The sequence below is a fragment of the Pezoporus flaviventris genome, unplaced genomic scaffold, assembly GCF_033815535.1.
Source record: "Pezoporus flaviventris isolate CSIRO_AGI_PZ_B2104156 unplaced genomic scaffold, CSIRO_AGI_Pfla_v1 ptg000029l, whole genome shotgun sequence".
Taxonomy (NCBI): domain Eukaryota; kingdom Metazoa; phylum Chordata; class Aves; order Psittaciformes; family Psittacidae; genus Pezoporus; species Pezoporus flaviventris.
Genome location: NW_026892577.1, coordinates 9,161,487 through 9,268,829, shown reverse-complemented (window position 1 = coordinate 9,268,829; position 107,343 = coordinate 9,161,487). Strand labels below are relative to the sequence as shown.

The window sequence follows — 107,343 nt, the reverse complement described above, 5'->3', positions numbered from 1 at the left end:
AGCTTCTTCCTCTCTCGTTTTCTTCTTTTTTTCTCCCCACATAGGGGGTTAAAAGAACTATAGCCTATTCTGGTGTTGCTCAGCTGTGTATGTGTTTCTCTGTCAGACCACGAACAACTCAAACTAGCCACAATTCCATGCAAAAAAGAAGGCAGAGCAGCACATTCAAGGGCAGGGCTGTGGTTCCTGTGGTGCTGAGGCAGTTGTCATGAGATACACAATTCCTTTTCCATTGCAGTGAGGTAAGGGAGTACAGAAGAAGGTGGTGGTTCATGGTTTCCTGGTAATTGAGACACTGGAGTTTCTTGGACCTTTTCAGGAATAAAGCTGGACTGATTTCTCTTTACCTTTAATGTATTTTACCCCAGCACAGTAAGTCTGAGGAGATGCATGCTTGAGTAACTGCAAGTAGGAAAGCAGATATGAAAGATTTGATAAGAAGAAAGAATTAGCAGGAGCTTGGACTATCAGCCTGCAGCTATTGCAGGGGATTGCTTATGCTCTTGGTAGTTTTAATTCAAACTGTGCTTTTTCCCTTCTGTTTATCTTTGTGGCTAACATCTGGCACTACTTAGAGAAATACTAATTGCTCTGCTGTTCCTTCCAGAATGCTGATGTTCTCTAAAATATTTCCTAGCCCAGATCTGATGCTGTACATGGTTTGTAGATTGTCAGGGAACCCAGAGGAAACGTAAAACTGTGAGGTGTCTTGTCAGAATGTGTATCTAGGCCTTTTCTTCAGATGGAAGTGGGGTTTGAGCTTGCAGAAGCCACTACCTCTGAAATGGTGGGATCTTGGTGGCAAGCTTCCAAGGATTAACTACAGAACATAGTGGTTTTATTAGCTGCTCTGCTTTGTGTAGGGCTTGTTAAGGCTGTTAGTATAGTAGGCTCTAAGTTGGCTTCTATAAACATGCTAGAAATATGCTGCAGTTTGCCCCCAGTGTTATTACTGGGTGCTAGTGAGAGATGTGACATCAGGGAGATCAAATAACGGGTTAAGAGCGGAGACTGGCATCCAAAAACTAAACTGGCTTGAGCCAGACCATGGTGACCTGGAGACCTTGTTGTCCAAACTGAAAGATGTCTTTATGTCTTTATTTCGTGACTATGGAGTGTGCCATTATAAATATGCTGCTTCAGCAAAGGAAAGTAAAATGAAATATTCTGCCTTATAATTTACCATTAAATATCAGTGTTCTAAATCCCCAGGCAGGCAGCTGGGGTCCTGAACTCATTACAGCATACCAAGAAACGCAGGCCTCGGGCAGTGTTCTTAATGCGGTCATGAATATGCAGCACTTTGGCCCAGTCTTCTACGGGAAGGAAAAAGGAATGGACTGCAGGGTGGATGGGTGTAAAGAATATGTTTTATTACTTTAAAGAGGCCAAGGAAAGAAAACAGGTATGTTTAGTTTTGGTCAACAGAGGAAAAAGATGAAAGTTGATAATGAAAGGATCAAGCAGATAAACAGCTCTGTGCTTTGGTCAGAGCTCTCCTTAAAATCCTCTGCAAATCAGATTGTACTGTATTTACTTGCTTCATACTCCATATTTTGCCCCTGAAAGTTTTGTTGGTGCTATTGCTTTCCAAAACAGTGTTGATTTGGTTTGTTTTGGTTCCCTGTTATTGTGTCATCACATATAACTGCTTCCAGCACATGTTAAAAATATCAGTGTTGAGCAAGAAAAAGACTATCTTGTAAAATATAGTGACTTTAGGAGCATGATGGATACTTCAGATTAGCAAGGCATTGGGCTTTGTTTTGTCCTGCATTTGTAGCATATCTTTACTGATGTCCTTGTTACAGTTCTTGGTACCATAATGCGTGATGCGGTCCAGCCTCTGTTCCTTCATTATCATTTTAGGATCCTTTATATTGAAGCTAAAAGCAAGGTAGAAGGGAGGCAAGATAGAGGGAGAGATGGAATCTCAGACTATCAGTTTTGGGAATGTTTATGGAGTTTTGGGTAAGTTGAATGAGACCTTGGGCGAAGGGGGCTGTGGCTACAGCAGAAGGCCCTTTCTTGGGGAAATTGTTGAGAAGAGTCTGTGGTTGTTGTGCTGGAAGTGGTGTTAACTGGATGTGATGGTTTAAGACATCTCAAGTGTCACATATAAGGGACACCTGAAGCATTTGTGTGAACTCTTACCGATGGATGCCTGTGGCTTTGTTGCTTTTTCTGATCAATTAAAAAGGAGGAAAAAAAGAAAATCTCAGTTTACTGCTTCACTTAATCTCAGCTTCTTGCCATACTTCATTTAACAGCTGTCTGTCCTGCTCATCAGAGGTGCCTGGCTGTAGGTGAGTGCATGTGCTAGGCACGTGCTATTGGCAGTGTTGCATCTCCTGGGCCTGCTATCCCTGTTTTTCCACTATTGTGGCATCTGTACTGTTCCTTTGCATTATCAAGGTTTGAGAACTAGCTGTTTCTTTCCTCTCTTTTCTTTGCTAGCCTGATTATTTCACAACTCTGTTTCTTGGACATTGATTTCACTTGGAAATGGCTGATGAAAATACAGCCTCTTTATAGTCACAACTATAGATGTGGTTTTACTAAATCATATCCAGTTTCTGTAAGATGGAAGCAATCTTTTCTACTGCTAGTGTGAAGCCAGCCTGGATGGCAGTTGCTGATTCATCTGAGAAATCAGTAATGCCATGTGATGGTGTTAGGATTTTTCCCTCCTAAAACACTTTGATTTGCTAAAACGGGAGTTCTAAAACTAGTCACTGAGATGCAGCTGTGTCTGGGGTGCAGTCTGACTGCTATTAAGCAGTGTGCAGTAATGCTGTCTCCAAGACTGTGAGGAAGTTAGAATGCAGCTTGTATTAAGGAACCAATGTACTGAACTTATTTTGTGCCTTTCACAGCCACATTCTGATGTGCAGGAGGTAATCTGTGAGAATTGCAGCACGTGCTGCAGGTCTGCATCTTGGAACCACCACTCTTGGCAAAGCTGATGGAAAAAGCTATCTCTCGAAGGGAAATGGAGCCTAGAAAAGGGCACTGAACAGCCAAGTGCTGAGCAGGGAGCAGACAGTGTTTCCTGTAAACTGCAAACCATTTGAATGAGTCACCTATGTGGCTGCACAGAGAGAGCTGGGGGAAAAGGAGGAAAAGGTTGTCAACTTCAGACCACCTGAAGAATCAGTAAAGACCAAAGTGAAACAATACAGCTTAATACTGTCTTCCTGCAGCTGTCTGTGCACATTCCCATTTTCCCAAAGGGTGCTTTTGTGTTTTTCCTCCTGTCACTCAGACCGTCATCAGAAGGGAGCTCTCAACATGAATGCACCAGTCCACAGGTCAGTGTGGCTGGTTCTTTTCCCTCCATATTCATCACATAGCTCTTTTCCTTGCCTGTTCAGGCTTGGAAGCAGAGTCTGTCTCCTCTTACTTGGAATAGTTTAGGTGTGGAGGTGTGGTAATTAATTGGCTGTTTCTCCTTGTGGGAAGACAGCTGTAACCCATGTCTTCAAACCCACAGGCTTGTGCCTCTCAATTCTTCTTAGTATGCTTCATGTAGCTTGTGTGTATCTCTGCTGTGGATCAAACTTTTCACCTGTCTCTGTCAGGAGAGAGTCACTGTGGGACCATTGGTAGAAACCTGCCTGTGGACAAGCCTTACTTCTCTCTAGTTTCGCATACAGGAGCTTTATGATACCAGCGTGATGTGATAGCCCTGAAGGTGAACTGACCTGGCAGGAATATCATGCTGACAGTGCAGAACATCTCTGTTCCATGGGCACACCTGTGTGGCAGGCAGGCAGAACTGCTGTGCATCACTTGTGCTTACAGGCACAACAACCATCCAGGGCTGCCTTGCCCTGCCTGGTGCAAGCTGGCAGAGATGAGACCTGGAACATGTTAGCAAGCTAAGTGCATTTTCGCTGTGGATTTGGGAAATTCCTCTGTGTTGTTTGATTTGCCAGCAGAGGACTAGAGAGCAAGGCTGAAGGTTAGCAATACAGTGGGTTTCTGCCTTGATGCACCTGGGGAGGTGAAGTGACTGATGAGTCAGGCTGTGAACAGTGTAGTTTACTGATCCCAGTTCTGCTAGGCTCTGACTGCTGGGCCTGTATTGTGCTGTGTTTGATCCTGAATGTTGGATTGTCTGCATAAAGGTACCTAATTGGATTTCCAGTGGCATTGTAAGTGCTGTGGCACGTCTAGAAAGCAGCACAATGCAGACAGAAATTTAGACCCCTTACACATGATTAGGGTTTCACTGAGTTGAAGCTGCTGATGACTGTAAATGTTGGTGGATTTGTAGATAGTTTTACATCTAAACTGGACTCCTTTTCCTGCAGAGCACCTCAGACACTTTTAAGAACTTCACTGGGGTTTCAATCTTCATTCTTGTTAGACTGAGGCACTGCTTTAAAAACTATGCACATTTTACAAGCACTCAAATGCCTAAGCAGTGAGGGCTGTATTTAAATGTTTCACCTCAGCAACTTTTGCACTTCCACCTCAGAGCGGGTGAATAAAGCTGAGAGTCCCTCCTTCAAGACAAAAATTGCTGATCCCTTTTCTTTTCTCCTCCCCTCCTCTAACCCATTGGGTAAGCTCTGTTTCTACCCAGACAGATTTATCATTACTTAAGAACTCAGTGCCTTTATTCAAATGCAAACAGTGACTGAAAAGCTTTGCTCTATGGAGTCCCTCAAGCTTCTGCAGCCAGAGATTTAGCTTCTAGCAGCTGAGGAGTTCAAGAGAATACTCCTAAATGTAATCTAACTAGAAAGTGGAACTTGTTTTGGAGAACACTGTAAGAATAGTTGATCCACAGCATGGGCTTGTTCAGATTTCTGTTTTAGGACCAGGCTTGCCCAGTAGATATAGAAACACCTGTTTGCTTGCCTCCACCTTCTCTCAAGGCTCGCTACAGTTTTGTGAATCATTTTGAGAGTAGCAGAAGTAACACAACTTGTTTCCTCATGGCTGATTTCTTCAGTTCTAGCAAGGCATGAGTACCAACTGGCTTTTACTGCGCTGGGGACATTTAAATGGTCTCTTCTGTACTTCCTCAACATTATGAGAGTCCTGTCTCTGTCCTCTATCCATCTGCCTGCTTGCCTTAAATTCATTGGAGCTGAGTATTTCTTAGCTCTCTACACATCTGTCAAAATTAGTTAAAGTTCTTTGATGGACTCAGAAGTTACTTGGCAGGAGATGAAGGGATAGACCCTCCTCTTCCTCCTCTCCTACCCCTTATATGCATGAGCACACTGACTGCATAGGAATCTGGCTAAAAATAACCTAGTTTATGTTGCTGGAATGGGTTCATCATTTTAGAAACAGGCTGGACTGCCTGGAATTTTACTTGGCAGTGGTACAAGAGCTCAAGTGTTCGGTTGGAGCCACTAAACCTTAATTCACTGAGAAATCCTCTTTCCGAGCAAACAATCCAAATAAATTCAAGACACATACCTGATACTGTGCCTGTGGCACTTGGTGACAGACCTGAGTTAGCTGTTAGACCTGCAAGCAAAGAACTGTAACACAGAGTTGAGCAGAGAAGATGAGACCTGCTCAAGAGTTGGGCAAATCCTGAGCAGTATCCCATTCTGCTCATTCTATGGGGTTACTTATGCTCCCAGCTTGACTGCTAGTGGTACCTGATATGAAATGAATGATTTAGGGTCACTCAAAGAATCACCATCAAAGGTATTAGCAAGAGCGGTTCTAATAGGAGTTTATAAATGTGTAACTTAACAAAATTCACTGGCGAGATTCACTCTGTTACTTATTACATGGATGAAACATTCACAGGAAAATCAAGGTGAAATCAAGCTAGAATGATTAATACAGAGATCAAAGGTACAAAAGAGTAAGGGAGATGCTGCCACTGAGTCACAAGGTTCAGAGTGGAGTCCCTTGCTTTCTAAACAGGGAATTTAGGTGTGGCTGAGTTGAATCTTAGACTTGGGTAATGGATAATATCTAATGGAAGAAATTCAAGGAATAAGGAAGTCCTCCTGGTGAGTCATGAGGTTCAGAGTAGACCCCCTGGTGGAGCTTAGGTGTGGCAAGGTCTAGTCTTAGTCTCAGACCTGGTCAATGGTTTATATCTAAAGGGGTACATGTCCACCAATTCACCACAGATTGGACTTTCACATGGCTTTTACCTAGCAGCAGTCTATGGTTTTAAGGTGAATGTTAACACTTATGAAGTGAGTCAGTACAATTTACTACACTTACTGTATGGTGTCTAAATTGATTCATACACATGCACACACACACAAAGATGTATGTTAAGGTACCTGTTAAAATTTCTCCTTGAGCTCGGTGAAATATTCATGTCAAAAGTCTTAGTAGTTCTCAATGGGAAGAGTTGGGAGTTTTCAGCCCAGGTCCTGTCCCCAGCTAGGGTGACAGTCTTCTGTTTATCCCAGGCTCGGCAGTTTGCAAGCTCTGAGAGGTACCCCACTCAGAGATGCTGGTTGCAGCGTGCTGTGGTCTAGGAGAGCTCAAAGGGTCTCAGGACCACTGTCTATGGGGTTGCAAGATGATTTGCTTTAGACATTAGTAAATTTCCATCCTGGCAACATCCTGAGGTGGTAATTGCTAAAAGTTATTCAGAACTCCAGTAACAATGGTACCGTTGTACTTGGGCTATGAGCAAGGATGACTGCGTACCCCCGCTCGTAGTTCCCACCTCTGCCGGCTGGTAGAAGTATTATCAGTGCCTCCCTCCTCAGCTGTGCAAGAGTTCCTGGTATGGTCAAGGGACACTTCAATAGTCAACTCATTACATGAAGGTCAAGGCCTGACTGGAATTCCTGAGGTTGTGGAGCAGCCCAGAGGATGGGGAGGAGATGCAGCACCATACCTGCCCAAGTTCATGTTAGCATGCTTGCAGGTCATCATGTCTTCTGAGGTTGCACTTGCTTTTTTTATAGCACAGATATTTCTGCCTACTTGAAATAAAGGAGATTCTGTCCTTGCTTGTGGATGTTCTGTGAGTGATTAAAAAGTCATTAGATGAATTATTAGCTGCAGATTATTCTCCTGCCTGCTTCTGTGGGTGACTTAATGCTTGAAAAGTATTAATTTGTATCTACACACATATCACCCTGATTTGTATATTAGCAAAACAACATTGTGCAGAGCTGGGAAGCAGAAAGGCATTCCTGTGTGGAATATACAGTTTTTCTAAGGTCTGCAGACCTTTAGTATTAGCCACACATCAGAACTGTGTAACTGATTCCCATGAAGGGTGTGAGGTACAGGGGTGTTTCATGGAAAATCTGTAAGAACTGCCCAGTATGTCCAGGTACTGCATAAAGGGAGGTGTTTTTCCTGTGCTTGTGGAAAAGGCTGCTTTTTGCAGGTGCTACCTGTCCTCATTGCACTGGGTACAAGGGATACAGACTGGACCTGCAGTCATAAACTTTTCATGGCCTGAGTTTTCCAACAGGGAATCCTACAGGGGTAAGTTGATTTCAATCTTAGTAGAGACAGGAGGACCAACCTATAGCAATTACAGCAGCTCATCACACTGGAGAAGCGTGCTACAGCTACCTGTGCTAGTACTTTCGTCTAAACAGACACTGGCAGGACAGTCTACCTCCTAACAGGTAACAGCTGAAACAACCCCAGTCTGAAGGAATTAACCTGAGAGACCTGTGTACCCCTTGCTGGGTTTGGAGAGGGTCCTAAGGATTGACTGCAATGAACTAAGATGATCTGCGAATTTGGGGAAACTGAGAGAACTCTGAACTGTCTTTGAAAACCTTCATCCAAGTGAAAAGTTTCACAGTTAATGTTATACCTGCCACTCTCATCTTCTTTTATTTGCTCTACTTCCAAATTTCCAGCATTTCTAATGCTGTTCTGAAGTTTTCAAATGAAGCAGCATTCAATGCCTGATGTCATAGCAACTTTACAGGGCCAGATTGGAGACCCTCACACAAGATAATAGACCATTACTGTAGCTTTGGAGATCATGGCTTAGAGACAGATGTAAACTAACAAAGTCCTTAAGTGTTACAAGGAGACTTTATGAGAAGATTTTAACAACCAAAACAGGAGTTCTACCAGACTATAAAAGAGAAGGAGGTAAATGTTACTTGTAGTCTTGCCCCAAAAGAGAAATTGTAACTGCCTAGTTCTCTCCCTATAATTGTTGAGTCAGCTTTTGCCATCTAAAACATTTATGTGACAGGGTATTGAAAGCAGAAATGCTCAGGTCTTTAAGTTCTGATCATCTACTGAACTAGGGCTCTGGAGATACTCACTCTGCAATGTTTTAGTTGTTTTAAATTTGCACTCCCAGTCCCACATAGGCCTGACAGCATCAGAACCCAAGAGCTACGGGAGGTTTTCTGGCATGTGACAAATGTGATTTGCTTTGCGTAACTTCTCCATATTCAGCTATTTATTCTCAATGTGCTGAAAAATGTCAAAGTACACCACTGCAAACTCATCTCCTCAGAGACTACCTTAAAGCAGTAATAAAACCTGAGATTAAAGATACCTCCAGCTGCAATAGAGAGTGCTGCTTTCTGAAGCTAAGTAAAAATCAGCTTTGTTTTGTGAATTTTCCCCTGGGAGTTTTGATTTTAGATAAAATTGAATGTTGAAGGGGAGAGAGACCTAGAACATGATACGGAGCAATTAACCATGCAGCAGGGGGAGGGAATGGCTGCCATGCACACCCTTTCCAGGATCACAACATAGGTTTTCAGTGCAACTGAAAGGCAATTGCATATTGATGGGACTGAGGAGAAGTCCAAAAGGTTTACTCACAGTTCGATTTCACATGCTCTTTAGCCAACCACGGAATGATCTGTCCCTTTGCTCGAGGAGTGAAGGACTTCCCGGGAAGTGACTTCACACATCAACCAAGCATAAACAGGTAGCTGTGTCTAAGTGTGCTAGCTAAATCTCCAGCCATAAAGCACACATGTAAGGTTTGAGCTGCAGGGTGGTTGTTACCTTAGGAGCTTTTGTCCTATCTCTAGGAACGTTGTTTACAGGTGCAGGAACCATGTTTCTGAACTGCAGTGCAGCCATAATTGTATGCCAAAACTTTAGGCTGCTGGACTTGTGCTGATGAAAGCCAGCACGCTGGGATTGGGGCTTTAAGAAAGCCTGGAAATATAAAAACCTAAGAACTTTCATGTCTGAAGAAAGAACCTAGATCAAAGCGTAGAGGAAAACTTACTACTAGAAGAGGAGGTCAAAACCAATCTCTAGTGGCTGGGGTTGGCTCTTTCTCTCTGCATCTGCCTACTCTATGGCAGATAATACTGTAACAACCACAACAGCATGGACCAAAAATCTGCTAATTGTCCTTCTGAAAAAGGATTTTATACTGATGTGACCTCTTCCATTACATAGCAACACAGAAACAATAAATGAGGGGGGAAAAATGCTCCAGGAAGTCAGCAGCTCAATGGAGAAAATGTTGCTGAGCTGCTCAGCTTTAAAGCAAGGTGGGTTTAGTTTAATTTTGTTTGTAAATACCAAAGATTTACTACACCAAGCAGGACTACAGATGATCCTGGGCTACAGAATTCACTTTACCACAGTGTGTGGTTGGCCTTGGGAAATGGTAACTCCCAGGTAGGTAGACTTGTACTACAACTCTTAAGCTAGCTGCTTCTCAGACCTGTTCAATGCTGATTCAGCCCCAGTGATCACTGAAGGCAGAGTTATTAATGGTGTGCAGAGCATTCCGTGGGGCTGGAAGGCATGTCACCAAGGAAACAGTGGTGGTTTTATTACATTAACTCATAACTAGTTTTGGATTTCCTTCCAAAGACAGAGAACATTAGAATATTAACAAGGAGGTGCCATACCCTTAAACCAGGGAAAGGGGTTAAACAGGAGGCTAAGTGCTGGTAGGTGGTTGCTGGAATTTGGCTGTGGATGCCTGTTAAACAAGCAGGTAAAAAGGATTCCTCTGGCTGAACTGGAAGTACAGGAGATTTCTGGTTCAGCCAATAAGGGCAACATCTACCAGCAATATTTAGGGCTTGCCACAAAAGGGTTTATCCAGAACAATTATTTTGAATTCCTGTGGAATCATGTTCTCAGGGAAGTCTGAGATATCCATCCCTGGTGTTATTCTGCAATCGCTATTCCACTTTATGTTCATGTTGCATTTTATTCTGGAACCTTTTCTACAGGCAGTCAGAAATCAAAGGTGTTCTCGCTATTGGGCTCACTGTGCTAGGATCACACTGGGCATATCCCTGCTCCATCCTTCTGCTCTCTCAGAAACAGTTCTGGGGGAACTGAAAACAAACCAGACTTCACACTAAGTTTTGTACAAGACTTCCTTTATTATAAATAAAGCTGCATGAGAAAATCTATATAAATTCAACAGTGTCCTGCTATAATAGCAGCGGTTCGAGTACAGCATTGTGGATCAAAAAGACCTTAGTCTGGGGAGTTTTGGTGTTATTGCCTATCTCAGCTGCATTGCTAAGATTGATCTTCATGCTACCGTTTTGCTTCTGAGCTAACATAGTACCCCCAATCCTAAAAAAGACAAGTAATAAATAAAGCTATTTACTATGTTGGATCCTATGGGAGCGAACCCCTCAATGACCAGCAGCTAAGCTGTTACAGGTGGCTAAAGGATCATTTCTTCATTACAGAGAAACCATTGCAAAGGCTTTGCATTAAAAACATCTGGTGCACAAGCACCAAATCCTGCTGCTTGAATACTGGATACATTTTAGATCCTTTTGCTAAAATACATCTTTATAGCCCCGTAAGACCTGGGTACAAAGCAACTCTGAGAAAGAGAATCTGTGTTCTGTGGTTGCCACATACTCAAGGGTGAATTCCCAACAGCTCCCTTTAGAAGACATTCAGCTCCTGAACAGCAAGAATAACCTTAGGCCAAGGCATTTCCTAAAGGCAAAGAGCTCCTGAGGCTATGATGTAGATCAGGGGCTGCTATCAAAACACCATTAATTCCATTGCTTTGACAGAGTCCATAATAAAATATTAAAACCACATTTGAGGGAGGGAGGGTTTGAAACCAGAAGACAGCAGGAATTCATCTGTTAAATTCACCTGGGTAAGCAAGAACAGCACTGAGACACAAGGAAGGGGTCTGGGAAGGCTGTTTACCCTTCATTAGGATCTCTCATGGAGATATGGGCATTATCAAAGAGTTGGTTTGTGTTTGTTACTCATGTGTCATATGCTGTTTGGTTTATAAAGAACTTTATTAACTTTAAACTATAAAATACCACTTCTACCCCTACCCTTCCTTCTACCTCAATATGCTTCCAATAAATGGCCAGGCAGAACTAAACACAGGTGGAACTAAAGTCTTAGGACATTTTTACTGGCTGACAGCTAAACTGTCTTATAAGCCTTTTTATGAAATGTGAGTGTGGCCTTTTACTGATAGGGCAAAGATTTAATACAGGAGAAACAAGGCAGTTTGAGGAATAGTGTGCTTCACATCATGGCCTCCTCATACCACTGCAAACATCTGATCCAGAGAAACCAGTGTCTGTCCACCATATATATATGTCTGATGGGTCATATATATACCCCTTGTACATATTCTGGTATATGGCTTACAAAGAAGATCTCTGCCCCAGGCTTACTGGAGCACAGCTTATAATCACAGAGCACTTCTCCCCCTGGACAGGTGTGAGTGGGTTCCCTCAGCCTAAATACGCAGAACAGGCCTCTTTAAAGGTGCTCAGGGCAAAATGAGCATATTGCATGTAGGAAAACTAAGCCAAGCTGTTTGCTTTCAGGGGAATCAAACCCATGAATTCCTTGGTTCAGCTCCAGCTTGGGTTCAACTAAACCCCATGGGAACAGTTCAGGGTTAGTTTGGGCTTAAGGCAGAGCAGGCACAAAAGATTCTATCTATTTATCAGTTTAGGTTCCCTTTGAGTCTGAGCAGCAGTGCTTGGAGCTGTGTAAAGACGAGTTTAGGCACGTTTGCAAGCCCATACGACTGGAGTTACAAAGCTTTGTTCTGACATCTTAACAGGGGAGTTGCCTTGTTCTGTTCCACAGCCTTTTCTTCTCACCCTCCCCCTGCTCAACCTTATATAAAAGTTATTTTTCAACCCTGAACGTCATTTCCTGAGAGACCTGGGTCACAAATTTCTTTCTGTTCTTTGCACAGACCAAATTTAGACCCCTGCCAGGAAACAGCAAAGAAACTTTTATTTCTCTCTGGCTGGCCTGGGAACACATTTAGAAGCAACTCTGACCACAACTGCTTGAGCACGACCTGCCTGCCAGCAGCACATGCAAAACTGGATCTGCTACAGGCACTGTGCAGTAAATGTAGGCAGGTAAAAACGGCAAATTGCTTGGGTTTGCAAACAACTTCTACAGTTTCCAACGTAGCCTCCAGGCTCCAGTATTCACCCACCCTCCCTGTACCTCTGCTTGTCACTACCTGCTTGTCATGTCCCCTGAGATTGCTCCTGCGCTCTGTCCTATTGGGAAGGCTTGCTTGGGTGTGCTAATGAAAGCCAGGGGCTTACAGCACTCCTTAGCGTTAGCAATTAGTCCTGCCCTGTAGCTCTGCTAGCCCTGGCAGCCTCCCAGGCACTCATCACTAAGGGTGCTGAAGCAAGCACTGATGATCCAAGACTTTCTTATTGGCATAACCCACCAGCCTCTTCTCTTCCATTTTGCTTCCTACCCCTTGTTTTCTGCTCCAGAATATTACTTAAGCACCCTGTAACTGTGATAAAAAAAAATCCAAGGAGAGCAGCAATTGAGTAAAGGATTCCCTGACCCCTTCTTAGAAACCAGGTGTGGAAAGAGGAGTTCCAGCTTTCTCTGCCTTTGTGCATGAAATGTTCCTCACTGATGGAGGCACAAATGAGCAGACATCAAAGAGGTGGTGAAACGTTTTCTACCAGGAAAAGGGAAGAGAAGACATGCCTATGGGGAGTTTGCTTATCAACAGGCTGGGCAATAAGCCTCATGCTGTATGCTGTCCCTAGCAGTGGTAACAGGATTAAATTTTTTCTTATGCCTTCAATATAAGGACATGGAGCTGTTTGAGCAAGTCCAGAGGAGGCCATGAGGATGATCAGGGGACTGGAGCACCTCCCGTATGAAGACAGACTGAGAAAGTTGGGGCTGTTCAGCCTGGAGAAGAGAAGGCTGCGTGGAGACCTCAGAGCAGCCTTCCAGTATCTGAAGGGGGCCTATAGGGATGCTGGAGAGGGACTCTTTATTAGGAACTGTAGTGATAGGACAAGGGGTAACAGGTTCAAACTTAAACAGGGGAAGTTTAGATTGGATATAAGGAAGAAGTTCTTTACTGTAAGGGTGGTGAGGCACTGGAATGGGTTGCCCAGGGAAGTTGTGAATGCTCCATCCCTGGCAGTGTTCAAGACCAGGTTGTACAGAGCCTTGGGTGAGATAGTTTAGTGTGAGGTGTCCCTGCCCATGGCAGGGGGGTTGGAACTAGATGATCTTAAGGTCCTTTCCAACCCTGACTATTCTATGATTCTATGCATGTGATAGAGACAGTTCATTATAAGTGACCTGTGGAGTGATGGTAATGTCATCCCTGATGGGTCTCACCACCCAGAACAAGGACCCTCCTGAAAGGAGGGTTCAGAGAAGCCCTAGTGTAAAACACTGCAGGAAATTCTAATGTAAGAAAATGCTAGAAAAGGCCCTTAGCACTGGAGGCCAGGCTGCCAGTACCAGCACAAAGCAGGTCTGCACTGAGGCCCTGGCTTGGATCTTGCATGACGCACATGAAGGAGGGTGAGGAGCTATTCAGCCTCCTCCTCTAGCAAATCCACCTCCCTGGGATGAGCAGCCCACTGGCACTGCACTAACAAGCAGCTTCCTGAGGGAGTTCGGGCACTTCCATTTGCGCCCTGGGGTTTTTAGCACATTACTCCAGACTCTCCCCTGGCTGGAGAGCCTGCAGAAGCTGTCATTTCCCAACCATGCTCCTGCAAATTAGCCCGCTAGCAGCAGCTCCTCAGAGCCTCGTCAGAGCAGCAGTCTTTAAAAGGACTGAGGAGACCCTACATGGAGGCAAACCCAAGCTTTTGCCAATGCAATGCAGACCACAAGGCAGCTGCAGAGGCAGCGCTGTCAAGCTCTGCTGCAAGTGCACCTCCTTCAACCCCTCCTGCTAACTCAGGCCCATCCTGCTGGCCTCGGCCTCATTAAAACCATGCTGGGAGAGGTACACTCTCATTCAGAGGGTGATTGTTCCCTCCTGCTACCAGACTGCCGAGACTGGCTTCATTACAGGATAATTTTGGAGAACTGTTTCTTTTACAAAAGCAAAACCTGCAGCAGTCCTTTCTCTCTGGGCTGTTCTCGGCCTTGCTGCCCTGAGGTAAGGAAAAGAAACAGACCAAAACACCAGAACCCAACAATGGCTCTTTTATCTAAGGTAGAAAAGGTTCCTGTCCATTCATCCATGGAAAATGGCCAGGAATAGAACCCACTAGCCATGTTACCATGAAGAAAAGGGAAGACTCAATGAAACGGCCTGAAGGCACAGGCCCTGCTGCCTGCTCTGCTACATCCTCCCCAGGGAGGAGAAACATGCAGAGTGTAGGGCTGCTTCTGAACAACAGGACAAGCCATTGAAACTACTACAAGTCCTATCAAGAAGGCACTTTTTTATCACTACAGTTCCCTTCTGATTAAAGAGCTGTGGTTGACTTAAAGATCTCAATCCAGTCCAGATCTTGTGCATGACCCTCCTCCCCACATCAGCACTGAGTCTTACACTGTGCTTGGAGGCTGCTGTCTGCAAGCATACAGGCCCCTGCAATCCCAAGATCCTGTTTCTGATTCCTCCACCCTTTTCTTATCTCCCCTTTCCAAAGGAAATGAAGTATTTGGCCACCACCACCACAGTTTGCATTGCAGGCATCTGAATAAATTAGTCATATTTGCTGCTCACCACCACTGCAGTGTGACTGAGGCACAATAGAAAAATATATTCTTAGCTGCATCAAACCCAGCCAGCACACCAGTGGAGCAGAACCTTACTTTTATACCACATCTTCCAGTTTTCCCTATCCTTTCCCCATCCCCTCTCCCTTACTGCAGAAACCATGGCCCAGGACCGGTTCAGCTGCGGACAAGAAGCTGTACTGGCAAAGTCAGTTGTGTCCAGGAGGCTTCAGAAAGCTGCCCTTTGGACTTGTGCTTAGAGGAACAAGTGCTCTTCCGCTGGCTTTGGTTAAAGGGATTCTTTACGGATCCCATTGGTGTGTGCAAGGGGAATGTGCACTGTGTACTCATTTATCAGTGCAGACATGTTCCTGAGCATCTCATGGAACGTGTCCACTGTCTTCCTGTAAACGTCCCTATGTAGCACAAAGGGACGGAAAAGGTTCAGAGGCTCAGCCCTCTGGAATATGATGGGAAAGCCCAGCTCTGCTGGTACCTTCCCATTGCCAATGAAGAAGTGGTAGAGCTTCTTTTCGTGCAAGCATTTCTCCAGGTATTTCAGCATGTCCTGTAGACGGGCCTCCAGCTTTTCTGGGGCCCAGTCCTGACTGGGACATGCCTGCAGGAGATGCAGCATCACTGTCTTTAGGTGGTAGTTGCTGAGCCCGCTTGGACCTGTGAGACTGCACTGCTTCCCATGGACAAAGGAGAGGATCTGAAGGCAGCTGACATGGCAGGCATTGGCAGGCAGCGCTTTGGAGACGAGCTGGATGAACCTCCTCTCATACACTGCAAAGGTGAGGAACCAGCGAGTGCTGGAGGGGAGCTCGGCTGCCAGGCCACCCCGAGGGAAGTGAGAAATGAAGTACACGTCAGAGTTCTCGTACTGCACCACAGGGGTAAGGTTGAAGGCAATCGATTTCCCTGATCTAAATTTGATCTTCAGGGCTCCTGGCGAGTCCAGGAGGCTGAAAGAAAGGTCAAATTCATACTTGTGAGAGATTCTGTTCCAGGCCTTGGTGACTGCGATCTGGAACCACTTCATGACTTGATCAGCATCCAGATATTGAGTGTTTTTAAAACACAGGAGGTCTTCCATCTCACTGCTAGGCCTTGTAGTATTGGTTTGGCTATGGAGGAGGCACAGCATATCTTCCCCTAGTTTAGTCTTGTCACAGATGCAACCTGTCACATCCTCATCTGCCCTGCATACCTTGATAGTGCCATAACCTTGTTCATCTGGGGGAGAAGAGTCGCTAGAGCACCAGGCCTGGCACCGAAAACAGTATGGCTCGGGGGGAGCAAAAGGCACTATCAGATCACAGACAAAAGGTTTACGCACTCTCCAATTCTCATACATGCTCCCCACACCCATGCAGTCCTCCACTTCCATGTCAGCATCCCGGTTACAAACACTCCTCAAGGCCTCCAGCAGGTCATCTGCAAAGCCTTCCACCATCTCCCGCATCCTGGCCACATCTCCGGTGGTACCCAGAATGCGCTTCTCATAGAAGCTGGCCAAGACGGCCTTGTCAGGGAAGGACACTCCTTTAAATGCTCTCCCCAGGACAGCCATGTCATCCTCTTCTCCTCCTGTGTCCTGCCAATTCCCTTCCTGGAAATCCTGCCTCCAGAGCTCGATCAGCAGGAAGATGACCATGGAAAGGGCAGTCCACATATCCCATCGGACCTTTTCCTCTTTACTTCCCTCTACTACCTCTGCAGCATTTTCCACAGCCTTCTGTGTGGCTTCCTGGTCTGCAATTTCCTGCTCCAAGCGCAACTGCTCCAGCCGAAGGCTCACCTCCCGCTCCTTCATCTTCTGGATGATTTCTTCCACGTTCTCAGGGACAGTGCCATTCTCTTTAGGGAAGAGGAGCGGCTGGTTGACGATAGCTGTAATCACCACTAGGCACACCCGGAAGATTCCCACGGGCATGGCAGTTCCTTCCCTGGGAGAGAAAGAAAGGTAGATTGACCCACAATTTGGAGTATATGCCCTCAAGAAGAAAAATGAGACACTCCCTTCTTAAATAAAAGCTTTGGCATTCTTTCTAACCCTGAAAAAACTGCTTGAGTCTGGAAGCTCCTAAGCACATGCCTGTTTCTGCAAGTTATCAACCAAGCTTCCCAAGGAGACTTGTCGTAGTTTAAGCCCAGCCAGTAACTCAGAACTGTGCAGCTGCTCACTCACTCCCCCCTTTTACCCTCCTGCTCCTGGAGGGATGGGGAGGAGAACTGAAAGAATATAAATCCCATGGGTTGAGATAAGAACAGTCTAATAACTAAACTATAATGCAAAACTACTACTACTACAATGACATACTACTACTACTACAACATACTGCAGTAATAATGATAAGGGAAATAACATGGAGAGAGGATGTAAAACTAAAAGGGGAAGGAAAAAAAACCCAGTAAACACAAGTGATGTACAATACAATTGCTCACCACCTGCCGGCCAATACCCAGCAGTGACCTGCCCCTTCCGAGTATCTCCCCCCAGTTTATATACTGGGCATGATGTGTTGTGGTATGGAATACCTCTTTGGCTAGTTTGGGTCAGGTGTCCTGTCTCTGCTTCCTCCTGGCTTCTTGCGCCCCTCCTCACTGGCAGAGCATGAGAAACTGAAAAGTCCTTGATTGGGGTAAACATTACTTAGTAACAACTAAAATACTGGTGTGTTATCAGTATTGTTCTCAGACTAAAGTCAAAAACACAGCACAGCACCAGCTACTAAGAAGAAAAATAACTGTTACAACTGAACCGAGGACAAGACTTTATCAGCAAAGGTGGGGATGAAAGTGTCCCCTTGCCAAATTAACGCTGAAGAACAGAACTGTGAAGGCTCATGCTACTGTCAACCCACTGTGATGCTGTTGGGGCAGTGTGGGAGGGCATGTCCTTCCTCCTTCCTTTAAAGTTCTCAGGACAGAAAGGGAAAGAAGCAGGCAAGACCTCCCCAGACATTAAAAGGTAGGACCAGAGATGAGCACTGCTTTCCCTCAAGGTAAAGCAAATATTGCAGACATGGCAACAGCACAGTCAGGGCTGGCCTGGCCACCTTCCATGTTATGCATATGTGGGGACCCACACAACCTTCTTGTATAGAAGCAAACTTCACTGCCAGTGCTGGTGATGTGCACCTGGGTGATAACAAGCCTATCCATGGGTTTGTGCTTCTACGCAGGTACTACAGGCAAAGCTCTTCCTGCCTTTCTGCACCACCAGGATCAGGCTGTGGCAAACTTTCTGGGCCCCCAGGATGCCTCATGACCATGGGGAAAGGTCAGAAACAGAAAGACTGCTGAACTGGAAAGGGTTTCCTTTACCCCAGTGGTTTTAAAAGCATTGGGTTGTTTATTGATCTTCAGAAGACACTGGTAAACACCATGGCTTTGATCTAAGCCATCTCTCCCATACACCCCTTTAGCAGCTGTGCTTGCAGCCAAGCTCACTCCTATTTGAAGTGACCTCAGCGTGGCTGTGAGACACATGGTGCTTGCTGCAGACAGCTGTGTGCCAGCAACAGTCCCACGTATCACTCCATGCACAGGCCCTTGGCATGACCAAGACTGCAGTGGTGTTTTGGAGTTGCTTTGTGTGCTTACTGGCTCTGCTGCTTGTACCTCTCACTTCATAAAGTTTTCCATGCCACAGGGATCATGGAGAAAGGATTTAATTCCCTGCTTTCCGGGACATGGTCCCATTGCTGGGATCTGGAACAGAAAGTGCCTAGGTTAAAGCCCGGGCTGTTTCCTCCCAGGTGGCATTTCTGTTTCTGGAGAGCTGGCATTGCCATCAAGTGCCTCCTCAGAACAGGACAATCTGAGGCTGTCACCCACTGCTGACACATGGCAAGTTCACCCTCTTTCTAGGAACATCAGCCCTCAGTCCTAGCACAGGGGAGAGACCAGGAGGACAAGATATTGACAAGTATTTCTTCTTTGACATTTAATGCAGCTGCTTTTTAATGCTTCAGAAGTGTGTTTGAGAGAAGGGCTTCTGTTACAGAAATAAAGTCTATCAATAAAATACCTTATCAATCAGACCAGAAGTTATAATCTCATTCCTAACAAACCAGTTCATCCTGCTGTGGGAATGAGGCTGTTTCACAGAGAGCCAAGAGATGGTGAGGCACCAAGTGCCGAGGGCTATAATTCTCTCCTCCTGCAATAGCTCCTTCCTGGTGTGTTTTGGTTCCACAGCAACCCTGCTGTCCTGGCATCGGGGCAAGATGGAAAACATCTCTGGCAATCACATTTATGTCTCCAAAGGGCATGCAGTAAAGCCAGATCCACCCCAGTGGGCCTTGTTGTCATTACTGCACAACAAACTGCTGGCTTTCATTTGATTTCCTCCATGTAAGCCCTTACTGTACATGGGAACCATACCCTCCGGCATGCAAATAGCTTTGCTTAGAAGAGGGCTGGTATTGGAATAACAAAGGAACAGGATTGAGGTGCATTGTCCAAGCAGCAAGAAAATTCACACAGTGCTCAGGATAACACTATGTGCCCCTCCCTTGTGTAACATTTACTAACTACTCTTTTTCTTAGATCCCATATGCATGCACAGATGAATGCCCTTATGCAGATACTGCTCTGGAGATGGTCTGTAGGCCTTTCTTGTCCTTTTTACATTTATATTAACTCTTTGATTCATCACGCAATGAATGAAAGGTGAATTAGTGCCCAAAGCTGGGCGTTCCAGTTATTCAGTGAGCTCCATGCCTGGCCACATTTTAAAAATAAACTGGTGTTACCATGCATTGCACAGGGCTTTATCAGCCTGCCAGGGCGGGGCAGGAAGCGCTGGTGAGTTCCTTTCCTTAGTGCTACGCTCTTGCAGACCACGTGCTTTCCAAGCTTAAAAATAACATGGCCAGTGGCCAGGTGCCTCCTTTTGAAGTCCTGACCAGGATGCTCTGCCCTGCAAGACCTCTGGCTCTGCAGATGAAGTTTACTGTCACCAGATAATTTCTTAGATGAATTACCTTCCAGTATCTGAAGAGGGCCCATAAGGATGCTGGGAAGGGACTCTTCTTTAGGGACTGTAGTGATAGGACAAGGGGTAATGGGTTTAAACTTAAACAGGGGAAGTTTAGGTTAGATATAAGGAAGAAGTTCTTTACTGTAAGGGTGGTGAGGCACTGGAATGGGTTGCCCAAAGAAGTGGTAAATGGTCCATCCCTGTCGGTGTTCAAGGCCAGGTTGGACAGAGCCTTGGGGGACATTGTCTAGTGTGAGGCATCCCTGCCCATGGCAGGGGGGTTGGAACCAGGTGGTCTTAAGGTCCTTTCAAACCCAAACCATTCTGTGATTCTATGATTAAGGCTGAAAGAAGTCAGCTTCCTTAGGATAATCTGGTACCCTTCAAGACTCTCTCATGTCCAGCTGCCCCTGGGCACACCGCTTCCAGAGGTTACCTACCCCAAAGCTCTGCTGGCAGAAGGGTTAGGCCAGACATCCCCAAGTCCATCACCATCTGGCTCAGCTGAATTCATTCTGGGTCACACTGACAGCCTAGGCTACCCCAGCTGATTTTACAGGAGTAGATCAGGAAGCATGCACCCACCCTCTTCTCCCAGCATCTTCTACAGGCATCAGCCTCTGGAAGAGAGTCAGGATGGAAACTGGAAGTGACAACATCTTCAGGTTGCATGAATTTGCCAGAATTATGTTTTTTTTCAGCCTGAACAGAGGAAGTTCTCTTGGTCAAAACTGCCCTTTTGCTACTGTAGCTATTCACACCAGGAAACCAAACCCTAACCTCAGTTAAGGCTTAAGGGTCATGATGCTCAGTGACCAAAGTCAGCGGAGTCTGGCCATAACAGCAGCAATGGTGGTAAGGGCAGAGCGTTCCCACATCTCATCAAACACAGGTTTACTAATATGGAAAGACTAAATAATACAGGTGAAACCAGTAGCACTGCCTGCTGCAGCAGTCCAGCCCTCCCCATAACAAAGGCCGCTCTTTTCCCTTGCTTTTAACTTCATCCCAAGTAATTTAAGTCTGACAAAAATATTTATGCTTGCTCTGGCTGAGACAGCTTTTGTGTGGGGAAGAGGGAGAGTCCAAATGCTTCCCAGCTGAAGACTAAGAAAAAGAAACATCATTGTTTCATCTACACATCAAATTTAGCAACATTTCAAGCATGGGGTGGGGAGAGAGGGCAGGTATTAATGAGGTTTTATACAGCAAGTTCCCAAACCGATCTTCAACCTTCTCCAGATTTCTGGCCCTGACAGTTTTTTTTCTTATTCGAAGTATAGACAATGTCCAGACTTGGTAATAGGCTTAAATCTACTGGAACAGGCTTCCCAAGCGAGTTGTAGATGCCCTAACCCTGGGAGTGTTCAAGGCCAGGTTGGACAGAGCCTTGGGTGACATGGTCTCTGTGAGGTGTCCTTGCCCATGGCAGAAGGTTGGAACTGGATGATCTTAGGGTCCTTTCCAATCCCAACCATTCTGCCATTCTACCTTTTGCAGACCCTCTTGTGGCAGTTCCAGAGCTCCAAAGGCCCCCTGAAGGAGGGAGCTGTGGTCCTCACCACATCACAGGCAGGACCTCTGCAAGCAGTGGAGCCTGCCCGCCCCCTGCTCCCTGGGCATTCCCTGGGTGAGAGTCTAGAGATCCCATCTCTTGTGCTCCCATGGGCACAAAGCAGGGAAAGAAGCAGAGACCAAGGAAAGCTGTGCAGGGAAGGGAGGAGGGCAAGAAGCAAGTGGATATGTGGAGTCTCATTGTCTTGGTGCAAAGCTCTGTCACTGCTCGCTGCCCAGCATGTGATGCTGCTTGTTCAAACCTGTCTCTGGCACCAGAATTAGTTTCCTTCTGGACTTTTCTATAGCAGTCTCTGCTTCAGTGACTTGAGTACTGCACTGATTTTAAGGTTAACAACCACTGTGAAAAGCTCTGAGAACTGAGGGGGCAACCACTTCCCACTCTCCAGCTGGTGAGGGCTCTGAGATAAAAGCAGCTGATGGCTCTGCTGCCTGATTAGAAACAATCAGCGGCTGCATCCTACAGCACTTGGTGTGTTCAAAGGCCTCACCAAGAACACCTGCAGCCCTCCAGCCTCAGCTCCTAGGCAAATTAGGCCTCATTCTTTCAAGCCTAATGCAGCTTTCCTGGCTGGACAATCCCAGTCAGCCCCACAGCAGGTCCTAGATGATGTGGGAAGGCCCAAGAGGGTAAGGGGGAAGATGTTCCCGCTGTCATGCAGTTCAAGTTGGTGCTCTGAAGCTGCGTACAGAAGGATGGCAGCTCTCACACTAGCTGATCTGAAAGCCCTTCTTGCACAATTCAGTAATGTTTAGTTTGCCATCTCACTGGGAGCACAGTTATAGGTAGTGTGTTGCAAGGAAAAGGAAGAAGCACGTGAAGTTCATAGGCACATAAAGCCTTCACACAACCAGGCAGTGGCTTGCCTAAGGTCAAGTGATGGATGGAGAGTACCCTCTGCTTGGGGACTTTGAAAGCTGGCTGATAATCCTCTTGTGTACACATCATAAAGCCTAAGGGATGAGTGTGTCTAGAGAGGTTTGCCCGAGAGCTGCCACTGGAAAAGACTCTTCTCCTTTGCCACATTTGGGCAGCACCAGACATGCCAAAGGCTTGAGAGAAGACAGGTTGGAGTTCTGAAAATGGTCCTTTAGGTGAGATCTGTCTCACCAGCCATGCTCAACCCCTTAGCAGTGGAGCACAGGCAAAGCTGTAGCTCCTCACTAGCACAAATGCTACCCCCTAAGCCAAAAACTGGTGCTGAGCTCTGCAAACCAGCACTTGCTGTGCCTGTATCTCTGCAGTAACTGTCTTCACATCACATGTGCTACCTTGGGCCCTGCACAAATGGCCTTATGGGAAAATCATCTGCAGAGGCTACTGCAAGACAACATCAAAATAGCCATCACAATGTTTCTTGACTGTAGTCAGCCCTGAAGATGAACAGTGCTTGTAGTCCATGCTAGTGCAAGCAGATTTATTTAGTGGTGTTTTATGTGGCATGGGGGCAGAGCTTGGCTCTTCCTTCAGTTGTTGCCATCAAGACCTCCTCCTCACCTGGGAGCATCACAGAGCTCATCTGGTTGTCCTTGTGGGCCAACCTGGGACAGCCACTGCCCTGTGCATGTGCTTTCCCCCTTCCCTCCAGCCACCCTGCCATAGGGGACCTCTGCATGAGCTTCTTAGAGATGACAATGCTGAAAGCCATAGTAATGTCCTGTCCCTTCCAGCTAAAATGAGCTCAACTTCTGATGTCCCCAAGCCTTCCTCACACCTTTTTCCACAGCATCTTCAGACCCTTTTTCCTCCTGCTCAATCTGGCAAAGGAAAAGAAAGCAGTTTGAAACTAGCCTCTGTAGGCTGGTCATGTGCTCTGAGCTCAGATAACCTTTTATCTTCTCTGATAAGACACAGGAGAGTATTTCCCTTTCACTAATGGTCCTTTTCTTTCCTCAAGAGCTCCTCATACAGCGGTATTTTTTCCACTTAAATTTTGAATCATGGGAAGCAAAACATGCTCTGGTTGGTGTTCAGCAATAAACCAGAAAGGAGTGAGCTGAAGCTTTGATTCTTAAATTGGAAAAACCCAAGTCAAGCCCCTGAATGCAGTTCAGTAATGCACTGGAACACGCCAAGACATCATTTACGACACACTCGATTGCTTCCTGTGATTTGGCTGACACAAAAGGCACTGAATAGGTGGTTACTACATTGTGCTTTGCTTTGGTAGGCTGCAAGAAAAGAGGCAATTCAAAGAGATGATAGAAACTACAGATGGCTGGGAGCTTGTTTCATTGAAAGCTGCCAAGTTTTTGAAACCAGAACTTTCATGGGAACAAATACGATTTCTGAGACTCTTTCTGGTAAAGGTCCTTGAGTTCTGGAAAGGACTCCACTGCTTGTTTTGACTGGAGAGATTAATAGCCCCAAACAGCCACTAACTTGCACTTGAGACTTGCTTACTGGGCAATGTGAGTCTCAAGCCCAGGGGTTCCAGGCCCAGCACAGCTGTACTCCCTTATGACTGAGCTTCTGGGAGCTTCATGATCCTTCCCCTTGCTATAACAGAAAACAAATTGTCTTGTGGCCCTTGAATGTATAGCCTGGAGATGCTTCTGCTGCATTTATGAAGACCTGGTCAAGAAAAAGGTTTGCTGAAAGCCCTTTGTAATATACTGTGTCTTTCTCCAGTTTGCAAATACTGTTGCCACCTCTGCAAGTATTCAGAGGTATGCCTGGCTGCAGCAGAAAGAAATAATGTTCCCTCTTACTAGGGACTGTATGCCCTAAACTGCAATAAACATGCACAATGAAAGAGAAATGGGAATTCCAGAGATGCGTGTCAGTGCTATCGTTCCTGCCAAACACTAAGAAAGATGCAGTTTATTTAGTCAACCCCACACCACACTTTTGTTTCTCCACCATCTACCCATCAATGTTTACAGAGCAACTGAAAGGCCTTTGCTGGCTCAGAACAGATGGTGAAGGCTGTTTTCCATCAGCTGCTACATGTAAAGCCTCAGGAACAGACACATACTGGATGGACGTTCACAGAAAAACATGAAGGTACCACCATAGAAAGCAAAACCCTGGTGAAGATATGAGACTGGTCTCTGCCATTAGTTGCTGGGAGTATGTTATTCATATTTTGCCTCTTTTGCACTGAGGAGAACGAGAAAACATTCAGGTTTATTTTTTCCCTGACATATTTAAAAAACAGAGCACATTTGTATGCTGATCACTTACTTGGGATGCCAGAAACTTATTTGAAGACTCTCCTCCAAATTCAGGAGGGAGTAACAGTAACATAAACCTTGGTCTCCTTCCCGGCCCCTGAGGTTGCTGCCCTCATCATTTGGCTGCTCTCCGTGTTTGACCTGGGTTTCACATGACTTGAGAAATTGGTTTTGGCAGAACTTCACTCAAACCTGTCTTGTTCTTGAGACCATTTTTACTGGAAAAGTATTTTCTGGGGTGGGCAGAGGAGGAGTCCCATTTTGGTGAAGAATTTCAGACCAGAAGTGAGTGAGGTTTCCTCCCACATCAGCACCAAGTTTGTTGGGTCCTGTGGGTTATCCAGCACCCTAGTGTAATGAATGCTGCCAGCATTGCATCTCACAACAAAGAGTTTCCATGTTCCTTGAGTCAGCAAGGTGGAGCTACGGCATCAGGTGGGGCTGGTGAGGTGTTGGACCCTCAGGGGGGCTGTAGGGCCCTTACAGCCAAGGCTAGTACCCACGTACTGAAACACATCCCAGGGTGACTAAAGGTTTATTGCACCAGTCTACCCTTCCCACCCCATGGCATACGCATTAACACATGTGACAGGCAGCAAAGGCTCAGACACTCAGATAAGGATCCTCAGCTGGTTTCTGCCCTGCAGGACAAAGACCCCACTGCTGCAGTGAGAACATGTCCTCAGCCCTGCACAGAGCCATGAAGACCACCACTGCCTGCTCCACCATCAGCTGTGACAGCGCCCAGCAGAGCCCACCCAGAGATCACACAGCATGGGGCAGCCAGGATGGGCTCCTGCTCTTCCCTCTTGAGCACACAGTCAGCTGCAGCACACGCAGCCCTGCTAGGAAAGTCAGGAGCCGCAAAAATGCAATACAGAGCCTGAGCAGCACTAGCTTGTGCTGCTCTTTCACGCCCCACGATTTAAGCTTGCATGCAGGACATTGGTGTGATGAGCTGGGACAGAACAGTGCCAGCCACAGCAGCTGTAACTCATGCTCTGACTTGTCTTTTTGAGCATTAAATTAGTCCTACAAAGTACCAAATTCCAGTTGCTAGCACAATCACAGTTGGTTCAGTACAGACTGGTGGGACTGGGCTCTATCTTTGGCTCTTCATCAAAGCCACCAGTGGAAAGGACCAAGTGCACCAACACAAGGTGCAGAGGCCTGGATGTTGAGACTGGTATCACAACCAGTTGGGTCAGGACTACAAAAGACAGGTACGGCAGAGCAACTGGCTTCCAAAACATGCCTGGAAGCTCCACCCCAGGTCAGCTGCTTGGCCACAGCACAGCAGTTGGACAAGGCTACTTGCCTGATAACTATTGTTTTGCTGTTTGATTGAGAACACGTTAGCCTTTTGTAACATCCGTGGACGTCCTGTCCTGGGCCTGCTACAGTGCCAAGGGGGTCAGTCGCACAGCCTGAGTCGGACATCCTGCCCAACAGGTCTGCTGTGGACTTTCGGAAGCAATATTTTCCTCTCCGGGTCACCAGATCAGGTATTTCCAAGGAAATGGTGATGCTCATCCTGTGTTCAGGACGAGATAGCCCTCCCTTCCCACAGACAGGCGGATTCGGGGTGGATAAGCATGTGAGCAGCACTGACAGTGCTCTGGAGGCAGATGCTATTGTGCAGTCCCAGGTCCAAGTGAGGAGTGATTTTGCCAGCATCTCTCCAAGTAGAGGAATGCTTGACTGGCCCTGGGGAAGACAGGGAGTCTCCAGCATGTCTTCCAGTCATTCACTCCCTTTGCCATCAGGAAGCCGTTTCTCATTAACTCTCCCTTGCTGCAGTTAGGGGTTCAAACTTCCCAGCGACCAGTGTAGGTAAAAGCAGGCCAGATTGCTTTTCTTCTTGCAGTAGCACACAAGATGTTCAGAGGTCCTCCCCTTCTGCCTCAGCTTTTGCTGCACATAGATGCATTTGTAAGTGTTGCCATGAAATCCCATGGGCCCCTACCCCCAAATCCTAGACAGTACAAAGCTTTCTTTCTGGCTCAGGAGTTATTTTCTTTCTAGGGCTCTTTTCCAAAACTTGCTATATTTTCAGTTTCATCAGCAAGTGGGGGATTTATCTAGCTATTTCCAAGCCGCTATTATTTCTCAGTGCACACAGGTATACAGCCATGATTCTGGCCCCCTCTTCTTCCCCCAGAAGCCAGCAGCTACTGTCAAAGACTGCTATACTATCTACTAAATAAACACAAAACCACGTCATGCCCCCAAAGCATTGTTTATCCACTGGAAGGCTGGACCCAAGAAGCGGCGCCCATGGAGACGATGAGACCAAGCTACCAGCATGAGCAGCCTGTTACTCAGCATCCTGCCTGCTGCCTGCATGTGTTATTTTGCTTTCCGGCTGCGCAGGCAACTCCTGTCAGCAAGCAGCACGTGTGCAGTCTGTGCAGTGCCTTGGGTTCCCCCTGCTACAGCCAAGGAGGGGTTTTACAAATTGGAACACAGCGCTGGCTGCGAGGGAGGCAGGAGGGGAAAGGTAGGAAGTGCGCTTGTGGCTCCCACCCACATACCGAGCTGTTGTGGTAGGATCCCGGCCAGGAACAGCTTGGCTTTTTAAGCCAAGTAAATTTTGTCTTTAATTGTCAGGAAAACAATTGGAATAGAGCGAACTTTTTGTTTGTTTGTGGTTTGTTTCTATTTCTATGGGGAGAAAAGACACACACCAAGCAAAAAATAAAAGTGGTCCTACCACCCTTACCAGCTCCCTGCCCCTCAAACCGAACGTGACGGGAGCCCAGGCGATCGCTGGTCCTCCCCTCAGCACAGATGGACACAACCCCTGCTGCCTCACCAGCAGCCCGGTACTGTCAGCCACAACATGCGGAGCGATGTCTCTGCACAGATGCTCTCTGGCCTTCCCAGCGCTCTCACTGGGACCCTCCATGGCTGTGCCCCTCTCAGCCACGCGACCTCCCCCTGCACGTGCAGGCAGCCGCGGCTCGTTGATCCCGCCAGTGACGGGGTGCGCCAGGGATGTCGGTCGGTGGGAAGCGGGGAGGGGCAGCCATGAGGGGAGATTGTGAGTGGAGAGCGTGAGGGGGAGAGCAGGCACGGCCATGAGGGGAGATCATGAGGGGAGTGGTGGGGCAGTCGTGAGGGGAGATCATGAGGGGAGAGTAGAGGCAGCCATGAGAGGTGAGATCATCAGACAGGAGCAGGGGTGGCCATGAGGAAAGATCCTGAGGGGAGAGGTGGGGCAGTCATGAGGGGAGATCGTGAGGGGACAGGAGGGGCAGCCATGAAAGAGGAGGGGGGATCGTGAGGGAGAGCAGGAGCAGCCGTGAGGGAAGATCATGAGGGGAGTGGTGGGGTGGTTGTGAGGGGAGACAGTGGGGTGAGAATAGGGGCAGCCATGGGCTGCCAGGGGTGGCCATGAAAGGATATCTTGAGGGGAGATTAGGGGTGGCCATGAGGGGTAAGGGTGGCAGTGTGGGCCACTATAAGGGTACAGATCAGGGGTGGCTGTGACTGGAGATTATGAGGGACAGCCACGAGGGGAGATCAGTTTGCCCTCAGTGGCATGGTTGAGTACTGGGCTTGGCAGTGCAGGGGTAACAGTTGGACTCAATGATCTTAAAGGTCTTTTCCAACCTAGCCTAGCTGATTCTATGAGTCTATGATCTGGCAGTCACCTCAGGGAAAGGTGGTCAGAATACAGAGGGTTCAATTGCCAAGAGGTTTGTTTAAATCTGCCCTCCTTTTCCCTATGGAATTCTCAAGAAGGTGGAGGAAATCACACCAGTGTTGTTAAATCAGGTAGTTGTTACCCTGACTCTCCTCATCCTAAGCTAGGCATATGTCCTGCATTGCTACACATCCAACTTAATAATAATAATAATAATAATAATATTGTACACCTGTCAAAATGAATGCTTCGGTATTAAAGTGTTGGTGGAAGCATTAATAGAAAGTTGATTTCCCAGCAGGGATACACCACTGCAGCACATCTAAGAAGAGCACATGTGGATATCGGCACAGCTCAGACATGACTTGCAGAATGATTATGTTTTACATGTGAAACTATGAAGTCCCGTTTCAGTTATGTAGCAAGGAGCACTTATACATTACAGACAATAGAAAGCACAGCAGTTACCAGACCCTTCCACACTGAGATGCTGAACAAAAACACAGCAAAAAGCTGTCATTGAAGGCTATGAATTAGGTTGATCTGACATCTTCTACTCCATCAGTCTTGACTCAGTGACAAAGTCAAGCTCCTATATCAGGAGACCTGCAGGCCTAAATATCAGCCTTGAGAAGAGAAGCTCCATGGAGACTTCATAGCAGCCTTCCAGTATCAGAAGAGAGCCTACAAGGATGCTGGAGAGGGACTCTTCATTAGGGACTGTAGTGATAGGACAAGGGGTAATGGGTTAAAACTTAAACAGGGGAAGTTCAGGTTAGGTATAAGGAAGAAGTTCTTTACTGTAAGGGTGGTGAGGCACTGGAATGGGTTGCCCAAGGAAGTTGTGGATGCTCCATCCATGGCAGTGTTCAGTGCCAGGTTGGACAGATCCTGGGGCAACATGGTCTAGAGTGAGACATCTCTGCCCATGGCAGGGGGGTTGGAACTAGATGACCTTAAGGTCCTTTCAAACCCAAACCATTCTATGATTCTGTCTGCTTAAACAGGGCTCAAAAACACTGGATGGGACTGGAGGCTTGTGTGATATTGCACTATTGTTTTGCTAACTAGTTACAGCTGTTGTATTCAAACATTTGTGAGGAACAGTATTTAAAGCTGGCTATGGTAGCCAAAACATCACCACAGAAATGAAAAACAGTTCTTTATCCCATTGCCTGAAATCCCAGCTTTTTTTATAAAACACAATATAGTTCCCTAAATAAATTAAAAAAAAAACAACAAACCCCAACACCCCAAAACAGACTGTGAAAGCCCCTGCAGCGATGTGTAGAGGGTGTGGAAGGAGGAGAGAGCAAGAAAGAGCAGTGGTGCTACAATGCCCTGTTTCCCTGACTCTCAATAGGATGACTCCCTGATCTATGCAGAAGCACTGTGCACTGCATACCACTATCTGCAGGAAGAATCAGGCCCTCTAACTCCATTACCTGGTGGCTCTAGAAAAGAACAGAAGTAACAAGGAAGCAATAAGCCCAGTCTTGGCTCGCTACTCATAAACCTAGGAACTGCCAAGACACACGCACACTCACAAATATGTTGGCTGCTGAACTGCTGGCTAACTCTGCTGCTCAAAATGACGTTGAATGAATAAAAATTAGAAGAAAAAAGTGAAGCCATACAAGAAAACAAACTGCCCGCTTCCGTACAATATTTCTATGAAGCTCATCCTTTCAGTGACCTGTGGCCACCAACCCAGAGCCATTTTCTTCCAAAGGAATGACTCCAGAAACCAGCCTATTGCCACATGCACCCATATTTAATAATTCTCATGTGCTCTTTGCTCAGTCCCCTCAGTTTAGCAGCAAAAGAAAACATCTTTAACCTTTTCTTTCCCTGAAGAGTTTCTAAACTGAATGCTGGGAAGAAAAACTCTGAAAAGACTCCATGGGATAAGGGCAATGTAACATGCACTGCTGTAGCAAAAGTACCAAACACACATGTTAAGGCTGAGAAGCCACATGTTTTTCATTTGGAATGTGTGGGGTGAACACATACGCCTGCCTCCTTTATAACATCAGCACAACAAAGGAAGGCTTTGTTTGAAAGCCAAGGGACAGCCTCTCTGCACACTTAAAGGCTAAGTTATAACGTAATGGGAACTGTGAGTCATAGCTATGGGGCCCCTACTCATAGCACAAAAATCCCCTCCACTGCATCAGGAAAGGAGCTTAGCGAGGAGCAAAGACAGCTTCCAACTCCACATGGGAGACTGAAGTGTCCAGGACTAGCAGCAAATACAAGGCTGAGCTAAGAGCATGTGTTGTGGATGACTTAGGATGTTGACATTTCTTCCTGCAACTTCAGTTGACATTTCTTCCTGTTACTCCTTCAGAGCTTGAGATCACAACCCTGCATGCATTCCAAGTGCATGAAGCAGCTCAAGAGGATGTTCATCAGCCAAGCACCTTCAGACTGCCTTTTGACTTTGGCTGCATAAGAGAGTGGCCATAATACTTAGACTGAGCATAGCCAGCTCGCTAAGTAGGACTGCAGTAAAGCTCTATGTCCTTAAGTCACTTAGTAAGCCAGATAATTTATGTCACTGTGTTACAGTAGGGGAGGCTCAGCTGATGGGATTCTAGCTACCCAAAAGACAGCCACCCATCTCATCCTTGCCCCTACTAGCCTAGGAGAAAAAGATAAGGGTCTTCAATTAAAATGAGTTGTTGCAATCTAGAGTGCAGAAGTGGTTGTGCTGCAGAAAATCCAACCTTCGCAAGATATTTGGTTGCTAAATCTCCAGAGGCCTTTAGAAATCAAACGCTTATCTGAAACTAGTGGCAGTTAGGTACCTGAACATCCAGGAGGAAACAGCTTAGGATCTAAGCATTTTGGGTTCAGGTACATAACCACAAGTCCCTCTGGGAAGCACTAGACTGTGAACATCAAGTCTCACAGTTTAAGCTTGAGAATGTCTCCTTAGCTCCGTCGCTGATACATATTAATATTCTACAAATATTATTTAAAAGACTCTTAAAAAATAGGGTAAAAAGAGATCTCTAAAAGCAATACAGTCTCCCCCTTCTGCCTCTGTGCATGGCCTACACTGTGCCCGGGTGGTTTCTGGCAAGTCTTTGCCTACTTCTGAAAAGCTTCCAGCAAATCTCCATTTCTGCTTCCCAAGGCAGTCTAGACTACTGCTTAACTACCTCTACCTGTAGGAAAGTCTCTTTCTCACCGCATGAGCTTTCTCCAAAACAAGCTGTAAGCCCTGCTGGGATTCTGGCCCATGCAGGCAGTATCTTGTCCTAGGGAGCTACTTCCCTCCCTGCAGGCAGCATGGGAACCATTTGCTCCCACTCCTCATCAAGTGCTCCCTGAGCATCACTGAATCTTCTGCAATTAGGAAGAACTGAAAGCAAGGCACCCTGAAGCTGATTTTCATCACTTCCATTTGAGTTTGGCCACAAACTCTATTTTTATAACTGACGGCACCCACCATCCCTTGAGGCAACATGGAGGAAGATGCAGTTGGTTGCGCAGGTGGCTCAGCTGACACCCTGTAGCTAATGTTCTGCCCAAGCAGAAAAGTGACCTGTTCTACGTGCTCTTCCTCCTGGTTTTGAAAGTGAAGGAACAGTATGTTTTCCTTTGCCAGGCAACTGAAATAACCATATGAATTGGAGACTCTGCCTAACAGGGCTTAAATTCTGCAACAGTTGGCCCCAATGGTCCTCATCGTTGCCAACACCATGCTTGTTTTTTCCAAGCCACATGTACAGCCATAGGGTGCATCAGGTATTTTCCCTATAAATGCTGAAAAAGCACCTCTGCCTTGAGGTAAATATCACTGATATAAATGATGTACTAGATTAGCCAGAAAAACCTGCCTCTGGAAGAGGGTAGTAATGAAAGACAGTGAGGGGAAAGGAAAAAGAGAAAGAGATTAATTTACACACAGGAGGATGCCAATGGGCCAGCTCTCACAGCTTTGATCAGAGCTGGCTGGAGCAGCATGCCAGGGAATGCTGAACTGAGCTTTGCTAGAGCAGAGCAGGCGTTTGAACTGGCTGGGATGGGAAGAACGGGATAGACATCACCCAACACAGCACAGATCCAGAGTAAGTGAGAAAGAGAAAAAAAATCACATGGAGTAAATGAAGTAACAGGTACCCAGAGCTGCAGCAGGACATTGTGGCTGCCAGGACTGCTGCTCTGGCTGCTCCAGTTCCTGTTCCCACCACTGCTGCTCACAGAGCCTCCTGCCACATGCTCGCAAAGCAGCACTGCCCCATGTCTGGGTTTCACCCAGCAGTTCTGCTTTCAGTGGGGTTTTAGGGGTTTTCATACAAACATCAAAACTCTACACATTGCTGGCTTGTTAAGAGCTGCTATTTCCCTTTGACCTGGCTGCCTCTGCTTATCTTCAGGAGGCTCTCCAGATACCTCCAGGCCTTTGCTCCCCCACTAACACCTGAATGAGGGGGGAACTAGAATTCTTCCAACTGGGTAAGGTACCCCTGGCAAGTTCTCCTGCATAGCAGCAAATGCAGCAGTAGCTGTTATCAGCAAAGCTTGGACCTGTTGGCTCCCTTCTGCCATCCCTCTCTATGACTAGATGCCAACTGTTCTAACCAGTCAGATAAAAGTGATTTTAAACTGAATGCCAAAAGAGAGGCTTTTAGCACTGATCTAAACAGAAGCCATTTCCAAGTTAAACGGTCACAATATTGCTACTTTTGCTTTGCATGCTGTGTGGCCCTTGCTGCTGGGAACATCTACTACAATATGAGCCACACCACTTTCCTTCTGGCATTTCTGCTGCAAGGCTCAAGATCTCCTAGTGAGAGCCCATCATTTTAAAATCACACCAAATCTGGAAGGAAGAATGACCCCCAGGCACTTACCTGCTACACGAATTTGCAGGTGCTCATTAAACTTCACATTACTACTATCACCGTGATGCAGAGAAGACTAGATTCAGTCACCCACCACTGAGACACAGCCAGGAAGTCTGCAAAACACACAGAGTTTGTTTGAGGAGGAAGTTCCTGCAGAAGATGAGTATATAATGCAGTTATCTAAATTAGGGACTGATTAAAAGATCACTCCCTTACCTAATAAAATGATCATAAAAGTTCAAGAGGCCAGAAATAATCAGCTTTGAAGCGATCAGGGTAGAGTTAAACCACTGCTTCTCCTATGGGAAAGCCTGCAAATCACACCATGGGTCTGTCAGCGTTGCAGACATACCAGCAAGCAAAGACCTCCCTCTTCTCACTCCATCCTCACCCACCAGCACCCTCCTTTTAAAATGGATTAGGGTCAAATTAGCAGCTGCATAAATGCTAGGGCTGAGACAATTTTGTCTGGGATTGGTTTGTCTCAGAAAAGGCAAGTAGCTGCTGTAAGCAGCTTGCGAGGTAGAAATACTTGCTGGGGGAGCTGGGTTTAGAAAGCTAACATGAGAAACAAAAAGCACAGGAGAAGAGGCAGGAAGTCTGAGAGCATGCAGGAAGACGTGAAACACATAACCACAGAAGATAAACTACCATATTTCAGCAGATATAAGTTAAGCAATTTTAGATGAAACAGGAAACAAAGTTCTCCAGCCAGGAGAGGACAGGCCCAACAAGGTGGTTGCAGGCAGTCAGGACATTACCCAGCTGCACGCAAATGGGCAGGGTAGCAGGGATCTGCTGCCCTCATTACCAAACTCTATCACCACTTCAAACCCCCTGGCTGCCTTAATCCAAAGCTTGATGAAATCCTGAATAGTGTGGGCTGAGCCAGGTCCTTTAAGGGTTTAGTTTAAGGTGGATGTGTACTTGCTGTCCTGAACCCCTCACTTCGGCAGCCTTTGGGGAGGGATGGATCAGCTCTTTCCTCCCACATACCTGCTCCACCAGACCTCATGGATAGTTTCACTTCTCTGTTTCTGTCTTCAACTGCGAGGCCAAATGGGCTGTGCCCTGACCTCCCTGCACTTTGCAGGCTGCAGGGCTCCTTGTGCCTCTGCTCAACCAGTGCTGTGATGTTACCAGCAGCAGCACAGACTGCCAAGCATGGGAGCAAGAGACCCCAGTTCCAAAAGGGCTGGATCTGCACTGCTATATCCCGGTGGATGTTTGCCAGCCTTCAGAGCCTACAGTGCCCGGTCTCATGATGGCTCGGGATCAGTTACATATAGCATGCACTTCTGCTTGCAGGAAAGGAGCTATGAATTTGATCTGCTGCTGCAGGAGTTATGTACTCACACTTGTTAGAATGATATTTAAATCTCCAAAGAGAAAGTCTGGGTATAGATGTTGGAGAGACCTTGACTGAACCTTAGGGAATGGTCTTTCTTAGCAGTGGGTGCATCTGTGCATCTGTGCTGCAACCTCATATACTGGCACAAACCTCCTCTCACTCCCTCAGAAGCAGCCCAAGCAACACAGCACAGTATTTGTTGTGGGTCAGCCCTACATGAGACCCTCCTCTCCACGCCAGAAATCAAACCCACCCCTGCTCCAGTGATACTCAGCTGCTAGTCTGGTTTTTAGGTTGTGATAATAAGACCCATTTGTTTTGCTGAATTGCCGGACAAGGTTGGCTCGATGTGGAAATCTAAACAAGCTTAAGAAAGAGCCCTGTTGCAGCTGCACCCCTGGCCAGATCCATCCCTAAAGCTGCTTGAGACCTGGCTACCTGCCTCCCTTCCTATTACCCATGCCAAGGGTGAACGGGCAGGTTCTGCTTACACAGCTGAGCCCATGTCCCTGCAAAACCTGGAATTCATGGTTGGGCACACAAGGATGCACACACCCTGGCCACTTTCCCTCCCGCCTGAAAACCAGAGTCTTTACCTCTCTCCACTACCTAGCAATTACATTTGCTGATGGAAAGTATGCTGTCTGGCAGCAAACCTGCTTTTCCTCACTATAAATGGATTATAATCACACTTGGGAGAGAAAAAGCTGGCCCACCCAACAGTCCATTCTAAAGGGGATCTGAGGGAACAAGCCAGGAGCTTTTTTTCAGCTCCCTTCTTCATTGCACCATTGCTATGGATTGCAATTGCAGAGCAGAATGTGCAGGATAGGACAGTCTTGCAGACTCTTCATGGAGTTTATATACTTCACCAGTGCTCCCCAGGACAACTGCTTCTTAATGTTCACCGTGTGAGTATAGGATGAGTTTAGCTTAGATTTTGCCAGGACAGTTGTTTTGCAGATGTGTCAGTAGAAAACAATACAACTGGAAAAATAAACCACCCACCCCTTTTGTTGTGTACCCACTGCACTCAGGAAACTAATCTAAGCTATCAGGCACGGAATAGGGGAGAAGCACCCCACAATACAACTCATTAAGCATATTTCATGATATCACACCATCTGCTTTAATTTACTTGCAGGCAAGCTCCAAGATAGTAGATAAACAGTCAGCAGGTAGACAGCTGGACAGTTGTAAAAGCCAGCCTAAAGCTGGCCTCTTGAAAACCATGGGTTTTGCTTAAAAAACAAACTCAGAAATTAGTTGGATCAGCTCATGGAACACCAACGTTAAGTTTCTGTGGGTCAGATTCCCTTCCCCTGTTACTCATCACCACGTAAGGAGGATCACAAGCACTGGCATCCCTCTGAGAACGTTGTGCAGCACAGGCACATGGAAGCCCTTATTGCCATGGAGAGAACCAACAGAAAACAAAAGGAGAGCAGAACATGCAGCTTTGGTGGCCCTAGTCATCAGACATCCCAAAACAATCACTAAGGAAAACCAAATTCCCCCACTCCCGAACCAGGGCTATTTAGTCTAACTTGTAGGGGAAAAAAAAATCAAACCAAACCAAAACAGAAGAAGCTGTTCTTAGTATACTGTGATGCTTCAAGCAACAGAAAGAGGAAGGCAGTTAGGTGGGGAGGGGCCACAGGCTGAGCTCTTGATAAACAGGTACAATATCTTAGGTATGCACAGATAATTTCTTCCTTGCAGATGCGCTTGTGCAAACACAGATCACTTCATTCTGCACACCAAAGTCGTGCAAAAGATGAAGTGTCACCTAGCAGCCGGGAGCCAAGCAGCCCTCAGGGCTGATCCCAGTACTGACATTGGCTCTCCAATCTTTGGCAAATCAACTCATCTCTTTCACATCTATGGCAATCTTACTTAATATGTACATTTCCCATGTGGGAACAGCGTGAAGCATCTATTGTGCTGAAAACAAGGCTGAAGGGAAGGCTTTAAGTTTCCATTCCTAATTTCCATGCTCCATTTCCTGTACATTAACGAAAAAAATGGTTTTAAAAGCAGATGCCTGTGAAGGTAGGCAGAATCATTTTAGTCAGAGCTGCAGAAGAGCATTATCATCACCAAACTGAACTCAAAAACCTCACAAAACAAGCCATACTACACTATAGATGCTCTCTTGTCCAAGCGATGTTTGCCTGGCAGCTCAAGCCTTGCCTGGTAGCTCACACCAAACACATGCCTGAAGGAGATGCACTGGGTATAGTTTAGGTCTATAGCACTCATTAAAAATCCATGTTAACAGTAACAATTGCTTAGAGATGCTGCTGGTGCTCATCTTGCCTGACCACATAACACGCCAACAGCAACAAACCCTGTTTTCCTGATGGATTTTAATTCTCTCTCCCAAGAGACCTGCTTCAGTGGGAGATTGCCAAGTGAAGATGCAGAGGCTCTGGTTCTGTGTGTCAGTTTTACAGTCCATGACTTCCAGTACCCCATACTCCAATTTGAGCTACAAACATGTACTGGCCATCTTCACAAAGATGCCCACACACATGAACAGCACCTCTACTAAAACCATCGCTCCGTCTCTGTACTCATACGCTGTATCTCAGAAGAAAGGCAAAGAAATTTTGTGCCAAGCCCAAAACACACACAGGTGAAGGCACAGGGAAGCTCCACGATGCGTTCTGCATGGGCTGTACATCCCTGGGATCACCACTGAACGAAGGACACCACGAGCTGTCCTCACCATCATAGAGGCGGCTGCGGGGTCTTTTCTTAGCACGGCTCAGTCCCGCAGAGGCTCCCCATGGGCTCCAGCTCCTCTGAGGGGCTGCGGCCAGTCCTCCCGCAGCTCACAGTGCCCCTGAGAGCCGTATCCTTCTGCCCGGACCCGGAGGAAAGCCGGCAGCGCTGTTCAAACTCCGGCGGGAGCAGGCGTCTGCCCCGGGGACTGACCCGTCCCGCTGCCCCAACACCCGCCGAGACGCGTCACTTGCTCAAGGACCGCACGCAAAACGCAAAAGTTACTCCGGGACGAGAACCCGGGGCCAGTCGCGCCAACGCGACCTGTTGCAAGCGGACGCCGTACCCGACGCCCCGCGGCTTTTCTCTCTGAAACCGCCGCAGCAGACACTGCCAGAGCCCTCCCTTTGTGTGCCCGGGATCCCTCCAGCCCCGAACGAGACTTACTGGGCCCCGCCGGGGTGCCGTAATCTGCGGAGCTCGGCGCAGAGCGGCGGCGTCGGGGCGTCCCGCGGAGGCTCCGCTCGGCTCCGTGCCGAGCCCGCCCAGCCTGGCCGGAGCGGGTTCCCTTTCCTCTTGGGTGGTTTCTCTCCTCCTTCAAACCACCCGAGCCAGCCCTAGCACCCGATCCATTCCCTGGGAGGCTGCAGTTCGCTGCCCCACGTCCCTCCTGTCTCCCTCAGTAGCTTCCCAGATGGTTTTGTACTGAGGGCACGGGGGATGGAGAGGAAATGCGCTCATTTTGCCTGTCGGATGTATTCTGACCTCCTGGTGGTCGTGCCTGAGAGTCAGGAAAGCAGCTAAAACACGTAACCTCGTTCGTTGTTCCTATCAAAGCAAGATCCGAGGGATGCTGAGCTCAAAGTTGGCACAAGCAGAAACTTGTGAAGCTGGCTATCAGCCTTCCGAGGCAGAGAAGTGGTAGAACTTTCCGGGGGGGAAGGGGGGGGGGGGGCTGAGGCACGAGAGGGTTAACTTACCAATGACAAAGGCCATGGTTAGGGATTTTAAGAAGTGTTTTCCAGCACTGCCTTCATTCTTCAGTTAAAGGGCATCTTACAGATCTAGAGAGAAATTCGTTTGCTCAGCAACTGTTACTTCCCCCAAGAAGTTTGAGGGCACTAGGTTTGAGCAACAGCATAGTAACCTCTATCTAGCAGGTCTTATGGGAGATGATTCTCTCCCTCTACTCTGCCCTTATGAGACCCTACCTGCAGTCCTGTCTCCAGCTCGGGGGGCTCCAACACAAGAAAGATGTGGACCTGTTGGAGAGAGTCCAGAGGAAGGCTGCAAAAAATGCTCAGAGGGCTGGAGCACCTCTCGTGTGAAGACAGGCTGAGAGGGTTCGGGTTGTTCAGCCTGGAGAAGACTTCAGGGAAACCTTGGAGCAGCCTTCCAGTACCTAAAGGGAGCCTACAAGCAATCTGGAGAGGGATGCTTTATAAGAGCAACAGTGATAGGACAAGGTGGAATGGCTTTAAACTGAAAGAGGGTAGATTTAGATGAGGTATTAGGAAGAAGTTTTTTACTGTGAGGGTGGTAAGTCCCTGGCAGAAGTTGCCCAGGGAAGCTCTGGCTGCCCCACCTCTGGCAGTGTTCAAGGCCAGGTTGGACAGGGCTTGGAGCAACCTGGTCTGGTGGAAGGTGTCCCTGCCTGTGGCAGGAAGCTGGAATTCGATGATCGTTAAAGTCCCTTCCAACCCAAACCATTCTGTGATTCTATGATCCATTTTAGGGGACCTACAGATCCCTTTATTTCAACCTTCCTCTTTACAGCATTGCAACAACTGTCTTATATTACCACTGGTATGGCATGTTGCATGTTCTCCACACTTGTGCTTTGATTTTATTTTTGTTAAGCTCAGGTGGTGGACATGTGCTGAGGTGAGAGACAATCTGTGTGTCAGATTGCACTAACGATCTGCAGTATGGAGAAGGCACCAGGTAAATGCAATAGTGCAGCTATGCATCGGAGCCACCTTGCTGCTAAGTAATAACTGGGACTGTTAAGTCGGACCGTTCTTTGAATTTCTTGAAGTCCTTATTGAATTAGTAACAGTTTTAATGTTATTCAAAGGGTTTGTGTTTGTAAATGTGTGCATATGGGTATTACTTCCTTAGTGTCTGAATCAAGTTTACTCAGGTTTATTGGCAACCTGGGTGTTGTTAGTACATTCCTTTCTCATTATGCCATAATCTATGAAAATCATCTCTAGCAAGAGCTGGAATTTCCCTGCTTCTGTGCTGCAGGACTCAGCCTGTCTTTGTGCATTATTTATTTCCTCTGGGAACTTAACAGCAGCAGGAGGAGAGAACACAGCTCCTTCTCCAAGATCACAGCTATTCATCACCTAAGCCGAAGGAAAATATCTATTAAATATCAGCTGCATAATGCCTGACAAGGTAGTAATTACTGATTCTGGCCTTGTATATATATATATATATATATATGTACACACACACACACACACGCATTGAACAAAACAAATCACTATAGGTTACAGTGACTATAATTTACATTCATCTGCAAAATTTCTGTGGGATATAGGGATAAGGCCTGAACATTTTTCAAAGAAAGCCTCGCATCCCAACAGATTATATTGCAAATCCACCATCCCATTCAGGATCTACTTTCTGTGCAACCTAAGATGGTATAAAATTATGATAACAATACGATACATGTAAATGGAAAAGTCAAACCAAGACACATTCAATTTGATTTGTATTAGGTTTTTTGATGCAGTTCAGCAGTTTGAAAGAGGAGGGAAAGCTAGAAGCACATATCCTGACAGCTCCAGCACATGATTCATTGTTTGAGTATTGCTGCACTGCAGAAGGCTTAAGATCATTATCTTGCTAAAGGTAGTAATTTATTTGATAATGAGCCAGGCTCCGCTAGCCTTACTCAGATGTTGGCCAGGACCTGAAGCTGTGACCAGTGGAGTAACAGTACCACAGTTCCTCTCACGCTGGGACATAATCTGTGGCTCTGTGATGTGACTGCTACTGCAGCAGAAAGGAGATATAATAATAATGTTATTTCTAAAATGGACTCTAAGATTCCATCAGCAGGAGCAGGACAAGATCAAGATTTGTCCTGAGTGTTAAATTCTAGGCATCTTTCTCAGCTGTTTTCAGACATGTTAGAAGATAGAGGAATTATTTTATTCTTTCCACTAGTATTTCTAAGCCATTACAAAACTAGCAATATTCATTTAACTATAACAAGCAGTAAATAAAAAGGTCATCTTGCAAGCTCTACAAAGAGGGAATAGGGATACAATAGAGAGGCCATGGGTAGGCAGCAGTGAAACAGGTTTTAGTACAGCTTCCAGCTGTCCCCTTCACAGAAGATGGCTGCCAACCTGGAGCACAGAGAGGGATCACATTAACATTTAACACAGAGAAAGCAGGAATGATAATCTTGCTGGAGTCAGGCCTTGCTGGGGCCTTTTAGACTGCAAGTGTTTGTGTAAGACTAAGGGAGACTGCAGCAGGACAGTTTTCTAGCAGGTACACCTCAGTGTGATCCAGCACAGCAGGAATATGAGCAGACCAAAGAGAGAAGGGAGCAGGGGACTCCTCTCTACCCATGAATATTTCACACCTCATAGTTACCGTGCAAGGAATCGTGCAGGGAGATGGAGTTACCTCCTCACAGCTCACATATGGTGTCTCCATCTACCCCATTACACCTGACCTTATGAATATCTTAAATCTCTGTGATTTCTATAGCCTTCCTCGGGTATTAAGATTTTTTTTTAACAGACTCTTCCTCCCAGAGGACTCAAGTGTTGAGTAGTGAAAGATGCCAGAAAAATTTTCAGCTAGGGAAGATTTGGTGGTTGAGAATTAAAAGGGTGAAAAATAACAGGGAAACAGGAATCAGAGATTAGGGCCTGGATTCTGCTGCTGAAACTGAAAGGCTGTTGGAAAGCACGGGGGGAAGTTGTTTCTGCTAATGAACACGTGTCATAAGACATATTTTAAGCTCATTTTCAAATGTACCCGAATGTTCATGATTGGGAAGACAGCCATGGATCAGAACTGGTAAGCAGGTAATGGAAGTCATCCACCGAAGATCCTAGTGCTGTACAGCACCAAGTGTGTTCGTGTTACCTTGTAGGCTTTCCTTCATAACCTTTCTAAGGAGTAATAATGCTGGGCAACCAGGATGGGAGGAGGTCACTTCTAGCAGACTATGCCTCCAAATACATAGGAGGAAGAGTTTCCTCCCTCACCCCCCTGTCACTCTCCAAAGCTGTAGGTCAGATTAGTAGCATAAGCCATAATGCTACTGGTGGTAAGAGCCCGCAGTGGGCAGTAATGGTGATGGGGATCCACAGAGTGTTGCTTTTCCTCCAGTCTTGAGAATGCCCGTGTTTGGCTGGGAGAAGGATAAAAGGGAGAAATTTTCTAACAAGCATGGCAAGCCATTGTAATCCTTTTTGCAGAACTGGGAGGAAAAACTGACAGAAAACTTCGGCAGTTTCAAGCCATGTGGGGAATGATAAGTCCAGTTTAGTTCCAGGATTACTGACTTAATTTTAGTTGCTTTCCATATTTGTCATCTATTTTATTTTTTATGTAGAGCATGTAATTGTACATTATACGCAAACTGCTTGTCAACTTTAGCTTTCATCTCAGAACTGAGCTCTTTATTTGGGTGTTTCTATTAATTAAAATGATTTAACTTTTTATGAAATGGTAATGTTTCTTCCTCTTGAGATCATTGGCTCAACTCTCATGCAAGACATGATCAAAGGTTACAGTTATTTGAGATCTGTTGCTGATGTTTATGAACAAAGTAGAAAGCCTCAATCCAGTTTAAGCTGAATGACTGTTCACATTATAAAACTATCATTAAGTTGGAGAATAACAGGAGGAGAGGATGTTCAAAAAGGATGCAGTAAAAATATCAGATAATTAAGTAATCAAGGACTGCATAGTATTTCTTTGTCACTGGAAAAAAGAAGTATTTTAGTAAGCTGTTGTTCCTTTTAATACTGCAAAAGTGATGTAACTGGGAAGGCAGACTGGCTTCCAGGATGCGTCACAGGGTATCAGCCCACGGACAGTGTCTGAAGGATCACTGGTGTTTGAGGCTGTGAGGTTGTGATGGATTTCCATATCACTGGGGAAATTACAAGACTTGCAGTTAGGTATGTATGTATCATATCTGTAGTAATATATATAAAATTATATTTTAATGTTAGTAAATTGTTTGACAAATTTTGCTTTCCTTAGTGATAATCTCCCATTGATGATAACTGAGTAAACTGAGAAAAATTATATGCAGAGGACCTTACCCATGGACACATGTTCACCCAACCATCGTGTCTTCATGTAGTAATTAACATTTGTAACACATTTCTAAACCAGAAAAGATTGACAGGGCTGAAAGTAGTTTTCTGGGGGGGGGCAGTTTATCAAACCACCGTGGTGGTGGGGTGCCACCTAGCGATGTCCTTCCCTACAACAGCGTGGTGTGAAAGGAAGCATATTTCACCCCCCGCTCCCCCCGAGCTTTCCTTTATCAATTCTTCTCGTTGTTACCTTCCAGTGTCCACAAGGTTCATTTTACACTGTCCAGAAGACATGTACTGTCATGGTCCTTGCTCCAAATTTCTTGCATTCTCCTGGGTGATGTTATGATGAGATTTGACTCTATTTATTTATACCTCTGCAGTAGCCCATAAATCCTTCCAGTCAGGAAGCGATGGTTTATCATTTTCATGCCACTACAGTTTAAAACATGCATTAAATTAACTGCCTGGGGGTTGTGATCTCAAATAAATCAGTGAGCAAACATTTCTTCTCTAGTAACCCTTTCTGCACAAACACAAATGTACTCCACTGACGCAAAACTCACTCATGAAGCAGGTGATTCTGCTTGTTTACCATACAGTACGGGTGTCTCTTGAACAAAGTCAAACACTCGGAAATAAATAACAGCCTTTTCAATGAACTGAAACTTTCTGGGTCTGCCTTGTCCCTCCTGTTAATGGAGATTTATTTGGGTTTCTTTTAAGGTGATTTATCTTTTTTTCCCCCTTCTTTGTGGCTGTAAGAGTTTTTTCACACTGACTAGCAGAAAAGTTTTTCCATAGCTGGGAATGTAGGATTAGCTTAAAAGGGGGCATTAAAAAGTGATTCCACTTCTGGAGCTTCACTTTGTCTAGAGGTTCACTCTATGACATAAGTGCATCATTTACAGCCATGACAGCTACAACACTATTGCAGGATGGCTGCTGTGGTTATTTCCACCTTCCTGATGGTCCCAGGCTAGAGAAAATACTTGCTAAGGTCAGAAGTGCTGATGTTAGACCAGCTTCTCAGATGTGAACCTGCTGAGACATTCTGTAGGTTTGCTGCAGAATTAATTCAAAGTAAATATTTGAGTCTTGTAACAGATTGCAGCCCTGGTTGCACTTAAACCTATACAGTGTGAGTTGTGATGTTTTAAGGCATGGTGGCTGTATTATCAAAAAAGGACTTTAGCATGACTTTATCACAGATCCCTAACACAGTCACTCTACTATGTCTGCACTGCAGCTCTATGGTGAACTTACCAGATTTGAATGAACTTAGCTCAAATGGCACTTGTCTTGAAGAACGGCCTTTACAGTCACCCTTAGAGGGTCTCACAGGACACAAACCACTAGAAGTCTGAAAAACATAGAATAGAATCATAGAATATTTTGGGTTGGAAGGGACTTTCAAAGGTCATCTAATTCATTCCCCTGGCAATAAGTAAGGATACTTTCCAGTAGATCAGGAAGCTCATGGGAATGCCTCGTGGGAATAAATAGGTATTGGTTTTGGGCACATTTGTGTTGTTACTTAGAAGCACAAACACGAATCTAAAGCGCAAAGGTAATTACTTCCCTTCGTAGGTTTCCACTCCCGTTTTGTTGTTAAAGCCATAAGAGAGTATAATAAATATCAGGGTTACATACTTAAAATGTGAAATTGAAGGATTTTGTGTTTATCATAGATATTATTTTTTTTTTTTTTTGTAATTCTGAGCATATCCACTTCCTCCAGCAGTATTTTGATAGCAACATTAAAATCATACCTTTGATATAGCAGCCTTCCAATATTTGAAGGGGGACTAAAGGGATGCTGGGGATGGACTCTTCATTAGGGACTGTAGTGACAGGACAAGGGCTAACGGGTTAAAGCTTAAACAGGGGAAGTTTAGATTGGATATAAGGAAGAAGTTCTTTACTGTGAGGGTGGTGAGGCACTGGAACAGGTTGCCCAAGGAAGCTGTGAATGCTCCATCCCTGGCGGTGTTCAAGGCCAGGTTGGACAGAGCCTTGGGTGACATGGTTTAGTGTGAGGTGTCCCTGCCCATGGCAGGGGGGTTGGAACTGGATTATCTTAAGGTACTTTCCAACTCTAACTATTCTATGATTCTATGATATTTCTCTACACTTGCAGCTGTTTTATTTTAAAGGTGTGAAAGTTTGGTCCTCTTGAGAATATGAAAACCTAGAATCAAGGAATTTTTCATGATCATCTTCCTGGTAATTTTATTTCATAAGAAACATCAGTACAGAAGGAAATGAGGAAAAAGAAGAGTTCAAAATTTAGAAAAGGATCTTTATTGATTTTTTTTTTATTAGAAGCATGCTTTGAAATGACTGGAACTATGTTTCAGAGTGTGAACAGTCAGGTGCAACGAAATGTCAGAAACCATGCTCTAAACGCAATTTGCGACCCAGACCCTCACAAACCCTCTTTCATCACCTTCCACAGGACCCTGCCTACCTCCGTGCCTTGAGGGGACGTGTGAAGGGCTTCTCTAAGCAACAGTTTGGAACCCTCAGGGCCCCGAGCCCTTCTCCGGGTTCCATGGGCCCCAGCAACCATCCCGGCCCCGCCCGCCGCCGTTGCTACGATACGACGCGGCGGCTTCTGCGCCTCCGCGGCATCGGGTAGCCGTAGCTCCAGCAGCCCCGATCGCGACTCCGGTGCTCACTGCCCGCGGCCAGCCGGCAGCATGGCTGAGGTGAGCCCTCTCACCCTCCTCTCCCCGCCTTTTTCTTTTGTACCTCCGAATAAGCCCAACAACATCGTCTGTGTACCATCTGGATCTGTGTACCACGCTTAAGTGCCTAGTTACTTCTGTGAGCAGAGCTCAGTTACGTCCTGTGTTCAAAGTAGGAGTAATCAGGCTACTGGTACAAGGCAGTAGTAACACTTAAATTGTAGTAACACCTGCTGCTTTTAAGATTTTGGGTGTAATTCCCTCTCCCCATATGCCGTTACTGCTCTGCTTTTAAAACCAATTATGATCACAAATGTAAAAGTGGTCAGAACTGAAGGATTCATGCTTGAAAGGAAGGTGAAATAAGTAGCAGCCCAAATGAATTGCTGTGAGTGTCATGGCAGGGTTGGAGGGGTTGTGCACTAAGCTTTGTGCATGTCAGGCAGATCGCCCTTCCATGCGGGCAGCAGCCCAGGGTTTAACATTCAAGTTGTCTTTGCTGTTTTACCATTGAAGTTTCTGACAGAAAAACAAACCCCAAACCCTCAAATGAGGTCCCTGGCAGGGATCAGGGATTTGCGACCAGTGCCTCTGCCACAATGTGTCTCATAGCCTGACCTTTCAATTGTAAAGGTGTGATTTTACTTTTTTAATTTCAGGTATTTCAGGTAGCATGAGTTTACATATTCCCCTCCCTTTCCTCCCAAACATGAAATAAACATGTTTTGCTTTTAGACTTTTTCAATTTTGAAAATTCCCACCTTTAAACCGTTTATGTTCAAATAGTGAGTAAAGGCCTGAACCATTCTTGAAATAGCAGTCTATTGCTTTGGGGGGGTGGGGGGTGGGGGTGGGTGCAGATACGAGGGCAGATTTCTAAGGCTGAGCTGTGCATCTCCTTGAATGTCCTCTGTGAGGTGGGGTTGCCATACATCCGCAGCCAGCACCAGCAGGAGATCTATTTGCCTATCCAAGTGAGTCCACCTCAGAGGTATGGTTGTAAAGATACGACTAGACTTCAATTTCATAGTATAGAGACGTTCCAGTCAGTTTTGATCAAGCTTGAGTAATGGCAGCAGTGTACCTGTGGCAGCATGATCCACCCTCTGGGCTGATTCGCCTTGCTGCTTAGCAGATCATGCTAACTCCATAGAAGTTGCCATACTGCTGCCTCTTGGTATGAATGTGTTTTTTGAAGGCTATAATGGAGGCTTATTTTAAGCTGTTTTGAAAAATATTGGTGGAACTTGGTGTCCAGCAACAAAGCTGGCAAAATTTGATATTAGAACTGAGCTAGATCAGAAATTCTTCCCTGTGAGGCGCTGGCACAAGCTGACCAGAGAAGCTGTGGATGCCTCATCGCTGAGCTCAAGGCCAGGTCGGACAGGGCTTGGAGAAACCTGGTCTGGTGGGAGGTGTACCTGCCCATGGGAGGGGGATTGGAACTGGATTATCTTCCAACCATGCTATGATTCTGTAATTCTATGAGTTCCTACAGAGGAAGGATTGGCATGCACTGGCATTACTGGAGCTTTCAGACACACTTATCTGCAGGTGGTTTGCTGGCACTGTCTCCATAGAAAGCATAAAGTCATCAGACTTTAGGTGTAGAGAACTGGGAAGAATTGAGGCTAAAATACTGGGCTTCCTGAATAGTCGACGTCTTATTCAAACACTATCACAATGATATTTTATAGCCCTATCTTTAAAGTAGTTATGATACTCAATTCTGTGAAAGCGCAAGAAGTTTCAGTAAAATCAGGGGAGATCTGTTTGAAAAATAGCCTGCAGTATGTGTATCATATGCTAGTAAGAGAACTGTTATTTCAGAAAATTTTGTTATGATTTCTTAGCAGCTGTTACACATTCAGTATCTTGTCTTTTTGTATTCTGGGGTGTCCTTGTTTCAGCTGTGTTGATTTTCTTCTTGGTAGCTGGTACAGTGCTGTGTTTTGGATTTATTATGAGAATGATGTTGATAACACAGTGATGTCTTAGTTGTTCCACATTAGTGTTTACCCTAAATCAAAGACTTTTCAGTCTCTCATCTTCTGCCAGTGAGGAGGAGCACAAGAAATGGAAGGGAGAACAGCCAGGACAGATGACCTGAACAAGCCAACATACCACAGAGAGTCATGCTTAGTATAGAAACTGAGGGGAGTTGTCTGGGAGCCATCAATCACTGCTTGGGTACAGGATGGGTATCAGTCAGTGGGTGGTGAGCTGTTGTGTTGTGTGTATTGGATTTGATTCCTCTCTTTTTCCTTTTATATTATTATTATTATTACTATTATTATTATTATTATTATTTAATTTATTTCAAATATGAAATTGTTTTTATCTTTTATCTTACCTTTTTCTGATTCTCCTCCCCATCCCACTGGGATGGGGGGGAGTGAGTGAGCACTGTGTGGTACTTAGTTGCAGGCTGGGGTTAAGCCATTACATGGAGTCTGAAATGTTCCATTTCTCCTATTTGTTGATTATCTTTTTTATTTCATTCAGTCTTCCAAACCATGTCTAGATGAAAGTGCATTTGAAGCACTGGAGAAAGACTTCCAAGATGTCATCAATCAGCTTAAGGGAGATAAAGCTCTGGAAAAATTCCGAATAGAATATGAGAAGCTCCATACTGTTCTGAAAAAGTCTCATGAAAATGAAAAGCGTCTCACGGAGAAATGCAGGAGCCTGAATGCTGAGCTTATGGTGAATTCATCTAAAGCAGCTGCTCTCATAAAGCTCTGTAAAGACGATCAGAGTACTATATCATCGATGAAGACGGTAACATTTTGAATAGAATTAAAAATGATCTGAAATTGTTAAAGACAAGCGTGGTAATAAGACATACATCTACAAGAACACTTTCTTTATGTAGAGAACTAGCTGGAGGACTAGCTGTAGAGCTGGCATGTCCAGTTCTTTACCCTCTGCTTTGCAATCAGTTGCTTTGTTTTTTCAGCCTGGAAATTTTTACAGGTCTCAGTCAAATTCTGTGTTTATTTGCACTAAACCAACCTTATCAGCTTTCAGGTACTCACTAATAATTTTGTTTAAACTTCCCCTTTGTAAAATAGCACGTTTTCAACTTAATATACAGCTTTTGATTCATTAGTATTTCTGAAGGGCTGCTGCCAAAACGTTAAAAAAAATTACTTATTTGCTGAAATATGGATTGTAGACCAGGGAAGTGCCATCAACTCACCTAAGTAAATGTTTCACAACTCTTTGGTTTTTTAATAGGGATCCTTTACAGCATTTCAGTGTGATTTTGCCAATTGAGTCTGATGTGTTCTTTGTTATTGATTTGAACTCTGTCAAATCAGAGTGTTTCACTCACTAAAAACAGTCAATTTTTTTAGACTTACAGTGAGGTTTGACTAGCAGAAACATAAAGCTGCCAAATGATCAGAAGACTGTATTTTGAACACTTTCCTCTCTGATAGTGTAAAAACTTAGGCTTTAATTTAGCACTTAGTTGAGAAACCTCAATGCCTTACAATCAAGTGGTTTGTTCCAGTAAAATAAATTCAGTGTAACAATCCAGAGTGATCTATGAGCACTACATAAATAGAAGTTCTTTGAAGTGAAGTTTCTTGTCCTTATAATTATTAAATAGGATGTTGTCATCCTATGGCTGCAGCTCACAAGCCCATGGTACTGCTCAAAGAGAAGGAGGAAAACTGTATAGAAAATCTTGCTGTTTTTCACTGCTGCTAAGCAAAACCTGGTAGGAGGGTGTCAGGAACCACAATGATCATTCTAATTTGCTTTCTGCTATTACATGACAATACTCTGAGTGTGAGCAGTAGCAGAGGCAATCCTTCAAGATGTTCCCAAGCTGAGGAGACATTGTCTTAGTAATGTCATAAAACTGAGGAAGGGAAGAGTAGGAAAAATAAGAGCCTTTCCAATTTAAGCAGCTGATTTGAAGCTCAGGCAAGATATCAGTTCTGGTGGTTTTCTGTGGGCCAAGTAAAGAGCACTGACACTTTTTCAGTTTGATTATGAGAATTAGTCTTCCCCTTAAATGTTCAGGAATTATTTGGATGTTGTTTAAAATGTTTAAATGTCATGTTTTGGGGTTTTGTTTGGTATACCCTCCATATTTCACATTATCCTCCTTTCTGAAGGGAAGTTCCATTACAGCTGTTGTATTTCACTACAATTTTACTAATGTTCAAACAATGTATTTTGCGGTGCCCAAGGCAAGTGATGAGGCAAGTTCAAGTGCTAAAATAGCAAAGATAATATTCTTCAGTGCTAAATAAACAATCTGTTCCTCTGTTTCATTATTTATAAAAGCTGGGAGAATCCTGGTGGGGCTGTTCCTGTCAAAATGGAATAGTTCCTTCAAATTAAGGCCCTAAATCTTGGGGACCTGATGGATCATCAGGGTTGAAGGTATACAACTTTCCTCTTCTAGGTCATTGTTTCATATACAAATACAAGTTGCAGAAGCAAAATTTTTCTCCATGTGAAGCCTGGTTGTAATTAGTATGATTGTTTAGGGACAGGGGTTAACTACACAGATCAGTGGCTGGTAGGACCCAGGTCACTAATAATCAATAGTTGTTAACTGCGTGATGGTTGCTCAGTGCTATGGTTTATAGTTTTAATAAACTGGACATAACAGTCTGCTGTTTACAGTCATCAAAGGAGCAAAGGGTCAAGCTGAACAGAAAGGGAATACAGTTCTCTTTTTTCATTGATAGGGACACTGATCCACAGGGCTGCATGGGAAGAATGCTAGAATGGGAATTTATAGGAGCTTGTATTGCCCAGCTTGAAATCACCAAGTTCCCAATTTCCAGGGGGATCAATCCAATACACTAAGAAACCATTTCAGTAGTTCTCAGTTTCTGAGCAGTGAAACTGGTGTGATCTTTTGGGGTACTTAATGAAAAAAAAAATAAGGCTGTCACATTTCTGAATTCTGCTTCACAATTTCCAGAGTTCCAGTCCTTCTCCACAAAACTTTTGGATGATTCTAACTGCAAACATCCAGCGGACTTCTGTCTTTAGTTATATGCAAATTGCAAAGCATGTTACCTATCTAACCATGTACTGCAATTATGCAGTGATGCTGACAAACTGCATTCTTTCAGTTCCCTTCTCCACTGAGTAATAGTGTGAACATTTTTGCAATGAAGGCTTCCACCATCAAAATTTTCCTCCTCTTTACTTTTGAAATTAAAGAAAGCTCTCTGCTGATCCTCTATTCAAGGTAAAAGACACGACCAAGAAACAATTACAGAGAAGCCCAGTTTTGCTGATGCTAAACTCTGTAGCAAATTCTTATTTACATTTTACTTGTTAATGGGGCCATCATCTGTGCCTGCTAACTTTATTGATCAAAATTGGTTTTATCAATATAAATTCAATAAGATTATTTTTACCCATCAAAAGCAAGACAAAGTTAAAAAAGCACAGCTTGGGGTGATTTGAAATCACTGCTTATCTGAATGGCCTCACTGACTTCAGTGATCTCTGCTGTGAATATTCACCAGAATAAAATAGTTGCTGAAGCCATTAAGAACTCTCAGAGGTCATATTGATTTTATTCACCAGTTCTATCCCCCAAAACTCCAATCATAATGATTTAATTCACCAATTTTAATCACAGTCTAATCAGCCAGCAGGAAGCTTTGATTTAAGTAATCAGCCTTAATCTTATTTTCCATTTGCATTTTTCTAGAGAAAGGTTGGTTGCCTCTTATTGGTTGGCAAATCTGAAACACGTTTGTTTACAGCTATATTTTGTGCTATTCTGCCAGTCAAGATGATATCTTCATGCTGTTATTTCAGCCCAGTGTGCATTTATTTCAATTTCATAATTGAACATTTTTATGTAAGATAATAATGAATGGAAAATTTAATATTTACGAGATGATACTTAATACTTTCTGTGTGATCATTGCTGCATTTGAATGGAAATTAGAACTCAAAATGTATAAACCAAAAGTTTACTTTAATATTTAAACCTGTTTAAATATGCTTGGTGCAGAAGTGAAAAGCACATCTTTTGAACTACATTTTGAGCTAAGTAATTTACTGAGTAATGAAAATACTGGTTTTAGGTAGTGAATTTAATTGACTATAATCTCCTTCAGAATTTCCGAACAAGTAAAGTCCACTGCCTAACTCTTTAATAGGGTGGGAAAAAAAAGAAGAACAAACATTCCTGATCTTTAAGTTCCAGATGGTTTTTCAAATTTGGATATGCTGAACTCGTTGAGTAAATAAAAGGAAAATGTATTCCCTTTCCAGTTTGAAGAGGCCACAGATGTTACATTTTGTGTTATCTTTTCAGCAAATTCTAGTAGCCTGTTACTTCTGCTGGTTTAATAGCTTAAATTTTTAATTTAGGCAGTAAACAGCTAAGTACTACATTTGATTTTAAAGAGTTCAATAAATATATTAACAATATACCATAGTATAGGTGTCATAATTTTGAGTTTAATGTTAAATGGGGTTCTTTTAGAACCAGATATGTTAATTTCAATAGAGAATTGCTGTAAACAATCTGATATAAATGAAATTATTTTACATACTTCACTGTGGAGGTGTTTTAAGTTTTTTTCCCTGTCCCATTTTCGTATGATGCAAATAGGAGTTGAAAAGCATATTATGGCCTGATGTAATGATGCTTCTGTCTGGCTCTGCTTGGGGAGACCCTAGAGCTAATATAGAGCTGCACAGCCACACTAGGAGTCTAAATCTGTACATGTCCATTAAGTCCAGGACTCCACCAGGAGCCAGCTGAGAAAAGAGCATGAGAGAGGACGTCATGCTGTGATTTGCAGCTCAGGGACTTCTAGTGCCACAAGTAGTGTCTTCATTATTTACTGAGTCTTTGGGAACTTTTCTTCCAGTCCAGTTCTGAATTTATGCATTTTTTTTTTTTTTTAGCACAGGATTCTAGAACTGATAAGAGCTTGGTTTAAACCTGGCAAAGAATAAGCCTGCTCTGTGACTTTTAAGGATCTTATTCAAAGGAGAGAGATACAGAGGAAGTTAAAAAATTTGAGTGAACCCTCCTCCCCTATCCTGGTCTATCCTGTTTGTGGGTATCAGCCCTGGGCTTGTGAGAGGCGCACGAGTCTGTCATTCAAGTAATTCTATGTGCTGAAATTTGGTGTAAGAATCGTAGCTTGTCTAAATACACAGTTAAAATAAAAATACACTAGGTCCTCACAGATGGAAATGAACAAAGGGAGAGAAAAGCCCAGAGTACCATCTTTTTCTCATCCTAATTAAATTGAATGTTCATTGTCATAGCATCTAATAAGATTTGTACAGACATAAGTGAGCCATTGAAGTAGATAGTACCTTTGTGGGTACTGAATTTTCAGCAAATTTTTAGGTACTACTGGGTCTGACATGACCATAACCTTGTAGAGTGAGATTTGATAATGTTCAGATCTGTGTGTTAAAGAAAATGTATTAGAGCTTTTGTGATGTAAATTGACATACATAGTCTGTATGTCTCAAAGTGTTTGCTATGCCCTCATCCAAATGAAAAGGCAACTAGTAAGGAAAACTTTTGTGAATCTAAGCATGAAAAGGCATGAAAATCCATTTTCTTAATTAACTAAAATGCAAGGCAATTAATTTGTTCATTTTCAACACAATTTAATTTGTGTAATTGTTTTCAATTTCATTCCTAGGAGATTGACAAGGCCTGGAAAATGGTGGATATAGCCTATGAAAAGGAGCAGAAAGCAAAGGAGAAGATTGCTTCACTGAAAGAGGAAATTGCACGCCTAAGTAATTCAGTGGAGAAAGGATCTGAAGCATCCCTAGGACAAGACCGCAAGTAAGTTTTCCTCAGCGAGGGGGAAATCCTAATCTGATTTTCTGTCATTCTACACTACATTCTGTTCTGGTTAGCTGTTTACACACTACAAAGACACTGGGAAAAAGAAAGAGAGGTCTTTCCTGCCTTCTACTTTTCTCAGGACTGCACATTTATTGGTCTACATGTGTATGCAGTAAGCAAGTACAGAATCAGGCTCTGAGCAAGTTCGTTCAGTGTTGGATTAATCTGGGAGATCAAATAAAAATCAATATTATGCACTTTCTCAGTATATGTCATATTGTTTTATCTGAGTAGCATTTCAACATACTCTGTCTTTGAGAACAGGATCCTGTCAAGATTTTTACATGTGATGGCAGCAGGGTCAAGTAGATAAGTCAAGGAAGCAGGAGACTTTATTTCTGTTCCCAGCTTTGTTACAACAGTTATTATTGTTTGTATTCTTATTTGTATTTTATATTTACATACTTTCAAGACTATAGTTTTTTTTCTACTGAACATCTATGCATAGAGGGACTTAGTGTCAGGTGGAGCCTCTGGCTGCTACAGCACACAAATAATAATGAACTTCAGGAGCTGCTCAAAAGTCCTCTAAAAGTTAGTGTTTGTAGTATCAAATCCTCAGACTGTGGTTATGCTGTAAGTTTAAGTCTAAACTCAAAGATGAGATAAATATATTGACTTGTGCACTTTCTGTGGAGATTGCTGATGGTTCACCTGGCTGGTTCTGGGCTGTAATTCTCTCACTGTATAAGGTATTTATGTTAAGCATTCAGGATATATATGGGCCATACTCATCTCCCCATGCACTGTGCATCCTGACCACATAAACAAGACTTGTGTGTATGAGTAAGGCCTTTAGTGTGCTCAAACATTTCCCTCCCAAGGAATATGCCAGAACATAAACCACCTGAATGCATGAAAAATCCACTCCTTCACCTTTTGTCTCTGAAATGTTCTGGGCCTGTGTAACAGGTTTCCTTGGATCTAAAAGCTTGGTCATTAAGCCTTCCCCCAGTATAACTCTGTCTAAAAGCAGCTCTCTGGCTGCTTGTAGCATTTTCCTGCAAGAGCCAGGAGCTGCTTACCGTTTCCAGCTGCTGCCCAGGCTGCTTGAGACCTGCCTACTTAAAATCGCTTCTTAAAGTTCCTTCTGTATTTACTGCTAGTTCCATGCTTAAATACTTTGTCCAGTGACAAAGCCAGGGGGACTTGTCTGGCCAGGGGCCAGACAACTCCTTTGAAGGTTTTCAGCCCTATAAGGCTGAAAGTCCTATTGTCTTTTAGAACTATAGGTTGTTTTTTAAGGTTGAGCTTGTGCCCACACTGCTTGAACTTTCTTTCAGATTGAAAATGTGTCTGAAGGGGGAGTCTGGTTTATTCTTACATTAGGTACTGTAAGACATACCCTAGTTAGGTGCCCAGTCAGGTAATCTGCAGAGAGACTGGTTACAATAATGTGACATTTTTGGTCCCTGAGTATTTTTGCAATAGGCAGAGAAGAAGGAATTTTGTTCCCTGTTACCTTTTTGGGAAACTGAGGGTTTCTTCATACCCATAAGGAATTATTACAAGAAAGAGTGATTTATTGGACTAGGTTAGCTTTTAAGGCTACCTATGTTGATGGTGGCTACATTGACAGTAGACAGCATATAACTCAATTGACCAGCAGAGCCTTAATCCAAAAGGAGTTTAAAATTAAACAAATTACTTTAAAACTCCTGTTTCTCACAAAAAAGCTTGCTCTGGCATAGCAGGAAGAGCAGAAATGGCCTGTGACACTGCTTGACTATTATTTCCTTGCTTCCAGAGTCTGGGATTTGCTAAAATATAAAGAAGACATAACAAAGGAGAGAGACCAACTGTTGTCAGAAGTTGTGGAGTTACGTCAAAGTCTAACTCAAGCTGCAGAACAGCAGCAGGCTATGGAGAAGGCAAAAACTGAGGCAGATCAATCTATTAAGCAGGTCAGTACAGATCACCAGGTGGTAACTCTAGACTTTATCCTGAACCATTCTCCACACTTGCAATTGGTCTCCATTGACTAGTATGCTACTACCTGTTCCTTCACATCTCAAATGTTTTCAGTAGTGCTCAGAAAGGAGTCTATTGTGAATGATTTTTATGTTTTTCTCTACTTCTAGGCTATGTCCTTTGCAAAGTGTAATGTCATGGACCAGCTGCTTCCATAACTTCCCAGCAGCGTGAATGAAGCCAAGGTTCCTTTGCCTGAGTCATAGTTATCTTTCGTACTGGAGATGTTGTGTTTTTTTTTCTGCATTGTAAATCATTATGCTTTCAAAGAACCATTTAGAATGTAGACCTGGAATAGAGATCCTAGATTCTTTGCTGTTGGCAGTGGTCACCATACCATCATTTTTAAGAATGCATCAAATTCTGACTTCAAAGCTAATTAAGCTTTGAATTAATTAAACCTCCCTTACTTTTTTCTGTGGGAAGCTTTCTAGAACATCACTTTTCTAATGGTTAGAGACCTCCTTTCTTCTTCACACTGATTCCTGCCTACTGTTTTTCAGCTTAAATAATTTTTCACATCACCACTACCTGTAGGAAGCAGTCATATTATAGAGTTGTAGAATCATAGAATGGTTTGGGTTGGAGAGGACCTTAAGATCATCTAGTTCCAACCCCCCTCCCCCCTGCCATGGGCAGAGATGCCTCACTCTAAACTGTGTCACCCAAGCCCAGTCCAGCCTGGCCTTGAACACTGCCAGGGATGGATCATTCACAACTTCCTTGGGCAACCCATTCCAGTGCCTCACCACCCTTACAGTAAAGAACTTCCTTTTATCTAACCTAAACTTCCCTGTTTAAGTTTTAACCCATTACCCATTGTCCTATTGCTACAGTCCCTAATAAAGAGTCCCTCCCCAGCATCCTTATAGGCCCCCTTCAGACGCTGGAAGGCTGCTATGAGGTCTCTATATTCCATCTCAGCTTTACTTTTTTGTTTCCTTTTTAAGTTAGGTTTTCTCTTTTTCTGACCATCTGAGCAGACAGTTCTACTTTAATGATCAATCTGTACAGCTTCTTTTAAATGCGTACAGCAGCTAGAGATACGGAAGACTGAGGATCAATAGAATGGCCACTGAGTGGAAAGAAAGTAGAAAAGAATGGAAGACGGGATGCAGAACTCTGATTGATACACAAAATATAAAAACACAATAATGAAGAATAAGAGAATTTAAAGCAGAATGTAAATAGGGGCTGGAGCAAGACAGCAGGAGAAAGGAAAAGCAGAAAAGAACACTTGAAGGACAAAGAAGAGATAGAAGCAGCATTTAATTTACAGTTTTTTATTAATCACATATAGGAAAGTAATGATCAGTTTATGTTTTGTGCACAGCATCTGTTTCTAAAGCAGATGGCTGGGAGTGTATTACAAGACAACATAAATCTTTGCTTTTCTGACAGAATTGTGAGCATGGGAGAAAAGAGAGAGGATTGAAACTCCCATCAAAACTTACTGGATCTTGCCAGCTTTAATCTTCTGATATTCACTTTATCAGCCCTTAAATTTACAGGATTGTTACAGTATTTGTAACTACCCCCCATTCTCCCAGTTCTCGAGAAATTATTCTCCACTTCAGACTGCTTAAATGACAATGTCTTTCTGTAGATCCTATTAAAGACTGTGTCTGTTCTGGCAACTTTTCATCTGTGGGTTCAGAAGGAGAGGAAACTTTAAGCAATGAATATCTTACAATTGCTGGTTCCTGGCTGAACTGAAAATTTCCATGTGGATCAACCCCCTGTCTCTCCTCTCTGCTGATTCTGCTCCATCACATTTTTGGGGAGGGAGAGAGCAAGTGTCACAAGACAGTCTATTAAATATGAAAGGAAGCTCCTCTTTCAAAGTTCCCACAGAGGAACTTTGAGAACAGAAGATTGAGAGCAGTTGTGAAAATGAACACTGGTCTGACATCTCTCTCTTTCTTTTAATATCAGTATAATAAGTGTTTCTGCTGGTGAGATAGAAAAATAAAAATCCTTGCAGTACAATATGAAGCCCTAATTAGTTTTAATGCTGCATTCAGAAAATGCCACTTTATAATACCTTATAACTGAAAATACATGTCCAGAGGAATGCTTTTTTGTCTGAATTGTGTCAGACCCTTCTGTGTAGATGAACTGACTGATGCTTAATAAATTCTTGTCATCATTGAATAGGTTCCCTCATGCAGGGTATTTTGTTCAACCTCTAGAGAACATATTTTCTTCTGAGAAGATCTGGCATATTACATGGAGTAGTGGGTACAGTAATACAGAAGCTGTTGTTTTCAAAACTAAGCACAGTAAAAGGAGAGGTGATAGGCCTTGTTTTCTGGAATAAAAGGCAGCAGAACTCAAAACCTTTGTCTTGTCTATTGTTACAGCTGCAGAAAGACATCCAGGTGCAACAGTATGAGGTAACACGAGAGACTCGAAAAAAGGAAAGATTAGAGAAGGATCTGAAAAATCTTCTAGCTGAAATGGATGATAAGCAAACTGAGATAAAGAATTTACAGCAAGATATACAGAGGAATAAAGAGGAACAACTGAAAATGGAACAGAACCTAAAAGAGCTGAAGGTAGGGTACATGGTACACTGCATGTGTCAGGTCTAAGCTGCTCAAATAATTTCCTGAAGGGAGAGGGAGGGATATTAATTTAAGTCACTACATTTTAACAAATAATTATTTCAATATAAATATTAATTTACTAATAAATAAATATGTAAAGCTTGCTGACATTTCAGATAGATTTACTCACAGAAATCAGTAGTGGATCACAATGATATTGTGATCTTGGAAAGATCACATCAAATGAGACACAGTCTGTGAAGAGTGTGGATGGTCTAATGATAGTAACAGGAGACTGCCAGGTGGAATTTCTGATGTGTATTGCCAGTTTTGCCACTGATTGACTGTAGTGGCATTAGTAAAAAAGTCATTTTACCTCCAACCCCTTCTTTCTTCTCTGTCACAATAATTTTTATCTATCTCTCAAGCTTGTGGAAGAGTTTCCGTGAAAGGGCAGAGAGCTGTCTTCGTAAACCTTTTTGATTGATTTTCTCCATTCTGTTTCTAAAAACTTTATCTGGAAATGCCCTAACATAGTGTTCTTAAAGTGTTTGAATTTCAAGGTTTTCAGTCCATTTCCCCTGACTTTAAGAAACTCTCAGAGAAGCAATTTCAGTAAATGGCAGGAGAGATCTCATCACTGTAAACCAGTCCTACCTTGGGAGTTTTGTGTATCTTGTAAATTTATTACTTTTGTAGCTTTTTCACCCTTCAGGTACCTGAATTTGTGAAGGTAGATGTCTGTGACAATATTTTTGTCAACAAAAAATCCTAGTAAAATACTTCACATAAAGAGGTACAGAGAAGACTTGATTTTTTTCTCTGAATATCACTCATTTGATGCAGCTTTTGAGGGCAGCTCCATGATCTGCCAGGAAATCACATTTTTTTAAAATAGGATACCTACATTTCATGGTTCTGTTCCTTTCTTCCTCTTCTTTATAGTCCCTTTCAACCTTTCTAACTGCAGATTTTAGGGGCATTCAATTGTCCAAGCTATCCTGGAAACCAATAATTCACATAAAGTGCTGTGCCTAGGCTAATTAATCAGGCTTTGCACTGTCTTTGTTACCTGTGCTGGCATGAAGGTGTCTGTAGATGCCCTGCATTGTCTTTTGCAAAAAGTCTGTCCAAAACGCAGGCTATCCAACTGTGCATAAGCTAGAGTAGAGATCTGTGAGAGAAGGTGACTCAGCTATTGCAATGTCATTGGGTTGCCATTTCTCAACTGAATGATAGTTGGCTTTCTTGCATGACAGTGAAGATGGCTTGATACAGCTACTATGGGCTACATCCCACCCATGGACAAACCTCAATAAAAAGTCTCCTGAAACACAGTGTTATCCTAACGTTTAGAACACAAAACCCAATATTCCTTGTTTTTGATAAGAAGCAACTTATCTTTGCTTCTGTATGAGTTTAAAAGAGGGAGATTCCACTTCTTTGAATGTTTGTAAGGGCATAGTATATATTGACTTCACGAATTTATCACACATTAATGCTTGAAGTGAAAAATATGATGCTTTTTCTTTCCTCACTTACAGAGTAATATTTGTTAGGGGAAGTCCCATAAAGCAGAAGACAAGACTGGCAGCTCCAGTATTGAAGTATATGTTCTCCACACAGACCATAAAACTGCTGTTGCAGGCTTTTGACTGATGACAAATTAGAGAAGAAAATGGCTGTGTCCTGGTCTCAGCATACCATGTACCCAGAGAAATGTAATCAGCATATTAATGTAGGATTTGCTTGCTAAGAAACAGAGCTCCCCTGCCTTCTGCTGATTGAAGTAATTTGAATCTCATCCTTGTTTTCAGCAATTATGTGTAGCACGTTGTGTTACGTGATGCTTGCCAAATGCCTAACAAGAAGTAAAATATTTATCTACCACCTGCAAGAGAGACCTGCTAAATGTTTTCCATTTTTTTCCCTCCCAGAAAGAAAATTTTGAAATGACACTAGCTGTGTTATTTATTAGAAATTATCATTTCCTGTAGTCAATATGAGCATGTATCGTATTTCACATTAGTAATTTCATCAGCAATGAAGAGTGGTTTTTAAGCAGCCAACAATCTGTAGCAGGCTTTATCTCCTGGTGAGATGGAAAGTTCTGTCTTCATGTATATATAGATATTATAATGAGATTATAAAGAATTACTAGGATTGTTCTTTAATCTAACAGCTCTTGAATGAAAAAGCTGGTAAGGAACTTGAGCAACTACATATGAGAAATAGTAAGCTCATACAAGAGATTGAGCAGCACAATGTGGTGTTTGAAGAGGTGATGAAGAACATGCAGCAGAAGACAGCAGAACTGAAAGTAAGTACCGGAAGGTGTATGCATGATATCAACTGTGTTGCTCTGATGGCAATCTTACTGCCTGGGACAGGGATGACCTCAGTTCTTGTACTGGTAGCTCCCTATGGGTAGTTTTGGAGAAAATCTCAGCTAAGGAGTTTCTAGGAATAGATCTGGCTGTCACTGGGTGCCATTCTTTCGGTGGCAGTACCATGCCTCCAACCCTGTCCCCTGACAGTAGAGCACCTGTCCTGCAGGAGGAGCTGTGTTTCACAAAACACATAAACCAAGCTGCTCAGTACATCGTGTTCAGAAACGATGCATGGTACTTTGAACAAGCACGATGGTTATTTTGGTTGTGAGAGCTACAGATAAAAACAACGGCTTTCTTGCTTACAGTAATTAACATAATCTGAATTTTGCCAAAAACCTTGACAAATCTTAATAAATTGTAATGACAGTTTCCTGGATAGCTTCCATTGAAGGGAGCTGCTTCCAACACTGAAATTCCCCCTTTCCGAGTTTGGAAAATGAAATATATGTAACTAAAATGGTGTTTACTTGCTGATATAAATTGTTTTCTTGCCTGACTTGACATTGTTTAAGAGTTGTTTTGTACCATTCAGAAGAAGGTGAGCTTCAGCTGGGGAAGGTTCCTGCATATGCCTTTTAGGGTACTTTGATTACCCTTTGAGAAAGGGTAATGTGTAAGTGTTAGATGTTATTACTCGGTCTACCGTATCTCGCATTTTGTATTATCATTGGGATTAAAACACTAAACATTAAGGTAGAGAATAATTATCTTATCAAGGTTTAGTCAAGTGTAATCAATTCCCCTAAATAAAAAGGGAACTGTTAGTCAAAATGATGAAAACTGAAAAACTAACCGCTGACAGATTAAACCACAGATGATTCTGATCCTCAATGGACTGTATGGTAGGAGACTGTTTTCTGTTGTATTTTGTTAGGCAGACTGGAGGATATTTTTTTTTTTTGCCTATTTGAGAATCAAACTGCTGTCTTTTCCAGGTTATTTGATTTTATCATTCCTTCTAGCAATACCATCATTGTTTAAAATTTTACAAGCAATGTGTTCAATTGTGACTTACATTTGAGGCTCTAGAGTGTCAAAAGGAAGATTTTTATTCTATGATCTTATCCTAACTTCAAGAAAAGTGGATAGAACTTGTAGAATCATGCAGATGGAATTCTGGGAACAAAACAAAATAGAACTTACTGAGTAGTTACTAATTAAGCCAATTGCTAAAACTTCTACAAGCCCCAGTCATGGTTTGAGACACCCTTTTTATAGCTGTTGTGCTTGCAGTTCCATCCTGCAGCATGCTGAGTGCCTCCACCGTGGTGTTCACTGAACTGTGAAAGTACTCATACGTGTGTTCAAGGTTATTGTTAGTAAGAACTGAGGACATTCACACTCTCCCAGAGGATACTTAAACAGTAGGATTCACCATCTCACAGGATCAGTAACTGAGGCTGTAATTGGAATACTGTAGTCTGTGATGGCTGTAAAACCTAAGAGTGGCACTGAATTGTACGAGGAAGTTATATTTACGTCTTAAAAGGAGATATACTAATTTCTCTTGTGATTATTGGTTGTGTTTCCTGGTAACTAGTTACGAAGTGTTTTGATTGATTATTTTCTCCTCTGATTGTACAGCAAATGAGATGAATTCCGCTTTTTACTTTTTTAAAAAGCCTGTCTTGGGTAAATGACAACAAAGCCATAGGTTATAAAAGAGATAGGGATAACAGATACTTGCTATTAGGGACATGCAATCAGATCGCACTACAGATAACTTTCTCATCACAGTCACTGTTCCTGATACTTCAAAGGAAATTAGAGCTGCCCATGTTTAATCTGCAGGATTAATTGGGGAGTGCTGTGCAAGGTTTGCAGCTGGGGATTCCTTATTGATCATCTTTAGCCCTAAAGCATAAGATTTGGTTATAATTTTCCTTGCCCTAGCTGGTGTTGCTATAAATTATTTTTAATATTGTTAAACTAGCTAATTACTTTCTCTCAGGTGACCCATGGCACTTATACCTTTGCTTCCTGAATTTGAAGGAATAAGTATATGCCAAGTACAGAGGCGTTTTCTTTCTGTAGATACATTCTCTCCCCTTTATTGCTGCTCTGTAGGGCAGAGATGAGGAAGTGGCTCAGATGCGCCTTGAAATTTCAAAGTTGAACAAAACAAGAGAGATTCTCCAGAACAAGCTGCATGCTGCAGAGGAACAGAAAACTGATGCAGCACATGAGAGAAACATCCTAAAAAATCAAATATCTGGACTGGAGAAAGGTATGTGTCTTACTGATGGGTGGATCTGTCTTGTGATTTGTTATTTATTTATTCGGGGTATGTCGCCCTGTTAGGGTCATGCTCTTTTAGTGTCTAGTAGGAGACTGTATAAATAACATTTGGAACATATAGCAGCATTTTAAGAACCTTGTAGACTTATCGAATTTTCATAATGTAGCATATGTCAGGTGAACATACAACAGGCATAACTGAACTTTGTGATGTACCAATTGGTGCCATGTCATCCCCAATGCACTTTCGTTGCTCCTAAACTGACCTGTGAGAGAAGCAATCTTAGAACTTACTGAAAGCAGATATTGCTAGGACATGCTTTTTTTCCCTCCTTTGATTCTGCTGAATAGTTACAGCCTGGAAGTGAATTTTTGCAAGCAAGCTAATGAGCTTAGTTCTGGTATGTTCAGGTCTTCAGCTGGTCAGTGTGGATGCTACAGCTGTCTATGTATTGACTTTGACTTGCTGACAGATCTGGAGAGCTTTAAGAAGGAACTTTAAACATTTTTGCCAAATGGGCATTTTAGAAGAAAACACTTTGGGTCTAATACAATATTTTGTTCAACTTTTAAAACCAAGTTTCTTGTATTTTTTTTAACATTTTAAACCACCTCTTTTTAAACATTAAAGTGCAAATACTTTTCAAAATCAAATATGCTTTGAAATACAGACACATTTACAAAGTGATTTTTCATTAAAAAAACAGTTTTGTGATTTTTTTTCTAAAGTTATGAAGTTTGCAAAATATTAAGAGTTGCTGAGACTTTTTGGGGTGGAAAAAATTACTTTGCTATAAATTTCATTTAGTTTGAGTTGATGCATAAGGGCATAAATTCCTCTTGCTGTTCTGACAAGACTGCATGTATGAGGTATGAATCCTCATGTGTAACTGTATTTATGGAAATTTATGTCTGTTTTTCATGCATCTCTGCAAGGGTGGAAGAGCTTTCCCACAAGTATTGTGCTAGTACTGCTTCAGGTCATGCGCTGTGCTAGAAAGCAGAGAGGAACTTAAGAAATTCAAATCTGTACTGGAATGCATGAGAATGGCTACTAGTAATGTATTTGACCCATCACTCCAATGTACTGCATTTCCTGAGTTGCAGTGTTAGTGTAGCAGGTTTTAATTAATTTCAAAATGTAGTGAAAACATGTCTCCAGTTTTTAGCATCTTTTTAATAGTACATGTCCAGTGTTAATCTTGACCCATAGCAGGTAGTTTTAACTCTGCTGAAGCCAGTAGAATTTCACTGCCTCAGAGGAGAACTGAATTTCACATAGAGAGATTAGGATAATCCTGAAAGTCCCTGTTTTTTGAAAGTGCCTCAATTTTTGAATGCTCAGATTGAAGCTTCTTAAAAGGCTCTGATTTTCTCTATGCTCCATGATTTCTACATATACACTTCTTTTTGGTATATTGGTTTGAAAACCTAAATATAATAACTCCACATATCATTAATTACTGTACCTGAGCTCTTTTAAATACCCAAATAAGTATCAACATCATTAGCTGAAGCCTGAGGTTGTTAAACCTGGTCACGGCTAGTTGAACTGTTCATGTAAGGTTGAAGCTTCAGAAGTCCACTAAGTTGTTTCTTTATTTTTAACAGCTGTACAGGTTGAACCCAGGATTTAGTCTCTTTTCTTCTTTTTTCTAGAGTTGGAGGCTGCCAAAAAGCAGGCGGATATTGACAAAAAAGCTATAGAGGAGCTTGGGAGGGAAAGACATATGCTAAGCAAGGTGAGCTTGCATTGATAATAGTGATAAACTAATCCCTGCTTGAGAATGAAATACCTCTGGTTTAAACACCGGAGCTCATAGATGTTGTAGAATAAACAATGTTGAGTAAAAAATTCAGATTTTCTTAAGCAAATGCTCACACTGCTTCTTTCCTATGCATCGAAATAGTGTACCCGTAAGCACACAAAAGATTTCTAATGTACAAACTGTTAAGGAGTTAAAAAATGCTACATATGTTCACCTTTATTGCAAATCCATTATTTGATATCCAGAGTTCATTACGTCTGCGCTTTTACACTCTGAAGCATATGAAGTTTAATATTAATCTAGGCAAACTAAGTCTTTGTTAGTAAAAGAACAACCCAAAAATGTTGATGCACCATGTAGCAGCTTGGCAGGCTATGTTAATACCAATCCTTGCTTTTAGGTCCATTTCTCATACTGATCATTTTCCATCAGCCCAAGGATCTTGTACTGCAGGGTAGCATCTCATGTTTATGGGCATTCCTGAAGTGTAATCTAGTAAATTCAGTGCTAAAAGATGATTTCTGAGGTGCTTTACTTTATATAGATTCACTGTCATGGGTCTCAACTCCAGCAGAGGTTCACATTTGTCAAGTAACAAAAACCTGTTTTGTATAGGGCAGGTAAATTTTTAAGTGGGACCAGAATGCTAATTTCATAAATATAATATCTCAGTAGTCTCTGTTTAATCCTTATGCATAATTTCAAACCAAGCTTGGTTAATTTCCAGTTTGAACTTGCTATTTAGGACATGAGAAGGAAGGGTATTTGCCTTTATTATTTATTTTTCTGGCTGTTGGTATGCTTTACAATCTAAATGCCTCAAAGCTGGTAAGGTTTTTCCAGTCATTAGTTATATCCACTTGTAAACAATCCTATCCATTTTTTGTTGTAATGCAGACACTAGTGTTTTAACTTCAAATCAGAAAAAGCACTATTTAGCAGCTCTGTTAGAGATGGGTATTTTTTAAAATCAGATTTGAGGCTCAAGTATTTCAACTGAACAAATTAGCTAAGGGGTAATGACATTACGAAGTCTGTAATCATATGGCATATTTTTGCCATAGTGGTGGCAGTGTTGCCTTTTCAGCTCAAGACTCATTATTTTGTGTTCCCTGTAGAACTTGGTCAAGGCCACCAGTGCCGCTCAGAAGCAGACAAATCTGGTGAAGCTCCATGAACAGTCAAAGAGGAACTTGGAAAGTGAAATCCAAAATTATAAGACTGAAGCTCAGAAACAAAGGAAGATTATTTACCATTTGGAGAAGGAGAGGGATTCTTTCATCAGTGAAACCAGTGAGCTCAAACAGAAGGTATGGACAGATTTTTGTGCAAGTGGTTCTTTCCTGTCTTACTCTCAAAACTGTACAGTTGTTATATTCATTTCCTAACATGCCAGTGGGAGGAAGCTTAGATCAGTGGTCTTCACATTGTTTACAAAGATTTCTTCTTGTCAGTGCATATTGCCTGCTGATGTTTCAATCTTCCTTGGGGAACGTCATCAAGGGGTGCATATTCTAAGAGAGGCTTGGAGTTACAATGTATTTCTCTTATTCAGTGATTGTTTTGGAAATTAAAGTAGAACTGGAGTTCAAAGCAAGGCCTCTGACTTCCTATAACCAAATCCTACAATTGAAACTCTCATATGCAGTTGGAAATTATTATTTGATTGTTCTGTCTTACCTGCAAAGGACCTTATCTTGCATACTGTTGAGGCTAGTGAGAGATGACCATGCTTGACACCTTTGTAAGAGATTTAGCATTCTGAAGGATTACTCCCATTACGTGAAAACATCTGAACATGTTCAAGCTAGTCTGCAAGCCAAAAGTCTTCCAGAAACAGCTGCAGAGAAACACTGCATAAAATTTGTCTTGCCTTCTACGCATTATTATGTACAACTTTATTCCTGATAGTATACTTGGGAACATGGTTGTAACATGTTCCATTAATTGCTGAAGATCACATTGAAGGGCCCTTCAAGAGGCTCATTGATTTACTGGGATTAGCTTTCAAGATGTTTCAACTCACAAGTTATTTGCTATCTCTTCAAGTAAAAATGATCCTTTCTAACATGTGACCAGAGGCTTTTAAATCATCTTTTGAATGGTATATACTCCCTTGTCTGGATTACCTTTTGTCAGTTCCTCGGAATAATATTCCATGAAAATGGGATTTGTCTTTGTGGCAAAGTCATATTTGCATCTTTCCCTCGTAATGCATTTCTAACAGTATAGATATGAGTTAAGAACATTGTAAAATAGGGCGAGGGAGTAATTCATAACACTCAGAACTACAAGGCTCTTGCTTTCAATTCTGATTAAGGTTGCTTGCAGTATTTTGAGGGTGAAAATGACAGATGTTTGCTTGCTTACTTTTTCTTTTTTTTCCCTGCCACTTTGGGTGCAAATTTGCTGTCACTTATCATAAGGCAGATTCTCAGTAAATGGATTATGGCACTTGTGCTGTTTGTATAATGATGCTTTCATTGTGATTGCAAGTTTCTGAAGGACTTGCATGCTTCTGTGGTTCACTGAAGGGGCAATTCCTGACTCAGCTTGCAGGTGAAGAGCAGCAGGAGCAGTTCTGAGCATAAAAGTATGTGAGACAATAGTCTTTTCCCTGCAGTGGTTCCCTACATGAAATGATTGTTCGGAAGGATAAGACAGGACAGGAGGACATAGGATCAGGATTATTATATCCACTAGGTAGTATTTAGGTTCACTGTTTGACCTATGCAGGCTTGAGAAACCATGTCAAAACTGCAGGAGCAATTTCACAAATGGTGGGGAATGAGCTTCTGATGGGCAGTAATCATATGACCAGTAAAGGCTCTTCTGTCACCTTTTACCATCAAGCCGGCTCTGAAGAAGCTCACTGCATACCTTCAGAATTGTGTAAGGGCTGGTAAAGAGCCAAACTGATCTAAGTCCAAAGACTCCTTGGAACTCCAGCAAGGCAGACAGACCCATGCTGGCTCTGAAAGCTGTCTGGTTATTTACAGCATGACAGAATCTATAGAGCTGCAGAATTCCTCTTTTAAAATTATCATTTACTATTTAGTAACTGATGAACAGAGTCAGCAAAGTTATATCCACAACAGGAAAATAGTTTAGTGATGTAAATTCATGCTAGATTTGCTCTTCTAATTTTTGGCCTGGCTGACCACTCATTTGTATCATTTTTAAGCCAGTGCCACTTGTTGAATAGCTTTACTTTGAGATTAGCCAGCACAAAATCTGGCTCTTTGTTGTTTGCTGTGTAGCCTGTATTACTGAGCTACAAGTGTTAGTAGATTATTTCTTTTTTTTTAATTAAAATTCTTAGAGTATGAAATCTTAGTTTCCCTGTGGAAGGTTTAGGCTGCTGAAAAGGAAGCAGTGAAGTACAGCCTTCAGTTTCACCTGAAGTGCTCCCTCAATTGCTCCTTATGAGCGGTCACAAAAATAGCCATAATGTGTTGTTTTTCCAAGAAAAAAAAAAAAAAGCTATTTACAAAGTTGTCGTGGTTTAAACCCAGTTGGCAATTCAGCCAGGCAGTCTCTCTCTCACTGCCCCCCCTTCCTCCCCCCTGCTCCTGGAGAGATGGGGGGGAGAATCAAAAGAATGTAACTCCCATGGGTCGAGATAAGAGCAGTCCAGTAACTAAGGTATAACACAAATCACTACTGCTACCACCAATGATAATAATGATAAGGGAAATAACAAGGGAAGAGAATACAACCACTCACCACCTGCAAACTGATACCCAGCCTGACCTGAGCAGTGATCTAACCCTTCCGGGTAACTGCCCTCGGTTTTACATCCTGGGTATGATGTGCTGTTGTACGGAATACGCCTTTGACTAGTTTGGGCCAGGTGTCCTGTCTCTGCTTCCTCCTGGCTTCCCCTCCTCCCTGGCAGACCATGAGGCTCAGAAAGTCCTTGGTCAGATTAAACATTACTTAGCAACATCTAAAGATGTTGGTGTTACCAGCGCTGATCCAAGGCTAAAAGTCAAAAACACAGCACTGCACCAGGTACTAAGAAGGAGGAAATTGATGGCTACTGCTGAACCCAGGACAAAAGTTCAGTTTTACAGTTTAACAACATAGCCAGGAAAATTAATAAAAAAAAGTAATCAAAAAAGCAACAAGCAACCCCATATTTCTTTCTTTACATTCACATAATCTTTGGAAAATCTAATGCTCAAAAGACACATCATTAAGACCATGGCAGAGCTTCTAGGAGTGGTTAAACAAAGGTAAGAAAATAAGGATGGTGCCTTTACTGAGATCTTGAGTAGGTTCATTGAACTAAAAGAGTAACCAGCGGTAGATGCTAGTTAAGCGTGCAGATGAAATACTGTGTGGTACAGAAGAAAACTATGAATATCTAATACTTTCTGCTTAGCTTTGGCCCCTTGTTGCGGAATCTGAGAGGTGGTGTGAAGATGCTCAGCTTCCCACAGGGCTCTGTTGGGAAACATTGCATGTATATTTTCTGTATTTATAAGGGAGGATTATTTGGGTTTAATCATTCCAGAAAAAAGCAGTGTCAGCATCCAACCTGTGAGCACAACTCAAAAAACAGTCCACAAGCTTATTGTGCTTATATTGTATCAAAACCAAGTAAAAGACTTACAAATGCAGTGACCTACTTTCAAATGTTGCTCCAGCCTATGATCACCATAGTGGAGATAGAATACATGCCTCATTGATTTCTTCTCCCTGCTATTACTATTGGCAGGTTGCTTTAACAGAAAAGGAAAAGGCAGGAGTAAGTTATAAACTGGGACTGTGTTTTTGTATTGCACTGTAAGCAGTTCCTTGGATCCTCTGCAGTCAGCTACAAATACGCTGGAATTGTATTCCTGCCACTGTATTAAATTTTCTATATTTAGCTATCCCCTATCTTCAAAGTTGGTTGGAGGTACCTGGTGGAATGATCAATTAATTAAGCTCATCCCTCGCTGTTACACCTCACAAGGATTTACTGCTAAGCAAGGGACAACACCGTCAACCGCAAACTTTGCCGTTATTGGCTATTTGTTGTCTTTTTAGTTTTTTTATTCTTCTGCTTTGACAGATGAACATAAACCTTACCTCAAACTGCTACCATCAAAATGAGAGTCAGGAAAACTGAGTATGAAATGCAGTTGTAAATGGACTTCTCCCCTGGATTTTGTCTATGTGATTCCTCAGCTTTTTTTTTAATGCTTCATCTTTTTCCCAGCATGAAGGGTGGCATTCTGTTCTCCCGTGGGCAATGAACCTGAAAAATTATGTTCTTGATGTGTGTACTCCTTAGTTTTCTTCTTATTTCTTTTACTTTTCTTTCTTTGTAATGTTGGATTCTGTTTGAATACTGCTTTTTTTGTGCTCCTTGGCTTTCCACTTTGTACAGCAGGAAGAAGGTTCTTATGTTAAAAAAAACCCAAAACAATTAGGAAGCCCATCATAACAATTAGCAACTATTTGCATTTTTGATCCTTTGATAGAGTAATCCTTATGAATTGTTGTGTAACTGCTAGTAAAGGTGTTTATAAAATTTTGTGGTTTTGCATACTGATGCTGCATGTGATCATCTGCTTTCTACAGTCTACAATACTCCATTCTCTTTAGGTAACCTTCACAATATTATTTCTAACCCTTCATAGAAGCAACTAAGTGTGATTACCTACTTATTTAGATCAAGAATAAGTTACCTTAACTGACTTTCTTATTATTATTTTGTTCATATATCAACTGTTTGTGATCATGTGTTCATTAAAAGAAGGTTGAGTTGTTAGAATATAGGAGTACATGCAGATCTTCTTGGGAAAACCTGTGTGGTTTTGTTCATCTTGTCATACAGCTGACATGCAAACCAACATACAAAGTCTAGCTTTGCTCTGTGCATAACCTAACACTATTCTTGATGAAAGCTGTTTATATTGATTTTATTGAATCTGCTCAGCAGCAATATTTTCAGTGGCTTGTTTTTAAATTGCATGTTTTAAATTACATGTGTGCACATCTTTAAGTTTTAGTCTTGAACAAAAGCTAGGTATCAGGTTAAAGCAGAATGTTGTCCCACGTAAGCAATCCAGGAAGGTTAAACTCGTACGTGGACTGAAGTGGTTTTCAGCTGTAGCTAAAACTTCTTATCACAGGGGTCTGAACTTGTCATCTTAGAAGAAAATCATAAATTCTTCCCCATCCTTGTAACCTTGTGATGACAATTTAATTGTGTTCACTTTCTTTCTGCTCCAGGTCCTCCAGAACCTGAAAGATATTGAAAAACTGGAAATAGAGATCTGTGACTATAAGAAGAATTTAGAAGAGTCTACAATTAAACTTAAACAGGAACAAAGCCAGTGTGAAGCTATGAGAACAGAGAAGAACCTGTTCAGTAAAAACCTGATTGAAGCTAAGGTAGAATAATACATTTTTCCTTATGTTTTTCTCTCTGCTCTTGCTATTTCTTTCCTGATCTAATTTTAATTTGATAAAAGGAAAGCTCACTGGATCAATGACAGAAGTGATTTCTTTATTTCTGTGTATTTTGGGTCCCTGACATGTTATCTGAACAGTTTGTATTTGGAGTGGAAATAGGAACCCACAGTCATCATACGGCAATTTCCCTGCTTCAACCCATGCATAAAATCACAGTACACTGGAGCTATGGAATTACAAAACCCTACCAGAGGAGAAATTTTTTCTTTTCATTCTAGCTCCACTCTGTTTATTCCTTTAGGAGGTGTCTGCATTTATGGGAAATAGGGTATAAGGGGAATAAGATTGCCTCCTTAACCCTGAATGTGTATGCACATTACTGTGAATCATGATTAGAAAGCAGAGGGAAAACTTTCCCAGCTGAAGTGATATTTTCTGACACAACTTAACGCTTCCACCTCACTTGTTCCTTTCAGGGAGTGTAATTTTCCTCAGCTAATGATGCTCTCTGCATTCATATCTCTTCCTTGGGGATCTCACTAACAATGCTAGAGGAAAAGAACAGATCACTGTCTGTTATTCTGATGTAACAATCTAAAATACTACACAAATCCTATTGTAATCATCAGAGATTGGGACCTCAGATAGCTGTGGGTTATTTCAGAATAAGGATTTATAACATAGACATATACAGTAGATTATAAATTTATACTCTGCTTTGAATAGGTAGGTGGTTTGCTTGAGAAGCAGACGGGAATGAACTATACGAGTTCTTACCCAACTGTGTGCTGAGGAATGAACCATTTTGCCATTTATGTGGGATGATTTACTTGACCTTTGTCTGCTTCTCAGCACTAGATATGGTGTTGGGGTTCTTGCTGCTTACAAACAATCTCTCAGGAGAAATAAGGGTGAAAAATTGCAACACAGATTTTTATTATTTTTTTTCATTTTCTTTTTAAACATACAACATAAATTTGCTTACTTATAAAGAGTCGGCATCTATGTGCTCAGTTACAAAATAAAGCAATGAACTAAGCCTTTTGGGGTTTTAGAATATTATATGGTGATATCACCAATGCTGTTCACAGTTCCAGTTGTTAGAGGCTGGTCTGTAGACTTCAATAGCTTACTTGGCTTACCATAGAACTTTTTTAGCAAGTCCTGTGCATGAAGACAGATGATCCTAACAGTTCCATAATGTTCAGCTCAGTAAAATCTCTTAGAAGAAGACATTCTGGCAGGCTGTTAATATGAGATAAATATCTGATGCTTTTGTCCTTGGGATTTCTTTTAGTGTTAGGAGCTCATTTGTTTAAGCGAGTTTATTAGGAGACCTGTTTGCAAAAATTGTGTGTTCTTACTGTTCTTCATTGAATATAGAATTAGGGGGTATTTGTGTGTATGTCTGGGCACCATGTTTTAAGTATCTCTCATCTCTTACAATACTGAAGATATTTATAAGCTATTTAGCAATAACAACTTTTAATATGTCTTTCGCATTCACAGGAGTGACTGGACATGCAAACAGGTAGGCTTACTGTCATTACTACCTTTATTTCTGTTTCATTTAATTTCCCAAATAAATGTGGAATCCATGGATTTGGTTTTGAGGACTGTTGGATGTCTAGTCAGTACTTTCTGTGTGCTCTTTGTGAAGACTATGACTCAAGATCTAGCTTAATTATGTTAAGCATTTCATGCAAGAAAACATCACTCATCTGTCAAGTAAATCCACCCCTGTGATGGGCAGTGTTGAAAGAGCTTTATGGTACCCTGGTTTTGTACTGAATGATCATATTCACATGAAAGGTTATGATATCTTCTCTGTGAGGTGGCAGCCTCTGGAAGAGGAGTAATAGCTTCTAAATCATGCCTGCCTAAGCACTGAATTTATTAGCTTCCATTTCATGTTACAACATAAGCCATCACTGCAATGAGTTGAAACAAGTTTTTTTTTTGTACAGGCAGGCACTACTGTGAGTGGAAGTATTCCTAGTGACCTGATCTCTCTGCATGCTACCAAACTTTTTGTTCAGTGTTTTGAGCTTAGAATATTTGCTAAATATTCTCGTATCAGGGACTTCTAAGTCTCTGAGCACCCTTTTCCGCCTTGTAGCTATGTGCAAGCTAGCACATAGGCAAAATGGAGATAAGCATTTCCTATACTCCCTTGCAGGCATATAGGTATCTTACTTATGATTATGTTCATTTACACAATGGAGCAGCTATTCTCCAAATATTTGTGCCCAATTGCATGCAGCATTATTGAAAAGCACATTACTAGAAGCATGATAACAGATGGAGAGGATCAGAATCTTATTAGTTTGGATTGACTGCTAGTTCTTATTATATATTCAACACTTTAAATAGATTATTATAATTGATGGTTCTTATTTTTGTCAATGTATCTTTTAAAAGCTTTTTTATTGCAGTGTCATTCTGGCATAAATGAAAAATTATCATTTAATGAAACTGTTCTGTTGGATTAAAAAGTAATTATCTTGAGGTACACACATCTCCTCTCAAGCACTGTGGCTACGTTTTCCAACATCTAAATAGCCTGAACTCACATCACAAACTTACTCTTTTTTTGATCTGTCTCTGTATTCACACTTTTTGTCCTATTAGGATGAGGTATCAGAAATGAAGAAGAAATTGAAATCTGTAATACATCAGATGGACCAGCTGAAACAGGAGATCAAAACCAAAGAAGATGACCTTGTAAAAGCACATCTGGAAAATCAGCAAACAGAGAAGGAGAAGGAATTATTGAAAGTAAGAGCCTTTACACATACACCTTTTTACAAAGGATGGTTGCCATTATTTCACAGACTGCGTTGTGTTCCTGGTCTGTGGTAGTTGTTTTGTTGTATTTTAATAAACTATTCTGTAACTGAAGCATAAGATCCTTTGCACTTTAGAGGCATTAGTTACACAAATATTCTATGTATCTGCCAAATTTAATCTCTGCCTATAATTACAATCCAAAACACCCTGGTTTGTCAATTGGAAGCTTTAAATCTCTTGGTGATTAAACAGTTTTACTGTAAAGTTCCATTTTGCTTGCAGAAATGTGGGTTTTGGGGATAGCTTGATTCTGGCAAACTTTTAATATAGACCCTTATAATTCAAGTTTTTCTTCTTAAAACTTTTTTTCTCTCTGCTGTTTTTAAGTGCAAAACCCATTATGTTATACTTCACAATGTTGTATTTGTGTGACTAGCGAGCATTAGTCTTCTGGGAGTTAGGTAGTGCATTTTAGTAGGTCCCTCTGTGCAGAAAGTTATTTTAATATTGTGGTATAAAGCAGCAAGAATCTGTTTTAATTCAAAGGAAATCTGAGCTTGAAGCTCTGTTCTTGTCAGCATTGGCTGCAGCCCATCCTTACATAAGCTGTTAGATTTGTGGTGATACCTCAACTCAATTTACTGCACTCTCAAAAGAATGAAGGAGTTAGTGTTCACAGCAGCTTATTTTTTCTCTTCACTAAGCACTAGGAAAAAAAACCTTAAACCTGGAAACAAACAACCCCCCACAAAACCAGAAGTCCCCTGCCACTTTCCACAATATTTTCTTTTGTCAGTTTATTGCTATGCTGCAATGACTCCTTGAGTTTTCAGACCTTCTCAGTACATTACAGTTATGACAAGATGTCAATAGAGCTTTGTAAAAAGGTGATGAATTTGTGTTCTTGTACCTGATCTGTCTCAGAGTTGTTCTATCAGTGATGGAGAAGTCAAACAGTGTCTCATTTCCTGTGTACAGCTTTCTGCCTTAACTAGTCCCCAGTTCTGTCTGATCATCTCAGACAGAGGTGCCATCCATTTGACAACAACAGGATTGCTAGATGGTTTACACACACAATTATTCACTAGTAAGTATGTCCATACACTGACATCACACTACTGACTGGCTTGAGGGCACTGTGTACTTCTACCTGAATGTCTCTGCTGAATACTAAAGTTGAAGAGAATTCAAAGAGGGAGGTGATTGATACAGGCATGAAAGAACCCAATTATTTGTGTAGCAAGGCAGCTTCAATTTGTCCTGTTCTCACTGATGTGAAGCAAACAAGCAAGCTGTTCCTGGGAGATCAGTTTGAAGAATGTGCTAAATAATGGAGGACTGGGTTTCATAGGAATGAGATCATACAGACATTGGAATTATGCTGGCCTCAGCTAGCATAAAGATCTTAAAAATGTATAGTCATGGTAAATGAAACAGAAGATGCCTTATCCAAGCTCCATTAAAGCCAGTACAATGCCATCTTTTGGTTTCAGTTGGCCTTCATACAGGCTTGTGGATCAGACTGGTTTGACAAAGCACCTGAATGGTGAGAAATGCCTATCTGAAAGCTGTAAAAAATATGGTCCTCGTGTTTGAGCTGCAGTGAAGTGCTTTTGTATATTTTTGTAGATGTTCATGCATGTCTTTTACTTCTTTTTAGCATTTTCTAGAAATCTGCAAGCAAAACTTCTGACTTGTTATTTCAGCATTCTGTGTCCAGTCCCAGTTACATCTTTTATAAAATCCATATTCTCTTCCCACCTCTAGAACAAACAAAACCTCTCTTCACTTACACTAGTATTTCAGAATCTAAGCAAGAATTTGTTTTGAATTTGGCTTGAGATATTGCCATAGGTCCCACATAAATTCTTCTTTCTTGCTGACTGTTCTTCAGGTCTTCGAAATTCTATGAACCAACTTCAAATGAGCTGTTGCTGATTTACAGCAGTTTCAGACCTGTTTTCCTGCTTGCACAGTGACTATGTTAATTCATTTCCTTTTCTCTCACCTAATGTACACAGATCCTCTAACTCTAGTTTTTAGCATATTTAGTCTAACTGAAGGTCCTGTTAGCTTGTGGGGCCTTTGTGTGGTTTGAAGTGTTTATGTTCTTTTCTACACAAGGCAGTTCAGATTTATTTTAACTTAGTGCATTCCAGTGAGGAGATTTGTTTATACGAATGTTTGCTGCCAACATCTAATGCCACCTTTGTTTACAACTCATACTTTTTCTGACATAAGGAGACTATAGAATTTTGATATATTAAAAAAATATTATCCAGCAATGCCAAACGCATGAGCAGTTTTACATTTGTAGAGAGCTTTTGCACAGTGTTGATTGCATTTCAGTATGAAGTGGCTTGCATTTTTATTCGGCTGATGGATTCTTATGAACATCTAACACTGAGTAAGAGAGATGTGAGTGTTGCACATATGGGAAAATGAGAGTTTTTTTTTTTTAAAGAAAATAAGAATGGAACAAGCTATTTTATTATGACAATGGAACTGTTTCTGTCTTAAATCATTGTTTTTGCAGGTGCAGCCTTCATCACAGCCTCATTCTTTCAGCATTGGATGATGCTCTTTTCCAAAAGACAGCTTGAACATCATCCTTTATAAGGGTCAGAGTTGTGGCAAAGTGTTTGAGTCAAGGCTTGAAAGTTTTCCTATCTATCTGTGAAAATAGACTGTAGTCAGCTAGTTCCATCTTGGCTCTGACTAATTGCCTAGCAATGATAGAAATTCCCTATAATCCAAGAAGACCCTATTAGTTTTTATCTACATACATGCCTTGAATTATAGACATGACAGTGGGATAGAATTATTGGGCACATTCCAGCGTTATTTTAGGTTAGTGGTATGCAATTACTGTAACCATGCGCTTAGGGACAGCTTCCTCACCTACACATCTACTAAAAAGATGCTAGAGCTCTTTAATTTTGCTGTTCCATGCCTGGTTGCCATCTTCTCCATTTATTCTGTTATTCCAGTCTGAAGTCTGTCTCAGGTTGATGCTGATTTGTATTACATAATCCTTTGTTAAAAGGATTGTTGCCCTTTCCAGCAAGGTGGGCTATCATTTCTCACATCTCTGACTGACTTTGAACTTTAAATATCAGCTCCATTAAAAGGCTTATCAAATAAGACCTACTTAATTAAAAAAAACCACCAACATTTATTAAATGAGGTGCTCCTGAACTACAACTTGAATCATTGTAATAGATAAAATTCCATTCAAATTTTTATTATTTATAACATAACAATATTAAAATACTGTTTACATTTCTTTAGGGATCTTCATGCTTTCCTGTGTTAATGTTTTGTTCTCAAAAACTAACAAAAAAAAATGTGTACCTCTCAGGAAACTAAAAGAATGTAGGAGATTTTATTAGATCCTAACTTTTGAACCCTGGTTTATGTAGCGGGAAGTTGATACTAAGTGCAGTTTACCTGTATTCTTTGACTTCATCAGGCTGAACTGCTTCAGGTGAAAAAACAGGCTCTGGAAACCAAGAAGTTTATGGAAAATCAGGAGGCAGAAGAAAAAAGACTTCTAAAAATTATTGCTGAAGCTGATGCTGAGAAGCTGAAGAAGAACAGGGAAATTGAGCGGGTAGGAATCTCTGATTTGGCTTTTCAAAAACTCCGCATTCTATTCTCTCATTTATCCAGTGTATTTTTAAGATCGAGATCCTCGGCTACTGTAAATGTGGTACTACTAGAAGCTTTACAGTGCCATTGAAACAAAAATGTTAAGATACTGAAGTGAATGGAATATGTAGCTTATGCTACTCAGGCAAGTGAATCCTTATAGAGGAAACTATTGGGCCCTTGCCATATTTCTTTCACGAGTAACTGTGAAACCTCTTAATGCGCATGATTTTGACTAACGCAAATACAGTCATGATCCTTTGGGATTGTGCTGAGGAGCTATACCTGATATTATTGCTTTGCTCTGAGTCCTTAGGTTGTCAATGAGAGAAACATCCTTGGGTCCCAGCTTGTTCAGCGCAATGATGAAGTGGCTCTCCTGTATGAAAAGATTAAAATTCAGCAGTCCATTCTAAACAAGAATGAAAACCAATACCATCAGAGAATGGAAGACATCCAGCTTCTCAGGATGGAGATCAAAAAACTTAGGCAGGAGAAGGGAATACTTGGCAAAAGTGTGGCTAATATGAAGGATCTCAGGTAGAAAAACTTAATGCATTTCTATAGTGACTGCATCCATGATTCTGTGTTTGAGACAGGAAATATGTTCTATGCATCATAAAGATTTGTATCAACAGCATTATACCTTGAAGAAGGGAATTGTTTGATTTGACCTCAAACACAGACTGGATTAACTTCATGAAATAACAGCAATTAAGACAATCATAATATAGGAAGGAGGAAAGGAGGAAAAAAGATCTTGGCCAAAGCTGTAATATTTTCCCTATTTCCCTTTGTACTGTGAGTTACTGCCTAAGACTAAACTTGACAGACAGCAGCAGAAAAGATGTTCATAGTTCAGTGAGCTACTTAGTGGTACCCAAGGCCCAAATTAGTGGAACTCCTTTTTATGAGGCAATCCGCAGAGGATGGGGAACACTTGACATATTTATAACAAACCTCTGCACATTTTCACAGCTCTCTTCTTCCAGATTTATATGAAGACTTGCTCTCTGAGAAAGATTTAGTTAAATTTTCATCGAAGGTTGTGTTTCTTTAAAACAGAAGTTTAATAGCCCCAGCCTGATTTATCTCCTCCTTCTCTGTCATAATGCTTCCTTTCTCTTATTAACCCTCCTGTATTTAAGGTCTATTTTTTGCTGATGGGAAATTATTATCCTTTTCTATAGAATCAGTCTTAGTTTGTAAGGAGGAGCAGCTATGTTTTTAGTAGGTAACTGTCATATTAATTCTATGTAGCTAGCGCAGCATTGACTGAGATCTTTAGTTTAACTGTATCGGTACAATTCCATGGCTTTCAGTAGAGCAAATTAACTTCAGTCATGGTCAGTCCCATTGATTCCAGTGGAATTTGCCAGTTTGAATAGGTGAGAAAGAAGAGCGAATTGGGCACAAAACATTAGCAATTGCAGTTTTCATTGACTGACTGTAGGCAGGAACAGGATTTGAACTTGCTGCCCAGATGCATTCAAGCTGAAAGTCTGTTACTGTATTGAAACTCAGTGATGGTATTGAAGTATAGTGCGATGCATGCCATGATGGGTGGATCAATTCTTGCTAACTGCAGCAGCAATCACATACTTAATGAAGTCCAAAACCATCATGAAAACTGCCTGTTGAAAGACTCCATTTATCACTTGTGTTGCTAATTAGCTTTCTTGATTTGCCAATTGGAGATGTGGGGTTTTTTTTCCTCCTCCATAACCTTGTCCAATCTCACAGTTAAAAAAAGGTCTTTTTCTCTGTACTGAGCTAAATGCAACTCTGTGCTTAGTAAGAAAAGATTCAGCTGCAGAGTAGGCACATGTTGATCCCCCACCCCCTTCTCACCTTGGAGAGCTTACAGAATCCACCCACTAAAGTGATAAGGGTTGGACCATTGCAGAATGTGCCTTTATTTTCCCTGCACCTTGATCCCCTATCCTCACCTAGTAAGAGCCTAGTTGTCAAAGCATTTTGGAAGTGCTCAATTAATTTTAAATTAATCAGCAAATCACCCCTGAAATTCCTTGAGGAGAAGTAATGAAAGAACTCAAACTTGCATTCTGTAAAGAACAGTGTCCATGATAGTTAGGTCCTAGAGTGTGCTTTATTTACTGGATTATGTGGGCCATGTAGATTTCAAACCTTTTTTCAAACACAGTCTGTTAGATTCAATACAGGACTAACTAGATATGACTCCAAAACTGATCTGTGGGTTACTCTAGATGAATTAACTTTCCTTCTGGCCTTAATGTATGTGGGAAGAGATGGGCAGTGAGATCCAGTAGGGTAGATTCCCTAAGAACTGAAGAAAAGTCCCTTTTTTAATCCAATCTAGCTGAAGTGAGTGAAGAGCTCTAACTGTGTAATCTTATGGTTCCACCTGCTTAGTGGTATCAGTGTTGATTATTAATCACAAAAGTCACTTTGCTCATGCTGTAGTGCATGGAAGAATGATGTGTTATCATCCATATTAGTGCCTTGGCCACATTGGTGTAGCTTTGATGTGTTTTTTATCTTTCTGTTTTATGCTGGTCTTTAGACAGGAGATTCATCACATGCAGAAAGAACTAGTAAGGGAGCAGACTCGATGCAAAGTTTTGGAAGAAGAACTGGAGAATCCCTTGAATGTTCACAGATGGAGAAAATTAGAGGTAATATTTGAGCATTTCAAGTCCCCAAAGCCCATATTGCCAAGTCAGTGACACAGCACAAAGCCTATTTCGTTTACTGTTATGCAAATTATGTGGAGGGGCAGGCAGACTGAAATTTCCATAGTACCAGCAGAATGGTTAACTGCTGAATGGTTTCCTTGCACAATGCAATCAGTGTTATTTTTGTGTTACTTTCTCAATGAAAAATTGCAGAGGGATTGGTAAAGAGCCAGTCAAATGCTAAAGGAAATAATAATGCATAAGGTGAATTTAGAAAGGGGTGGTTCCTTAACATGGATGATGAGAAAGAGAATGATAGGAGAAAGATACAATCCTGCCCTCATCAATTAGGGAGAAGTATATGGGAAAAAAAAGCCAGAATTAGAAAGGAGCGTATGCAGGTATAGAATTAACAGATACGGAGTCAAATTGAGGATGACCAGTTAAAAAATCAAATGGTAAATTACATCTGTGAGAAAATGAAGAGGCCTTCACATAACAGTGGTGGGCTCCCAAAGATAGCCATGCCAGGGAATGTGAGTTCAGCTGTTATGTAAACAGCAAATCTAAATTTCACACTATTTGAACCTGCCAAATGAAGGGGAAAAATAAAGAATCCATCAAGCACAGACCGAATATATGAACATCAATTGGCATGACTGGGTATTTTCGAAGTCAGTGCCAGCTGAGACCTCTCTGTTGTGTGGATCTTTGATCTGATGCCAGCCTGGGTAGCTTAGCTGCTCTAATAATGAGTGGTAACATGCTAGTCCCTACAGAAGCAGAGCTGAGTATTTTGGCTGTGCTTACTAGCATGACAGTTCATTTCTGATCTCTTCATGCTGAGCTTAAAGCAGAATGGTGCACTTAGCTTTTCTCATGGAAGGGAGATAAAATGCAGGATGCTGAAGTAGCTTAAAGACATCTAGGTACAGTCTCCACCAGCACATTGTAACAAAGGAAAATTGGGCCAGTCAAAACATTTCATACTGGGGAAATGAACTTATGAAGAGACTGATACAGGAAATCATGCCTTTCCATTCTAGGCTAGTGGTCTGTATTTGGAACACAAAAAGATGTCAAGATCCATGTGAAATAATCCTCATAGGGTTTTGGTTCAGTTCCTAATGAAAAAATACTCTTGTATCACTACAGTTGTCCCAAACTGGCACCATGTTTGGGCAGCGCTGTATACTATATATAGTTTGGGCAGTCAAGGACCATGCGGGTCATGGGGACTGAACTACTTTTTAGCCTGGTTTCTCAGGAGGTGATATTCTGTTGTGAGTGCTGCATGTGTATCTGTGTTAGTGTCCTGGTTACACTTGAATTGATTAGTCAATTTAGATAGTATCAGACAAAAGATTAAGAGCCATGAGATACCAAGTTCCTTATAAGCTCAAGCAAACATACAGAGAGCAGGACTTTATTGGAGCCTTTGCTGCAATGTGAGTTTAATTCTCATGAGACATCACACGAGAAAGGAGAAACCACCTGGGAGAGGTGTTGTGAATCCCTGAGTGGGGAAAAGCTTCTTTCAGAGTTTGCTCTTCATTAAAGGATCCAACAAGAAGATACAAAGTGGTGGGAAAGTAAGCTTTGCTGGCTTTTCCTTCTGGAATTATTTATTATTATTGGATGTTTTGAGGAGGTTTCAGGAGGGTAACAGTGTTAAACATAAATATGCTCCAACTGATCTTCAAGATGCAGAGATTCCAGTTTCAGGACTGCTTGTATACTTGTCATTTAAAAAAATAATCAGCACTGCCCTCTGCCTTTCATATTTGTCACTTTTGAACACTTAGATATTATGGTTTTAATTTCCAAGAGAGAAAAAATAACTTGTTATTTATTGTTATTATAATTTATAATTTTTGAGACTGCTTTGCTCTTGTCTAGGCCAGTGACCCAAGTACCTATGAGCTGATTAAGAAAATACAAAGACTACAGAAGCAGCTTATCACCAAGACAGGTGAAGTGATAGAGAAAGAATTACTCCTTCAGGTACTGCAGCATCACTGTTTTGTTGTATCTTATTAACACATTCGACTTACCCTGCATTCTCTGCCTACTTAGATGTGCTTCCTGAATGTTATTTAGATGCGTGACTTTGAATTTCTTTTGCATGCCTTTTAGGTAGCTTTAGATGGCAGCACTGACTCACTGAAAGAGAACAAATAGCATCTGATTAGCTGATTTTTATAGTCTGGTTACTGTTACCTGGACAACTCTGAGGGGAAAAAAAAAACAGGAAAAAAAAAAAGATTACTTTATTCATGTAATAGATTAGTCTTCAAGTCAGTGTTAGACCTTTGGAAAAGCTTTTCTGTCCTTTTGAACATGCCTGTTATGACTGGAACATGAAGGAAAATCCTTGCTTGATAACATTTGTGTGGAGCTTGGCTTTTGGCAGAAGTGATACTACCGACTTTGTGTGATTTAGATATGCTGCTGAATGGGCCATGTTTGTCTTCAAGGTCTTCATGCTGAACTTTGCCAAAAAATAGTTTTGTGATAGTTTATCTTTTTAACTGTGTCTGATGTCCCCTAACCCCAGTGCTACCAGTGAGATTTATGTTGTAGAATCAAGGAGAGACTATATTCCTGTAGTACAAACCTTGCTATCAAATATGACAAAAAAAGGACCACCTTTGGGCTTCAACATAGGTGTAAAACTGTGAAATTTATCTCCTTTCCCCTAATGACTGTAGGGATAGCTACAGTTTGCCACCTCTAGGTATGATTTTAACATCTCAGTCTTTAATACCCTAATGAAGCCTATGTTGGGTGTTGCTCAATGAAGAGTCAAATGTGACCTGAATCTCCCTCTGTTTTGAGAAGCAGCTCAGCAGATGTTATCAAGCCTGGGTTTGTCTCTCTTTCTTTATTGTTTTGTAGGAAAAAATGGATCTGCAATTTTGCTTGAAGGTAATGTATGGTGTATTATGCCTTTTCTTGGAAAAATTTAATCTTTGCTGCATAGCACTGCTACACACTGAAATGCTGTCAGTGAAATAGTTTGTAGGCTTAAACAAAATGCAGCAAAAATAGCTTCAAATTTACTGTTATACCCATGCACAAATCCAGTTCTGTTAGATTTTTATGTAGTCTGTATTGCGTATCTTGCCTTATCCTTAGTGTGCTTCAATTTAGTTATTGTCCTTATTTAGAAATGAAGAACTGAGATGAAGAAGTATTAAATTGCCTGCCCAAGAAAATCTTTGAAATGATAGGTACCTGAGCCTCTTACTATACTAGTCATTGGCACAATCTGTCTATGCAGCAATCTTTCTGTGGCAACTCTACTATTCTTTTTTTTTTGTTTGTTTTGTTTTTCTCTGTTTTCCTAGAATTAAGTCAGAGTTTGGCACCATGAAATTTAATAGTTACAGCTAGAATTGTTAATGAATTCCTTAGCAGGCACCGATTTCCTGTGCAACAATGCTGAAATGAAGGTCTCCCTTAGAGTGACTGATAGTAAAGAGAAGGCCAAAATACCATGCTCAACATTCTGTTTAGGGCTTTATGATCAACATTTCTGATCTCTTTTCTGTTTTGCCACAGTGTTTTTGAGTCCTCCACAATGACTGAGATAGGGTTTTTTTTTTGTAGCAGGGTGCAGGTAAGGAAAGGTAACCATAGATGGAGCTGGATCCCCCAGCTCATTTCCTTAAAGGGGTTTCCTACTGGATAGGTCGTTGGTTTAGGAGCTGCAGGTTAAGTGACCTAGCTAGGCTTCTTCTGCTATGCCTGGATAACCTTGTACAAGTAATTTTATTACTCTTTGGACAGGTTTTCCTTGGTATTATGATAATATCTGTTTTGTAAAGTGATACTCTGATGCTCACCAAGGCAAAATGCTCACTAATAGCTTATGAATCTGATGCTATCATGCTCCAGCACCTCCAGCAGCAGGAAATGAATGGAGAGCAGTAATGTTAACTTTCCAGAGGGAGCTGAGCTGTACACGGCAGGAGGGTTGCTTCACCAGACCTCCTTCTGGGCAGTGTTTCCTTATTCAATAGACAGTGTAGGGTGTGATCCTGACTGAAATTTAGGATTGTGGGAAAATGCAGCAATTTAGCTGCTATTTCTGGAATTTTCAATTTTTGTCCCATCAATATAATTTATTTTGGCTAGTGAGTTTGTTTTGTGGTCTATACAACAGTCAGTGTATAAGGCATTGCTCCTCCATAAGGTCTAATAATTACTTTCTTATTCCCACCCTGCCCCCCTTTTTTAACTCCTCTCATGTTTAAAGGCATTCAGTATCTGTTTTTTTATAGGTCTCTCCTTGAAGTTAGCTCAGTTCAGTTCAGTCTCTGCTCATTTGCAGGGGTAGGGAAGTTGCTGATGACTTGGCCTGTGCAGAGTTGGTGTAACATCCCCTGTATTTAGAGCCAGAGACTGTAGGAGCTGAGGGACATGAACTTCCTAGCTCAGAGAACTGCTTTCCCATATTGAGTTTGCTTGCAGAATCGCACCTCCTCACTCTGAGCCGTCTTAATCCACATCTTGCCCTATGACGAGGGCATAGCAATTGCATGTATCTGCTTTAAAATGATCTTAATCTCTTGCTTGCCATACGTAACCATTTTTATGTGTGTGTGGCCATCATGCTGGCAAATAGGATATTTGTTGAAGGTGAAGCTTTCGGGTGCCTGTGTCTATGATTTCTGTGTATGCATATGATGTAACTTAAATTCCCTCACATCAAAATGTAGTAATAAAATGGAGTTCAAAAACCTGTCTGGGTTCAATATTGAGTATTAAAAACACCCTTGGAATTTAGAAATAACCCATGTCTGATAATGGTTGAGCCCAGTGTCAGCAACCTGCAGTTTGATTTATAGGGTATTCACCTTGTTGCATCCTCATGCAGAGCTGTAATGTTTGTATAAAGAAAAAATAATTCCATTTGTATTGTGTACACTGTAGTTCTGTCTCCTGACTTTTTTTGTTTTGTTAATGGTCTTTTAAATAAAGCTGGTTTATGCAGGGAACAATGTTTCAGGATGAGCTGGATATATAAATGGAAATTTTTTGCGAAGGATTGCAGTATAGAGATTCATGTAGAAAAGCATCTGCTTACTTTACCTGCTCCTGATGTGTATTTGATCATATCCTTTTTATTAGGTTTTTCAGTATTTCTCACCTGTTAGTTCTTTCTTTAGAAATGATGCAGCTGGAAAAGCTTGCTACAATCCCTGCTATGTGATTAAAAGATTCACTATGTTTCAGTCAGAAAATTTTGATTGCTGACAGTACAGAAAGAACCCAGCTTGACTCTAAAATCCCATACAAAAATATCTTTTAACATGTCAGCAGGGCACATTTTTTGTGTCAGACATTATCTGAGAGGTATTGAATATGCAACATGCCGAATGTTGGTCTTTTAGAATGACTTTTCAGAGTTGAACACTTTAATAAAGGATAGAAAGATATCCCATGTTACAGAAACTATTAAACTCTTTACTTGTTTCTGATTTATCTGTGCCCTGTAGCCACAGCATCTTAGGTTATAACCTATCAGCTCTCATACACCAAATAAGTGTGGACAGCCTGAGACTTTGAAGGGTAGCTGCAAAGCAGGCAGTCATACTTTCTCCTTTAACTCAGGCGTTCTCACAGTTGTGAGCTGCTGTGCTGATGAAAAATGCTGTCTTAAAAATCAGATCCAGACCCAAGGTCTTGAATACTTACGGTCAATAAGAATGCAAAGGCATTTTTGCCACACACAGGAAATGTTACTCCAGGGTTATCCAACTTCCATGTTTGAATCATTACCTTCCTTCTGAATCTGTGCAGTTAAGATACAGCATTTTTTTGGTTCTTTTTCTAAGCTGTTGATTAATACTGCCAGACTTTGTGGAGAAATACACTCTGTGGTAGCCGAGGAATTTCAATGGGGGGTGAAGATATTTGGGAACATGTGATATGAACAAAACGTGTTGTATGCCCATAAGGTATAATTAGTAATAAACAGAGGTGCTCTGCTGACCAAATTCCAGCTGCAAAAAAAAAATATATACTTGCTCACTTTGCATGTGGGGCAAATCCCCCATGTGCCTGAAGCTCTACCGCATACTGAACAGGGATGTGGTAAACTCACAATGTAATGGATTACCTTGTTAGGATTATGATTAGTGTGGTTTTAGAAACTTATCCCATTAAAAGTGAATTATGCACTGCTTTATTTGTTTCAAATTTAGTTCTTTCTCTTCAGAGTGAACTACTCTAATTTGATTTTATGTCTGACTGAGCTGGATTTTATTCAGCTGCACGTCTAGAATGCATAACAGTGGGAAGACTCACATTACATGTCAGTTACCTCCGTTGTCAGTCATCTCAGAAAATTGTTCATAACTGTAAAAGAGATGTGCAACCAAGATTATTTGTGAAGGGAGGCAAAGGCAAATGTGTTTCATTTAAGCCTGGCACGTAGTAGCAAAAGTACTGTTTTTCTGTACGAATATATTTTTAATCACCATTGTTTTAAGTTGTCAGCATTCAGTGTGCAGGACCAGGCAGTCAGGATGTGATGCTCCCGGACTGTTAGCATCTTGAGCTCATAGTTTCAAAGAGTGCAAGGGCAAAAGGCGTGATTAGCTCATATATCTGACTCAGAGATTACAGTGAGATAGCACCCACATGTCCTTTGTATTGAGCCAAGATTTCAGTCCCCCCAAAGAGCTGACGGCCCCACTGACAGAGAGTAGGAGGAGCAGAGGGGGTGCTGCTGTCTCCAGTATTTATCAGTAGAGTTTCATTTTGGGTTTTGTGGGATACAGGGAGGAGAGAGCAAAAGAGACTTTCTCTGCGACCTTGGGCAGGTTACATAGCTTTTGCACAGCAAGAAAAAAGGGAATAAAATAATTTCCACTCTTATAGTAGTGTGTGAATGAATATATTAGAGACATGACTCATTTCAGTAGTAACAATAGCTAGCTAAACACTCAAAATAGGCAGATGTTTTATGGCATTTATGCTAACTTAGTAGTAGAGCTGTTCTGTCCAGTTTGAGGTGCTTGTTGCTATAATCTCTGAACATATAGATATAACTGTCTTTATTTCTCAGAGCTGGTACTATAGTTTCATAAGGAAATATGCTTTAGAACAGCATGTTACCATGTGGGTTTGTGCAGGCTGGCAGCTACTGGAATTAAAGTTTTCTCCCAACTAACACAGGAGCGTTGGGATTTGCTTCCACGTATTTGTTATTACAAAAAATCTGGCCATTTATTATTTAAAAATACTATTTTTTTTTTAATCTTATTTCATTTTTCTCAGCCCAGTTCATGAGACCCTTGTCCTTCTGGAAGTAATTTCTTTCCCTTGCTTGGCAGTTTCATGAAGCATGCTTCTGCTAGGCTTTTCATTGCTCTCACAGTGCTCATGTAGCTTCCATTATACAGCATGCAATACAAAAAAGTGTGCTCAAATGCCGAGTAAGAGAGTTTTTTTCATCAGACGTCCTGCTAGGGGAAATAGAAGAATATTCTCCTACTTTTATTTTGGTACTCTTAAGGCCCTGTTCAGTTTTAATTTAGGTTTTATCTGTACATCTTCAAAATAGTTGAGATTTACTTTAGGTACTCAAATGTGGCGTTTATATGTTTTTGGTACTGAGTATAGATTCTGCGTGGATTTGACAGTATAACCTACTTAGTGTTGCACGTAGGGTAGATAGTCTGAGTTGGAGATTTATTTTTTTTTTTTGGCAGAATTGTCTATTTTCATAAAAATAACTGCAATTCACTTCAGGAAACTAATGACTGTAGAATCCCGAAGAGTCTCTTTTGACCTGCCCATTATTGTTTCTCTGTCATCTTGCCTTTAGAGAGACTTTAGCAGAGGTAGTTTGGGAGTGTGCTTTGTACATACTGAAACTTACAGGTGAACTGTAAAATCCACTGCCAAAATACAATCCTTTCTTTACTGCTCCTTTATCATTTATATATAAAGTCAACCTTTTGAAGGGATTTTTCCATCCAAAAATGAAAAGGGAATATTTTTTTTTCCTGGCTTTTAATACTTCACTGGGACTTGGCTCTTTTCTCTCTCTGTTTCCTGGAGGATTTGACTTCCTCTGGAAGCACTGGATTAATGCCCTATCTTGCAGCTGAAGCTAGCGGTTCTCTCAGCCCTCAATTAAAGGGGTGAGTATATTGAGCCTGAGGCCTTTTCTATGCTTGGAAGTACCATTCCTACTCACAAAAAAAGGCCATTTTTCTGATTTAGCTTATACCAGCTCTTGAATGGCGGAATATTTTCTTGCCAGTATAATTGCATCTAATTGTATAGCAAGTAGCTGGCATAGCCATGTCAGCACAAAGAAATTGCACCACTGAGAAAGCTAAGCTGGCAAGACTTCTAAACACTGATCAAATGGCTCCTGACATGGTGAAAAAAAGGCAGAAAACACCTTTCCTGTCCTCATAAAAATCTGAGGGTTGTTACAGACCTTAAGGAAGAGAAAAAGAGAAAAGAGTACCTGCTGGAGCGTGGGCTTTGAGTTTATGATTCCATTTGTAAATTGGTGGCCAGAATTTCAAAGAATTTATATTGGAATATAGAAATGAGAAATACAGTAAGGACTCAGGCCTAACATTTACTTTTTGGCTTTCAGCTGGGTATGAATCATAAAGAAAAAGTTTACTTCCCCTGTGCCATGCAGATTTAGGCATTGGTGTGTAAAGGCATGCTGTAAGAATTGCCTTGATTTAGAATTGGACTCCAAAGAGATTCTCTGTTCTTTTTTTTCAAATGAAAAATTAATGTATTTCCATAAACTCTGGCTGTAACTAGTTCTATCTACTGATGAACAAAATATATCTAATTATCAGCACAATATTTTGATGCACAACAGTTTACTGAGTTAGCACCATTAAATTAATTTCAATCCAGTGCCTTGAATCTGATTTGAACTGGGGTCTTCAGTGTAGTATGAAGTCATATTGAGGAACTTAATGCATTGATTCATCCTTTAGGCATACTTTTTGAGGTTCTTTCCTTTTTGTGCTGCCCTTTTATTTTGCTTTTATTGTACTTGAAATGTTCATTGCTGAACTAGGGCTTTGACTGGGGTCTTTGTAGGTGGAAATGTTTTGTATTTTAGTGTTGGTATTAAGTTGAAGGATTAGTGTCATTTAGAGCTCTTATGCCTGGCATGATGATTTCCTATGCAATTTTGTTCTGACATGGATATTATTTTTCTGATTAATTAAATTAATTCAATTATTGATTTCTTTTTATGCATATCCAGTAGGGTTCTGTGAGTAGGTTAAAACCACTTACACTGAGCAAATTGTAGGATCATTGTGTTAATTCTCAGTGCAATCCTGTGATGATGCAATAAGTAATCACATCTCATAAACAGGAAAGATATGATTCACCTGTGTGAAGGGTCTATTGAGGGTCTATATATCTAACTGAAAATTTCAAGAACGCCTTAAGAATTCAATAGGAATTTGGGTAATGTTCAGTTCTTGCCCTAGCTCTCCTCAGAAAGCAGTTGATTTCTATTTCTGCATATTATAAATATGCTTCTTGGCGCATTAGTTTATTTTAGCCCTTCTAATCTCAGTTCATCTAGAATTAGAAGATGTTCTATGCTATAGAAGCTTTACAGCATGATAAACTGCTCTTAAAAACACGCTGACATTTACATTCTTTCCCTCCTCCCACATTTGATGCAATTCAACTGGAAGAGAATGAAGTCTTCTCGGGAAAATAGCCTTTTTAGGTTTTTGGGTTTTTTGTTTGTTTAGGGTATGTTTGTTTAAACAGGGTTCTGAAAAACCACATAGGAAAAGTACTGATCACTTTAATCAGGTTTAGTCGACTACTCCTTAGGGTAGAAAAATAATTTTCCATTAAAAGTGTTTCTGACACTGAGAACGGGGAAGCAAAGCAGATTATTTAGCAATCAAACAAAATGTTTTTTGGGAAAATTTTCTTAGTGGAAGAGTTTAAATCTCACTGAATCTCTGTGGAACTACATTGCCCTGAAACAAAACAGATTTCCCATGTTAAATAGTTCTGGATAGAAGCAAGGTATAAATTTATTTGAGAAATTAGAAGAAAATAGATCAAAACAACTTTAGGGGTCCTGCACCGTTATTAGCTGCTATAATGGTGTTTCAGTAAAGAAATATTCAGATGCCATTTACAAAGATGAAGTAGTTGCAGGTGGAGTAAAAATCCCCCAGGGTTTGTAAGTGGCAAATGTAGATGAATGCTTAATCTGGTTTTGAAGTTTCTTAGGAGAATTGATATATTTACTTGAGTTTGAACCTGGAAGTGATCTCTAGTTGGGTCCTCAGATGCCATTCCTGTACATCATGCAAGATTGATTTAATGACACAAATACCATCCTTTATTGATGAATGCTATTTCCTTCATTCCAGTACAGGTACTCCTAGTTCATGAATTTTAGCATGCAAGATAGTTGTCTTGAAGTGTACTCTGGTTTATGGTTGTGACTTTTTTTCCATGCTTCTAACCTCCTGCTGTTGCCTAGCCCTGGTGTTTCTGAAAAGCAAGGAGCAGATGTATTAGCTTATTCAGCATGGTGGTCCTGGGATCTTGGGAGAGTGAGTTTCATGTCTGTGGACCTTCAAGGAGTTTTAGTGAACTTTGGCAAATTCCTGTAGAGATTGTTCATGTCCAGACCTCTTGTAGGATGAGAGTAGGAGCACTGAAGCAGTACTTCAGCATAAGTACATTAAAGATTTAACTGCATTCAGATACTGACAGGAGGAGGCCACATGAGTACCCAGGGTACTTCAGGGTTATCTGCAATCTGCATCAGAAAAACAGGAACAGTGATCACCAAAGTATTTTATTCAAATGCATTATATCTGGTTTGAGCCAAGAAATCTTGAGCATGGATACCTTGTGTCATTAGACTTAAAATATTTTGTAAAATGACCCATTCCTAAAGTTCTTACTTGGTCAAAATTGCCATTAGCCTCAATGATAATTTGCTAGAATAAAGCTAGAGTAAAAAGTTCAGGAATTGTTCCAGTAAATAACAAATAACTGAAAGCAAACTTGTTTACTCCTCATTCCTGCATTCAGCATGTATCTGGGAAGGAAATAAATCTGCCATGCACCCCAGGGTAAAGTATATTAATCAACCAGTTATCTTGTTAAGGGAAAATAAATGACTCGCTGTGCTGAGTGAATACATTGAAATGCACAAGCTTTGCAGTGCTGTTAGCAATCCGATACTGTCAGCCATCCAGAAGCTGCCACAGAAGTTAAAATACTGGAGGAGTGCAACAGCAATGTAGCAGTACATTCACGAGCCTGTATTACATAGTGTGGCCCAGAGCCAGCTGCAAATCTTTATTATTCAGGTATACCCTTTGGCAGGCATTCTTCCATTGAGGCAAGGGTGTTCTGCTCTTCCTTCAGCACCAAGATATGGACAATCTACAGCAGCCCTTTCAGTGATGGTTTGTTATTTTATATGGTAGCTGCAACTTTAACAACAAAACACAACATCAACAGCAGCAACAACAAAAAGACATTCCACAGGGACAGATTATATTTTATCTATTTTGGATAATTTATTTTTATTCTTATAAGAGTGTGAATGGTGCCCTTGTTGAGAAAAAACATGCAGAAAGATGCAGCAGGTTAAGGCTGTTTTAGGGCCATGAAAGGGTGCAGTTAGAGTCACTGTGGTGTTTTTTTGTTCTGTTTTTAAAAGTAGCTTAAAATTGGACACATGAGGACACAAATATGCATAGGAAGAACTCTGTGCCTCCATTCTTCACTCTGAGACAACCAGACACAAGCTACTGAGTGCGCAGGAGCCAAGCACTAGGGGGACTCTCTGCCAGTTGCTCTGCATCCTCTAAACTCATATCTCAAGTCTTCCTGTGCCTGTCGGTAGATATAGCTGTAATATTAAACAGGGGATGCACACTTCAGCACAGCAGTTGTCTTTACATTAGGATTCACTCTCTTTCCCCTTCCTTTAGTCCTGTTTCTGTTTCTTTGAATTTTAAGAAACAGGCAAGGGGAGCTGAAACAGAACTCCTCAAAGGATAGCAGAGGGTCAACTCTAGTTGTAGTGAGTCTGAATGAAACCGTATGTTAAAACATTCATGATTTCAGAATTGCCATATGTGTTTCTTAGATATACTGTTATTTCTTAATAGGTTCCAAAATGTGATAGGAGACCACTCTTTCTTCCCTGAGGTACTTGGCATATGCAGGCAAACTCTACTATCATGTCAGAAAGATGTATGTAGGCTTTACTGTCTTGCTAAGATATTTGTAGGTTTAAGTGGTGGCTTGACTTTGAGACAGCTGTTCAGAGGTAGCAATTCCAGAACATGAAAGGACTTGAAGTTAAGTGCTCTCATCTTTCAGGGAAATCTAAAGATCTGAGTCAAGCAGGTGATTAAACTGATGTAGGTGCTTAACTTAAAGGTAGGTATCTCTAGAAGCAGCTCTGCAGTTACTCTGACCCTTTGAGGTCATCTGTCAGATCAGTCAGAAGTGAGAGCAGAAGCTTGGTCGGCTGGGAATCCCTAACACAGTCCTCCACCTGCAGGAGCAGTTAATCATTAATAGCAGAGCTGTGATAATTCTCATTTGATTCATCTGATAGTTTTAAAATCTAAATGGTTACTGAATAGCTCAAATGCATGCTGTTACACTGATGTTAAAATACAGAGGTTTTAAGTCAAGTAGTCTACATTTGGCTTGAAACCCTGTATGTAGTAATTATTAGCCAGTAAAAGGTTCCCCACTGTTTGCTTTGCAGACTTATTTATTTAGAATATTTAGTTTCCTTGTTGATAAGATTCATATCAACCTCAGAATCTCCTCCAGGACACTTTAAGACAAGCTGCTACTAGAATGTGAAACAAAGGTTTGTTTAGAGCTCTCTTCAGCCCAACTGTCAAGCTGCAGGCAGAGTGGAAATAGATGGAATATTTACATCAATCCATGCCCTGTCAAGGGTAATTCTCACCTTCAAGGAAAAGCTCTCTTTTGTGTGTATATAAGTACATGTGTGTTTCTGTTCACACACATAGAAGAGCAAAGGATAATTAATTGATCATCTTCTGCAATGTAAAGTATAAAAGCTGTGACTAAATGAGCTACTCTGGATAATGATTTTATAAACTCGCATGCTATCAGTAGTAAAAAGGGAACTACAGCTATTATGTCAGCAAGAGGCATCCATGCCTTTTTCTTCTGATAGATTTTTATCCTTGCGTGTCAGAGTTCAGAAGCTGAAGGAGGGGAGGATATGTAACCTATTTGTTTTTCCTTTGGAGAAAAAAAAAGCAAATGTTTCTCTGCACAACACCTAGCAATAATAATAAAAGAATAATAATAAATTGCAATTGCACTTTAGCTGGAAATGTTTGTACTTTGTTGTTCCTGGAGGATGGTAATAATGCAGCATTCAGCTCTTGTTGTTACAAAAAAGAGTCAAGGGTGAAGACCTTAAAAGATGCTCCAAGGTGTTTTTTCCTCTCTCGTTGTTTGGAAAATGCCAGTCAATTTGGTGGAGTCTGCTCTGTGCCGAAGGAAATGGATTAACTCTTGTGGAGCATTAATACCAAACGGAGGGATATGTCATTAGGCAGGTTTAATTTAACTCCATCTACATTGGTGTAAATTTCACCAAAGATGGGGAGATTATCCGGCCTTTCCTTCAAGTTGGTAGCAGCATATTAACAAGAAAACCCAAAGTGTCTCATGTGTTGTTAGTGTTGACACACTGTGAAAGGGCTTCAGTACTCTGATTAAAACCTGAATTAATTTCCCCAATAAAAATATCACATTGGACAGTTAAAGGAGGGTCTAGATGATGATAAAATATCAGATGTCCTAGGGAACTGCATGCTTGCAAAGGTGTTTGCTGATGGATATGGAATAGACAAGAAAGAGCAGAAGCTTTTGAAAAGTCTTATTGAGAAAGTTTATCCTGCACATTTCTCATAGTGCTGGAGGCAACGGTCTTCTATTGCTCTAAAATTCATGAAGGTTACCATATGCTAATTTTTTCCTCATAAAACTTTTAATTATAGATGTCCTGGGACAACAGGTATACACATACACACAAATAAACATGCAGCTTATAGAGGTAAAATGACTATGACTAGATGTGTATGTCTATTTATGTATTTAAGCCATATTTCAGTGTCCTGTTTAACACTTCTGAAAAGGGATCACAACCCCTTAAGGATGCTCTGCTGCTGCATGGCATCGTAAACAAAATGGCTCTGGAGTTCAGCTTAGTGGTGACATTTTGGTTATAATGTCAATAAACAAAAAACCCCCCTGTGGCACATTGACTGACTTTGCCTCATCAAACCAGGAGAAACTGTAGTCTGCTTATATGGTTATGATGTTGCTTTCTCCACCTTACGAATTAAAATAAGGATTTTTAGCTAGGTTAAATATGCTGGGGTTTGCAACCCTACATGACATTGCACGCTTTTGCTTTACATCTTTACCTTGTTGGGTTTTTTCTTTAGCTCAATTGCTGGAGACAGGCACTAACAAAAATGAAATTTACTCTGAGTCAGAGGCTTTGGGATTTTTTTGTATGTGTTTTTAATAATATGTGTGATAGAAAGCTTTTGGTGCACAGTAGGATTTTTGTGGGTCTGGTGAAGAAAGCTGCTGATGTGGTGCTATGCCAGGTAAATTTGTTGAATTATCTACTTGGAAAGACAAGCTGATAAAAATGAGGAAGCTGGGACTTCGTGGCCTATTTCTGGTGTGAATACATGTTCATTAAATGTACAGTCATTCATCGTCTCTGGCTCAGCATGATACGCTGGGCTAACTAACAAGATGGGTCATTTCAGGAGTTCCCTGGTGTCATGGCAAGGGAGAAGATGACATAAAATGGAGTCACATCTTTAGAGCTAATACCAGGCGCACTGGTCTATCCCAGCATTGGTGACTGCTTCCCACTCCTTGTCAAAGCACTGAAATGCTTTGGTGTCACTTTGGGAATGCATCTAATGCTGTTGATGGTCCCTCTGACAGGGAAAACTGAGCAAAATATGCTGTGCTAGTTGGCAACAATAGCTTCTTTTGAAGCAGGATTATGTGGCAAAAGTGAATTTTCTTGCTGTAGACTGAGCCAACTTGCGACCACCAAATCAAGGAGAATTGATTGAAATCTGCCAAACACCAGCCAGTCTCCTGCAGAAGAAAATTATTTTTGTCAGTTTGCTGTAGAGCTTGCAGACTGGGAGAGCTCCAGATTCTGGCTGAAACAGCAGATACGTAAATTTAGGGAAAAGCACCACTCACCCCCACCTTCCCCTGAATTAATGGCTGAGAGGCTTAGGGATGCAGAGAGTTATTGTCATGGCCAAGCCTAAAGGCAGGTGTGTGTGCTCCTTGGAGCTCCCCTGGAAAACAAATCTAAGGCAGGAAGGGCTGTTCTAAAAATAATGCGGAGTTTTGTTTACACAATTTTTATAGCAGGTATTCACAAAGGTGCTGAAATTCTCTTTGGTATGCCTGAAATTTGACTGTAACCCTCAATCTGAGTCTCCCAGTGTGCCCTGCATGCACAAGATGAATGTGCTCTCATCTCTCCGCCATTGGCTTGTCTTAGTTTCTATGTCATAAACCAATGAAGGTGGTTGACGTTATGGATTTGGTCCTACAATCAAACACCTCCTGAATTCCAAGGGAATTTTGCAATGGAAAAGATCGCATAAAAAGCTTTGGTACTGGCCTAGACCTGATCTGAAGACATGTACTTCACTCTTACTGGTGAAGGCCTAACAGCATGGAGTTATGGAGAGATCTGATGCATCTTCCTTCACCTCCTCAAGAAGAGTAGTTCCCCACAGCATGTTTATGACTTTTAAGTTCTATTCATCTCAAGAACATGTAACACTGGCAAGATGTTTGTTGTGATTGCAGCCAGGTATGAGGATGGAGGGGAGTGTGAGGGAAGGCGGTTGGGGTCAAGCCAAAGAAATCAATCTTACACACACTGTAATGGATTGACTTATTCCTACCCAACGTGTGTAGGATTTCAGGTAGCTTTTTCTCCAACATCATCTGTGCAGCCACCAACAGAAATAAAAGTTTACCAACTTCTACTTTGGACAAAATAGTGTTAACTGGCTTACAATAGGCATCAAACAGATCACCTTACCCTCTTTAAATTAGTGTTACATGGCTGATTGTCACTGCTGACTTATGATTTTCTTGACAGTGTTAGGATGCCTTCTCTTGTCTGGCCCCATTAGGTTCTCAGACATTTAAAGGAATGTACAGGTATTTTACTTGTTCTCCCCAAATCCCCCCAAAACGTAGTTCCATCTTCTGGGGGTATTATGCACTACAGCTGAAAAATACTTTGAATACAACTCACGAATCAGTAAACCCTACTGGTCTTTCAGCATGTTCTATGCTGGTAGCTGGCTATTTGTAAGGTATCCCTGTGTAATACACATTGCACACCTTGTCTGTCTCTTGAATATAGGTAGAAGCTAAAATTTTGCTTTATTAATTTGTGCTGATTTCCCCCCCTGGGCATTTCTGGTTTCTTATGTATAAAGATAAAAGTAGCTGCTATAAGCAATGCATTTTTGGTAGCAGTTTCAAATGTACCTTATGAGTGACTTAGATACATTCGTCATTGCTGTTTTAAAATTAATTGAAATCAGTTGATTTTTTTTAAATTATTTTTCTCATCCTGGGGTAAAATGTCAGAAATTATAGAAATGCCAACCTGTGAATGCAAACTTCTGCTGATGAGGAAAGAAGTAGCCAGGTTTTTCTTTTAATGTTTTGCTGACATATGGTGCTTCTAATCCAGTGACAAATTAATTGACTAGATGTAAAAGAGATGGACAGCGCTTAGCAAGGAAGGACAGGATATGCATTATAAGACAGCTGGTTCTGCCTCCGTTGGGTTATGAAGACAATATACATTGGACAGCTAACGAGTCTCTGTTGCTGTCCGAGAATAAGATAGATTCTCCTTATAATAGAATTGCACACTTTGTCTCTAAATGAGGTTATTATACACACCATTGCACAATGTTTGAAGAGCTTGGTTGGCCCTTGTAGAGGTTTAGGAGAGAAATAAATTGGAAAACAATTGCACATAAGACCTTCAATCCATCAAATGCTCCATATTTATCCAAATTACCATTACACTCTTCCAAAATACAAATCTGTGATACATTCAGGGGTGGAATGTTAATACTGGCCGGCCAGATTTTGACAGGGCCTATTTTTCTTTTGCTGTTGTTTTTAACTTGCAGTATAATCTTGTTTTCCTCAGAAAGAAAAGGTGGTAGTGGAAACCACTTGTAGTGACGTAACAGCTCTCTACTGAGAATGAATTCTCAATTTTTACCACTATACAAATTTCAATCCGGGTCGCAGGAGGTTTTGATTTTTCCAAAGAAAACCTGAGAGCAACTTTATTTATAAGGAACTTTTCCTCAGCAAAATTCAGAGTTTAAGGGCAATGCTTGCAAAAGTAGTTTATGAATAGAAGTGCTTCCACTTTTGAGTCTCAGCTTGTGACCATTATAATGCATAGTTTTCAGAACATGTTGAGGTCTAAAAACTTTGAGCTTCTTGTGGTCTTGAAGACTGGACCCCTATCATTTTACATCATCTTCAAAGTGACAAGACACTTCTGAAAAACCTGACTCAACCACTCAGCAAGGCCACGTGTAGCAGTTCTAGGTGATGTGGTGGCACCTTTTCCCACATTCCCCATGAAAGAATTCTGTGGTAAGAGTTATAGACAGAGCTTATAAAAAAGACAGCAAAATGAGGTTTTGTCAGAGCCAGAGTAAATAATCACCTGTCCTACCTCCCGCTTGCCATTTTTGTCTGCTTCAGTTAAATTGTTTGTCTTCAAGTCTGGCTTCCAGTCAAATAACCCTCCTTTTTTTAATTCCAGCTCTCCAGGTACCAGACAAAGATAGGATCTTGCTAAATAATTTTAAATAATAATAAAAATCTTAGTCTGAAAGGGCAGATACTGAAAATCTTGTAATGTGCAAAGCTATGAAGGAGGTTTTGTTCAGAGCTTTATTCCTCAGACTAAAACCAAGTACATGCTCAAAACACAGTTGAAGCAGCATTTCAGTACAGAGAGCTATAAGTGGGTGCATGGTGTGGTTTCTGTTCAGGCACGGCTATATCCAGTTCCCACAAGTATACTGTTCCAACGTGAAGGAAGAGGAGACACGTGACAAAGAAAAATTACTTAGTGGTAATTGTGTTAGTCATAGTTGTTGCTGTTTATACTTACTTTCCCTTTCCCAGAGCCCCTGCAGTTAAAATGAAAGGTGTTATATATATATGCGTACGTGTGTGCGTGTGTGTGTACACGTGCTTTGCAGGATTTCCTTTGGAAGAAGTTCTTCTTTTGTACAGTCTTTCCCTGACATTTCTATAGCCCGCTTACTTCCTGTTTGGTGTAACTATGATCTTTGATGTAAGGCAATGTGGCTCATAAAAATAGAGATTGCAATGTGCACAGTTACTAGTAATTAATTTTCCATCCCTGGATACTCCTCCAGTGACTGTTTTATATTCTCTGTGGCAGAGAGTGCTCACTGATGACAGTGTTTAAGAGTATTTCATTTGTGGCTCAAAGTAGTTGGATGTTTCTCTTAATGAGCTCTCCCACTGCTATCACAACAACTTTAAATACCTTATGGCTAGTGAGAAAGACTGACACACAGGCAGATTTGTTTCTGCAGATGTCTTCCTAAGTTGCATTTTTCAGTGAGGTTTATTTCATCACAGGTTGTGCTGATTCTGTAGTAATTTTATAAGACCTTTCCCTCTTCCCTTTTTCTTAGGAAAAGGAGAAACTGTATGTGGAATTGAAGCACATCTTAGCCCGGCAGCCTGGGCCTGAAGCCGCAGAACAGTTGCAATTCTGCAGGCACACTCTCCAAGAGAAGACTAAGCAGCTGAAAGTAAGAGATGCCCTCTGTCTCTGGTTGGGGGGCTGCCAGGAGTGCAGAACAACTTCACCACTGATCCTGGGGAGCAGGGCCTCAGGAAGGTTTTTGATGTACAGTGTGCATGCCTTAGTGTATTAGATCAGGGGAATAAGGTTAATGCTGCATCTCCCCAAGGAAAAACCAATAGCAGTAGAGGAAATTTTTTTCACATTATGCTAGTTTGTTTCATTAAAATAGAGGAAAAGTCCTATTAGAATATGAGTGTGCAGCACAATTCTATAAATGCTTTTTGGGCATGGGCATTCTGGGACACTAGCAGTTTTCCATTAAGCTTATTCTCCTTCCCTATTCTTAAACTTTTAAGATCTTTAATAAGCAAATCAAAGCCATTTTGTTTTCCTTTTCACAAACTAGAGGTAATATATTTGGAATCCAGTCTTTAATTCTTGTTATTTCTCTTGCAATATGCATATGCATATTAGGTTTGCAACTTTTAAACGGATGACAGGAGTAACCTGTCCTAACCCTTTGTCATTAGAAGGGAGGATTTCCTGCTGAAGGTATCTTCTGCAAAACTTTGAAAGCATGATATTAAAAAGTGATTTTTTGATAGAATAAGCTGATCTTCCCTTGTTCCTGCCTGCATGAAAGATCAGTCTCCCCAGGAGTTCATCTACTTCTACTGCTCCTCTCTTTGTTGAAGTCATCATCTCCTGTTCACTGCATCATAATCACGTCTATACTAACCGTGAGGAAAAAAATGCAGTAGCAGATGGGCCCTTAGGAAACAAAGAGGCTGTTATGCAAATCTTAGCTTTCCATGGAGAAGAAAAACAATGTAGAAAATGTAAAATAGAAGCCAAAATTTTGCTAAGCTGAATGTGATTTCAAGTTTTCCATACGGTTCCCATTTGTCCTTAATGCAGTCAACTGCTACTGTGTATTTCAGGCACAGTATGCTCTAGTGTACTGGCATGCATGCCATTTTGTAGTGCCAGGTCAAGCTATTCTCCTTCTTAAAGAAGGAAAACACACTATACGTGTTCCTACTTTCTTTAAAGTTTAGTGATTCATATGAAAGTGGCATTGTATTCATATTTGCACTACCTACCACTACTTTGCCTGTGTGAATTGAATTACTTCACATAATAAAGTGGATACCGGTGATAAACCCTATTATTATTATTATTATTATTATTATTATTATTATTAAATAAATCTGTGCTTTGTTTTTAAGATCTTCAGTTGAGGTTTTCACCCACATTTGTATGCCAGAACATTGAAAGCTAATGTATGTATTAATACCATACCCCTAATGTTTGGAGCATATTTTATGTGTTTTATTGTTGTTAAATGGCATAGGCTTAATTTTGTAAATTATCCTTAGGTGAGAAGAGGTGACGAAATAACATGATAGAAAATGAGATGTGGTACAGAATAATGATTTCTTATATTGTCCAATGTGAAAGGAAAAAGTGCTTGTAAAAGTACTAACTTATGTGTAAATGAAACTAACGGCTCCTGTTCCTGCTTTTTGCCTTTTGTTTGTTAGGTTCTGTCCTCAGAATTGAATATGTATGAATCAAAGAACCAGGAATACAAACATGAAATTGAAAGACTTGGCAACGAGCTTATGAATGTGAAAAAGAAATATCTGGCTCAGAAACGCAAGGAACAACAGGCCAAGTATGGGAAAATAACAGTTTTGTCTACACAACTTTTGCATAAACTAGATTTTTATTTAAATCCTGCTTTACCCTTCTGATTGGAACATGGCCAAATTTGACTGAGGTGATATAATATTATTGCCTAATTTTCCTGAGTATTATCTTTCATATTACTTCAGTCTGGTCTAGATTTATCATGATCTATGGCCTGGACAAGAACATCCAAGAGAGATGTTGCTGACCTGTTCTGCAGTCCAGTTAAATTATTCATACCAATGGTGCCCAGAGGACACAGATTAGTGTCTGGTCTCCAATGTTGAATCATAGAATTGTAGAATAGTTTGGGTTGGAAGGGACTTTTGAAGATCATCTTTAACTGAGTCTCCCCTACAATAAGCCAGTGTATCTTCAACTAGACCAGGTTGCTCAGAGCCCCATCTGGCCTGACCTTGAATGTTTCCAGGGATGGAGCACCTGCCACCTCTCTGGGCAACCTGTTCCAGTATTTTACTATCCTCATTGTAAAAAATTTCTTTCTTATAACTTACTCTAAACCTACACTCTTTTAGTTTAAAACAGTTACCCCTTGTCCAACAGTAACAGGCTCTGCTAAAATGTCCTTCTTATAAGCCCCCTTTAAGTGCTGAAAGGCTGCAATAAGATCTCCCCAGAGCCTTCTCTTCTCCAAACTGGGCAACCCCAAATCTCTCAGCTTGTCTTCATAGGAGAGATGTTCCATCCCTCTGATTATATTTGTGGCCATTTTCTGGACCCACCCCACCAGGTCCATGTCTGCCCTGTGCTGAGGACTCCAGAGCTGGATACAGTACTCCAGGTGGAGTCTCATGAGAGCAGAGTAGAAGGGCGGAATCACCTCCCTAGACCTGCTGATCACACTTATTTTGATGGAGCCTGGTATACGCTTGGCTTCCTGGGCTGTGAGCATACATTGCCAGCTCATGTCCAGCTTTTCATCCACCAGTACCCTCAAGTCCTTCCCCTCAGGGCTGCTCTCAATCCCTTCATCCTCCAGTCTGCATTGATACTGGGGGTTGCCTTGACCCATGTGCAGGATCTTGTACTTGGCCTTGTTCAACCTCATGAGATTCACATGGGCCTACTTCTCGAGCTTGTCCAGGTCCCTCTGGATGGCATCCCATCCCTCAGGTGTGTCAACCATATCACTCATCTTGGTGTTGTCTGCAGACTTGCTGAGGATGCACTTGATCCCACTATGTCATTGATGAAGACATTAAATAATACTGGTCCCAGTACAGACTCCTGAGGGACACCACTCATCACTGATCTCCATCTGGACATTAAGCCATTGACCACTACCCTCTGGATATGACCATCTAACCAATTCATCATTCACCAAACAGTCCACTCATCAAATCCATTCTCTCCAATTTAGGGAAGATGTTCTGGGGGACCATGCCAAATGCCTTACAGAAGTCCAGATAGATGGCATCCATAGTTCTTCTCTTGTCCACTGATGTAGTTACTCCATTGTACAAGGCCACTGGGTTGGTCAGGCTAGATTTGCCCTTGGTGAAGCCATGCTGGCTGCCTCGAATCACCTCCCTGTCCTCCATGTGCTTTAACATAGCTTCTAGAAGGATCTGTTCCAAAATCTTTCCAGTCACAGAGGTGAGGCTGACAGGTCAGTAGTTCGCAGGATCCTCCTTTCTCCCCTTTTTAAAAATGGGTGCAATGTTTCCCTTTTGCTAGTCACCAGGGACTTCACCTGACTGCCATAACTTTACAAGTATCAGGAGAGATCCCCAAGCATTATGAAGACCTCAGTGCACTTTAAAAGTTATAATGGAACAGCATCTGATATGGGGGACAACCTTTCTTCCAGTGGCAGCTACATAATCCTGGTATAAGAGCAATGTCATTGTTATTTCCAAAATGTATCAGTTGTGACTGATGACCATCCCCTACTGGTGGCAGATATAATTGCTGATGGTTACAAGGAAGAGCACTCCCCATCCACCTTTTTTTCCCTTCCCACATCCAGATGGAGGAAAGTGAGCAACGCTCAGTCTGGCTTTGTCAGATGTCTTAACCTTTTGATGGTAGAGCCTAAGCACTGTCCTGTATGTAGCTGTTGGCTCTCCTTAACCAGTAGCAATTTGATGGCACTTCCCTGCTACTCTCAGTCCACACCTGAGCATTCAGCTGCTCCTCTTGATTAAAAGCAAATAACTAGGATCTTAGTTGCCTGATTTCTGGTACAATAAAGTGACCTAATGTGTACAGTCTGAGAGATGAGACTATTCTCATAACAGTCCCCAAGCTGGGACACCAAAACTGTTTGTGACTTCTGAAAATGGAGTGATTGAACTTTACTTTTAAAGAGTTTCTTAATGAGATTTCTGCAGTTACATGACATGATCTGTTAACAAGTTTTTCTGTGTATGCTTTTTGTCATTGCACCCCTTTCCATCCTCAGCCTGTCCCTTCCTCACACACAAAAGCCAACAATTCTCTGTGTTGCTGAAGATAATTCAAAGCTGCCTGTATCTATTTTTCCTTAATCATATTCTAGCCAGCAAACAATTTTGATGACTAAATTAGCAAAATTGTCAGTGATAAACAGTGACGTGTTTCTATCTGAAAATTGCATAATGTTACCTTAATGTTTGGAATTAGCAAGAATTGTGCAGTGCTAATGGCTTTCCTGGAGCTTTAGGATCAATATGTGAGGCCACCATAATGCCTGATAATCCATTTCCAGCAGCTAAGTATCCTCTTCACAATAGTTTTAATGTTTCCATTTTGGACTCTGGCATCATGTTTCTTTCTGTTCATCAGATGAGAAGAAATTCACCCATGTTGTGTTGTTACATTGTACCTAGAATTGATTCCTGTCATAACTATTGAAAAATCCCAATAACTGTTAGGGGCATAACTGCTTTAAAGTAAAACAAAAATAGTGTGTGAGGTGATGGTGACTGAACTCGGGTCTGTTAATCATGCACAGTGAATGGAATTTCGTGTTGTAGGTCAATTAGAGCTGAAATCATAACACTGTTTGTAGGTTCAGGATAAATATCTGCCATTAGTGCAGCTTGTTGTTCTTGTGGTCAGGCATGGCTGTAGTCTGATGAGCATGGTGTCTTTGTGACACACATGTTTTGAATGCACATTCTGTAAGTGGCGCTTCTGCAGGGTGCTAGCGCCTCATTGTTCCCATCTCAAGCTCAGAAGCTACCGGCACTGTGCTGACTTGCCCTGGCTTGCACTTCTCTTGTGTTTGTGGCAGCCAGACATAGTAAGGTGCTGGGCTTTGCTCTCCTCTCCTCTGTCCCTCACTGTGTTGTTCTCCAGTCAAACCTGTTGGACTGCATCCTGCTTTGAAGGATATGCACACCCCAAGGCATAACTGAGCATATCAGTCCTGGATAACTGCAGCTTCTCTAATCTCCAGGCTGCGTTTCGTGTTGCCCAGCAACAGTGCAAAGGAAACAACCTTGTTGTGCAGCCTTCCTTCTCCAAACTGCCAATTGTGCATGACGTGTCCTTTGCTTTCTGCAATACAGAGCGCCTGTTGTGCAGCCAGATCCTTCCTCAAGGAGTGCTTCATCCCTGACATACATCCATTCCATTCCACATTGCACCTGCCTTAGACTGGGCTGGACAGGCACTGTTTGGGGTGTACATGCTGGCCAAAGAGCCACGGCCATATGATTCCTACAGTCTCAGATTGCTCTAAATCCCAGCTGACACAAACCCACTGACTTGATTTCTACCATGCTGGCTAATGTTAACATCATGTCTGAAATAAATGTGGCTAGTTTTGCTAATAAAAAGAGGATTCTGTCAGGACAATAACATTAATAGCGTTATTGACTACCCTGGTATGTAAGAGAATTAATGCTCTCAGATAACCTCACACAAAGGTATCATCAAAAGCTTTTATTGATTTGCACAAGACCGTTCTGTTTTGTGATTTAAAGTCTTGATACTGACCTAATGCAGCTTTCCATGGGATGCTGAAGGAATATAATGAGTGACAACAGGAATTTAGCTTTGTTTGTGTTCAAGCTGAAAATCCAATATTTAAGATTTTGGTTGTGAATTTGAAATCCTCTTTTTCTGCTCTGATTCTGAATGTAGTATTTCCCAGGTGTCTTAGGCTTTCTTTTGCTTACTCTTTCCATTCTCTCCTTCTGCTTCTTGCACCCTTTCTGCTTCACTACTTACCCTAGTTACTTCTGACACCAGGGTTCCAGTTTGATGTTGATAGGGATTGGTGAGAAAAAATGGAGCTTAAATCCATACCAGAGACCTGATCCTGCAGTCCTATTTAAGTAAATAACTGCACTGAGGGATGTCAGTAGTAACTTGGAGCTTTTGCACATGGCTGCTTGCACATTAATTCTGCATAATATATTACAATAGTCAGCTGCGTAGAATATTCCATACGAATGAGCACAGCTGTTGGCTGTCTCCATGGAAAGGAATGACATGGACTCTGGATCATTTTATCTTCCCAAAGTTGGAAGTGCAATAGTGAGATAGGATGAGCCATCTAAACATAGCGTGTTAGATTTTAGAGCTGTCAGCTGGCACATCCATTAGTGCCACAGTGATACAATTAAAACCAGTTATACATGGTTGTCATGGTTAAGTTCAACTGTGCCATCTTTTGCCTATTCCCCCACCTCCATATGGGTAAAATTTGGAAAAGGAAGCATGACTAGTCATCCTACAGTGTTTCTCTGAACTTCCTCCTCTCCTGACACAGTTATTTAGGGACAAAGAGAAAAGTATTAGTTCCAGAAAGTGTTTTCTTTTCCTTTACTGGGGACTGAGAAAGGGTACTGGTGTGACAAGGCTACATTTTGCCAAAGCGTGGTTGCACTCACACTTATGTCTCAGTCTCAAAAACTAAAATAAATGTAGTGGCAGCAACCTTCTTTGTAAAGCCTTGAGACCTCTGCTGTTTAGATAAACTAGGACTTCATAAAGCTTCAGTTGGTTAATTTTAAATCTCTCAAGACCTTTCTCTGAAACCTCCAGGTATATCACAGTAAATGTGAACTAGTGCCCTTCCTATTTGTTCTTCTGCGTTTACATCCCCAATCTCATAAGAGTGAAAACAGCTAACCCTTGTTCCCTCCTCCTAAGGCCATTTAACCACCCCTGGATCCTCTGATGGAGAAAATTCCTGGGCCTATCAGTGCACCCACAGCATGTTGTTAGTTTTCTGCCAGTGTCACAGGCAGGGTAATTATCACTAGAACTTTGTTAAAATATGAAGACAGACAACACTATTTATTCATTAAAATTCAACAAAGAAAAAGTATCTCCCCATTGTGCCTTTGATGAATGTAACTGTTTGTTTGAAAACAAGCATATACTTGCTAGAATGGGATGGTGATTAGGAATCTGAAGTCACTGAGCTCATATACAAACTTGCTCTAATGAGATGCTCTGACCATTTTGGGAAGTAGCAGGGAAAGAGCTCATTTATTTCTAATTTCTAGTAGTTCCAAAAAACATCAGTAAGGTTGTAATTAGATCCAAACAGACACCTAGTCTTGGCAGTTTAGCCCAACAGGCTTTAATCAACAATTTTTTAATGATCTCTTGATATGTGATGGCATGAAAATAACTTTGGGGGATACAGATTTCCTTGGTTTGCAAAGGGCTGCAGAATGAAGGATGTGTTTTCCTTGTCTTTGTTTCTATTTAAAGGGAGAAGAAACGACTCTTGACTGACAAGGAGCCAAAGTTTCCACACAACAGGCCTGATGTTCCTCGCTTCATCGGAGGGGGCTTTGCACTCAGCAGACCTCTTCCCAAACTTACAGCTTAGGAATGGACTCATCTCACCACATTCCCATTCCCAATGTTTTGTTAAACTCTATTTGTGATGGATTGTTTGAGAAACTGTAATTTTAAATGAAATTCAGAATCAACTTTCTCTCTGAAATCAGTGTATTGTCTTCAGGAAAAGGCATTTTATAGTAGAATAAACATGGTGTTGGTTTAAAAACTGTGGACCAAATCTGCTCTTATAATGCAAGTGGAAGCTTGCACTGGTGTAACTTAATAATGGAGACCATGCAGACACTTCTTCAATACTGTGTCTTTATTTAGCACTGTAACATCACAAAATGCCTTAATATGTAGTTATTTCTCCTTTCTCTACCTCTATTGTAAGCACTCCATTTATCTTCGGACTGAAAGCACCTGAAAAAAAAAAAAGAGAAAACAGAGAAGAATCAAAATTAATAGGCTGATGTTTCGAGCCCTGCTGAGCAAATGCAAAATTAACAAGTCTTTACTTAGATGTACACATGTAGCAGTTCTTTGTGCAGGTAGTACATAATAGGGTTTATCCAGTGTTTGCTACAGTTAGTAAGATCAAGGCAGTTCGCAGCCACATTGTGCATTATTAAGAACACCATTCTGTTTACTCTGGTAGACACACAGTGGCATAATTATGTCTGTTCAACCGGGGACACTGTACACACTGACTGGGATGTGCTGTTTTCCCACATAAATCCTTCCGAGTGATTCAAAGTTGGACTCAGAACACGGCAAACTTCACTCTTCAACTTCTAGACACTTGGGCATTTTTGGAACTTTCAGAAATTGTTTTTGTAATGCAGCAGGAGCCCTCCAACCTTTTCAGCCAAAAGAGATTTAATTACCATTCATTAACAAGTGAAATAACAAAGTCACGGCATGAGGTGCTGAAGTATAGAAAACTTCCAAGCTGTAAAATAAAATGTTTTGAAACTGATTTGTACACGGAAGCTTTTTCCCAGCCTGGGGGATAAAAATACTTGTCCAAAGAGATATGCTGATAAATATTTCACATGCATATAAAAAAAAAGCCTTTGCAAAGATTTTGTTCTTTCCTTTGGTGGAATACGTAATTAAATATTAAAGCTACTGTGGGAAACTTTTAATGGAAGTGTTTAATTCAAAGGAATCAAGTTAAATACGACAGGGATCTACTTTGCTTTTACATTGGGGACCAGAACACTTAGTCATCAGATCCATTGTGTTTTTCTTTTGTTCCCAAAATAGCTATTATTGCTTTTTCACTGTCAAGTGCATTATGCTAAAGTTATCGTTTTAGGGCAGTCATGCTGTCTGAATCACGTCTTTGGTGTACCTGACATGTCCTTATAGTTAGAATAATTGAGAATAACTGACATGGGCACTTG

General features: G+C 41.8%; 2 protein-coding genes and 1 long non-coding RNA gene across 8 annotated transcripts; 1 reads left to right on the top strand and 2 right to left on the bottom strand.

Moving 5' to 3' along the window:
* Positions 1-14,890: 14,890 nt before the first annotated feature.
* Positions 14,891-38,142, bottom strand: ITPRIP (inositol 1,4,5-trisphosphate receptor interacting protein). Of its 5 annotated transcripts, none has more exons than XM_061458815.1 (4): positions 37,670-38,142; positions 33,365-33,550; positions 33,151-33,261; positions 14,891-16,842 (listed from the first exon to the last, which is right to left on the bottom strand). In XM_061458815.1, exon 4 carries the CDS (start codon positions 16,832-16,834, stop codon positions 15,185-15,187), a length of 1,650 nt encoding a protein of 549 aa, XP_061314799.1. In that variant the 5' UTR covers positions 16,835-16,842; positions 33,151-33,261; positions 33,365-33,550; positions 37,670-38,142; the 3' UTR covers positions 14,891-15,184. The 5 variants fall into 5 exon arrangements, with proteins under 5 accessions (XP_061314799.1, XP_061314800.1, XP_061314801.1 ...); XM_061458816.1 differs by lacking the exon at positions 37,670-38,142 and adding an exon at positions 37,231-37,354 and having other exon boundaries at positions 33,365-33,553; XM_061458817.1 differs by lacking the exons at positions 33,365-33,550; positions 37,670-38,142 and adding an exon at positions 37,231-37,363.
* A 3,629-nt stretch (positions 38,143-41,771) lies between these two features.
* LOC133272107 (uncharacterized) lies at positions 41,772-43,546 on the bottom strand. Its single transcript, XR_009744352.1, has 2 exons — positions 42,783-43,546; positions 41,772-42,360 (listed from the first exon to the last, which is right to left on the bottom strand). It is a non-coding gene; the product is annotated as an uncharacterized LOC133272107 (long non-coding RNA).
* A 1,615-nt stretch (positions 43,547-45,161) lies between these two features.
* CFAP58 (cilia and flagella associated protein 58) lies at positions 45,162-107,082 on the top strand. 2 transcript variants are annotated; one of them, XM_061458812.1, is made up of 18 exons: positions 45,162-45,243; positions 47,728-48,003; positions 52,890-53,038; positions 54,849-55,005; positions 57,436-57,630; positions 59,804-59,941; positions 62,082-62,241; positions 63,912-63,994; positions 65,140-65,331; positions 70,250-70,411; positions 73,064-73,210; positions 76,695-76,835; positions 77,190-77,413; positions 79,419-79,530; positions 81,430-81,534; positions 98,376-98,495; positions 100,036-100,169; positions 105,860-107,082. In XM_061458812.1, the coding sequence occupies exons 1-18, from the start codon at positions 45,235-45,237 to the stop codon at positions 105,978-105,980; spliced, it is 2,625 nt and encodes an 874-aa protein (XP_061314796.1). In that variant the 5' UTR covers positions 45,162-45,234; the 3' UTR covers positions 105,981-107,082. The 2 variants fall into 2 exon arrangements, 1 of the variants encoding a protein (XP_061314796.1); XR_009744351.1 differs by lacking the exons at positions 100,036-100,169; positions 105,860-107,082 and having other exon boundaries at positions 79,419-79,573; positions 98,376-98,419.
* Positions 107,083-107,343: the final 261 nt, after the last annotated feature.

Excerpts from the sequence above, each read along its gene's own strand:
- ITPRIP (XM_061458815.1), bottom strand. The coding sequence starts at position 16,834 with ATGCCCGTGGGAATCTTCCGGGTGTGCCTAGTGGTGATTACAGCTATC.
- CFAP58 (XM_061458812.1), top strand. Across the intron at positions 62,242-63,911 it reads AATATCTGGACTGGAGAAAG|AGTTGGAGGCTGCCAAAAAG; the intron begins GTATGTGTCTTA and ends TCTTTTTTCTAG. Across the intron at positions 65,332-70,249 it reads CCAGTGAGCTCAAACAGAAG|GTCCTCCAGAACCTGAAAGA; the intron begins GTATGGACAGAT and ends TTTCTGCTCCAG.